This window comes from Symphodus melops, assembly GCF_947650265.1.
Source record: "Symphodus melops genome assembly, chromosome: 11".
NCBI lineage: Eukaryota > Metazoa > Chordata > Actinopteri > Labriformes > Labridae > Symphodus > Symphodus melops.
The window spans coordinates 16,428,210-16,550,105 of NC_136701.1; the positions used below are offsets into that span (position 1 = coordinate 16,428,210).

Consider the following 121,896-nt stretch of genomic DNA (forward strand, 5'->3'; position numbering starts at 1 on the left):
GGTGTAAGGACTTTGACTGCAGAAACTGTGGTAAGAAAGGCCATATTGAGCGTGCCTGTAAAAGTAAAAACATGCAGACACAAAAACAGCACACCGACACACAGAAAAGTGGTTTCTACAGAAACAAGAAGAAATGTGTAAACAAGATTGAACATGAACAAGACGAGCAGAGTGACTGTGAGTCTGATGATGAAGATACAGTGTATGTTTTATCTGTGACTGACAGTGATGATGAATACTGGGTTACTCCTCTGTTAGAAAACCGAGCAGTTCGGATGCAAGTGGACACTGGTACGCGTGTTTCCATGGTTTCAGAAGCTGTTTACAAGGAAAAGCTTAAGCATCTTACTCTTCGAGAGACAAAGTTGAAGTTAAGGACTTACACTGGTGAGCCTGTCCCTGTATTGGGGGTTGTGGATGTAACTGTTGTACACAACAATCAGACAATGACTCTTCCATTGTACATCATTCCGGGAAACCGATCAGCTCTGCTAGGTCGCAGATGGCTGAGAAAACTTAGATTGAACTGGCAGGAAGTGTTTTTGGTTAATGATGGAAACACAGCCCCCCTACAGGAGATCTTGAAGAAGCACTCCAAAGTTTTTGACAGAGAACTTGGCAGCATGAAAGACATCACAGTTAAGCTGGCACTCAAACCAGGAAGCACACCAAAATGTCTGAAAGCTAGGCCTGTCCCATATGCCATTAAACCCAAGGTAGAGGCAGAGTTAGACAGATTAGTGAAGAGTGGAGTATTAGAACCCGTGAGTACAAGTGAATGGGCAACACCAATCGTTCCAGTCATGAAAAAGGATGGGGCTCCAAGGATCTGCGGTGATTTTAAAGTGACCCTAAACCCTGTCTTGACTGTAGAACAGTATCCGTTACCCCTCATCGATGACCTCTTCTCATGTTTAGCGGGAGGTCAGAAGTTTAGTAAGATCGATTTATGTCAGGCATATCTCCAGATGCATGTTGATCCAGAGTCACAGGAACTGTTGACCATAGTGACTCACAAAGGTCTATACAGGTACCGTAGGCTTCCTTTTGGGATAACCTCTGCTCCAGCGCTGTTCCAGAGAGCAATGGACCAGATTCTGAGCGGACTTCCAGGGGTCCAGTGCTACTTGGATGACCTGCTCATCACTGGACCAGACGAACAGTCACACTTAAGGAACCTGGATGCGACACTGCAAAGGCTGGAGGAATATGGTCTGAAAGTCAGGAAAGACAAGTGTGAGTTTTTTCGACCATCTGTCGAGTACCTGGGGCACGTCATTGACAGTTTCGGACTGCACAAAGCACCATCAAAGGTGAAGGCCATTGTGGAGGCTCCATCCCCGAAGAATGTGAGCCAGTTGAGGTCGTTCCTGGGCTTGCTGACATACTACGCAAGGTTCGTGCCCAACCTTGCTAACAAGTTGAAGCCGCTCCATGAACTTCTTAACAAAACCAAGACATGGAAATGGACAGACAAATGTGAAAGAGCTTTCAAAGAAGTGAAGCTAGCCCTTTCTACGTCGGAGGCCCTCACTCATTTTGACCCTATGTTACCACTACAACTGGCCTGTGATGCCTCGCCGTATGGTGTGGGCGCAGTAGTGTCACACATTATGCCATCAGGGGAGGAGAGGCCGATCGCCTTTGCATCACGGACACTGAGCAAAGCTGAAAGCAATTACGCACAGATTGAGCGTGAAGCCTTATCTATAGTGTTTGGAGTGAAGAAATTTCACCAATATCTCTTCGGCAGGAAATTCACGCTACTGACTGACCATCGACCTCTTACCTCTATCTTTGGTCCTCATACTGGTATTCCATCGCTTGCAGCCAGTCGTATGCAGCGATGGGCTCTGTTATTGTCTGCCCACCAGTATGACATTAAGTACAGGAAGTCAGACCTACACGGAAATGCTGATGGGCTCTCAAGGCTCCCGTTGCCTGTCAAACACACTGAGTCAACACGAGCTGACATCTTCTACTTCAAGGCAGTGACTCCAGCTACGGTAACCTCGACTCATGTTAAGAAACACACACGCACAGACCCAATCATGTCTGAGGTTTTGGACATCATCACTTGTGGGAGGAGAAGGGAAATGACACCGAGCCTGAAGCCTTACCTGGTGAGAAGAAACGAGCTCTCAGTCCAGTCTGGATGCCTCTTGTGGGGCTTTCGTGTCATTATTCCACCGCCACTGAGAGAGAAAGTGCTTGACGAGCTCCACTCTGGACACTGTGGTGTTGTACGGATGAAAGAAATAGCACGCAGTTATTTCTGGTGGCCAGGTCTTGATGCAGCTATTGAGGAGAAAGCAAAGTCTTGTGCTGCTTGCCAGAAGCTGAGAAACCTCCCACAGCTAGCTCCATTACACCCGTGGGACTGGCCGGAAGAACCGTGGCAAAGAGTCCATATAGACTTTGCTGGGCCATTAGAGAACCGCATGTTTTTAGTCATAGTCGACGCCCACAGCAAATGGCCCGAGGTTGTCGTCATGAAGAGCACCTCTTCAGAGAGAACCATCGAAGCGCTAAGGTCTATCTTCAGCCGTTTTGGTCTGCCACAACAGCTTGTTAGTGATAACGGCCCACAACTAGTGTCTGAAGAGTTTGAGACATTCATGGAGGAGAATGGCATTCAACACATCAAGTCTGCACCGTATCACCCAGCTACAAATGGGCTCGCTGAAAGATTTGTACAGACCTTGAAGCAAGCTCTCACAACATCGCAAGGCACACAGTCTCTCAACAGGCGCCTCAGTGCTTTCCTGTTGTCTTACAGAAACACACCTCATGCTACCACCAAGGTGTCTCCTGCCTCGGCTATGTTCAAGAGACAGCTCCGCACTCGACTTGACCTCCTGAGACCTCAAAGGACCAAAGATGTTGTGCAACTTCAACAGAGAGCTCAAGTGGAGAGAAGAACAAAAGCAAAGCTTCGGAGTTTCAGAGCTGGAGACAGTGTGCTTGCCCGAAATTACACCAAAGGGATAAAGTGGATGCCGGCAACAGTGGTTGCAAAAACAGGTCCTGTTTCATATACAGTAGAAACCAGGGATCATCTCATCTGGAGAAGACACGTCGATCAACTGCTCCACACTTCTGGTTCCTGTGGTGACTCATCTCAGCCAACATCCCTTGTTCCAGAGCTGGAAACCTACCAGGAGGTGCACCCATCACCAGAACCACCCCAGATGCAACCTTCAGAAATGGACATTGTCCCAGACACACCCAGACCTGCTCAGGTGCCTACACCTGGCATCACGTCTCCCATACCAGGACTTGTAGAGTCACCACCAAGAGACAGTGTAACTGACTTACCTCTAGGTCGTACTTACCCTAGAAGAGTCAGACGACCCCCTGATAGACTGTCGTTGTAGTTAGAGACTAACCCTTCACATTGGGGCAGAATAATCCCCAGGGTTCAGTCTGGGAATTGAGGTAGTCTACCCTCTTTCCCTAGTTCAGGCAAAAGTTCTATAGCCATAGAAGTTGTTAACAGTTCATTATGAAAATAAGATATCCAGTTGATAAGAACTGTTACGTAATTGAAAAGAGTGTATTTGAAGAAGAGACTTTAAATAGAACATTCTATGATTGTTAAATGTTTTGCATTTGTTCAGAGAACATTAAAAGTAAAGGGGGAGGAATATGTTGTGTATTGACAGCCTAAGTTTGTCCCTTCTAAGATACCGTGACGCCCCCCTTCTGTTGTCATGGTATTCAGTCCTGTGTGAGAAGTTAATACACGTTAAGAGCAACTTCCCTGGTCTCGTGTTCCTTCTTTATTAGTTGTAATACAAAAGTACAACGGGTATACAACAGTCACAAACTGAGATACAATTCAACTTACCTTTAACTTCTAGGTGCAGATTTACTTTTCTTAATAACTTCCCATTTAAACTATGTTCTTCCAATGTGTAGTCTCCTGAGTGTTTCTTTGTTGCTTTTCCCAATACGAATCTTCCATTGGTGAAAAGTTCAGACTGATCGGCATGTTCCTCAAGTTGTCTCTCTATCTGATTATTGCGTAATTTTAAAATGAGATTTTTATGGTCTTTCTTCAACCTTACATCTGTATCTGCAGTATTTGGCAGGTGAAAAATCAACAGCTGTCCCACCGCTCCAAAACATTGCTGAGTTCCATTAGCTTCAGGGAAATGACATTCAATAGAGCCTGAAAACAACAAAGCAAATATCTTCATCACTTTATATATATATAAAAAAACATTGATAATGTTTGTTTTATTGGTGTCTTCAGGTGCAAAAGTGTTAAATCATTTAGTTATAGATCAAAATACTCTAAAAGTCATACTTTAAAGTCAGGGTTGGTCATTTTTGACAAGTTGCATGGTTTTGAAAGTAGTTCTCTGTGCTCCGTTAATATCCACCCCCTTTATTCTGTGCTACCTCAAAAGCCACGCCCCTCACTTATTTCTACGAGTGCCATTTCTCCAAAAGCTGACCTTAGCTAATCCATTGCATTGTGTGAAAACGACTTCTTCTCATGTCTTTTTCAGCAATAATTAAATACTAATCTTTATTTCAATGGATGTAAAAAAAATAATTGACTATTTTACTATTCAGAATGACCAATGACAAACTCACAGTATAAACTCAAAATCAACCAAAAAGTGAATCGGAACAGAATTAGCAACCCCGCCTTTGATGTATGTTTTATTAACCCAGTAGCTTGAAGCTAAATTTAACTAAACTTCTAACTTGATTACTTTTGTAAACTTTTACTATGGACTGAACTCACACCTGGCAGAATTTAGCAGTAACACACTTTTAAAGTGCGGTGTACCTTGTGCCAGAGCTGCTGTCATCAGAGCTGTGATGATCACGTAGATGGATTCCATTTTTTTTCCTGTTGTCAAACAGCAATTAAATGTCATTAAAATCCTTCTCAGACCATTCAGTGTTTCCCACAAATAGATGACACCTGTGGGCCCAAGTAAACCTGAGGCGGCCCAAGTATATTTCCGACCAGTTTTTATTTATTTTTTTAATTATTCCTAAAATTGCTGCGTGCGTAAAAGAGCAGGCAACAAAGCAAAACTCCTGTTTAAAAAAAAATATATATATATATCTCGACTCCTGCAGAGAAATAAGACGCAGAAAAACCAGGAAAGCAGAATTGTATCAGTAGAGAGAGAGAGATAGGGAGTGATAGAGTCCACTGTCAGTACATCCCTCCTGTAAATACATATTGCTCCAATAAAAACTGAAGCTTCCCATGGCTTCGTTTTATAAAATGTTAATGTACAGCTGCTTGCCACCGATGCAGCTGGACTACTAATAACGAAATTTAGAGCGGAACTTTTCAAAACACGATGCGTATTCCTGGTGCTTATGTCTGTGGATAAATTGAGCAGATTAAAGTTGTTTGTTGCCAAAAAAAAAGCTCAATAAATATAGAGGGGGAAACACATTTGATATAAATACAAACCTAACATAAAAATACACCCTAAAATCCCCCCGTGCAAACTCCTCAGCCCAGGTATCTCATCATTCTGTGGGAAACAGTGACATTGAAGAAAATGACACAAAAAACACTGAAGTTGTTTTTAAATAATCTTTTAACTTAATTATTTTAGAAAATACATTATTTTAAAATAATAATAATGTAGTAAACCTACCTTTTTTCTTTCACCAATCTCAAGCTCCAAATATTTCATATGTCATATGTTGTTCTGTACTCAGTGGTGTGATATCTCACTCTGAGTCTATTTTAGACTGACCAATACTTTGACTGAGGGCTGGTCAAACCTTGTCTTGTCTTCTTGTGATATCATATAATTAAATTCAAGGAAGTGTTTTTAAATGTGTTTAGCCACTAATTGTCAGTTAATGAATACAAAGAAGATTTTATACATGTGATTACTTGAATTGACACTGATTGTTGCAACCGTGAAAAAAAAAATAAAAGCATGTACAAGGTTTTATTTTAGTTTTTTTATGGCTTCATTAGAAAAGTAGGGCAGCGGTTAGCGATGGAAACGTACTCTCTGTACATGGGGCTAACTCACCCCTTGGCCACCAGGGCCCTGTAACCAGTTTTTCATTTGTGAAGCAGTGTCAGAACAGATGTTCAAAACAAGGCTTTATTCAACTGTTCAGAAATGCCTTTACAACATGATGCAACCCAAAATGTGGGAATGTTTTTTTAATCAGTCGGAACTTGTTCATTTCTGCAGTTTATAACTTATTTAGCCTTTTTCTGCAAGGAACATATGAAGACAATGCAACTTCCTGGTTCTCACAAAGAATGGAAAATGCTTGCTTTCAAACCCGCTGCAGCTCAAACTATTTTCATGAGTAACTCAGGTAATTTAAAAACAAACCATGTAATAGAACAACAGCTAAAAACCACAGCTAACAGGTTTTTTGTTGCTTCCTCAGTCCCAGTGCTCTTTCAGTCCCAGGAGAGTCACTGTTATCTGCCTTTGCATTCAAATATGAAGTATGCCAACTGGCAACAAGATGACTTTATTCACTCCTCTAATACAAATGTTTAAAAAACAAACAAACAAACAAACATATAACGTAAAAACATATTCAAAAACTTCATGGATTTTTTTTTTATAGTTACCCATTTTTAAAGTTGCCCTTTACAGAATAGTTCACAACAAGAGTGTGACGACAATAGCAATAGTAATGTTACTGTTTGAGTGAGGAAATAAGCACGTTATTAATGTGACTACTTTTACTGTCTATGAGATTAAAAAAGCCACTTCCTGTCTCTCTACAATGTTTTGCTCAAACTCTTCACTAAGCTTTCTCAGGCTGAGTCATATTTGACTGTGGCGGACTGACATTTACAAACCTGCTCTTTTACTCCCCTGTTGCTATGCTGTGTGAAGTGCCACATTTGAAATGTCTGAGAAAATGAATCAGTGTCTTTGGTGTTCCCACTGCATTTACCTTGACAATAAAACTAATTGATAACTTGTTTTTTTTCCATGTAAAAAGCACAATAAGTTCCATCAAAGGTTTTGCTTAAGTTTGAGGATCATCATGTAGTGATGTAAGGACTGTTGGTTTCATCTGGTGGTTGACATAAGTTCATATCGTGCTTCAAATATTTTAGTAAGCACCTGCAAGATCCACATGATCCACTAGATGTCAGGAGTGAGCTACACTATTCAAAGGTCACTGTAAGACATCAACCGAAGAATAAAATGAACAGAGGCAAATATTTATTATACAAACCGTCACTGTATAGAAAACTATCAGCTACTATAACAAGCATTTTGACCGGTCCAAACCTCAAACAGTGACATGTCTCATTTCTAAATCTTAAAATCCTAATAGTCAAGTCAAGTCAAGTCAAGTCAAGTTTATTTATATAGCACTGTTCAGACACAAGGCAATTCACAGTGCTTTACAGACATAGAAACAGAAAAACATTAAAACAGAGCTTAAGGAAAGAATGCAAAATACATCATTAAAAGACGGGGATGAAAGTGAAAATACTCGATAAAGGAACAACTGTTAAAACTATCAAAGAAGGAAGAATGTGTTGCAGTAAGGCAGACAGTATATTTCTAATTGAAAGCCTGAGCGAATAACAAAGTTTTAAGGCCTGATTTAAAGGAGTTGAATGTGCCAGCAGTCCTCAGTTGTTCAGGGAGTTTGTTCCACAGTTGAGGAGCGTAGTGACTAAACGCTGCTTCACCTTGTTTGGTTCTGACTCTGGGAACACTGAGTAAACCTCTTCCTGAGGACCTGAGCGGTCTGGATGTTTTATATTCTACAAGTAGATCTGACATGTACTTAGGGCCAAGACCATTTAATGCTTTATAGACCAGTAGTAAGATTTTAAAGTCGATCCTCTGACATACAGGCAGCCAGTGCAGTGATTGAAGCACAGGTGTAATGTGCTCCACCCTCTTTGTGTTGGTGAGGACTCTGGCTGCTGCGTTCTGGATCAGCTGCAGCTGTCGGACAGATTTTTTACTAAGGCCTGTAAACACACCGTTACAATAATCCAGCCTGCTGAAAATAAAAGCATGAACAAGTTTTTCTGAATCTTGTTTGGTCAGAAAACCCTTGATTCTTGCAATATTTTTCAAATGGTAATAAGATGATTTTGTTACCATCTTAATGTGGTTGTTGAATTTGAGGTCTGAGTCCATAATCACACCAAGATTTCTGGCTTGATTTGTTGTTCTTAAGGACATGGATTCAAGACAAGTGCTGACCTCTGACCTTTCCTCTTTAGGGCCAAAAACAATCACCTCAGTCTTTTCTGGGTTCAGTTGTAAAAAGTTCTGACACATCCACAACCAATGTCAAAAATAAAAATTTAAATTTTTAAATTTTAAATTTTTAAATTTTTAAATTTTCTCACATTGTTAAATACTTTTTTTGCTTGAGGAAACCTTGCTTAAATATTTTTTAAAGTCTTCTCAAAGTAATTTTCATATTTAAGTAAGATGATAATTTCCACTTAAAATAGAGTCTGCTGATTTAAGATCCTGTTTCCATCGCAACAATTTCATCCAAAAATGGCTACATTTTGTTCTGTATTGATCGTTCCTTTACTCAACAGTGTTTTGGTTGCCACGAAAGAAGGTTTGAAAAAAGGGTCGTAGAGTGCAAACTTTTGGATACGGCACTGTCTCTGACTGTTTAAACTGGTAAAACGCTGTTCTGCTCAAAAACACACTGACCTTACAAACATCACGAGCACTGCTGTTACAATATGTGACTGAGCAGGTGGACGAAACAGCAATGGCCGAATCCAACTCTGTTTTTTGTGCTCGCTTCCTCTCAACATTTTCTTAAACTGTAAGTCATATTTAACTGTTTGTAGTTCAGGGTCACTTGGGGTTGAAACCCCACCTCATCGTCTGCAACACAAACGTGCGTGAGTTTACATTTTCTGGAGAAGAGGGGCACACGTTTGAGAAAGTCACACTGCCAATTACTGGTCTGGCGTGTACACTACAATGTTTTAAGTTGAAACAACTAAGTTGAAGTTGAAACAACTTAAAACATTGAAACATCTTAAACATTGGCTACAACAAAACAGAGGAGCCATGTGAACTGAAACTTTTTTAAATGAAAATTTATTCAATTTTAATTGTGTTTTATCTATATATGAAAAAGAAAAAATAATCAGTTCAAGAAATATGCAGTATTTTTCCTTAAAAACAAATTTAGTAGAAAACATGTTGATAAATATTTCACACATTGCTTCAGCTACCATAAAATTACAAGAATATAATCATAAAAATATTGTTGTACAAGGATACCAAATGCTGAAATAAATCAAAGAAGCACAATAAATACTGTTCCTTCCAGATGAATCAAATTGAAAAATAGTCCATACTGATATGATCATAGATAACAGATATAGTAGATGAGGTTTCATGAAATGAATTCATTTCGTCGATTGGCCCAAATTATTTTCATCTTTCAAGCACAAGCCAGAAAAGAAAGTGATTGCTACAGTATTGGATGGATGCTTGAACCCTTCTTAAGGAGGAGAAAATGTAGACAAACTTGGTTCAGTTGTCCTTGTGTTTTCTATTATTGTAACATGGGTGTAGATAACATCATCTTCAGGGTTCTCTGTAATATCTAAAATGAGAAAGGGGAAACAGGAGGGAATGATAAGCTTACTTAATGTTCTTGTATTTCTTATTGATAAAGACGAGGACATGAGAACAAATTCTGTAACTCACCCTCATTAACAGCCGAGGGTGTTTGGTTTATACGCAGGAAGATTAAAACACATCCTAGGAGGACAGCCAGAGAGCTTGTAACAGCCACTGCCACGACAGGGAATGAAGAACCTAAACAATATAAACATATCAAAGAAAATGACATGATGGCATTTACATTGACATTTTGCGAGCTTTAAAAATGACGATTTACTGATGTGGCCCTGATTAGTGTTTCTGTTTCCTTTAAAGGTCCCATATTACGCTTTTTCTGGGTTCATGTGCTCTGTAGTGTGTTTTCCAGGTGCCATGGAGGGGCAGTACATGAAAACAGAGGTTTTTTTTCGAAGGGTATAATATGGGACCTTTAGGCTTTAAAATCCTCTGACTACTATGTTCACCACTACAGGTGGAATTAAGTTCAAATGGTTTTCACACACAGTCTACTACACTTCCTTATTTAAATTGTTAAACTAAATCCTGGTTTTGTTTTTAGCTACATAAATAGTTTGTAACTGTTTGTTTATAAAGTAGTTAATAACTAAACTCAAATGGAAACGTGACAACATGAGGACAATAAGGAATATAAGTTAATGAATGTTATATAATGTAAGGAGTTCCTCAATCCATAAACAGTCAACTTATTTGAGTTATCTTGCGTCTCCTGCACAACTACTTTCTTTTTGGTGGTGCTGTGAACTCGATTATAGAAAAACTACAGGCCGGTAAAGTCTGTGAAATGATTAATCATAGGCTAAAGAAGAATTTCTGGATTTCGTGAGGTTTTAGACCATATTGAAACCTTTTAAATACATAGTGTCACGTTGGCATATGATGATAAAAAAAATGCTAATATATGCAAACATACTTACTCAGCGTTTTAACTGCCTTGTAATAACATCTTTGGTTGATTGTTTATTTTAACCTCTCTGTCATTATTCTCTGTTTCTCTTTACCTTCTCGAACAAACTCTGAGAGTAATTAACAAAGATATATCATTGTTACACACTTCCATACATTTCAACTTACCTTTAATTTCTAGGTGCACATTTACTTTTCTTATTAACTTCCCATCTAAACTATATTCTTCCAACGTGTAGTCTCCTGAGTATTCCTTTGTTGCTTTTCCCAATATAAATCTTCCATTGGTGAAAAGTTCAGACTGATTGGCATGTTCAACAAGTTGCCTCTCTATCTTATTTTTTTTTAGTTTTAAAATCAAGTATGACTTGTCTTTTTTCAATCTTATTTCTGTATCTACAGTGTTTGGCAGGTGAAAAATCAACAGCTGTCCCACCGCTCCAAAACATTGCTGAGTTCCATGAGCTTCAGGGAAATGACATTCAATAGAGCCTGAAAACAATAAACAAAAAAATTCAGTCGCAAATATTTGTGAAACACGAAGGTTACATTAAGTCATTACATCAAAATATGTGTTAAATATATATTACTACCGTAATCATCCTTTAATGTACAAGGTAAACTTTTTTCCTAAACCAGCAACTTGACGGCTAGATGATAAACTATTTAACTGCACTTCTAAATTGATTACTTTAGAAAACTTCTTCTCTCCTTGATCAAATATTTAACCTTTTTTTTTTTTTTTTACATAATAACAGAATATAACCCAGAACTACCACCAGATGCGTGTGCATTGCGTCTCATCTCTGTTCAGATACGGCTCCATGCTGCCTCGTTTGTCAATACTCACAGGCTGCTTTATCAAAAAGCCTCACGGAGGAGCACCACCAGACAGTTGGAGTCTTGAGACCAAGGAGTTCCCGCCGTAATTCCAGTATTGTACAGGACAATGTGAGGTAATATGACATATGATATAAAAAACTTTAATAGACACACGGTCATTGATCCCAAAAATGGATGGAGTGGAGTGTTTTATTATATAAACGAGATATTTTCATGTTTCTATGTCTGACTCGATGTTCCACTCAATCTGCTCTGTGGTAAATTGATGCACCGTAATCTGGAATCTTGCGTATCTGCTGTAAAAGACTCCGGACAGTTGGAGCTGAGATGGAGCACAGCGGAGCCAGTTGAAGCACACACATTGATACATGGTCTTTATTGCGACGATCAAAACACGCATCTGGTGGAACTTGGCTGTAAAACTGTAGTGTACCTTGTGCCAGAGCTGTTGTTGCCAGAGCAGAGAGGATCATGAAGAGGTATTTCATTTTCTTTCTGTTGTATAACATAAATTAAAACGATTTAAAATTCTACTCATAATTGTCACTTTATTTAGACAGTTTCAAATCTAAACATTTTAACGTTATTGTGAAGTTCTGAATTTGTTACATTAAAGTTTTTAACTTTTTTAGAAAAGGAAAAAGAAATGATATCCACAAATTGATGAGTTCTGTATACATTTTAAATAGTAAGTTGTAGTAAACCTACCTACCTTCTTTCTTTCACCAATCTCAGCACAAAAATATCTCAGTCATCGTCTGCAACACAAACGTGCGTGAGTTTACATTTTCTGGATGTTTACACGCTCTGGAGAAGAAGGGCACACGTTTGAGAAAGTCACGCTGCCAATTACTGGTCTGGCGTGTACACTACAATGTTTTAAGTTGAAACAACTTGGTGTCACATGGTGTTGTACTGTATATGCTTCACAGTGGTGTGGTGTCTCACTCTGAGGCTATTTTAGACTGAACAGTAGTTTGACTGAGGGCTGCTAAAAACTCTAGTGATGTCATAAGATTCAAGGAAGTGTTTTAAACATGGTTACCTACAACTTGCCAATTAACAAAATATAAAGAACATTGTGTATTTGAGATTATTTGCATTGTTCTGACCATATATTTAAATTGTGAATCAGTGTCTTAACTTTTTAGAGCAGGGCTTTATTAAACTATTTACAAATGCTTTTACAACTTGATTTAGCCAAAATGTGGGAGCTGGTACACAGGCAGCAACAATAAACCAATGTCTATAATCGGCCTTAGCTCTTCTGGTTGTCAGTAATTCAAATTTAAATATACCAACCACAGCTCTATTGTTTGACATTTCACACACGTGCTCAATTATACTATGCAGTAACTATTGTTTAGCCATAATGCTACAAGGTATTTATATAAGAAGCTTTTTAACTTTTGAGGTCATATATTAAGATGCTGCTCAACAACTGTAAAAGGTCTTTCTAACAGCCACATGCCCATGAATGGCTTTTCATATATATATTCATAATTGCTTTAATTTCTAATATGCCAACAGAAATGAAACACTTTCCTATAAGTCTCAAGTTACAAAGAAGCAGATTTGTAGTCTAGTCCCTAAAACTTTAAGTCCGGGTAGAGACTAAAGTCTGGTTCACCTATAAGAAAAGTCAGTTGAGTCCTTGTTACCTAAACCTAAAATACTCCTTGTATAAAAGTAACAACCAATAAGATTACTAAGAAATATTTAATATATGTTGGCCTGCCAAGTTTGATGAAATGTTGTTGTTGTTCTGCATGTTCTGATGTACAGGGTTAGACAGCTAGATCAGTGTTTTTCAACCAGTGAAAAAGTTAAGACACTGCGAGACATTGTCAGGTGTGCCGTGGGAAATGGTCAAATTTCACCTAATTGGTCTAAAAAAGAAGTCGAGTGTCTGTGCTGTCAAGTGCCTGGCAGTTATCATGTAATACTCTTCCATATCAGTAGGTGGCAGCAGGTAGATAATTGCATTGTACTCCGAGACAAAAGAATTAGTGACGCATTGATGCGACAGGTGGCGGTGACAGTGACATTATGGCTAGCGAGAATATACGGTAACAGTGATGGAGAAGTTTTTGAAAAAGAAAAATGCTCACTCCGAACTGGACCCTGGACAAAATTCGGACCCAGATGAAGGCCCTAGTATAAGTGGAGATCAAAAGAAAGCAAAGACTGTGAGCTCGAGCAAAGTTTGGAGGCAATACAGCGAAAGCTATCTTTCATTTGGATTTACTTACACCGGGGATGCAACGGCACAAACTCCGCTGTGCTTGGTGTGTGGTGAAAAGCTATCCAACAGTGCTATGGTCCCAAGTAAGTTTAAACGCCATCTCCAAACGAAACACCCTTCACTTCAAAACAAGAATGTGGACTATTTTGTTGGAAAAACACTGAGCTAGATGATACTTAATAAAAACACAAGGCTTGTCTTTCATTGATTTTACTTGAGTTTCTTGTTTGTTTAAAAGGTAAATTCGCAATAATCCAAAGAGAATAACAATATGGCAGTACAGATAACAAATATTATGTTTACAAAGTCTTAAGCATTGCTAACAGGACAGCATAAAAATACTGCAACATATATACTAAGCTACATGCTATCGAAGCGGAGAGACAACGGTTAGCATTAGCTAGCAAAGCACATGTGAGACTAAAACATCAAAAAGTTTCTAATATCAATTTTTTGTATATGTCTTTACAGTTTTATTATGAACTAAACTTACAGACAAATGGTTTCAAAGGCATAAGAGTCACAGAAAAACCATTCAGCAGCAATATAAATCCTCTATCCTTCTGACTGCTCCACTGCAGCATGTGAATTTGAACTATCCACAATGACCAGTAGATGGCAGTATAAACCATAAAAAAATTAAATTAAATTCATTCTCATGAAACCATTACAATACCATGTCCATAGTGATTCTAAATGTAAATTGTGACATTTAGTTATATAACTAAATATTATAATGAAGACAACAATCTTCTCTACCTTGCACACAGATTAATTTCAACATAAGAGTGAATTGTTTTAGTGTTATTGCATTTTCTGCTGAAATTCTCATTACTGCAACTAGTCCAGTTCTGACTGAATGTATGTTATGATGTAATTTAAACAGAGTAAAATGAAAATATAAGTGTAATAAGTGTCCCTGACTGATGTTCTCATCCTCCGCAACATTTTTTAAGGACCATTTACACACACACACAAAGAATTTTGATACAGTTTGATTTTGAGTGAAGCAACACATCTTCCAGTATGTTCAAAATGACAACAAGGTAAGGAGATCTTTTTATATTTCTCCAGTTAAAAGTTAAACATTCTGTTATCAGATTGCAAACACGACAGTATTGATTATCATTACCGATATTGTTGTTTTCTTCAATAAGAAACATGTTAGCTTTTCAATTTTCTTTGAAAATATACTAAGTTAATGTCTAAAAATGTTCATGGAGTAAAAATGTGCTTAGTCATTATGGCTTTGCTGTTGCTAGCAAAACATGCTATGCCTCCTCATCCTCCGAAACATCATTCTCACTTACGGCTACAATTTAAGTCCAGTTGCGGTAGAGAGAACTTGTTTCGGTAATGAGAACTTAACAATACAAATTATATTTTCAACTAGCCTAACCATTATCTTTAGTATTGTAAACTAACTTGGTATTTTCCCTAATGGTCTGTTTCATTGCAGACAGTCATCAAGTGACAGAAAGACAGCTTTAGCGAAGACTACGCTGAAAAACTTAAGAGAGAAGATTTACAACAACCTAACTACTGGAAGAGTACAGAAGGAAAGAGAAAGAGAGGTTAGGGGTTGTAGGGGTCATAGCAAGAGTAATTAGCTCATAGTGCTAATAGACGGACATATCTAGTTTTAGAATGGAAAGACGATGTTTCATTTACTTATGAAATCATCCTATTCCAAAGTACTTTTTGTTTTACTGTCTTTCCAGATGGTTGACGATCAATATGAGGTTGTAGTGGTGTGGCTTCGCTAAAAGAATATGAGGGAATCATGCACTTTGTGATAAAAGCATGACATTTGGTACACTTATAGCCAAAGGCATTCTGAAAATAATTGGATAATGAGTCATCTTTAGTTTTCAATATGGCGGCCATGGCAGCCATTTTTCAAAATGGCCATCTCTCCTAACTGTCCTAACTGTTAACTAACAAAGTGTACCAAATTTCATGCTTTTATCACAAAGTGCACAATTGTTTTTGTTATCTGCCTCACTATTTACACAATGAGCTGTGCTGGAGCGAACACATTTTTCATTCCATCTATCAGATTTGAGGGGGAAAAGGTCTGGTATTACTTTGAGGACATTAAAGCTGTCATCCCAGAGCCACAACCTGCCACCTCCTCAGCTCGCCACTTCGGTTTGTTGCCTTTGGTCTGGGCCAAGTATGCAAAAAATCACATGTAAAACGGATGAAAAGTTGTATATAGCATGTAACAAGAAGTAAAGAAATTAGTTTTAGTCAGTAATATCTTTAGGCTTAATGGACAGTCATTTTTCAGTGACATAGAAATATGTATTTTTAGTATGTCTTCTAATGCTTTGTGTGTGACGTATTTTGTCCATGTAATGTAATGTAATTATATACCTGTATGCAATCTGTTAAACTATAAAATATTTTTGATCAGTCTAAGTATTTACTATATAAATAGTATACTTAATTATCATCACCGAAATTTTCAACCTCATTTCCGAAACCCATGTATCATTACTGCAACAGGTGTTTATTTAATGTCAATTTAATGAATAGAAATCTAGTAGGAGCTTTAAAATGTGTGTGCATAATATATGCTTCATGCCTTTCAGGTTTGTCAAATCATTTTGAAAATACCTATAGGTTTCATTAAAATAACAAATGTTTTAGGTTGCAGATTGTGGAAGGTGTTGCGGTAATGAGAGAAATCAGTCGAAATCACATAAGTGTTAATTTAAATATATATCACATTAGGCCCCTCCACCACAGCCCTGCTCCCTGAGATATTGCTATAACCAAAACTCCATTACATAAATGCCCCTTTTTAAAGTTTTTCTTAACGATTTATTTGACAAAATGAGACAAAGGATAAATGATGAGTGAAACAGATTCCTTTAGCAGCTGCTAACCTGCTCGTCAGTGTGGTTTCGTCTTCTAATATTTGTAATATCTCAACAAGGGAAGGTGACAGTTGTCTTGTTTGTGTCTTCTTGTAACATTTGCACAGTTTTTGTCTGGTCTGTTATCTTCTCACCTCTTTCATTTTCTGTCTTGAAGCCGAAACGCTTCCACACCTCCGATTTAAAAGACAACGGCGCGTCCTCAATTCCTAAATCTGTCTCTGCAGCTGCTGGCGCTCACCGCGTTATTGAGATTCATTTTTCAGAGCATCGATGTGAACCTCGACACCTTTGAATCGTTTTGTCAGGATTCATCTTTACATGCTGACTTTTTGGCTCATCAAACATTTTATTTCCACCTCAAAGTCAGCGCTCTACGAGTTTGACCATCAGAAAATATTTCCTACTGATTTGGAATAACTGTAAAGCATGTGAAGCAGTGACAGTGCTGCAGGATGAGAGCCTTCATCACACTTAAACATTGACTGTAAATGTCGCCTACAATTCTCTACAGACATGAAACATGAATGCATTCATTACTTTAGTTTTTTTTTTTTTTTATTGATTTCTTCACATGCACGTGTCAGTGCAGCGAGCAGGAGACCAGTGGTGTTAGTTGGAGCTGGAGCAGGTGAACATTCGTCTGAGCCAGCCTCTCTTCTTCTTTGCTTTTTTCTCCAACATCTCCTCCATCTTGCTCTCCAGCTCTTCCATCCTGTAGGCCATGCAGCTCTCCCTCTCCGTCCACTTCTCCTCCTTCTCCTTCAGAGTCTTGTGGAGGAGCTGAATGGCGTCTAAGAGGGAGCTCCTCTCCTCCTGCCACTCCTTCTGCCGCTGCTGCAGCTCCTCTTGGGCATTTTTTTGGGCCGCAGCGAGCTCAGCGTTGACCAGTTTGAGGCTCTCCAAATCGGCTGTGAAGGAGGAGCGGGACTTTTCCAGCTCCGCCTGAGACTCTTCTTTGATCCTCTGCAGGTCTTTCTCGACATCGGCAGCTGTCTGACTCGCTGCTGTCTCGTCCAGCTCGTCGGTCTGCTGCTCCTGCTCTCGGTGGCTTCTGACCCACTTGAATTTGTTGGAAGCTTTCTTCTCCTTGCAGACTGTATTCAGACTCAGGGCCTGGTTCAGGAGATGAGTTTGGAGCTTCTGCATGTGGAAGTTAATCTTCTCTGCCTCCTCATCCTGAGCAGACTGGCCGGTGCAGGGATCCATTTTTGCGGCCTTCTTCAGGAGAGCAGCCTGTTCTTGCTGCAGCTTCTCACTGAGGCTCAGGATGCCCGTCTTCAGAGCACGGACCTTCTGCCGGTGCTCTTGCTCATCCTCTTCCTGCAAGTCTTCACTGGACTGACGTTTGAGGGTGAATTTGTCCAGATCTTCATGAGCTGTCTGCAGCTGCAGGATCAGCTCTGAGGTGTCTTTGTCCTTAGTCTGGGTGCACTGATTGGCTGCAGAAACCTCAGCAGTGGCGTTGGCGCTTGGCTGCTCCTTTTTCTGTTTGGCCATCTCAAGTTGACTCTCCAAAGCTGCAGCTTTATTCTCTGCTTGGAGCAGGTCGGAGCAAGCCTTGTTCAGCTTGGTCTTGAGCTGTGTAACTTTCTTGTCTGCAGCTGCATATTTATAATAAACATTTTTATGGTGGTACTCGGCATCTTTGAGTTGTGCTTTTAAATGAGTATTTTCTGCCATCAGCCGGGACATTTTGTCCTCCTCGAATTCTGAGTCAAACTGGTATTGGAAGTCTTGCATGCTGCTGCAGGTATCCTCCAGATTTCTGCTCCTCCTTGGATTTTGAGCTTGGTTGTGAAAGCGTTTATCCATCGCTGCAGTTAAAGTTCGTACAGAGGTCGAAACTACTGACTGTGCTCGTAGAGAACCGAGTAAGTGAACGTTTTTTAAAGGTTTGTAAAAGTTCCGACTTGCTGTGAAAATAACGACTGATCAAGAGGCTGCTCAAAGTGGTCATGAAGCTGGGAGTGAACTCGGAGCTTTTTGTGACCTCAGCGTTTCTTTGATGTCTCAATCGAGGATTCTGTTCTAGAAAAGACTCCAACCTCTTTGTTGGTTTTTAAAAACAAACAAACAAACCATTTTCCCTCTGACGTGATTGGTCAGGGTGTGTTATAGCAACTGTGTGAGGTTTCCATGACGACCTGAGAGAGTCAAGTTAGAGCTCTGGGATGCAAACGTAGGGGGCCAAAGAGCAAGTTTAAGAAATAGCCGTTTAAGACCAAGATGAACTTGCACAAACCGTAACTCTCCATGTTAGTTTTTCACGCTCCTTTGTTCAAACTAAACCAGGGAAGCTCTGACTCTGTGTGACGAAGCAGAGTTTTAAGTTCCGTTTGGTAAGCCAGAAAGGAGACAATAAAACGCTTCCACACCTGCGATTTAAAAGACGACGGTGCATCCTCAACTTCTAAATCTGTCTCTGCAGCTGCTGGCGCTCACCGTGTTATTAAGATTCATTTTTTCATTGTATGATCTTGATGTTTTGAGACCATTGCGGTAATGAGATTTTTATGGACTTGTTTTGGAAAATGTGTTCTAAAAGTTGGTAAACTGTCAGTAAATATTTTAAAATTAATGCCCACGAACACTTAAGACCTTGTTTATAATGCCTAAAAAAGAAGCATGTTTATTCTTGCCTTTTAAAAATTTCATGTAACTTTATGAAATCAAGATTTCATGAGAATCACCCGTTTACTCTTTCTGCCAAGTGTCTGCAAGATGATTTTAGTCACTCTTGCAAAGAAAATCAAGGTTTATAAAATAATTAGAAGGAGAAACAACATGGTTTCAAACTGTGGAAAAAAAAACCAGTCATAATACATTGTCATAAACGAACACGGAGGAAAAACATTTAGAGCAATGTTATCCACAAACATCATGAAAATATACATCAGGACCTTCTGTCTCCAGACAGATGCATGCTGGATATTAAGCCATATTTTAGTTCCAGCGCTATAGAGCAAAGGTTACCTCTGGGATTTTCTAGTTCACTGCTGTCTTCAGAGTTGGATTCTGTCATTTCAAGTAAAATACAGGCTGTTGGAAATGATTCCTCAGTGAGGTGGTGAGAAACAAAAATGCTATCTACTCCATAAAGCAGACTAACTGGCCAAAATTAACTAAGCACACTTTATCGTACATCATTGTGTCCAAATTTTTCATGAAAAAAAAAAAATTCATGGGAAAAAATGATGACCGTGGATCTGTCGCTATTATACATTAAAAAACAATGACCGCGGACCTCTCGAAATTTTTCATGAAAACAATGTGTGAGAATTTCAGGAAAAAAATGATGACCCCACCTGTCAAAAATTTAAAAGGAAAAACAATGATGACGGCGGGCCTGTCGAAATTTTTCGCGAAAAAAATGTTATGAAAAAAAAAAAACAATGACTGCGGACCTGTCAAAAATGTTATTGAACACAACGATGACAGAATTTTGGAGACTTTTTAGACATAAACATTTTTGTCAGAATATCATGGCTTTAACATGTAGGCCTATCAGGCACCAGTGTTCCTGGTCTAGGAGGAATACAAAGGAGTAAAGGTCATCTTAAGGTATAAAACTTTGGTAAACTTTTAGTATGTTTTTAAGCCGTAGTACACCTTTTCATATGTCTCATATACTCAAGGAAAAGGGCAAGGGGTCATAGCAGGGGACACGGTCTACCACCCAGAATGCGGACTCGGAGGTGTCGGATTGTTCAGTCAAATATAAACCTCTTTTCAGAGCAGTAAAGGACAGAAGTTCCAAAGCTCTGTTTACTACAACCCATAAACCCTAAAGAAATCTCTCTCCACCCACAGCAGCAAACACATTCACACCCTTATGTTTGCCCTGTCTCGTGTCAACTAAGCGGATTGCCACAGGTTTTTTGAGACTCTAAGCCAGACAATAAATGAAACAACCAGAGCAAACAGTCTTTTTTTCTAAAAATCTTTTGTTAGATAAGGACAATTTTCCAGTACGATGATTGACTGCTGAGGTTTGAAATTGTGCAGCAGGTTGTGGATCAGAAGACTTCCCCCTCTTGGGAGCAGGTAGAAATCAGGACTGAGCCACAGGTTTATTTATGCAGCAAATAAATAGATGGATAGATGGATACTTTATTGATCCCGAGGGAAATTCAAGGCAGTCCAGTAGCAGTATACAGACAGGCAGGACACAAGACATTAGTTACAAAAGCATCTTTCTACAGATTTTTACTTTTTAATGAATACATAGATTTTTTTTCTAAAGTGAGTCAGCATTATAAAAGGTTATGTATTTATATTGGTCTGAAAAAATAACCAGGTACTAATTAACTAAAAATGGAAAACATTTTAAGTCCTTAAAAGTGTAAATTGTTAAGTTTAACAAGGTAGATTGAATGTGTCACGCTATCCCTTTAAAACCATTACAAGCTGCATCTCCAGCACTCTGGAGCCTTTTTCCTATTTCATTAGTCATTTCTGCTCAATGTGCCCAGCAGTGGCTTTGATGAAAACAAATGAGAAAATCCATTTGTGACAGCACTCACCGCTCTCCTCCTCTCCGTCTTGATTCTGCATCCTAATAGATATGGTGTGCTTTCTGCTGTGTATTGCAACATGCCCACACTATCTTTCTCTCCAGCCTTTACCAAGAGTGCTTCCTTTTTTGTTTCTCAAGTGTGAAGAAATTCAGAAATAAATGATTCTGCCCTTCTCTGATGAAAATGACTAATGTGGAGAGGATAATAAACTGCTTTCCTTCATTAATCAGTCAGACAACAATGAGGCACATTTCAGGACAAACAACTGGCTGAGCGATGAGTCGTGATTTTGTTTTGGATGAGAATAATAGGGAGACTTCATCAGAGGGCATTTTTTAATCTCGGGATTTCTTTAAGTTTCAAGAAGAAAAGGAGAAGACAGAAGACTAAAACCAAACATTCAATGTCATTTGAAGACAAAAAGCAACGTTTGTCACTGTCAAACATGATGAAGTCTTTGTATTTAAATCAATGCTTTTAGGATGCCAGCCTTGTTTTCTCACCTTCGCCTCATGAAGTCGACAATGCACATGAATATCTTTCTAATGACTCATTTTATATTTTTTACATTTACCGTTTGAAAATACTTCATAGTGAATATACACTGCTAAAATAAATAAATAAAGGGAACACTTAAACAACACAATGTAATTCCAAGTCCATCACACTGTGAAATCAAACTGCCCACTTAGGAAGCAGCACTGATTGACAATCAATTTCACATGCTGTTGTGCCAATGGTTAGACAACGGGTGGAAATTACAGGCAATTAGCAAGACACCACCAATAAAAGAGTGGTTCTGCAGATGGTGGCCCCAGACCACTTCTCAGCTCCGATGCTTTCTGGCTGATGTTTTGGTCACTTTTGAGTGCTAGCGGTGCTTTCACTCTCGTGGTAGCATGACAAGGAGTCTACAACCGACACAACGTTGTAGAGAGGTCATCCAGGGACATGGAGGCCACACACACTACTGAGCCTCATTTTGACTTGTTTTAAGGACATTACATCCGTTGGCTCTGCCTGTAGTGTTTTTCCACTTTAATTTTGGAGTGTTACTCCAAATCTAGACCTCCATTGGTTATTCAATTTGATTTCCATTGATCATTTTTGTGTGATTTTGTTGTCAGCACATTCAACTATGTAAATTTAATAAGAATACTGCACTCGTTCAGATCTAGAGTGTGTTATTTTAGTGTTCCCTTCATTTTTTTTTTTTAGCAGTGTACTTTAGAAAGTAGGGAACCTTGGTTCAGTAAAAATTTCTCACCAACAGAGGGCAGCAAAGATCCACGTGTCTGCAAAAATTGACAATTAAATTTTTTTTTTTTTAAAAATCACATTTTTGAAAATGCTGATCCTGAAAATGATGGAATTAGAAATGGGTTGTCAGGTTATCTCCATAAATGAGGAAAAAGAAAAAAATTGCAAAGTAGACTAAATGTTTGTTTTGACATACTAATGGTTTATTTTCATTTACAATGATACAAAAGCTTTGAATTAATCCTTTATTTTTTAATAATTCTTTGCTAACATTTACCCAGCATGCATTTCTGTTTGTGGATATTAATTCATCAGCACCCATGGGATCTTTTGATGTCACTGTCATCTTTAGACCCAAAAAAACTGACTGAGGAGAAAATAAAAAAGGAGAATGAAGAAGCAGGGAGCATGCAAGTGTGAGTGCATGTCCTCATTAAGTTTAAATATAAAAACTCTCATGTGAGTCACTGTCGGTTGTGGGCAAGAAAATAAATATGACACACGCTGAGGTGTTTCCTGGGTCTCAAGTGTTATATGATTCTGTCGGGTGAGTCATTATGCCGTGAACGAGTAAAAAAGCTTGGAGCATCAGTCTCCTTGTCCTCCCACTCTGTCTCTTGGAATGATGCGTAGCTCTGAGCCGTGTTTTAGAAACACGTTCCCTGCAACACAGCGAAGAACACAAAGATAAGCTCACAGTTTACAGCCTGCGATTCCTAATAAAGGGTTTCACTGTCAATAAAGCCCAAAACATGGCAACACACCAGCTAGGACAGAAACTGGTCGTGTACTTTCAGACAGTACAGTTTCAACTCCGAGATAAGATGAATTAATCAAAAATAAACAGTGATGACCCAGACAGAACACTTCTTTAATTAAGTTAAACTTTATCTGATTAGCACACAACTTAGACAAGAAGCAGGAAAACAAGAATCTAGTGGTGCGCTTTGTTTAAAGTGTTGCATACAAGTGAGGTAGTTACACAGAGAACTGGATCTATTGGACTTGTAGTTAGGTTGAAAGGATGCCCTGAAAGAAAAGTTTTTAAAATGCTTTGGGTTTATATTCTGAGTCTGGACTTAATCTGTTTCTACTTTCTTTATGAATTTAGAACAAATCAAATATTATATATACATCAAATACTTTTGGGAGGATGATTTATGTCTGTTTTTAAACTGTAATTATTTTTTTTTTTGATCCCCTCCCTGACAGTGAAAAAAAAAAAAAAGCCGTCAGTTGGAGAGGAGGATGAACGTTAACAGTGTGCTGACCAATCATGAAGAGTGGCTCCAGTGGGTGGAAATGGCAGAAGGACAGATGTGTCTGAAATGAGGCTATTCTTGGCAGCACACAGCATGGATGTTTCTTTTTCTTTTTTTCTTTTACAGATACAACGTTGTTATGAATACCCGCTATTCTTTTGCTTTCGTAGCAAAAAAAAAAAAGCCTCCCATCATGCCTTTGGTCATAGCGGGCATTATCTTATTACTACTCTATGCAGACAAATCACTCATGTGTAACCTGTCTTTATAAAGGATGAAGACTTATATAAGAAGAGGTGGGCTACACAGTGAGGAAGAACCTAAGGGCGAAAATCAAAAAGGCTGATTCACCAGAGGTTCTCGATAATGTGCTAATGTAAAGTCGAGTTAAATTCAGACTACACAGCCACCTCCAGTCAAAGGACACTTTTTATTTAAATTAATGTATTTATAAAGGAGTAAACGTAATTTCCATAGAAATAACTTTAATGCAAGCAAAGATGTTTCAGTCATTAACCATGTTTATATGTGGTCACAGTTTGCCACATCTGGCCTGCTTTCCTGAAACCCCACAGCAGATACATTAATCCTGATTAGATTAGCTGGAACTTCTTGATCCCAAATTGATTTGTCACGCTCCCTCGAGTACAGCGCTTCATAATACAGTGTCTTTATAGAGCCACCAACTGAAGTCACTGCCTCTGTGGGCCTTTTCAAATTCACTGTTTAAACTATTTAACTAATGCCACTGGTTCTATCAGAAGGCATTATAAAACATGGATTATTGGAGTCCTGAGTTAATGCAGTCAGCTATTAACACTTTCAGGAAAGCAAACTGAGAAGTTGTTAAGTGTGGATAATGCTTCCACCTACATTCATTCACACGAGTGAAGGAGGAATAAGACGTAGCAACTTTTAGAGAGTATGTATAAAAACATCCAATGTGCTTATTTCGGTTTATCTGTTTATGATAAACTAAGACATTAGCTCCAAAGCAACATCATAACTCACCTGCTGTCTGGGCAGGATTGATTCCTATTCCGTCTGAAAGACCACCGTAGAAGAAGAACGTTATTCAAATAGACAAACATGTAAATAAGAGGCACAGAGAGTAAAGAGAAAATCTGTAATATCATCAGTTTATCCCAAACAAACATTACAGTGTGACCACTGTTGGATAAAAAAAAAATTAGCTTTTGATCCTGAACACATAAAAACAAAAAAAAAACAAAAAAAAAAAAAATAGTCTGACCAATGTCAGTAATTTCAACACAAACGTCACCTTGGTGTTAATCAGCAACAGAATGCAACAATCCTTCCCCACAAGCCCCCTGAAATGTCACTTCTTATTACTACGTAGCTGCACATGAGGGATAAACATCAGGCATGCTGCTGGTGAACCGTTCCTATTAACTGCCTCACACTGTCCACAGAGGTTTGTGTGCTGCTGCCGCTCCACAGTGTAACGGTCAGAAAATAATGACCGAGGCAATAATGTGAACTAACAGCCTAGTGGACTATTTACTGACCGTGTGTTCTTTTCATCACTCTGACTTTAATATCAAACGTTTAGTCAAGATCCACCCAGCTGAACAGAGAATCGTTTTACAAATACCTATGCTGGGTAGCTCAGTGAGGTTCTTGACATATGTGAAGTATGAGCAAGGTTTGATTTAACCCTCATATTACTCTTAGCGGTATCTATCAAACACATCTCCATCTCTTAAAACTCTAATCACCATTTCTGCTGCTTGTAAGTGTAATTAGCCTTTTTCTGTCTGTAGTATGAAAACAAAACGTGGAGTCAGTAATGGGTCAATATGTAGTGTAATACTTGGCCAGAGAGAAGTGGTGTTAGTGTTGTTGCGTTTCCTGCCGGGAGCCGACAGATCAATACAGATGACTTCCTCTTTAGCAGAGCGAGTAGAACACAAGAAGGACATCTTTGACTTTAAACACATCTATGAATTATTTGTCGATTGATTAACTCTAAATGTCAAAGATTGTGTAAAATCACGAGGAAATTATTGATGAGGAGACACAATAAGAGCTTTTTCAGCCGACTTGACAGCAATTCATCTCTCTGCATTCTTTGAGCTCAATGAACTGTCAGTGGATTGAGCTTCTTGTTGAGGCTGTGAAACTCTGCAGACGCGAGCAGGATCACTCAGAGTGAGCCGACTGTGGGATGTAACACTGTGACGGTGAGCAGGACCACCGATATGATTTAGGGGGTCTTCTAGCCATGAAGGGATAACAACCCTCTCACAGTACGTTAATCCCACTTATTACACAGCTACTTTCTTCAGTCATCAATCATTTGAAAATAAATATTGATTTTAAAATTATGTTGTGATTTAAAGAATAATGTATTTCTTCTGTTAAACAAATAGAAATGTGGAATCGACTGTTGGAGCCGAGTCAATGGCAACAGTTAACTGTGTAGCCTTCTGGAGTTTTTAAAACAGTCATGTCATTATAAAGAATGAGCCTCTCCTTTTACAGTGAAGTGCTTCTTTTCAACAATCCATCAAGGGAAGCTCTGCTCTGGCTGAAAAAACATTCAATCTTTGGTTGAAAGCCCCCGTCCCAAAACAAAAAGCCCAACAACTCACCATTTGTTATAATTGCACTGGTTGCTGACGGCACTTTGAACTGTAAAAGAAAAGGCAGGAAAATGATCACACTCGAACCCCTTTTTGTGAATTCAACAACAAAAGCTTCATTTCAGAGCTTTGAGCAGAACTGAAGTTCTTTTGCTTTAACATTCGGAGACATGATGCGGTCATGTTCGCCCCAGCGTGATGTCCCAGTTTGAATACATGCGCAAGAATCAAAGTTATATCCGCTGATTCTGCGCAGTGAGATTCATACAGCTTTGTTGTGTGACATTTTCTAAATAAGAAACTGAGGGAAACGTGCAAAAAGAAAACGTCATTCATGGATTTTTCTTTAGTCTGTTTTTAGCATGACAGACATGTCTTTTCACAAAATTCAGACCTCCAGGTATTTACACACACACACACACTCTCTCACACACTCAGTCCAGAGAGAGCTTAAGGGGTAGATGGCAACGCTTGACTCTCTGGAAGATAATCACTCGACAATACATGTCCTCCTTCAGGTTACGACCAAAGAGGATGTGGGCTGCTGAGACTTGCAGTGGAGGGTGCAGGGAAGAGTCTGTTGTCGGGAAGATAAGGTTAGCAAAGTGCTGCTCCACAAACTACTGCCAGGTAGCGCAAGCAGCACGGGGAACCTGTCGAGATCAGGAATTCATGTTTTTGTTTCATGCGGCATCAAACTGGCTGAGAAAAATCTAGCAACTAAAAGAATGACTGTCAAAGATCCCAGCACCAACAAATCAATACGTTTGAAATTAGTTTTCATTTTGTAATTTCTCTCTCTCTCTCTCTGTCCAACTCATCACAGAGATGCAAAATCCCTGAACACGAGGGCTGAAAAAAGACCTTTGATAAATACAGATAACAAAAAAAAAAGGACAGACTTCAACAAAGCACTGTGGCATGTCAGCATTGTACAAAACACATGGAGGTAAATTAGCACCCCATCATCACATGTGCATAAAGTGAAACAAAATGTTACATGGCCGGTGCATGCAGCCCTTAAAAGTTAAAATATAGTATTCTCTGCACATTTAATCATAAAAGGACGTCAGAGGTTCATGACATTTCTGTAAATGTGCCAGCGTTAGCCAGCAAGCTAATTTGAAAACGTGACACTGCCTTGAAAAGATTTTGTGTCTATTAAAAGATGGGAGGACAAGCAAGCTGGACACAAGTGAAGCCAAATATCTTGTGTTTGCTAATAAAAATAAAAGGAAAACCAATATCTTAGAGATGCTAATTATCTAAGTAGTAGATATGTCCATCTTTTACTGCTACTAACGAGTCTTTGGATCCCAAAGGAAGAGTAATTAAGACAGACCTTCAGTCTTATGAATGCTTATTGCCATCAGTTTTTTGTTTTTTTTCCCCGTCTGGAGAGTTCCAGTCAGTCATGAGAGCTACATTCAAGCCATATGTCTCATTTAAGTGTTCTCTTTGTTGTCCATTTTGGAAAGGCAAGCTGATGTGAGCGAAGCATCAACATGGTAACTGGAGTGCACATGTGGAAAATTAGGAAGTAAGAAAGTTTTATTTATATAGCACCTTTCACAGACAAAGGCCACAAAGTGCTTCACAACGTAGTTCAAAACATCACACACAATATAAAAGGCCAAGGCAAGACAAAACCATAGCAGCCCAAAAGTAGCCAATTAAAAGCCTGGACAAATACATGAGTCTGAAGTTTGCTCTTGAGGGTGTCAACTGAGTCAATCGAGCGCAAAGAGGGAGGAAGTTCATTCCACAGCCTACGAGCAACAACCTGGGACCTGGAACCTTCAGCAGATCCTGATCCATAGACCTCAGATCCCACACAGGGGTGTAAGGCTGGATCTGATCACTGATATAAGAGGGAGCCTGACCATGCAAACGTCTGAAAGCCAGAACTAGAATTTTAAACTTGATCCTATAAACTAACCAATGGATACAAGATTTTGTGGGGGAATGATTGGCATTGTTTCACTTTCTGAAGTTAACATGTTTGCAAACTCTGCACGTATCACTTTCATTTGTTTTCAAATAAATGTGAACATATAAGATATTTAAATTACACATTCTAGATACCTCCTGCACGGAAAATAGGACACATCAGTCGATAGTTTTTCTATAGATTTGTTATTTGTATTTAATATTACGTTTATTTTCCATTCCTTTCCTCCCAATAATCCAGCTATGGAGAGATACATCTTTCGTCTCACTGTGAAAGTACAATGTTGATGGCGACATGTTCATATTTCAAAGCTTACCTCCTCAGCTGCAAACTTCAACACCGCTGTGAAAGGCGTGCTGTCAGGGACGCTTAGTCTGCAAGAAAACAGTTCAAAATTCTCCAGTTAGATTCAAAGTTACATCATCCCCTACACAATACGCCCCGTGCTAAAACATCATCTTTGAACCTGTTGACCTGAGTGTTGATCAGCAGTTTTCTGTGGCAATTGAATGGTGCAGAGCGAGTCAATCACACTTAGAGGCCGCTCTGTAGCTGACATGCACTGGTTCTTTGAAGAGAACAGAAGCAACATTTCCTTTTTGAAGTCAACTGAGTGGAACATGACTTTTGTCAGAGTCAATTCTGAGGATATGAGACCATAAGTCCCATAACTGACTTCCAATTAGAAGAATGTCAATAACCCCCTACCAATTTTAAACTGAAACGGCTGAGGAGCTACAGGGTCCAAAAATCAACTTTCATAAAGAAATAGAAACTTTCTGATTTAAAGATCATCAAAGGTTCTTAAGGGACTGGTGATTATAGAAATCAGACAAATGGACTGCTGGGGAGCTGCTCTGTCAGGATTCATATGATGCCTCATTATTATGCCTTTACTATCTTCTCTGTTCATGGTGAAAGATTACGAGCTGAGGCGAAGCCATGTCTGACCTCATCAGGAGCCTGCTTCCAGTCAACACTTCAGGGCTTAATTATTACATGGACTTTGTTATTCAAAGAAATATAAATGACTCAAAATTCAGAGTGGAGGTCTGTTAGGACATTTGACTCTGCATTCACAGCCTAAAATATAGCTGTTGTAAAAAAAATAAAAATGAATGGATGGATATTTTGCGTTGGATTTTTGATGTTCTTTTCCAAACTTGTTTAAGCTACATCAAAGATTTGCTGTGGCCAGTTCCAGCTCTGTATTAAACGCAACATTGAAAGGACAAAGATTGACATTAAAGGTGAGGTATGCAGTGTTAGTTTGAATCAATATTTCAATCAATCAACATTTACCATAGTCTGCTAGCTGCTTGATCTGCCTTTGTCATGAAAAACACAAACCATGTATTTCCAGGAAATAAAAAATAACAGGAAAATCCCCTCTCACACATTAGCATCTATCAGGCATTACATTTGATATGTCACTCTAAATTAGTCTACTGCTGTAATTGACAGTAGCAGTATGTGTTTAAAAACTGCTTGAACAAATCATACTCCTCTAAAGTACTTACATTTTGGGTCATTTTTTGCTTGTAGAAACAGCTTTTTAATATGAGTCCTTCTACAGTAGGACACTAATCACCACTGTATTATTATATTTAGTATTATCTTATTTAGTCTTGTACATATTAGTCTTTAATTACCTGGTTTTATTTTTAACTAATTGTTATTATTTAATGTTTACATCTGTACAGAGAGAGCACACTGAAGTTAAATACCTTGTGTGGTAAACATACCTGGCCAAAAATGATGATTCTGATTCTGAACCTCGATTCAGCTTATTGGAAATGAGTTAATAATTCCCACAATTATTCTTTATCTCAATAAAAACAGGCGATGACTCTTTCAGATAAGTAGCTGCTGTAATTACAGGATTCATCTCCTCACCATGTTGTCAGCTTACATGTTTATAGGCTGACAATTGAAGAAAGTTTGCTCTGACTATAGATGCACTGTACACATCATTGGATTATATTATTAACATGATCACACATCCATTTCAAACAGAATCACACTGTGTTTAGGTAATTATGGTACAGTAGGCTGGGTTTAAAAACTCTAAACAGCTGACACATTTAAAGAGACCCTGTTTAAATATATCACCATGTCATCCCACGAATGCATCAAAAAACAACATCTACGTCGTTAAGTTAATTAAAAGTAGAAGCTGAGTGTGATAAGAGGACAGCTGTGACTGCTGAGTACTCACACTTTGTATGGCAGCTTAGGGTCCGACGTCAGGGTGATTTTAAACGTTACTTTAGACCTAACGAAGACAATAACATGAATGTTATTAGTAACATACTGAACACTACTTAAGATGAAACACATTCAGGTATAATAACTCAAAAATAAGAGAAACGTACATCTTTAGTGCAAGGTAACTCCTTTTGCAGTCTGTTTATACACACCCGGAAGTCTAAAGGACCCCTACATACACGTCATCCTTGCAGCAATGTTTTTAAAACACGTTTATATATGATCATTTTCTGTTCTGACGTGTTTTCTTGATATTCTTTACGAGTTCAGATTGATCCCGCCAGAATAATGTGTTCTTATGGAAGAAAAAAAAATAACGTGTATGATTTGTGCTAATAATTGTCAGGCATTCAAGTCAGACGACTAAGCGTTAGCCGTAAATGACAACAAAAAGCGCATGGCGCACTTACAAATTACTTGGCACACATTCAACAGGAGAAAAGTAGTTTGTTGTTCCCTCTAAGGTAACATTTAAGTAAGTTAACCCTTTTCCTCCAACAGAAAGGTTGTTTTTGTTGCAATTTTTTTGAAAAAAAGAAAAAAGGGTTTTCCATGTTTTAGCAGGGCTTTGTCAATAGAGTGATTCATGTCTAATTTTTACAGTCTATGGTATTGAGTTAAAAAGTGTCCGATAGTTTTTGTTAAAGAATCAGATGAGATATCAGCTCCTTTACAGCACAGATGGTCCAGACCTTTTTGACCGGGGTATTGCATTGATACATACAGGGGTGGCATGAAGAATATGTCCAACACAGATTTGCTAAATCGTAAAGGACTCAAAAGGACGTGAATGCCCATATACAACACTTAAAATTCCCAACAAAAGAAAATATGCCACATTAAAATTTCATACAAAACCTAGCAGTCTCTTTTACAGCACAACTTTTTGGTTTGTCTGGAAGGACATTGCCAACCGTGGCCAAGCAGCCCCAGTGACACGCCCCTTTTCAAGTTCTATGATTAATTTAATGTCTGCATTTCAGTGACACTATTTGAGCTGAGCCTTTGCTGCTGCACAGGGAGAGCCAAAGAGAGAGAGAGATACAGGAAAAAGAGATAGATGCAGTGAAATGAGAGGCAGAGGAATGACAGCCACTGCAAAGAGAATTGAAGCAGACTCATTATGATGACTCAAGTGCTACAGTGCAGACACTCAGGTTCACACCTCTGGGATTTCAGTGGTAGGTGTCCCCCCCCCCCCCCCCCCCCCCCAAACAGCACAAATGCAGAGGAATATGTGTTAAGGCTGGAAAAAGTACAAAGGATGACAGCTTTCACAGCATCAATAAATATAAAAGGAAGTGTTTGTAGGACTATACTGTATCATTGGCACATTCAAAACGTCAAAAGATTCTTTAAACATTATTTACATCATTTGGCTTGAAAATAGGGCATCAATTCAGCAAATTCCAGTTGCATAACATTTTAATGAGATTGTAAGCTGAAGTGGCAGTCTGATTTTATGAAAAGGTTACAGGTACAGTGTTTTAAGTACTGTTTGAGTCTGTTGTGTTAGTAAAGATGAAGTACTGTATTTGATTTGAAGCAGGACAAGTAGACAAACATCTGACACCTGTCAATCTCCCCCCTTTGATGATGCCTTGATTAAGAATGCATTGAAATACTAAATCCTGCCACTGTATTGAGTGTATTAAGACGTCTGCACTGACAGGCTTTATTAACATACCAGAGGCAGGTCCCACAGAGAGAGAGAGAGAGAGAGAGAATGTCAATTACCTGTATGTATATAACAGTAATCAATGCTGCTCCTGCTGCTTATGCATGGGAACATGTGCACACAAACTCAGATAAACAGACCTGCACGTATGGGTCTACAGTCTATGCATTGAGCATGTACCTGTGTGCATGCAGACATTTTTTTTTTGTTTTACTGCTGAGAAAAGGTCACTATGGAACCTTCCGCATTATTGTCCACTGGCTTAACAGAAATATTGACACAACCTCTGGTAAAGGGCATACACACCACACCACCAATGATCCAGTGACAAAAAAAACAAAGCACATTGATACGTTGTGCATGGTGTTTAGATGATATCAATGTATCATAGTTGGACAACTCTGGGACTTACAAACACATATCTCTATTTATATGTAGGACATGTTGTTGCTACAAATACTCTGCAACACCCCCTCAGTAATCCCTCTGAGTTCCAAGTTGTTTGATTTTTTTGTGTGTCCTACTTTTGATTCAGGGGCTTTCTATTTCTGTTATTAAAAGAAATATGTAAGAATACATATATTTTAAAGCTATGTAGTTGACCTGATCAATATTTAGGTCTTATGGCAATGTCACGATACAAAATATCAGAAAAGTCTCAGAAATTCATCAGAAATGTTACCTTCATTTGTTTCCTCCTTCCCTCTACATGTGAGAACATTAGGAGAGGATCGGCTTTGAAAGCTTCATAAAACAAGCTTTTATTGTTTTTCTGGACTTTTGGTTTCGTCATGTTCCAGAACTTAAGTATGTCCAAATTACCTCCGATATATGAAGGTTGTTCATAATTAAGCTCTTAACCTCTTGGCACCATGCTATTTTTTTATAGCGGGACTTAATACTTGATTATAAGCGAGAGCTTAGCTTATCAAACAGCACCTGCATGGCTCGGGCAAGGGGTTATCAGGGGACAAACCAAATCACAAGATATGAAAACCTCTTTAAATTTAAAGCTACTGTGTCTGTGTGCACAGTGTATCTTTCATGGCTTCTATCCATTTAAAGTAACAAACCATTGCTCAGTGTAAACAAAATACCTGAATTTCCCTATCTATCTATCTATCTATCTATCTATCTATCTATCTATCTATCTATCTATCTATCTATCTATCTATCTATCTATCTATCTATCTATCTATCTATCTATCTATCAAATAATAGTATAATTGCTGTTTTCTGGTAAAAACCTCTATAAAGCTATGCATTGGATTTATTTATTACACATTATTACTGTTAATAAAACATGGCTCTAAAATAGAGATCCAGAACAAATACATGAATTACATGCATGAATAGATGCATTTAATAAATACCTCATTCCCTGTCTGCAATATTAATATTACATAAACATTTCCAACAGTTTCTGTCAATAAATAGTGTAAAATTTAAATAATTTAGCACTTATGTCTGGCCTGTAACTTACATGCACCAGGAGCGGACCTCAGCTCATCTCTTGCATTGTGCAGAAACTACGTCATGCTATTTCTCATTCAGTGGTAAGTGAACACAACATTTGATCATAGCACATGTAAAGGACAAAAAAGTGTTTTACTACCCACAACAGCCAACAACAAACTCATAGTATAAACACCTTCATCGGTGACACGGTAGAGAAAGAAAAGGAGGACTGAGAGGCATGATTGGTTTGGTTCATCAGATTATTACCCCATGGCAAACATTGCATGGTTGACGTTTTTACAGGCTTACAACTGCTACAGATGACAGATTTTCTTTGTTCCTTTTTCAGAGCACATTAATTTTTAATGTCTGTCAGGACCTAAAGACAAGGTTTCAAGGTTCAAGGTTTCTTTTTGAATCCCCCAGAGGTAAATATGTAAATAGGATTTTAGTGTTCGGTAGTGTGTCAAACAAAATCTTAAAAAAGTGTATCTGGAGAAAATGACCAACCCTGCCTTTAAACGTGAAGGGATTATGTTTTCACAGTAAGAAGTGTTAGTCATACTGCTGGTGGTCATTATTTTCAGCAAATAGCCACGTCTGGGTGAATTAGCACTAAAAACTTCTTTCCCTGCTGTGCCATGTAGACATAAGTTTGACCTGTTGTTCACTGAATCAAAACGATTTTCAAATCCAGCTGATTCTTTAAGAATGCTGACTTGTGTATACAGGTCCATGTCGAAAATTGCCAACATATTTTTGGGCATAACTTTATATATAAAGGTGCATTTATTTTTTGTATGGAATGGATCCCATTTAAATAGAGGTCATGTATGACTGCTGACAAATAATGTGTTTCTCACAAGGTTTTCTATTTCATCCAAAATCATGGAATGGCTTACTTGAAGTTTGGAACAAAATATTTTCAAAAATGCAAACCATGTTTGATGACCCAAAATTTATGATAAAACATGATGATGAATAATCATTTGTGGAAACATTTAAAGTGACAAACGTCTTGTGTCACTATTCTGTGTTTAAACACTTTGCATAATCCCCGGCGTAGGTTATAATTAAATTTTTATCTTTTGGAAAAGGTTCCTGGGCTGTGTATACACAAAGGAGACATGAAAAGTAATAGCAGCTTTTCCAAAACATGTTGAAAATTCTCAGGGGAAAATTGTGCACTTACAAAGTCTCATGGGATGTTGTATGTATATGTTCAATAACTCCCAGATATACCACAGTACTTCATGTTCTCATACAGCTATTAAAATTACTGATGGATCTCTTTAACCTTCCTGTTGTTAATGCATTCCCCAAACGCTCTTCGGGAGACAAGTCATTATCCTGGCGGTGCACTGAGACCAGACAAAATGAATCAAGAATGTAAGTGAGAAGGCAAATACATGTATCATTAAAACACTCTCTCTTTCTCTAGCAAACACACACACAAACAGAGTTGCATTTACCATAATCTAATGATGCGTGACAGAATAATGTAGTTATGTGAATGCTCTGTGGGTTTAGGAAATGAAAACACATAGTTTTATTTATTTAATATCTCAGCTCAAACACTGTCATAGTGTACTTCTTTTCGCATCTTGGCAGATGATTCTTCACAGTAAAAAAACCGTCTTATTTCTCAGCATGATCCCTTCTTCTCACACACAGACCTCATTTATAATTCGCAGTCGGCAAGTACATCAATTGTACAGACAGACTGTAGCTCAGGTAGCAGCAGAATAAAAAGATTGTCAATGATATGTCAAGAGAGAAGCACATTTAAGGGCTGCAGTCAAGAGCAGAAGGGCATTCAATTTAATCACATGCTTCATTCAGAATGGATCAGCTGCTGTGAAGAACAAGAGCTGCAGACTGATGTGAAAAGGATGCATGCATGTCTAAAAGTAATGGGAAGATTGATGGAAACAGTGCTAGTGTTGTGATGATAAGTGTTAGGGAAGAGAAGACTAAGGAGAGAAGGAAACAGAAGGTAGCAGTCGGGCCGAAACAAGGGTGTTAAAAATGTGGAAAGGGTGTGTGAAGTGTGTGTGTGTGTGTGTGTGTGTGGCTCATTCCAATAAACTAAATATCAAAAAAGTGTAAAACAATCGTAAAATTAAAAAAAAAAAAAAAAAAAAAGTTCATATGCATAATGATTTTCTGACACATGGTTTATGTTGGCATCTTTTAGGTGAGTTTGTGTGTAATTAGCATGATGTATAAGTACAGAAGTATTTCATTGTAACATTCCATCTTGTCTTTCCTACTTGAGGACTTTTTGGACAATTCTCAGCCTGAAACAATGTCCAAATTTTCTTTAATGATATGAGACATTCTAGATAAGCACTACTTTTGCATACAAAGACAGACATTTACAATATATATAATAATGTATATATTATTACATTTTTCTTCAATTTTTATTGCACTTGCTTGTTCCTAAAACCTCATCCCTTTTTAGCTCCTCTTTTGCCTCTCTTCCCATTTTTGTAAATGGTCGTATCTTTTAACATGTAGCATCCCCTCTCCTCTCCCTGGCTCTGTTAATCTTTACAATTCTGCATCCATTTAATTATGTGCCATCTTTCTGTCAACCACTCCTCAAGCAACCACCTTCAGTTTCTAGACTTTTTGTGCAGGTCCCTACCCCTACTGGTTATTTCCCACCATAGTGTTTGCGTGTGTGGGCAAGAGCGGTGCTGCTATTTTGCCTCATTCGCCTACACTAGCAAAGAGAAGGCTTAAAGCACTAATTAGAGCATCTCGGATTACCCAATCCCCTGCTCCTGCCATCGCACATGCAAAATACACCCATGCTTTGAATCAGAATCAGCTATATTTAGACGAGTAAAATCAGTTTTCCAGCCAGAAAACACTGTTCCAAAATCAGGTTGTTCATGATTGGCATCTTGAACATACTAAGTAAGTATCATGAAGTCAAAGAATTGCAATTATTAATTTTATTTATAGGGATTTTGAAGGACAAGATTGTTGCAGTGTTTGTTCAAGAGGTGTTCAGTTAGCCTAGTTTATACTTCCGCGTTGCGTTGAGCATTTGTATTTCTGCGTCAAGGGAATGCGTTGCTCTGCAATTCACCGCTAAAGCCGCTAGGGGGCAGTGGCGACGAAGGAGATGTTTGCGGAGGTGGTCTGTCCGACAACTTAACCAATCAAGGCTAAAACCGGTGAATTTAAAACACTTGTTAGCCCACTGAGGAACCTGGATAAAGAAATGCACTTTCACTACTTTCAAATGTCAATGAGCCGATTTTCTTCGCCGTATACAGTTTTAATATTTCCGTTGTGACCGGAAAAGCAACTGCCGGATATGACGTTATGAGCAGACCAATCACAGGGCCACTGCTTAGGGTCCACGTCGACTGCCAAGCTATGGCGTCGACACAACGCCAAGGCTCACAACCCTTTGGTATCTTGTAGACACAAAATGTTGCTTCTGTTTTATCTAACAAGTGGTTAACGTCTCTGGCAGTGTATCAGTATTTGACACTTTAAATACAAGAATTGACTTGAATTTATATAGACAATCACTTAAATTAATTTATTTATTGAAGCTCCATCAAAGGAGGTTTAATACTGTCGTCCAGAGAAGGGAGAGAGCTACCTTATTCCAAGTTTTGGAACAGATCACATGCCTATCGCTAATGCTGTTGAGTAAATTCAGCATTGCTTATGACAGTTCATAAGTGATTTTTTTTTGTTAAACATGTACCTTTAGAAACATCTGAAAGTAGCAGAGCTCCTTTCTTCCCGCCTCAACAGAGGATGAAACAGAGGTGAAAGGCAGGGTCAAGCATGCAGCACAGAAATTGTGGACATCAAAACATTGTGGATAGAAGTGTTAAAAATATTACACAAAAAAACCTAGTGAATATTCATACTGAAATATTTCCACTGCCGTACAACACTCAATATGGATATACAGTTTTGTCTCTATCCTGGCTGACATTAAGAATGTTCCGATAGCAACTAATTTCCCTGTTAAATGCAAAAAAATGCAAATGCAAAAAATAAATGCAAATTTAAATTTAGACTACGCAACTAGTCTAAAGTTAAGAAAACACGTACAATTTATTTAACATGGCAGGAAACGGTATCACAGCTTCTGAGATTAGCATCGCCAGCATTCAGTCCTCCATGTAAGCTAGCATCAATCTGTACTGGTTACGCATTGCTCCAGTCGAATGATTATATGCCAATTCAACCTGACACAGTTTACATACATTAACTGGAGCTACATCCCACAACTCATTCGCACATTAAGTTAAAAGAGTCTGCTCTTTGTAGTATCTGCACAACCTGAACAACCAGGTTTCAACTTGAACTGGTTTTCACAACCAGCGAGGCCACAGCCCTCCTGGCCACCCATTATCTGTGCTCTGCTTCCAGAGAGCCCAGACACAAATGGCTGCTTTGTAGAATCAAACTGACCTACTTAGAGGCTATTATATTTTATGTCTTGAGGATCTTGGTTCGAGACAGTTCGTTGTAATCAGTCAAACTAGATCTTCAAGGTTTACTGGTTTCATTTGGAAATTAAAAAATACTTGCCAAATATGTTCTACAAATAACTTTTGAGAAATGATTTACTGGTTGGTTTATTATTTGCTTAATGAAGAGGCTTCAATAGAAAAAGAGATTTAACTTACAGACTCCAACTGGGATACTATTATCTGAGATATGAGGGAAACCCTGGATTCATATGACTAAGACAGGGTGGGCATTTAAAAGATTTGGTTTTGGTACTTAAAGGAAACCAATTACCTTCATCAAATTGCAGCCTGTAAATATATAATGCATGCTCATCTACAGTCATGGGCTGAGAATTGATCATTTAAGGAAGATGAAAATCCTGATTGTACTTGTGGGGATTTATATTAAAAAGATCAAAAATAGAAACACTGAAAAAAATAGAGGGGGTAGGTCGGCTAGTGCATTGTGTTTTTTCCCATTAAAACCCTATTTTGTTTCTGAGTAATGTATCCAGAGGCGTGGATTTGGGGAGGAGAGGTTGTCAATTATAGTCGATTGACATCCAAGTAGTGATGAGCTAACACAACAGGCTTTGCTATATAAAAGAATAACCGTCCATATACAGCAAAATCAGACTAAGCACAATGTTCCATAATGACGCTTAAGCTCCCATGATGGCAAATCTGCTTGATCTGTTGTGAAAGCCATTTAGTAATAGATTTTTAGAGTTCCTAAAATGTATCACAAGTTATTGATCTGACTACTGTTACAAAACACAAATGTTTTTTTTTGTGCTTATGTTAAAATGTGCTGTTCAAATTGTATTTCATTGAATTTGATAAATAGTCGTGAACTGTTTGAATAGTTGTTATTAATAAAAACACAAGGTACTTGTGCCCTAAACATCAACATTACAAATCTCTAACAGAGAATTAAGAAGGGATCATGTGTTCACTGTCACATCAATTTCATTCCAGTCCTTGTTGTGATGAACTGGTGACTACATCATATGGCTGAGTAGTAGTGTCTAGCTCAAATCTGTTTGGCACTTACATCTCTCAACCCTCTGTTATACCAACACTCGCCAGTCATTGCAGATGGCCAGTGTTTTGTTGAACACAATCCAAATATCTCACATCCACTAATAGGCACATGCTTTTCTACCGGTCATTAGACTGTTAAAGTATGTCTGTGTTGTTGTAAGAATCAGAATCAAATACAATCAATAATACAAGAAATCTAATCGAAGCACTTCAAAAAACCCTACAAGAACAAATCATCACATGGAGATAATGACTGTAAGGAACAAAGAAGAAGGGTTTTAGAGTGACGGGTGGAATTCAGTTGAATCAGATGTTTCTGTTTAATATCACAATCAGAAATACTTTATTAATTCCCAGGAGGAAATTTGGCAATAGAGAATAGATGAAACTTGGCTCTGTTTTTCTGAGCAGCTAAAGTTCCCCCTATAAAGCAGCACTAATGTTACCGGGGTGCAGACTTTCACTTGTGTATTTCAATTGAGAATAGATTATATCATCAGTAATTACCTTTGCATGAGAAAGATGCAATTTGTTTTTAATGTAAAGCCCATTTGCAACCACAAGTGGATTAGATGTATATTTTTAATGGCCATTGGAAACATTACCCATCTTTAGTTACTTGCTTTGATTGTAGTGAATTCCCACAGGGGACAGTGTTTTAAATAAGTTTCATTTCACTTCTTTTACAAACCACATAAACCAAAAAAGTTGAAATTTATTCCACAAAACAGTATCTCCAATGCTGATCCTCTAAACATTAAAAAGCCATTGACAGAGTTAATTGCTAGTAAACAGCCTTAACACGGGGTTATAAACTTTCTTCTTTTTTGTGGTCTCTTGTGGTCGGATCATTTGCTTTAATTCAATCTATAGGAAAGATGGCAATTTTCAGGTTAAGCTCTCACACACCAGAAAATGACTTTATAGTCGTCCCATCTCTGCCATGACAGCAAATCCCATGTAGAGTTCATATTTATGCACAAGAGTTCAGCCCTTGTATTCCTCCTGCTCCTGTAGAAACTACAGCTCTTTTCATGTACCAAATAGATATATTATTCAATAATTAGTATCAGATTATTTCGCAAACAGTGTTTGTTTTTTTTTGTTTTTTTTGTTTTTTAGGGGTACTGTCATGGTTTGGTTTTATGTATGCTTTTATTTCAGAGTTTTGAGTGTTGCCTGTTTTCTCGTGTGTTTTCTTTGTGTAGTCTTTAGTATTTCCTTTTTTTTGTAATGTCGTCTCCCTGTGTCTCTGTGTTTTTTCAGTGTTCCATGTTTCACTTTGTAGTTCTCAGTGTTGTTTGGTTTCCTGCCTCTCTGTGTTTCCCTCCTTTCTTGATATCCCTGATTGGTTTCACCTGTCTCATTAGTCTCACCTGGTTGTCTGATTACCCTACGTCTACTTGCTCTCAGTGTTTCGTCATGGCCCCCTGTTTTCCTTTTTTTGGATTTATTGGATTAATTTTTGACTCATTTTTAGTTTTGGCTTTTGTTTAAATAAGTCTCTTTTTTTGTTCCTTCCAATTGGGTCCTCCTCCACTGTTTTTTCAACCCTTGACCACATACAGGTACAGCTGTTTAATTACATGCATTTTTTTTTATTTTCATGGTAACTGGTATGCACCAAAAACACTAGAAAAAAAATCGCTTCTATGTGTTCGGGCTGTCAAATGATCCATCTTAAAAAAAACACTTTTAATTACTAAATTTCTATAGTTATTTACAATTAATCTTTTAGTTAATTAAAATTAGTTAAAATGCAGTTAATTAGTATTTTTGAAATTCCATTATTTTGCATTTAGGAATAGAAATGTTTTTTCTTTTTTTTTCTTTAATCAACAGGAATGCAGTTTAATCAATTACTTTTTTTGCACGTGCTAACATTTTGTAGTAAAAAAAAAAAAAGAAAACTCCATCCATCCATTTTCTGCCGCTTATCCGGGGCCGGGTCGCGGGGGCAGCAGTCTAAGCAGAGACACCCAGACTTCCCTCACCCCAGACACCTCCTCCAGCTCTTCCGGTGGGACCCCGAGGCGTTCCCAAGGCAGCCGAGAGACATAGTCTCTCCAGGGTGTCCTGGGTCTACCCCGAGGCCTCCTCCCGGAGGGACATGCCCGGAACACCTCCCTAGGGAGGCGTCCAGGGGGCATCCGGACCAGATGCCCGAACCACCTCAACTGAAGAAAAAAAGAAAACTAACTCATTTAACACAGGTTTTAATGGTTAACCTAGAATAAGTAATACAGAGATATCCTCCTTGCATTTTGCAAAATAGCTGTTTAGGCAATAAAAATCTGAACACAGCATTTAGTTTATATTGCCTTAGTTATGATACATTTTTAAATGTTTGTCTGGACTTTCAGAATGTGCTTATTTTCAATCTGCAGTGGACATGTTATTTAACATTATTATGCAGTAAAGATAAGACGTGTTTTTTATTCTTAATGAGAAACTGTAGGGATCTAATTTTAGCTGTGAGGTCTGGAGCAGTGAGTCACAGCATTGTGTTCATACAGGAACAAAAAGAGCCATCTGTGTGCTCTCTCTTACAGCTATTCAGTCATGTTTTTGTGCAAGCTTTTAATTTCAGGCTAAGAAGCTTGCAGTGTATCGGTCAGTCGAGCTGCCTGTCTGTCCACTTGTTGATTTGTTTTCAGCTCCCTGTTCAGCTGTGTGGTTGTGTTGCTTAAGGCTAATGCTTTTTTAGCATAATCTTAATTGTTTTCCTATTATTCAGTTATTCGAACGGTTTCATTTTGTTGACAACTACTCCCATTGTCCTTTTCAACCCTTTTTCATTCGAGACTATCAACTGTCTGTTTCAAGGCCCTCTTCTGCTTGTGTAATGCCTCGCCTCCAATCTGCTTTCCATATTTTCTGTCTTAATGTATTATGACTCTTTGAGGAGCCACATACAGATTCAGTGACAACTTACAAAAGCTTGAGAGCTTCCCAATGCCCTAAGGCTTCCTTGTTTTTGTCAAACGTGATCTGTTTATTTTGTCACAGTTCAGTTTTTGTGTCCCTTTTCTGTTGCACAAAAACTGTGATGATGCAGACATAATTGAATGTGCTTCTATATGTCGTGTGCCCTGGGGTTGACTAATGACCACTTAAAGAAAACCCAGATCAAGTAGTGTGTGCTTTTGTGTGTGTGCACAAGGGTTGTAGCAGATTTAATAGATATTGCTATAGATAATGGGGATATAGAGAGGAAGAGGGCCATATAGATTCTGAACAAAGCTCATTTAATATCCATAATCCTTTTCATGGCACACTATCTTTATGACACTACATCTCCACGAAGCATTAAGTCATGGTACCACTGCGACGCATGGTTACATGAGAGGGGAGATCCGGTCGATACGACAACATTAGCTGTAATCTAACACACTGACTATTAAATCACTTCATCTTGTATCAGAGATAGAAAGAGGGCAGAAAACAAGAGGGGGTCCTGCAAGACAGCTGAAAGAATAGTCACCAAACAACAGATGTTCTTATCATCTGCAGCACACATGCTAATCATGGAGGCAAACATTGAATCATAATCTAAAGATAAAGAGCATTTCCTTTTATTTGGACATGGATTCAAATAAGGAATAATGCAGTTTGAACTGAGTGGCATTCAATCCTGATGGTCCTTGATAAATTGAACTAAAGGACTTTTTTGTGGTTATCATATTTTATAATAATCAGGAGATATTGAGTCAAGAAATCACCATTACTGTTGATCGATTGAATTTTTTTGTAAACAAGTGTACATTGCAGAGGATATTTTCTGTTTTGAAAAGCATGTAAACCTTCTAATCTACTAAAGTCACCTGTGGCGATGTGAGATCCCCCAGATATCTTGTTTTATCACGTCAAAACATAAAGCTGATGACTCATTATCTAACCTTGTAAAATAATAGTCTCAAGGATATTCAATGTTGGACATTTAATAAAGGAATTACCTCAGTCGCTACTTTTACTTCTCCTGCTCAGATTATCTATCTGTCTCGGTCTGTTTTGAAACCGTGTGAATCTGTCATTATACACGCACACAATCGCCTCTTGGATTCATAATTGATTTAAGATTTAACTGACAAATGAAATGCCAAAGAAAGGCCTTGTCCCCGGCTATAGCTTCATTCAGGATTCCCTATCTTGTTATCCCATCGCAAAGAAAAGAGTGCTTCAGAGTGCTGTGGATGAAGAACTATCTGAACTCAGCAGTTCACCCATCCGTTATGGATAAATATACTGCATTCATGTACTACAATCAAAATGTCATGTCCTAACCCTTAACTTACCCATTCCCCCACCCACTCTAGTTTCAACCAAATGATTTAGAAAGTCTCTCCCTTCAACCTATCTTTTGCTTCTGATTTATGAAAGAGGATGTGAAAAGAACAATAAACGACAGGGATTGCTTCTTTCCTCAAGAAAGTATTATTACATCCATCATCAACCCGATGCTGGTATAAACTCTGAAGTGAAAAGGCTGCAATGCAGTACTGACATTATAATTGTCCAAATTATTCATTCAGACTTTAGTGGCTGTGTTTGAGTGTAATTTTCCTCTCTCAGCATTCTCACTCTGCCTATAAAGAGGACACTTGGAGCATGTAGGCTTCTGGCCATGATCAGAAATGTTTTCAGTTAGCTGACTCTTTCCCAAAGGAATACATAATGACAATGAGGATCTTATTTTTGTGTGCATAAATATACTACATATACAAGTAAAGAGTTAAACAGTGTATTCAGCATAGCTTATTTATCTTTGTGGTCAACTGTTCGCCCTAAACAAAAAGAAACACGAGAGGGTACTGACTTTTATTTTTCATCTGAGGGACTTCACAAATAAACAAAATATACAGTTCAAACCTGTCCACTTAGCTCATTCAGAATAGTAAATCTATGACTATTTACAAAATGAATCATAACCTTTCCTCTCCGGCTAATGTTATTTCCCCTCTGTAATATGAAAACGTTGATTTCATTTGCAGAAATCTCCATATTTGGGTCATCAACATTCATTTTTCCACCAAGCAATGATTTGTTCCACCTCATTGTTTTGCAGTCAGACCTGTAATATTATGCATTTTTGTGTGCCTGGCATCAGCTCTAAAATGTCACAAGACACGATATTTATTAGCTCAGGACATTTCAAAAACTCTACCCTCTCTCGAGTGAAACAACAATCAACATCAGTCTTCCAAGCTCAGCTGAAGTTTAACAAAGAGTTTATTAAAGGTCACCTTTACAATAGGATGTCAGTAAGATCTCATGATAGTGATATTCTATTGAGACGCCGTGAGGAAAGTATCAGTTCTAGTCAAATATATCTACATTACATTACAAACTGTCCATGTATTTAACAAGTTACAAAAAAAAAACACTTTTCATCTTCTTAGCTCTCTGGTAAACCTTTCGTCTTTTGTAAAAAGTTGTTGATGGAACAGAATCCTTCAACATATGAAGACACAATCTAAATGGCGGTAGGGATGAAATGTATACATATACAAAAAAAAAATTATCCTTTAAATAGACTTTTGGCAGTTAAAATAGGGCCTTTTATCTTTTAAACATTAATTCCTAAGCCATCTGCAAAGATGTACTTGACCTCTTTTAGGCATCCTATCAAGTAAAAATAAATTATAAACCTTGGTGATGAATTGCTCTGGTAGTGTCGGTCCCCGCTAAAACTTAGATATTAAGAAGCTCCAGAGGATTAATCCCAATGTCAGTAGTGAAACCTTGACTAGATTTTTTTTTTTGTTTGTTTAACTTGAGACATCAGGTTGTATTTGATCTTTTCTGTCAATGACCATGTCCCACCAATTCAAATAACAATCCACACAGCCTCAATTTTCTAACAAAGAAATGTTTGGCCTACTGCTTAAACACCAATCTGATATCATTGTCACTGTGTGCCTTAGTAAAACACTTGTTGTTCAGCTGAGCGGTTGTTTGATAATTCAGCTGAATCTGTGCTTTAGGATGTTGTTTATGTACTGTACATCTATATTATACCTATGTACTAGAGCAGGGGTGGCCAACCCTGGTCCTCGAGAGCCACAATCCTGCATGTTTTAGATGTCTCCCTCTTCCAACACACCTGATTCAAATGATTATCTCATCATCAAGCTCTGCAGAAGCCTGATAACAATCCTGATCATTTGAATCAGGTGTGTTGGAAGAGGGAGACATCTAAAACATGCAGGATTGTGGCTCTCGAGGACCAGGGTTGGCTACCCCTGTACTAGAGTATCTGTGTGGTTCATTACATTCTCCCTCTGTTTAGCTTTTTGAGGCTTTTTTTTTTTTTTTTAAGCTTTTTTGATATTTAGCTGTCCGTGCAAGTGAACATGCTATGCACTCCAGCAATACGAAGCTATGCCCCGTGACGCTGTGCCCTCTGTCAGCTAGGTGCAACCACACCTGTACTGTCGGCTGTTGCTGCAACTTTAACTTACACTGTTGAGGATATGCAAGCTATAACATATAGGCCACAGTATAGAGTCTGCACCTTAACAGCATGTTTTTCACACTTTCGTATGGGCTTTACTTGAGTCACTCGCATGTGTATCAACTATTTGTCATTTGTGATGTTCGACCTCCAGAATGTCATATTTAGTTTCTTCAATGCTCACAAGATAGGGAAATATCAACATTTAAACAAAGCCGTTTATCCATCGATATTTTTGACTTACAAAGTCAGGGATGTTTCCCTATTGCAAGCGGTATAGCTCCCAAACTGTTATTTGAGACTGAGTTTATCTCCACAGGACGCATGCGGTCATTTCCACTTCTGCAGAGAATAAACCAATTAAATACAGCAGCAGCTTGACACTTCTCTTGACACGGTACTGCCTGTACAGTCAGAGTGGCTCAGCTGTCCATGTCCTCCTTCAAGGGAAAATTATAGGGACTATCTCAAGCAATCATAGCCATAGGGGAGAGTGTGTTAAAGTGTTTCTGCTCAATGAGGTGTTATAATAGAAATGGAGCCAGTCTTATAAATATGAATCTTTTGATTAGACTATTCTTTGAATGCAATGTCAAAGGTTTCTGCTACAATGTATCTAATTAAGAGAAATAATGTCGATGCAACACCATGTGATTAGTTCAAGGAGAGAGGTTTTTTTCTGCTCGTGCACTGTCACACACAACACACAATGACACACAAAAAGCACTAATGATCACTAGTAAAATGTAATGGTGACATTGATTTCTTACTGTTTTGTACAAAAGGTCTCAGTGGTGTTGAGTTAAAAGACTTTGTGGCTGGATGGGGAGCAAATCTAATTCAAAGCCTCTATCCCAGAAGGTTTTATTTTTTAGACCAAGACGAGTGGTTTCCCAAATGGTTTTGGCTCAAGTTACACAAAGCCAGTCATCTGTTATGCCTTAATGATGTTAGAAAACACAGGGAGAGAGATCAAGTGTGTCCAGCAAAAAGCTTCTATCCTCATTTAGCCATGAACCAACGGGTTTAGAAATCTTCCTACACTGCAGCTTAATCTCTTCATCTCCTTTCATATCCCTTTTCTTTACAGTTCGACCATACTCAGCATCAGTGGGTGTCTTTGGTGCATAAAAAGATAGGTCTTAACTTTGAATATTTTAAAGAAAGTATGCCTTTGCTCCGAAGCGGATAATCTTCCAGTCGATTGCCATCTCTTTGTTCCCACACAGTTTAAGACGCACTGAACCCTTGTATTATGGCTCCTATAGAAGTGTGATGCAGGATCATCAGTTCTGCCATTACAGTACCGTACATGTTTTAAACTTCCAGGTGTGTAAAATACCACCAGGAATTCCTCTTATTTTTACACAATTACTCTTCATAGTTTTGCTTTACATTTTGTGTATCAAAGATTTTTGTCCCTGGTCAGGAAAAGATCATCATTTATAATATAAGCTGGACAAAAATAGTCAATGTGAGTCTAAAAAAGAAAGCTGTAATGATATGTCAATTGTTGAGTGCTAGTTCTGTTAGAAAGTATTGCATATTTGTTTTAAAGATATATCCATCGTCACCAAAAGCAGTGTGCTGGATACAGTGTGTTACGTTTGCTTTATAGCTTACTTTTTCATCATCTCGAATGGAGACTTCAGCTAAAGCTACCGGAAATGAACAATAACAGCTTCTTCAAAAACTTCTGCTCAGAGGCTGAACTTGATTAAATGAGGGGTCTCGAGTATCGATCACAGAAATAATCGCACACAGTATGATGGATGACACTTTGCTCATCCATCATAGAGTTAGGATTTATGGCACTTTGTGCAGTTTAATAGGGGAAGAGGTCAGAAAAACTACATGGCCAAACCATTAAATCACTGACAAGCTCTGGTTGAACTTCGGAGAGGTCATAGTTCTGTGCTGCCGCTAGATTCTCTTTAGAGCCCGCCACTATTTTTACCATCATCTGACTCTATTGATCTACTTCTATACCACCTTATATTGTATATGACGAAAGATGTTCTCACCCCTGAATTCTCAGTTGTGATCCACCGCCAACCTAACCAAACCTTGCTTTCTGTACTGCACTGATAATGATTCATTGAATGCGGACATACTGGCGAGTCACTCTAGATTAAAAGGCAGTTTGGCCTCTGGCCTTGACCTTAAGAAAGCACTACAGTAAAAGAGCCAGCTAATGATGCTCTGCCATTAACTCCACAGACAGATTTTAATGCCTGAGACAAATGAACAGCAAGCTTCTCTAAGTGTAACGTCAATAAACGAGCATTAATAACATCGAGCACTAATTGATGCCACCAGAGTGAACTGTTAACCTTCGAAAGAAACTTGTATTTATAATCAAAGAAACACTTTAGGTCGAGGAGATGGAAAATGTGGCCTACTAAATGACTAGGCCAACTTTTCAGGAAAAGTTCTGTATTAAATCAGGAGTACTTTTTGACCCTGATTATCTCATTTTCCGAACGTTTAAAGGAAGAATGTGTGATTGTTTTTGATCCAGCATATGTCGCCCATGAGCACCAGCATTAAACCCAAACAAACTGCAGTTTGACGACTCCGCTAATCTAAAACCTCCGCTCTCCTCCATCTTCGCACCTTCAACCCCTCTCCACTCATGTTTGCGCATGCAGGAGCTATCAATAAGAAATAATCATAATCAGGCACCACTAAGTGCAAGCGGTAGGAAAATTGGTCCTTTGCCCGTGATCTGCATTGTTGTGTTAGCAGGCTGTTAGCAAACTTTTGTTAACTTGCAGCTTTATATTGCACATAAATTGACATGGAATAACCGTGATCTAAACTTACGTGACATCCAAATAAGCAGTTAGTAGGCTGTGCTATTTTTTTCCCCCTAGTCCTTGACTAAAACTGCTTCATACAAAAGGCTGGCCTGTCCATGTAAACATCGTGAAAACATGGTCCAACCGACCAACAGAGCAGCTGGCAAGACTCGTGCTTCTCACTCATTGTAGACAGTCATGACTCAGGTAGACATTTATCTAACATACTTGATACTCTGTTATATTTGTGTAAGATGTCACACATTCTTCCTTTAAATTGCAGAAGCTGGTTCTGCTTTACTGTCTGATTCAGCTTTTTTATACATCTTCTGTATTTATTGACAAATGATTGCAGACAATAGGTGAGACAAAGCACTCTCTTCATGCAAATAACACCATGCTAAAAGCATACCCGAAATGTTGCCCTTACAATAGTTTGTATTCAGTGATTAAATATGCCAGGTCAAACAAGCTGGAAAAGCTGTTACACCAAATGTCAAGTGTCTGAGAGAATATACCTTGAGATTCTCAAGTGTATGAAATGAGTCTTGATTGTCCTGTTGTCTGTAAAGGATTTTACATATTTTCTAAAGCTGAACAATGGCTCATGTATGCAATATTGTTCACATAAAGAGAATGGGTGGCATTATGCATAAAAGTATTAATCATATATTAACCAGAAATATTCACATTTGAATGAGCTACATTCTGTGTTGTCGAAGGATAATGCTTTCAAAATCTGTCTAACGAGGAACTCTAGTTCCTGGAGACAATTAACAAGATGATTTTGACATCTTATTTCTTGGTTTTCTAAACACACTGTTGTGGTTTATTGGTCCCAGACTGTTCAGAAGGCGTAAATGCCTCATCAAAGAAGGAAATGTGTATATTTTGAAATAATTAAACTGTTCTGATGCAGCTTTTTTCACAGCATGTTGTTTGTTGTCTTTATTCTTTGTAATGCTTTATTTAGTCATTTGATTAAAAATGCTTCGACTACAAAGGAGTTTTCTTTCTTTCTTTCTTTTCTTTTCTTTTTTTAAAGACATAAGACGTTTGAAAAAGGACAGTTCATGTTGTTCCTATATCTCCAGCAGCTTACCCCTTTCATTTCCCAGGTCATTTTAATTAGGAGATAACAAACTTAATTTCACTTTACTCTCTCTGCTGATTGTCTCCATCACTATCTCTATTATAGCTGACTATTAAATGTACTGTAAATAATGTCCTTTGAACAATGAAGACACACACTAATCACTAATAATCTGGATATCTTTCTATCACAAGCCAATTACTGTGATATGCTTAAACATATCTGTAAATTGCCACTATGTTACTCTCTTAGTCCGCTGTAGTTCATTTAACTAGTATAGTACCCATATGGTTCACATGAGCACAGAAAGCACTTCAACACCTTCTGTCCACTGAGGTGACAAGAAATGTGAAAACCTTGTGCTAAATGTAGCAGATGAAGTTAAAGAATGCATATGAAGGGAAATGGAAAAGCTTTTACGACTAACAGATTCAATTATTAAAAACAATGTACTTGCTGGCGCTCTGCTTGTTTTCTTTTTACTGTTTTTTTCCCACTTAAATCTGCACTCTAAGAGGCCAGACTGTTCTCAGACATTACATTAAAAAAAAAATTATTGTGCAAAATTGAACAGTATTGTGTAGACGTGTAGCTAAATGCTATGACATTTACCTGCTAGCCTTCAGAGACTTAAGAGTTCTCTTTGCTTTTTTAAAGCTGAGGAAATGAAAGCCCTGTAGACATTTAGTCTGACCTTGCTCAGCCGCTGTCGTTTTACAGTTTTTTTCATTTATCCCCTTTTCAGCCACTCCCCTTATTTCCTGCAGGCAAGTCCATTAACCTGATGTTTAAAAAAGTTTGGAGTGACGCCACTGCATATTAAGGTTCAGCTTCTGCCACATCTTAAATATCACATTTCCATGTTCTTGATTTTCATGGACTTTACAGCCATCATGTTAAGCATGTATCAGTTTGAATTATCCCTATAATTCACAAGATATTGCCTGTTTAGGGATAACATTATCTGTTAGATATTATTCACATTGTTGATCCCTGCCTTTACCTTCAGGCAGCTTGTGTCAGAATGTATACAACTGAAAACCAATTTACGGTAGGTATGACTCTTGAGTAAGAAGATCATCCTTGTTATTATCTTGATGGACGAGTCGTAGCCTATAAACACGATAACAAAAGAAATACATTTCATTGAGACAAGAGTGTATTGGAACAGGAAAATTCACAGGCTATTCAGCAGTTTAAAATAATTACAGGATGACTTACTGCTTATTGCACAAAGACCAAGTATAAAATAGAGATAAATGTACATTTAATGTTAAATAAGTCTACACAAGAAAGAAATTGTAAATTTAAAGTCTCCGTATTTGTCTTTTAAAAGGGATGATTTGTGATTCCTCCTTTAAAGAGGCACATTTTTATAATACATTGTTTTCTTTGACTCATCACTTATACATGCAAAGCTTTTCATTGGAGAAAAAACGGTGACAAATAGATTGTATAGCGCATGTTTCAACACCCATAATTACAGTGCACTGATAATCTGTTATTTTCAGACACTGGTCATTTCCATGGTGATTGTGCCCTTTGTGAGGCTGAAGAAATATTTTCTTTCTTAGCACTTCACTGAACTGATTGCTGTCATTTTGTACCCATCTGCAGTAACTCCACAGTAAAACGTTAACCAATCAGGAACACAGAAGAACCCAGTGGTGTGTTTATTTAATGGTAGTGATACGTTAGCTGAATCAGCAGAGTTGGATGCTGTTTCACTGGATGTGTTGCAATGGAACAGAAAACAACCAGCAGGGCTTCATAAAGTTCTCAGTTGGTACTTTATATAACTTAAACTTGACTCAGGAAGGGATTTCTTTATAACTGGGATATGAGATAAAGGGCGGTTTTTAGTAATGGGCTCTTACTTTAAGTTTTCTATAGAGCTCAATGGTGTCGATGTGATTATTGTTAAGTTTTGTATGCTGTAGTCATGCTCCAATGGTTCATAAAAATAAAGCTCCAGGAGACCAAAAAGGTTTTCTATTCAAAAATCAATGTCATTTAAGGACTCCTGATTTGCCCTCTCTATTCAGGTCTTTGCTTTGATTTGTCACTTGTTTGCGGTTTTCTTTCATCCCCTCTTACGCAACCAGTTACATATGTTAAGTACTACAACTTTCTCTCCCTTACATTTATTGCCAAAGTGCTGTCAAGCAAGGCATCGGAATCACATGGTACAAATCGGTTAGCTAATGTTTGAGGAATAAAAAGTAAAAGATTGTAAGTTAACGCCAAAAACAGGTTTTCTTTTTTAAATGTACGTACCCTTACCCTATTCAACATGAGTAGATCACAAGCTCCACTCATGTTCACTCAGTTAACATTGTGTCCAATATGGTAGTATAGAATCTTTTAGTAATATATCAAACATTTATTATTTGAGGACATAATTTGGAGATACAATATGTAGACTCCACTGTCAGGGGGCTCTCAATACATAAGAAAAGATGTCATTAAGACTAGCAGGGAATCCTGGGAGTTCCCATCCTGTTAGAACTACAAAATTTAGGACTCAAGTGCTCAACAACAGAAAAAAATAATAATATGTATATATAATATAATAATAATAATAATAATAATAATAATAATAATAATAATAATAATAATAATAATAATAATAATATATAATATAATAATATATAATATATATATATCTCATGGGTTCAGTCAAATTTTAATTAATTTAGATATTTGAATGTAAATATTGTCATAACGTCATATTCATAACATTTAATCTTATTAAATTCATAGGCCTAAATTTAGATTTTATTAATTATATTTTTTAAATTCAATCTACAAAAAAAACACTGAATATGACTACTTAACATATATTGTATTTGAATAATGGCCTCTGAATAATGATAGATCTATGGAACTATAATACTTCAGAACATAAAAAAGCCTTAGTGTACATGTAGTTACTTTCTACCACTTTATTTCAAGACACATCAAAGCTGTCCATATGAACATTGAAGTGACAGGTGACAAGTGGTGAAAGTCCAGACACAAAGAGAAATTGTACAGTGATTGATTTTAAGTGTTTGATTACATATGCTGTCAGACCCAGAGCTAAGGTGCAGACCTGTCAATCCTATGTTGCTTTATTTTTCTAGATGTCTTTTCCCACTCAGTTTGTCACTCTGGGACTATAGTCACTATCGCATAATACAATAAAGTAGGACAGACATAATTGACTGTAAATGCTTGTCTGTCAGTGCCACAATTCCACAGAGTCAACCTCTATAATTTAAATTCTATTTTATATAATGACTATTTTTTCCTCTCATTCTTGGAACCCATTTGCTTTCATCTGGCGATGATGCATGCCTCTGGGAACGATGGACAACCTCTTGTTAATTTCAGTGTCGCCAGCGGTAAGTGTACTCCAACTTTCCACAAATATGTTCCTTATTCCATGAGCTGCATTGTTTACAGTCCAATCACCAACATGCACAACCCATGGACCTGAGTGTCCATGTGTATAAAAGCAAAACGGAAATTACATTTTTTTCACTTGGTTCATTAGAAGTCAACAATGAAGCCTCCCTCTGTTTTACTTCAGCAGTACAAGCCTGAAAAAGAAACTTTCTTGTGATTTACTTGCAATTAACGGGCTCCAAGTTTGCCCACATATCTACATTATGATGCAGATTTCAATAATAAAAGAACATGCAAGCTTAGCTAGGTCTGTTCTCAACTAAAAAAAAAGAATCTTTTACTTTCATTTAAATGGACTTCAGGTTAAGGGTTTCTGATGCTCTTAGGGAATCTAAACTTTGATTGCTTTCCTGACACAGTGTCCAACAAATGTCTTGCTTTTTGGTCTGTATAGATATTATTCAAAGGCTTCTGATATGTGATTGGTCAATACTACTAGGACCACAAACATACTACAAGCAGAACCAGAACACATCACATATTAAGATAGATTTACTCCCATGTGAATCGACCATCTAGATGTTTTCCTGTATAAAGAATGAACCCAATGAACCAACGCTAGAACCCATTGTAAGGGCAGTCAATGTCTTTTGTATATTGTAACTGTCCTCAAAAATGTAATTCTTATTTTATTCTTATTCCGTCACCACACTCAAACCTTTTCCTATTATGGGCACATGCTTATCTTCTAATCATTGCATCTCCTCTGCAGTCCTTCTACCCTCTGTCCACACTCACTAGCATGCATACATAGCAGGCTGTTATGATGACATGTTTTACATGCAGCGTAGGTGTAGCACAGGTTTCTCATCCATTTAGATTTCTTCCTACGTGGGTTGGGCGTTTTCATGAGGCTGTTCAGCTCAATTAAGGCTTTTGTTGCTTATTTGTGACTAACACAATGATTTGATCTGCACACGTAATGTGACTTGTCACATTTGTGGGTTTTAATGCACAACTGGTTCAAATGCTGAATGATGATCAAAGATGCATGTTCAGTGAAGCATTGAAGGAAACGCATTGTCTGTTTAAATACATGAGAAACCGCATTCTCAGTACAGGCTATTATTTGAGATGTATAGAATCTGCCTTCCTTTTCCTGTGGCTTCACCTAATACCCTATTAGGGGAGGACACAATCAATGCAGTTTGAGCTAATAATTGGATTTCACTGGGTATGTTTCACCCGAGGCAAGAAGGAGAAGGAATAAAACATAAAACATGACATCCAACTGTCTGTTCAACTTACCTTTATTTGCATTGTGATTGGATCCCTTGTCTGATAACCCGTGACTCTGTGGAGGGGTCGATAAGGCTAATTACAATGAGCCTCCCAAGGCATGAGCACAAGCTGTAGATCTTTTAAATGTCTGTGTGTGTGTTTTTGTGCACATGATGGACAGATCACTATCAGATCCACAATCAAATTACTCCACAGCACCAGAACAGCACGCTCTGATGTTAAAGGCTTAGCCAGCGCTGATAAGTGATGGGTGACATCACTGATGTTGGTTTATCTGCATGTGCAGTTTGTGTTTTTAAGACATTTTATTTAAATTAGCGAGTGAATGTTTTTCTAGGTTTTCATCATTTGCAACAAATATGCAAACTGTATGAAAACCTAATAAATAAAAAACTTGAGGTTGACCTTTTTCTCTTTATTTATTTGGTCATTTTCAGACAATGTGTGATTTCATAGGTTGGTGTAGTGGTTAGCTTTGTTTGAATGCTGTGTTTTCTCTCTTGGTACTTTGGTCTATGACAAGCTTGTTAGGTTATTGGTGACTCTGAATTGTCTATAGTCCTGAGTGTGAGCATGAATCTTTGTCAGCCCTGTGATTAACTGGCAACCAGTCTAGGGTCTAACCTCCTTCTTGTCCAATGACGGTTGGGATCGGATTCAACCCCGAGTGGGACAAGCAGGGTTATGGATGGGTTTGATGTTATAATAGTGATTTATACCATCTCAGCCTTTCAAGGACTGATGATTCTCACACTTCTCACATATGAAGGTTCATTACTTGGGCATCTTCTACTTCTTATGTTTATGTTGCTCTTTTTTTTCCTGACTAACTTTGATATGTTCAGCTAAGATTTTGGTATCAACCAGCTGACAGCCATCCTGTGCACACAGCCTATCTCAGGCTTTTGACAAACAGGGAAATGAATAACAAATAATATTTTAGTAGTAATGCAATTTGAACATGTAAGAGAGAAAAACTTACATTTGAAACATAAGAGGGATATCTCAACTTGCCATAGCAACATTATGAATCAATAGACACACAAACTGAGGCGCTCATGCCTTTCTGTTATAGCAGTCTAAAATGATTAGATATCTAACAACAAATGATTAAAGCTGACTGCAAGAGGATTTATTACCCCTTATCTGACCCCCAACACAATAATTATTCAACCTATTATGTCAGCTCTTTAGTGTATTTTCCCTGTGGAGAAATTCAGGCATCAGCAAGTGGTGTGCCTGCTGAGTCTGTTACAAAGAAAAATGTTCTTTCATAACCGTGAAACCGATTTTAACCCTTCTTTGCCAAATTACAACACTGGCGGAAAAATATGCCCCATTTATAGGGAGCAGTATAAGCAAAGTTTAAATGAATCGTATTCCAATGCAAATATTTTTCTCATTTAATTGTGGCACCCAATTGTATCATCAATATCCTTCAAGAAAACATTCATGCCAACTAATGCTGTTATCCCAGTGTAATGTTTACAACGAATCAAAGATAATGTAACAATGCTAATGATAATGATGCTATAAGGACAGTTTTTCCTTTAACTCAATGCAACATGTAATTGGATAAATTCACAACTTGAAGAGAAAAGAGAAACATTTTTCCTGAGCAGATAACAGTACATGGCATTTAGAAAATATAGCTCCCCCTTACTTCTTTCCTGTTTTGTGAAAATGTAAAAATGTTTTTCATTAAACCTCTTTATTTTAACTCAGTTACAGCTAACCATTTTATAGAACTTTATATTTACTATTATTTGAGGGTGTGGGTATTTAAAAATTTGAAAATCCATAACTTTTCTCACTTTAAATGTATCAGGAATAAATATTTCACATCGTCCAATTACCTCCTTGGCTGAAAAGTTCTGAAAAGAGGAGAATCACACATCAGAGGGACTTGAATTCAAAGTAATGTCTCTGTGTGCTGGCAACTAGGTCGCTGTTTCTGCTTCTGGAACAGAGCTTCTTTTTCACAGCAGCATGTTGCAGCAGGAACCCTCTGCAGCACCAATTACACTATGGAAACAATTTGCCAGCAACTGTACGAACACGGTGTTTGCAAAATCAAACAAACTGCATCTCAAAAAGACATCAAGACCTGCAGTTACCATGTTAGTCCGTCAGATATTAACCCTCTCTTTCTCACACACACGCATTCACACACACACACACACACACACACACACACACACACACACACACACACACACACACACACACCTACACACACACACACACACACACACACACACACACACACACACACACGCAGGTATACAGTAGAGGCAAGCCTTTGTTGATATAGTGAAAGAATATCCCATATATATATTGTGTTGGGAGTCATTCAGTCATTCAGAAAAATATATGTGAAAAGCATGGCGGCAAGAGCAGCTAAACATTGTGTAAACACCATTTAATTGGGATTTAAAAAATAAAAAAAATGCAATCAAGAGAAGCTAAAGAAGTAAGCTTAAAAAACTGATTTACTGACTAAAATGTTAGTTTCCTCTCTGTGAAATGTAGCAGACTTCAGCATAAAAATGTCTTTGATACTTGATGTTTTTAAAATGTGTAAGTAAAGCAGAAGCAACACTATGGAGGTGCAAACAAAACATCAATAATAAGGGAATTTTTAAAAGGACCACTTTCGCAAATGTTTGGACTTTTTGGACTTAGAGCTTCTATTAGTCTTGTTTTATAAGAATAGATGTTATTAGTTTCTTATGTCATTTGGATTACAACCCGTTCTTAAACCTGTGGAATTGTTTAGTTTTTTGTTGCAGTTCGAGCTCCACTCATATTTCATTTTGGTTTGGCCGTATACCCAGGAGAACTTTCTGTGGGCTGAACACAATATGCCCTCATGCAATCCTGGAATCCATAGGTGCTAATCTAACAACCACTGAGTTTAAATTTAAAAATAGCCTTTGCAGGAACTCTTGTAGAAGTCTTTCACCTCACTAGTCAGACTATAAACGGGGGCAACACATGGAAAAGGAAGTCTTGGCCAGAATTTTTGCAATCTGCTGATTTCACTGGAAGCCTCAAAGAGTAAGCTGTCGCTCCGAGGCCATATCAGCTAATAACTAATGGGGTCCAAGATGAACATTTTGGTGATCTTGTATCTATGTTACTCAGTTTGTGACCATCTATCTTTTTACAGGGATATTATCATATATGAAAAGATTATATTTATGAAAGTATTTCACCCTGATGCTGATTTATTTGTCATATGGGTAAATCTCCATATGTCTCCTCTCTGTTCTTTTTCTGTATATGTTCTGTGCCTGGAGACATGGTGTAAGTCAGACTGACAGACAGCCAAAGATAATTAAGCATGAACTGAAATCATCTTATTCTGGGTTCAAATCACTGCTTTATTTGACTTTAAGCGGCAGAATTGGAGCTAAATCTGATTCTAGCCATCGGGAATTAATGGATGTTTAAAACAGAAGAGCGTCTTTTCTCAGGAGCTGAGTCGACAAGCGGAAAGTAAGGTGGGAAGGGGGTAATCACAGAAATCAATAGGAGCAGTTTCAGAAGAGACAAGTTGCACAATGCACGTCTATCAGACGAGAAGGAAAAACAGGTCTTGAAATGGCTTGTGAAAAGGAGTTTTATTGTTATATAGATAAATATATACAGTATGTGTAGTTTGTAAGAGAGCAAAAATCATTCACTGTCAACGTCCTCAACCTCCGCTCTCTCTTTCTTTGACATCAACACTAGCTCCTTTTTTAAATCCCTGTTCAGGTAACTAAATAGCATTAGGATATCATTCAGGATTGTTGCTTCCGACACAGGTCTTTAGACTCCTCGTGTGGTTCCCCACTCCCCTGATAGAAGAGGGGTTACTCAGGGGGCAACACCTGGCTCTCCACCAACTCCCGTGAGGCTCGGCGGATCACACATTAATTCACTGAAGTGTGAGGATCTGTCACAGTATCAAAGGCACACACACTGATGCTTAAAGCATACATACAGGCACAGCGCATCCCAGCTACACACACACACACACACATACACACAGCTGCATCTCGAGGGACAACAGTAGCCTTAGCAACAGGAAATGTGCCAGCGACCCCCCCCCCCCCCCCCCCCCCCCCCCGTCTCCAAACAAATGCTTATGAATCATTTTCAAAACAATAGACAGAAAAATAATCAGTTATAGTTATTTATGGCTCACTTCTGCAACATTCTGTAACTAATTCCTCGTGGTGCTTTCAGCCTAATTTATAAATTGAACTTTCTGATACTAATAAATTCCAGCTTGAAATTCAGCGTCCAAACTGTTTCTCTGAGAAGCCTTTAAGCATTCAAAGACAGTGTTTTGTCAGAGTAATGAACATTTTAAGAGATGTTTTAATCCCTAAGTGGTTCACAGATTTTTTTTTTTTTTTGTAGTAGCTATTAGTCCAATTTATTTTCTTACATTTTGTCCTAGAATCTTTGTTTTACTAAGACTTTGGACCATTTGCCTGTCAATCAAAGAGATAACATTAGGTGACAGATAATTACATATTGGTGCTTTTAAATTGCCAGAACTGCTCATTTGCATTTATGTAGGATCTGGAAAGGAATCAACAGGGGGTAAAAATAGAAAGCCCCGCTGTAGTGTTTTTTTCTTCATCCAAACACCATCAAAAACTGAAATAAGTCTCTACTTAATATCTGGCCAATAAGTTACGTTTTGCCTGACAGAATGCAAATAGATATTTTAATCATTGTAAAGTAAATGAATTCAAAGTTTCTCCAAGAAATCCAAAAATCTCAATTCCAAGAACTGTGGAGGCATCATTCAGGCGTATTAATGTGACAAAACATATTGATTCCTTACACATGTAGCCTCATTAGCCACCCCTCAGTGGTTCATTTGTGCTGTTTGGTGTAGTTTGTCCTCAAACATGTTCTCTCGTGGGTAATGCAAGATAGAGCTAACACGAGAAATTAATGGAAAAAGATACATGATAAAAAAGCTCCATAAATAAGGTATAATAAGGGTTTGATACAAACAGAGGTTTATGTGTTCACAGTTTCCTCTGCAAAGAATCTACAGGGGCAGTTCACTTCGTATGAAAGGCTTTTGATGACTGAATCAGATAAAAACATTAAACTTACTAATTAAAATGACACAGGGAAGAATTTCCTAAGACTAAACAAGAAAAATGTAGAAATATGTTCATTAAAGACAGTAGTTACAGTATAACATTTGGACACTATGGAAGCTGAAAATGTATTATAATATCTGGAAAAGTATTAAGTTTGACCTTTACCTTTTACTCTGTACTTTGGATAAAAACATTCCCCTTGTGGTCACACAGCCTGCCATGCTGAATCGGTCAAATGCTGAAGCTCAGATATGAACGCAACCCACACAGAAGCTGCAGTATGAGCTCAGATTTGTGCCACCAGAGAAATAAATGTCCCGTCTTTTTTTTCCCACTATAACCCAAACACTGGCATCATCTGAAAGCATTTTTCTAGTGCTGGTCTGCACAGAAAAAAACAAAAACAAAAAAAAACTACATGCTGTGCACATTATTTAAGACACTGTTTCTGAAGTTGGGAATGAGTGTTGAGAAAGTGATTCGATAGAGAATGAAAGCAGTCGTTTAATGTATTTAATGAGAGTAAAATAATAATACACAAGTTTATATCAGCCAAGTTATCACAGCTTGGGCTTAGAGATGTCGTTGTCTTGTTGTATTCTTGCAATGCCAAGAATCACTACCAGCTTTCTCTATGAAAGTGTATTATTTAACTAACCCTATAAGCAGGATGTCTCTGATGCATCAGTTTTGACCATTTCTCAGTCCCCAGCAGAAGACAAATGTACACTGCTGTTTAACTCTCCTTTTTAATTGTTACAAGCTCTGATATGTAATCAATGATATGATGACTACTGAAATGAAAATTACAGTCAGAATGTAAAAGTTCTTCACTACTGCCTGACTGATCCACTCAATCATTTAGACAGACAGTGAGCAAGAGAAGGAGCCAGCTGTTCTCTTATTCTGCAGGCTGCTCATATAGTAGTTCAGGTCTCTATCTTTGTTGCTCTGTTTTAATGTAACCTTATATTAACAAAGATCAACACCATCAGCATAATCTCGAGTACTAATGCGGTGAGGAGTCTTTGTATATCAAAGGCAAACGGTGTGTTTGTTAGTATTAATCACATAAGGCATAAAAGTAGAGACAATGTAATGTGGAACATGCAGCAAACTAAATCATTTCAAATGCAAATTCTGAAAATGAGGGTGCTATAAAGCAACTAAAGACACCTATTAAAATGTTTGGCTTACAATGTTTACCAAGTGACATTTGATGTGAGCCAGGCCTTGATGACTCAGCATAATTACTCACTATAGGGCTGGTTGCAGTTTTTTTCTTCTCTCTATTCTTACAAATAAATACAGTTATCAGGTCGTTGCTTCAAAGCGAAAGCTGACTTAAAAATATGATGACTATAAAGATTTAAATAACAAGTCAATGATCCGTTCCTCACACTTGGCTTTTGACAAACAAGTGTGCAACATTGGAATTATACTAGAATCTACAGGTAGGGATGGAATTCATAAACAGAAAGTTTTGACTTAGCCATTCTCTCTAGCTGTAAAAAGTTGAACTCAGCTGAACTTTAAAGGTATGCCAAAGCAATTCCTCAGGGTAAAGGCTGCTCTTTTGTTATTCACAACCCCTAAATTATTTTTCAGTGAACCGGGGAACACTTAAAAACAGATCCTCTAATGCGGATGCAAGTAGTCAAGTTGACAGACACCCCTGACTTTCTTGTGCAAAAAAAGAAAGCTTTAAGATAGCTTTAAAAGCAAGCAGTTAAGATATTCAATTTAGCAGCATGCAAGTCCACTGTCGAAGCTGAGAGTGACAGATAAAGGGGAACGCTGAGATCAATTATGTTGTTTGAAAGATACTGAAAGTTCAACGACATTCATCATGTTATTTTAGTCATGGTAATGGCAGAAGTACTTACTGCAAAGCAAAAAGAGAAGTCAACTCTGGATTTACTTCCTTTGTCATCCGTTTCTTTGAGTGGGTGACATTAACAGTCTGTCTTTTTTTTAATCTTCATTTAATCACCTTAATAAAACTCTGCAGTGGAGCTCTCTGAAAATGATGATTGGGAATTATGTTAGAATACATTAAATGTTACATAATGTGGAAAAAAAAAATCAGATGTCATGTCCTTGACATATTGCTGCAGTGGACCCAGTGCAGTGGAGTTGCTGTTTCACAATGATCAGCTCACACTGATCATCACAGAGCTTCAGGATGCACTAACCGAAGACATGTGTGTATTCTCAGACAATCTGTTTACTCTCTCGGGTCAGGAGAGTAATAGTCGAGCTCTCATTTCAGCTGCTGCACGCTACGGTTTCTTAGGAAGAGATAGGTTGTTAACATTTCCTTGGATCAAGTCATGCAGTACTGCTCCCATAATTTCAAGGTTGCAAGAAAACATTTTCTAAAGTCAATAAATTTCAATTGTCAATTAATCTATCAGAGTATGTATATGGATGGTCAACAATTGAAAAAGTTCCTCTCTTAAACTAATAAGACAATTTAATTAAGTAATTGCAAAGTGACACCACAGCATTTCAATACAGCTGCTCTGCAGTCAGTGCTGACATACTATTGTAATGTTTTATTTTCCAAATATCAGGCACTAAAACTGGTCACTTTTGTTTACACCATGTGGTTTGTAACTGCAGGGGAAGTACAGTACATAGTTTTGACAAAAGGGAAAAATGTTTAGTGCAATACAAATGTCATATTTTATGGATTTGAACAAAACATAATCTTTGCAAAAACTAATTGGGCAGATATCAAATATAGTGCAAATATAAATAAATGACAAGGTCTCTTAAATACATGACGAAATACAAATTACATTGTTTCCCATCAGCGTAAATTGCTGCGGTACCTCCTTTTTGCTTACAGTAAAAAAAACATGAACTGTGTGCAGGAGAGTCAGAGGGGCAGTCTCAGTCTTGGTTAATATCCATGGAGGACAGACAGATCAATTTTAATTACCTAGTAGCCACTCACACAGCACAGTAGTTGTGGGAATTTAAACAGCTGCGATGGCCGCACTCACCTCAGGAAACCTTTAAAGCAACAGATGGAAATGACTCCTTCATATACACAAAGGGGGGGGGGGGGGAAAAGGATTTTTGTAACTTCTACAATCATGATCTTGACAAGGTCAGTTGCCTTTTCAAAAACAGAATCTATACATGCCGTGGTTGACTCTATGAAAGGGTGACTGATTATCCCCAGATGCATAGGACAGGATGGCGACTATACTGCGTTTCCATGGAGATAAAAGATTAAAAAAACCTCTGGGTTAGAGCACAAGTTACAGGAAAACACACACACACACACGCACACGCACGCACACACACAAATAAATACCTCTGGAACAAACAGAAGTCCAACACTTGATTAAGGTTTTCACAAAAGCAGGTTTAACCTGCAGCTGTGTGAGAGAGTGTGTGAGGGAGAGACAGAGATGAGAAAAAAGGGGAATACAGAGGGAGGGGAGTTTTCACAGGGGGACTTCACTGCCAACTGGATGTTCATGTCGGAATATTGGGCATGTTACATTTCACAGACAGAGAGTTCCTGTTTGCGTTGTAGCTGCAGAAACAGCCTCATGCACATTCTCTTGTCTTCTTTTACCTTGATGGGAACAGCACCATCTGTTAAAATGAACAACCCCTCTAAAGCCCCTGTGTAGTTGTTCATAAATGGGTATTTTCAAAGATACTCCTTTAGAGTCAATAGTTCCTGCACTTGCACTAATAAGGGAAGGAAAGCAACAATCCCAAAGCTTTAAAATGTGCTGCAGCAGCAGTGTGGTATGTTGAATAAAATCTTACAAACAAGCATAACAGTCCTTTCATCCAATCTGCAACTTGCACTAGCATTCTCTGCTAACAAGTGCACCAACACTTCTTTGAATAGCAATTTTTATTGTATTTTTTTAATTGACTTGAATGATGAATTACTTATCAGTGGAATTCAACACCATGCAGCTAATGTTAAGTAAAAACAGCTTCTGTGTTTTACTGCAGTATAAGATGTACCGTGCTTCCACTGATGCAAAACTTCTTAAACCATTGCAAGAAATGCCACACACACACACACACACACACACACACACACACACACACACACACACACACACACACACACACACACACACGACAGAGTCTATGATTTATTCAGCTTTTAAAAGTAACTCGTGACAACATTGTATGTTAGGTAATGGGAGTCTACTGTTTTGCCTTGCTCCCTCCACATTGTATCAGTTTTCTTTTTAAATATCTGTTACAACCCCATCCACTTTAAAGGTCCTTTTATGGGAAAAGAATTGGCTTCAGGTCTATTTTTAGACTCAATGATATGTTCTTGTTTCTTACCTGGCAGAGGCTGTTCTACAGCGTAAAGGATATTTTCTGAATGTGCTCTACTTTCCCCTGAACCAACAATATCCTTAGAGAAAAGTGACAGCATGGTTGTAGTAAATGTGGTATATTACCTTAATTGACTATTGATTATCTGGACTTTGATTTAACTGCAGCGTGTTTCAAGAGAATGTTACTAATATGACACATGTAATCTACATTCCTGTCATGATCAATTCAATTCTCGTTTGTGTGCCAAATGAATTTGATCAACTAATGTGGTTATTGACCCCCAAAAATAGTTACATCATATCAGGATGTGTGCTTATATTAACTGAATGAACCAGAAATAAGACAATGAAGACACTGAGGACAGAGAGAGGTTCCATACCCAGGAGATGCTTCCCTATGGGATTTGGGTCGAGTTACAGAGAACCATGTTATGAGATGGGTACAAACATTTAATTTGATATGTGCACTACTCAAAGAATTCAGCAGCATCAGGGATATGACAACTTGACTTTATTGCCCAGAGAGAGAGCCAAATATGGGAGGACAGATTTTTTTGGCGACTAATGACTAATTTGGTATGTTAGAAATTCCCTGTAGCCTATTCATCACTGTCAAAAAATGAACTTAGCCGTTACCATTCATGAAAATACTCACAACCGCTGATGAGTGTGAAGCTCATACTTTCCTTCCTGCTTTAGGCCTATCAAATCAAATCAAATCAAATGAACTTTATTTATCCGTTAGGAACTTCATTGCAGGGAAAGCACCAGTACAGAAATGTACTATGTACTATGTTTCATGAGAAATGAGAGAGAACCATTTTAGTCCCTCTTCTGTTCATCCACAATAACAAATGCATCCATACTGATAGAAGCAAGCTGTGAGTAATCAAAGGCTCCACATATCCAAAAATATGTCCCTTTGTGACACTTTGCAGGGATGGGTAGCACAATCAAATTCTGGCAACATAAATGCAGGCCTACACATTTAAACATATAACCTACACAGGAAACGCATAACACTGAGTCGGACATGGAGATTCAATAAACATGTCAGACGACATTCAACAGAAATAAACACTATTAGAAAGAATTTACAGCATCCACAGTATTATTGAGATGGAGAGCGAGCCATAGGGATGTTTCAGTTAAGAATAGTGCAAAGTCTGAGCTAAGGTCATGTAAGCTGACCAATAGTCAGGAAGAAGTTGGTAGGCTAAATGGTAAAGTTTGTTGTTGCTTTGCCTAATTAGCTTCAAACTATTAAGTTAACAATGTCTGTTTTACACAATCAAATAAAAGGTGTTTTAAGTTAAGGTTATGTTAACTAGCTCAAAGAAATGCAAGCTAGCAATCAGTTAAACTGTTGTTGTTCTTTAACACAGCTAAGACTTGTGAGCTAAGGTTATGTTAGCTTGTCAACATCACCATTTGTGGTAACTGGTTCATCTATTAGCTGTTATTGCTCAACTCTCTACGCTATAGTTTATACCAAATTGTTGAATGTAGCATTTACTTGCTATCTAGTTTTCTATTTTGTTTTTCTTGTTTATGCACCTGACAAAGATTTTAAAGTCTGAACTGAGTTAGCCAACAGTAATTAGTTACTGGCACTTCGTCGGCTGTTGTGACTAAGCTATCCTTGCCTAAAAAACAACAGGAATTGAACTAACTAGCATTGAACATCTTAGACAGAAAGCTGATAAGGTTGCATCACTGAAATGTTATAAAAAAGTAAATGTTATGTTTTAATTATTTAATTACATTTTATTCTTCTCCTAAAGTCATCCATTATGTTTGAATCATTAGGCTCCTTGGCTGCTTGGTGACCTTGTAGTTCCTCTAAGTCTTAGATTATTAGACTCTGTAACACATGGAGTGTGGATCTAATGAAGGCTCTAAGGTGCAATTTCCTACATCTTCAACGTCAAACTGAGACCAGACAGGAGTCATTTTAAACAAAAAGTGAAACAGTTCCTAAAGAGGACTAAGTCTTGTAGACATGTATGATCTTCATCTTCCTGTTTTACTTTGTTTTATTGTCTGTATCCTGTAGGTCTATTGTTCTGTTCTGAAAATAAACCAAATAATAAACATGTAGGCCTGTTTGGTATTATAGGTAACAGGTTTGTGACCTAGTGGTTGACAGACTACTTAAGCTTTAATGTATATTGTCCAGCATGAAATATTGTTCCATTTGTCAATTTTTTATAATAAAAATTATCTTTAGTCGCTGAGGATCAGTGGGGAAGCAATAAAAATATAAAATGTAAAATTCCCCAAGTGTATACATAACTGGGAACGTTAAAATATCCTACAACATATAGCATAGCAATAGCATATATAAAATATATTTATATATTTTTTTACTTAACAGGCATTAAGCTATAGTCATAGGCTATTTTTCTTTTCCAGTTGCAACATTAGTGATTAAGCATATCACTTGTTTATGCCAAAAGTAGGCCTAAATTAATTATGAATCAAACGTTATGATTCACATTACGTTCTTCAGTTTTAATGCAGTTTAAAAATGATTGCATTTAAAACACAAAGGTTTTGCTACAGAAAATGCTTACACTCTTTACATACTTCAGTAAAGTACAGGATCCTTTGCTTCCACTGTCACTATCAGCATCCATCGTTCCAGATTTGGCATGATAGATAGAGTGCTGCAAAGAATTTTACCTGTTGATTCAGGTAGATTCTGCTTTATATTAAACGTTCCTGTGCCTCGGTCTTGTATTGATTAATTAGTGCTTAATGAGAAATTGCATATAAAATTATGTCTGACTATGAGTTTAAACGCCCCATAAAACTGTATGACAGCATGGGCATTTTCATCGAATATTGCGGGGTTACAATGCAAATCTCGTCGTTATTTGAATAATTTGCTGTATTATTGGTTTCTCTTTCTTATCTTGAGTGTATTTTTCAGAGGATTTAACTGGAATGAGAAACTGTTATTATGTAATTATTTTAGCGTGATTTCCATATCTTTGGAAGAAAACTGTCTGGATGAGGTGCCTGTTGAAATTCCGTTTTTTTCTCTCCCCTCTTACAGTGCCAGTGTTCAATGCGTCTCCAAGTGCGCACGAACAGTCTGCAGCAGCAGTGCGCCGCAGACCGCCTGCCAGGCATCTGGCTGTCTCTGCGTTTATTCCTGGAGGCGCTGCTTTTCGCGCTATCACCCCCAACAGGTGGATAAGTCGACTGGGTAGGAACATTGGTTAAAAACAGCTAGAGGCAAACCGGTTGCGTTACCGAACCAGCAGTAATTCTCCGAGGAAACTTCTGCTGTTATTTTCGTCTCCAGGATCTGAAGCGCGGTGTGCGCCAGGGACCGTGTTTGTCTCCCAAATTAGACCAAATGGAAGTCGTGATCAAGACTAACCGAATCTGGATGCGCAATCGTAATACCGTTAAGTCTGCAGAAATAAGAGGAGAAAAATGCAGACTAGACTGAAAAGCAAGAAAAAGACGGACTGTCATTGAGTCTGCAGACTCGTACTGCAATTCCACATCTCGGGGGATGATACATTCAAGTTTATCGAGGCTTTTTTTCCTCAATGAAGAACGTCTGATTCCTTCCAAAGAGGATAACTACTCTCAATGAGTGACGCACAAGTGACCGACAATTAAAAGGTGAGGTTGTTGCTCGCACTTTATTTAAAATTGTTTAGATTCTATGTTTTATTTTTTGGTTTAAATGGTTTTTTTTAGACCGTAACTTGGCGCCTCTATAGAGCCACTCTGCTTGCCCCCAGCAGGAAGCAGAAGCCCTGACAGAGGGGTCCTTTCTCATTTACACAACCATTTATATGATGTTCCGTGGAACATTACCCGCACACAAACAGAAATAAAAATGTCAAAAATCTCAACTGAGTGTTAGCATGCGCCATTTAAAACAAATGCCACATGCAGAACTGTTGTCGTGAATTAGTGTGCTGACATTTTTATGAATGTTTTATTGTCATTGCAAACACACATGGCAGGACTCTCTAAATGGGCTGCTTGGTCTGCACAGTGTGCTCTCTAATCAATTAAACTTTTTGGCTCAACATATTTCTCCCCACTACACTGTTACTTAACTTTTTTTGTATATTAAAGGAGCTCAGATTTAATCATAGCCTACGGATTCCAGTGAACTGTATCACTTCCTCTCTGAACAGAAGTGTGATTATGTTTCAAATCAGTACTCAGAAGTCAGCAGACATCCACAAATTCGTGTGCATTGTCTTATGCTTGTAAGCTTACTTTACAGCTTCTCTATTTTTATTAGAAAAAGACACCATCTGAAGACAGCAATTGAGCAATATGTAAAGGAAACATGATCTTTGAGTTAAGTAAGTCACCAACTATACGATTTCACCTTATATCAGAGACGAGAACATAACCAAAAGCTTTTATATTCCTCAGTCGATTATTAGTTGTGCAGACCCATTTTGAAGACAACTGAGTATAGAATATGAATCTATATTTTGTTCATGTGTTGTTGATAAATTGCGCCTCTTTTGGTACCATGATCTGTTGAGCTGTAGTGACATTTTCACTACACTGTGACTGCAGGGTGCCCATATGTCCAGTTCATAAGCATTTTGTTTCAAATGGATACTGTTCAGCAAAGGACCATAGCAATATCAAACTAACAGGGTTTCAAATGAGGTGTGAAACGGTGCTGCCAAAGGAGCCCTGTAGTTCACAAAGTCCTTCGTGGAGCAAGTCTTTCTTTTTATGTTTTCTGAAGTTCTTTTTTTCCTGAGGTGAAATAAGATGTCATTAGGGAGCAGCAAGTGGCACTCTGCTGTTAGTGAAAATGACACATGATATGACATAACAGAATTGTTGCTCAGGAACAGCAGCCAACAGTTGTTGCTTTAATTTTGATTCCTTTCTGTTTGAGATTTGCTCCTCAGCCTTCTCAAATGACTGCTTCTATGGCATGTCAGTTTGTTAGATTATCCGTGGTAGCTGGTTCTAAACTTCAATATTAAATTATTGATTGCCATTTATAGTTGTTGTTATGTTACCAGGCTGTGGTAATAGGGTGTCAATTCATGCCAAGAAATGGCAAAGCACATTTAAATCTCTTTTGCACTTGTCATGGCTTTAGCACATTAATCATTTTTACGTGTCAAATAGTTTGTTTACTTGGAGCAGTTTAGCATTGGATTGAGCAGGGCTGAATGTTTTTTCTGTTTTTTTTTTTTTTAAAGGGATGAGCAGATTTTCTTTTTGTTCTGTTAATCCAGTCATTTTATATTAAATAGAGACATTTAGTCGTCATTTAGAGAGAAGGAAAACCCCAAGCTATACTTGTCTGTTTCTTTGATATATTTATTAACATTACCCTTTTCCACTTTGTAGAGTGTGTCAAGGACTGTGCTACCCCTATTTTTTCCTCAGGCCCCTGTGGTTTAAAATAGTCACAAGATCATTAGAGAACTGCCAGTCAGTTAATTCCTTGTGTATTACTTTTACTTTTCCTGCGATGGGGAACACTTGTTAAACTTCTACTTATGCTTTACATAGTAATTTGTTATTGCAGTGACTTGTTATATCTTGCTGCAAGCAGGTTCCAGAGAAACGAGGGATAGAAGTTCCCTTTATCAGAGATAGGATTACTCTACACAGTCATTGTGCCATTGTGAGCTCTTGTCTCTTGGAAGTATCACACCAAAGAGCAACCTTCAAAGCCAGCTGATGTCTGTTATTCAGCAGACATGGCTAATTGTAACTCACAATTGAGCGCCCGAGTCAGATACATACAGTATATGACGATGTGTTCTTTGTGAAACAGGTAGAGCCACCACTGCCAGCGTTTCATCTCTGATTCTCATTCATGTCAGAGTTACCTGATAGGTAAACAGCGAAAAACTATACAACGATCATGTGACGCAGATAGAAAACAACAGAAGTATGCCTCTCCATTAGTATTTGAAACAGGACGACTTAACGTTAGGTAGAGGTAGGATAGAATGTACATTTTTGAATGGACAGAGGTTACTGAACTTCTTCTTTTCTCTCTTTCTGTTTTTCTCTTACCTCTGTCCTTGTCCTTCCTCTCTTTCCGGTTTTCGTGCTTGTGAAAAATCAATGTCAAGTGTCTTCTTTCTATCACACCTTTTATCCCTGTCCCTTCTAGTGTGAACTCCCTCAGCCTGGCAGCAGCTGGAGCCGTGTTAAGGGTGCTGGAGAGCTGAAGCCTGGGGAGATGTCACAACTGTACTACCGACGGACTGACAGCTCCTCTTACCGGGATCGCATCCCGCTAAGAATTGTGCGGGCTGAATCGGAGCTGTCCCCTTTGGAGAAAGCTTACCTCGGAGCTGTGGAGAAAGGGGACTATGCCAGTGTCAAACAGGCTTTGGAGGTGTGTATTTGTGAATGCATGACATTATGACTGAAACTATGGGTGGATGATAAAACTGTGTGATTGCGTTATTAAAAATGATCTGAAAATATACGAGTAACAGTTGCTGCTGTGATTGCGGTCGCCTTTCCAATAACATCTGTGGCCTTATTTCACCCTGACAAGTGGCAGACCTTGCATGGACACAAAATGTTGCTATGGATCAGCTGCTTGGTAGGCTCATAGTATCTGGGAAGCCAAGCATGAAAACAACACGCACAAATAAAGGCTTATCACATAGTAATGCAGTAAACAATACAGAGCAGTAATGCATGAGTTAATGAACCAAGAACAAATTTGACTCTTTAAGCCCATACTGTTCATGTTTGTTTCATACAAGCACTTGTTGCTGCCTGACAAATAATGCCAAACATGTCTACCAAAGCTACTTTGCCAGACATTTCTAAAGATTCTGATTGAAAAGGGCAAGTATCATTCTTCCTTAAAGTTTTGTTTTAGCATCGGCTGTATTCATGGCCACAGTCTGTAAAAAAGAATAGAAGGGCACACTCTGCTGTAATACAGTCCTGGAAGGATTGATAGACGTTGTGACTATGTAACTTGTGTCAATATGTATTTTCCCATCCAATCAATCTAATTTTAAACCAAGTCACACAGTTACACTTGAAACAAAACCTGACCTTTCAATCACAACCTTATTTTTTCAGGAGGCAGAAATCTACTTCAAGATCAACATCAACTGCATCGACCCCCTCGGCCGCACAGCTCTGCTCATTGCCATCGAGAACGAGAACCTGGAAATTATTGAACTCTTACTGAGCTTCAGTGTCTATGTTGGTGATGCTCTGCTGCACGCAATCCGCAAAGAAGTGGTGGGAGCTGTGGAGCTGCTGCTAAATCACAAGAAGCCCAGTGGCGGCATGCAGGTAAGCATGAGACTTAGTGACAAACAATGATTCCTCCCACCCTGATGTCACTTAAAAAAAAAGAGTGCTGATCAATATGGTCACATTGTCTCTAAAAAAACAAGATAGCAAAGTGGCCCACATGTCAGATTACAGTAGGGATTTTGGATCGTCTAAGTGCTACAGTGCTGTGTCAGCCATTTAAAGACTGTTAGTCATATGTAGCTTCAAAGCTGTATTCGGCTGCCTCAAGGCTTTTATTCCATCTGAAATAATTGACCATGTATTGTTGGCAACTACAAAAGCTGACACTTCAAAAAACTGTCTTCATAAGCCTCTTCTCTGTGTTTTGGAAAAGAAACGGGTCTTACAGAACGATTAACTGAGTAAGCTGTTTGAGGGGAAATATGAAGAAGACTTGTCCACATATAGAATGTATTCATATCGTGTGCGTGCGTGTGCGTGCGTGTGTGTGTGTGTGCTTGTCAATTCAGATTAGTATGAGAACTCCAATCTGCCTTTCCTAAACAAACATCTTCTTTTAGGTGATAAGAACCCCTTCTTTAAAGCTTTATTTGCTGTAATCAAAACAAAAACTGTGTAATTATGGTAAGACTGGCAAGCTTCTGCACTGATTGCTCTCTACTCATGAAACATTTTCTATTAGTTGTACCACACGCAAATAGTACTGAATTTAGCCAGAACACACACATATTCTTCACTTGCTTTCTTCTTCTCTCCCTATTTCTGCTCCTGGCATGTCCTATTGTGAGGTTGTTCATTAGGCTTTGATAAATCAATACAAAGCAGATCAATAAAAAGTAAATTTAGATTAAAGTAGAGAAGTGAGAGAGAGGGGGCACAAGAGTTGTTAGTTAAGCATGTTAAACCTTACACCTTTTTATAAGATATGGCTTGTTTTCCTCACATGAGTAGGATATGAAAACAGATCAATCAATGATTACATTAAAAGTCTTTCTGGGAAGAAAAGAGCATTCTATTTGTTGCCTGTCTTCTATGTGATTTATTAGTAAGGAGGTTAATTTTAATGGGTTATGGGAACTGTTTGCATTTGTCTTCTAACTTTGCCAGCTGTATGACTGATGTGTTTGTAATAATATTGCAAGTGTTGTGGTATATTTGTTTTCCTTCTGAGCAGCCCATCTAATATCAGGGGTTTAAACAGTTTCACGTTTTATCCTCAGTACAAATATTCCTCTGTCAGAGGCACAAACACTGGAGCTCATAGTGTTTCTTAATTAAAAGGGCCTTCGGGCGCCTTGTTTTAGTTTTTCTTTTTTTTTTCTTTGTTCTCTTTATCCATTTTTTGTCATGTTTTATGGCTGTTGTGCCACCTGCACATCTGCTTATGAGACCATAAGGACTGTAATCAAAGGAATCTCTATTTTTCTAACAGAAAGCAGGATGCAAAGAGAGCATAATCAAGCATATTGTCCACACTCTCATTAAGTAACAAAGTGGCCCAATGGCCCATTTCATTTAATATTATACAGCTTTTTTTTATCAACAGTTTTGATGCTGTGGAAGTTTTAAACCGACAAGAGGGCTTCAAATGTAAAACAAAAACCAAAGCACATTGTCATAGTGTTACATTTTTATTAAGAATTGTGATGGTGAGTACTTCACTCCTATTGTGGTAAAAAACATGTATTACACAGACAAGTGGGGCAGAAACGGTGCTCTGTTCTTGGGCATAGACCAAGCTTGTTTGATGTAGATTATTTGATGTCCCTCCTCCACCCACATGGGGAACTGAGTATAGAGTTTATTAGATCGACCCTCTCTGTAAAATATGATGACGCTCACACATTGCTCTGTGCCACTTTTGGATTTTTTTGCTGCACACTGACTGCTCTTAGAGGAAACTACGCAAATAATTACATGGCAAAATTACTTATAGCATAATATGGAGGATGCAATATTTCAGAAAAAATAATGCATTTATTCCTACTCCTCCCATGTATACTCATAAAGTACTCAGTACAGTACAGTTTATTTCAGACCAGATACAGTTTTCCATCAGTAGATGTGTGGACAATAAATAAATAACCAATGCATTTGACTTCAAGCAATGGAACAAAAAAAAATGAAGAAAAGCTCGACCGAAAAGTTGTAGACTGAGGCTTTAGCTTATTATATTTGGCAAGATATAAACATTGCTGAAACTTTCCAGACACGTCTAAACCAGCCGTATTGATTGGAATGTAATCCACACTGATTGGTGGGTCAGCCTGTCCACCACAGTGAAACTTCTTAACATTTACATAACAGAATGGGACATGATTACGTCAGTTTATTAAGGCTATTGTTCAGATTCATTGTACCCAGAGGATGACCCTCAATGACTTTGGTTATGCCCTGACTTTCCCTTAAATTAAGGAGGTGAACAACGTGATACCTACTTAACATCAGCATTTTTATTATTCCTGTACTTAACAAGGCCTGCGGTTTCATGCTAGTGTCAGAGATGAACTTTAAAACTATACATTTTAACAATGCATATTTGAGTGGAATACCTATTTATCAATACATTTGAAATTACTAATAATGTATTTTCCTGTAAAAGTGTACATATGAATATGAAAGTAAACAGTAGAGCAGGCACGAGATCTACACATACCCCTGCTGTGTGTAGAAAGCGTTATCAGAAGCAGTCAAGCAATTTGTATTTCTCCTGAAAGACATTCGTAAAATCAGGTTATTTTTGTAGTGAAATTTAAGATGCAAAAGACTGAAGAGAAATTAAACAGCTGTACATTCCTTTATTTGGCTAGTGTAAGCTAGTTCGCTATACCTGCCAACGAAGGACAACGGATGAAAATTAGCTATTGCGCTAACTCTGGCATTTTTACATTGCTGCTTTATGCTGACATGTTGATGAATATGCATTGTCCTAATTGAAATAAATAAATACATAAAGAAATAAAGCTTGTGAGATTGACCCAAGTAGCATTAGATCAATAGAAATAATACCCCTTTTATGCAGCATTTTGCTAAAATAATTGGATGTAGCAAAAAATAATAAGGTATTTGCCTATCTTAGCAGAATACTAAGTCCAATTCATGAGATTCTGTTTTGAGCTAAATTTATAAACATTTTGGGTATTAATTTTCTTTTTTGTTCTAATTTGGTCAATCTCAAATGGTAGCATACGCTTTAACATGAATGAAGGTTTATAATGCGTCTGTTCTGCCTCAGATCTCCTTTCCTTCCCTTCGTCCAGTGACAGTAAAAGAGAGAGGGCTGACTCTTTTAAGGTCTTATCGCTTTACAGACCTCTTTCTAAAACTAAAGCAGTGTCGAACAGCCGCTCTTTTTACTGCATGTTTCTATATAGCTCTATACTTAGCACATGTTTTTCCAGCGTTATTTTGTTGCTCTGCTTTACTCACCCCACTACATAATAATCAGATAACAGGCCTTCAATTAAAAGACGCAAAAAAGGACTGGCTTTCTCCTCTGCAGCCTGCAGCTATGTATTTCCACTGAATGGACTATGAATAGCATAAGGGCTTAGCCGGAGTGGGTGATAAGAGGGATAGGTGGAATGAGAAATCCAAAGCTTAAGGAATCTCCATGACACCTGTGGAATACAGATTTTATTTTATTTCCTGACCTTGTCCAGAAGGATTGATATGCATGGCATGATGTTTGCAACTCTGACCAAGGACAAAGTTCCTCGCTGGTATTTGAAGAGTTATCTTTGCAGCTGACAATAGATTCAAAAGTTGATTGTTTTTGAAATCATACGTCATTTAATAGAACAAGTTCAAATTATAATGTTTCAAGCTCTGTGTTTCTTCAAACCAATAACTTATTTTGAACACTGAGCTGGTCTTTTAAATTTCACAGAGAATAAGGCCCCGAAGGCCTAATCATTGGTAATCTATCACATAAAGCAGAAAAAACAAATGTGTTGCTTGGAGAGCCTAATAAAATAATGGGTGAATCAAGCTTTTTACGCTCCTCTTTTCTCCTTTCGTAGGTTCCTCCCATCTTATTGGACAAGCAGTTTTCTGACTTTACCCCTGACATCACTCCCATCATCCTTGCCGCACACACCAACAACTATGAAATCATCAAGCTCCTGGTGCAGAAAGGCGTGTCTATGCCGCAGCCACATGAGGTAAGTAAACATTACGTGTTTCTGTCGCGGTGTGAACAGTATTTTATTTAATATCAGCAATTAGAAACCCAAACTGAAACCCATTTTTTCTTCTTCTAAATGTCCAAAAAACAAAAGTCTTTATTATAGATTATTGATAAATCAGTCAAAAGATTACATTCAGATGATACTGAAGGAAATTTTTTTTTTTTTTTTATCAGAATCAGTTTTTATGGCCGAGTACATTTCCATATACAAGGAATTTGTCTTGATGTCTTGGTGCAAAACAGTTAACATGGAAAATAAGTCTACAATAGCAAGTACTTAAATAAACCCTTATTCCAGCAAATACATTTTGGTGAAGGTAATTACTCAAAACACAGTAAATGTACATATCAATGAATTGGACATATACTGTATATGTTAATTTGAAGATTCAGTCAAACAAGAAAGCTGTTGATGTTAAAGGGTTTTTGATAAGAGCAGCATTTGTAGTATGTGTTTTCTAAGGTTAGGTTTATCTAAGGACTAAATGAAATGCTCTTTTTTGTAGATTAAACATTTTTATAAAGTATGTAACTATTTGTTACTGTGTAAGGTCAACAACATGTTTACTGTCCCTTCAACAGCTTCACACTCTGTCAAGGTAGTAGACGTGTATGATGCTGTGCTTCTGTCGCTGGATCAGAACTAGATCTTTAACATAATAAAGGCTCATTAATATGTGCCCGTGTTTTGATGCTGCAGGTGCGCTGTAACTGTGTGGAGTGTGTGTCCAGTTCAGATGTGGACAGCCTGCGGCACTCTCGCTCACGCCTCAATATCTACAAAGCGCTGTCGAGTCCCTCGCTGATCGCTCTCTCCAGTGAGGACCCCTTCCTTACCGCGTTCAGGCTCAGCTGGGAGCTGCAGGAGCTCAGCAAGGTGAGGAAAGAGAGAGAGAGAGTGGGCAACCAGTGGAGCAGAAACGGAATTTCATAGGATCTTTTGGAAAAAAAAGTGAAGCTTTGGCTGTATGTTGCATTGATTAACCTTTATGTGCCCTTTCGTGATACAGTCATGTTACATTGAATCCCCTGTCAGTTGATTAGCCAAGTGAAAAAATAATTGGTCATAGTAAATGTCGGTTGATATTATGGAGAAAAATAAATGAAAACGTGCAAAGAAAATTCACAGAATAATCATGAGAGCAGAATCCCTGCCTGCTGTGGTCTGTGATATTTTTCAGATGAACCTGAAGTTCATTACCTTCAAATGTTTTAGTCAAGCCTTAAAGCAAAGTGTAATTGAGATATGTCACAATCTCTCAAATGTAAATTTAATATTTCTAAACTTACGTTTGCACATTACTTTGCATATTTTTCTGTGATATTGTTTATAATTAATTGTTCCTAATTAAATGCAGTTTATACAAAATTAAACATCTGTAAACCTCTACCTTGTAGTTACATGAAACAACCTCAGAATATAATATAGTGATATATGTGTTCTTTGTGAGGTGGAGAATGAGTTCAAATCAGAGTACGAGGAACTATCCCAGCAGTGTAAACAGTTTGCCAAGGACCTTCTGGACCAGACGAGAAGCTCCAGAGAGCTGGAGATGATCCTCAACTATAGGGACGACATCAACTTATTGGAGGAGGAGGGCAACAATGACCTAGCAAGACTCAAACTGGCTATTAAGTACCACCAGAAAGAGGTGAGCATTATGTTATGTAATCCTTTGCTTGTGAGGAGGATTGAATGGAGATACAGCTCCAGTTTAATACATTATCTAGAGTTACTTTGATACTCAACCTGTGAATATATCACAAAGAGAGTTAAGAGTTTTTGGCCTTTTTTAAATGAATAGAAATCACATCCTGTCTGTTACAGTTGTATTTTCTCCTCCTGTTTTTTTTATCCAGTACTGCAGTGTGTTTTAAAATTGTTATATTTTAATCCCATATGCCACAGGCAACATTTACTGTGAATATTCCTCTTGAGGGTTTCCAATCCTGTGAGATTTTGCTGCACCAGACCAATTCATCTGGCAGGTGTAGCTGCCAGTCAGAATAAAGCGGTGTAACGGTGTAAGACGAGCCTCAGGTTCTTTTTTGATGGCTCCAGATGCTCGTTTTGGCACGGTTCAATCTGTTTGCAATTTTTGGGGATCTCACTCGGATGATGGATAGGCGAGCTTGAATTCTATAACAAAAGCCTCGCAGCTGCAACTTGATTCCATCTTTCAACATGGAAACAAACCTGCTCTCTTTATTTCTCTATTTGTCTTCAATGTCTAGTTTAGAACATATATGTATATTATTCAATGATTTGCATTTTAAATATCCAGATAAATAATTATAAGAAAACAAAAACCAATCCATATCAACAATAACTTTATGGTGAAATGACATCATGCATTTGTGACTCTAAGAGGGTAAATCCTGAACAGTAATTTAGATTGTAATTCAAAAAACGTTATTTGTCCCCGGGGGGTAATTGAAAAAGAAATAACATTATATAATTTATACTGCTATTTAAGTATTTGGTTCCTCGTGTGGCATTAATGACGCGGCGTCCTGAAAATATTTGGCATTTTCTCACTGATTTAGTTGGAAAAAAAAGATTGATACTGTCCTGTTACATCTTGTTTAACTGAGAACTTAGAAATATGATTGGGGCTTAAGAAAATTCTTTAGCATACTCTTTTGTTATTACTTAAAGTCGAAAACCACTGGACAATTATTTTAATGCTTAAAGCTTGTTGTTTTAATGAAGAAAAAACTGTTAGGACTCATGCTTGAGTTTTCTTTGTCTGGATTTAATGGAGAAACAGGCGGCTTGGTTTGTCATTTCTAAGTTTGGCCTTAAGGCTTTCTTAGACAACATGTACTTGTAAAGGGTTTTATTGGTATTGCACAAAGAGTTATTCTGTTGAGTATGGTGAGGCAAATTGATGAGAAAGTAGACACACTAATCTATTGAGAGTCTTGTGATTAATTCAGCCGTCTCTGCTGGGGGCTCTTCACAGTTGTTAAAGCATGTGCACTTTGAGAGTTGTTGTTCCCTGCTTCAACCATCAGGCTGTTTAGTGATCAAGACACGGGTTGGCAGACGAACATGTTGAGTCACAAAAAGGGCAATTGGGAGTAGTGCAAGTGTACAGGTTGACATGTTGATGGGCATTCCCCTGGCAGTAGATCTGTCATCCGGCACCATGTACACAAAAATCTCTCCCCTAGTTTGTGAAGTGACAGCTCCACCATGCATCTCCTCCCCCAGGAGTGTTTTAATTACACAGTGATGCTCCGGTACGGCTGTCCTTATTATAAATGGCAGCCTTCGATCGCACTGCAGGTTTGATGGAGGACAGTGTCTCATGATGTGGTTAACAATCCACCCAGCTGCCCTTTTCAAATGATAAATGTCCCAGTAGCCCAGACTGGTTTGCATTGATCTCAGGTTAAAATGATTCTGCTGTCCAAAACGTAATTTTTTTGAATAAATTCAGCCACGTTAACCAATATTACTCTACTTTGTCAGAGAGCACTCTGCCAAAAGAGTTTTTTTTGTGAAACTTCTCAGACATTCCTTTGTAGATTATTTGATATTTTTGAGAGAGGAAACTTAAAGTGTGTGAAGCATTATAGCAACAAACAAGAGTAGAAACTTAACTTACTCAGCTCCCTGCAGAACCTGCAATAATGATTCCTGCTGCTGTCTCTTAAGGAAGGAAAAAGATATCTGTAGAGAACAAATGTACTCGCACGCATTTAAAGAACACTCGCATACAGAGGCATTTATTGTGATTGCTTTGTGCGTGTGACAGAAGATCTTTAAGCCAGACAAGGCCTCGATCCCTACAAGGCATCGAGGGTCAAGTGGACCCTCAGCTGGTCTGGAAAGGCTTATTTGATGTTCTCTTTATAGGAAGCTGCTATTTCAGGGCATTTTGTCTGTGGTGTGATCGCCACTTATCTTTTTTCAGCAATTTAGCAGACAAACACTCAGGATTTTATAATTGGCCTGACATTCAGCCTGAATGTGTGATTTATTTATTTATTTTATATATTTTGCTTTTATGGTTCTGGCCGTTGATGAGAGAAGCAGTGAGTCATGACTAGCATGTTTTGACCTTCAACTCAACACACAGAATGATCTGCTCTTATCCCCTTGTATGTGTTGTGCTGTGTATGTTTTGAATTTATCCTTGCATCTTTGTGTGTTTTTCAGCTTTGCTGCTGCTGTGCTCCCAGGGTTTAGAAAGCCAATTTAAAATGGTCTGAAGAGAAATCTCCACAGACTTTCTGTCTGGAGAGCGGCGCTAAAAGAGCTGGCTGCGCTTTGATGCAGCAGGAGGCCCAATCAGATAAATATGATCAGTAACACATAAGCATTAAAAAAAGCAGATTATCCCGTTATCTCCCTGAGGGCTTCACACTAGATTACTCTCATTCACACTGATATACTTTAAAAAGTGAAGGTAAGCTGAGCTCGTTTAAGATCCCCAGTGTGAGCTAAAACAAATTATTTTACATTGTACATTCTAGCAACGTTGCCCCCTTGTGATTTCCCATGAAAAGTGCAATTCAGTGTTTGAAGATGTTTTATGTCTGAATTGAATGGTTTTAAAATTGCAACAGGAATAACTGCATGGTAGAGGCCCATTGGCACAGAGTTGTTGTAGCTATTCACTGAAACAAATATCTTCCTTTAGGAGTTAATCACACGTTTAGCACATTTAAGGCTTCTAACTGTTAGTTCCTAAAACAGTGAAAAAACCTACGCAATTGTGTAGGTAATGAAACGTTTCAGGTGAATTAATCTCATGGTGCTTTTTTATCTTGTAATCTAAATGCATTCATTATATTGCAGTGTTGTCAATGGGAGGTTTTTTGGCTTTTAAAAGTTATTGTGTTGCTCAGTTTATGTCACAGACATAAACGTAAACATTTTCAGTTTTACCAGCGTTATGTAGAGTTACTAAACTAGCTAGTTGCAGGTTGTATCCTTATTGGTTATTATTTAGACGAATGACAAGGTTTATATTTATTTGTATTTAACATGTCAATAAAAAGCAGTATAAATGAATGTAATCATACATTTATTCATTACATAGTGATAGTAAAGATGATCAAAATGTGCAGATGATCTTGGCACTTTCAATGAAGAATTACTTTCCACTTTGTGATAGTTTATGCTTCACTGAAAAATATCTGAAATAATCAGTGTTTGGTTTAAAAAGACAAACAAGCAATCGATTTTCATTTCAAGTACGGTAAATATATAAACTGTTAAATTTTTTTTTGCAAAAGTCGGTGCAAACTTCACTAGCTGTCTGCCCTTGTTGTCTTTGCGAGTTTGAGTAGAGGGGAGCTTTCATGTTGTTAATGCTGCAGGGGAACCTCTTTTCACAGAGCGAGAACATACTGAGAAGCTCTTAGTTTGTATTTGTTGACAGTTTACTAAAGAGAGATGGGGGACAAACTTTCCAAACTGTCTTTTTTTAAGTTTGTCCCTACATGCCACAGAAAATATATGACACTTTACTGAGCCTTAGGTTTGGACTGTGACAGAGTTTTGAAGGGTGCCTAGCAGTGGACTGACTTTGTTTGTTTGGACTTTTTTATCCATGAAAAATGTTCTGTTCTATTTTATCTATTTTTCTAACCTTAAACAGTGTGAACTGGAAATGCGAATACACATTTCTTGTTTAAACAGCTTAATCTAATTATTGTTTAAAATGCTCCTGGGGTTATTAAGTTACTATGATAGCTGTTGTGAATCGTCAAATATTTGCATGGGTGCATTCCATAATTATGATGTTAATGGGCTCATAGGCATCGCCGTCAGTAATTAATATTATTCATATTTCATGCTGATTAAGACGTTTTCAGATTGTCTTGCTTGCTATTACTAATCACGTGTTGCAATGATGCATTCTAAAAATGTGTTGTATGACGATGGATCACTCATCGAAAAGTGCAGATACCTGCAAATGTAAAAGGCGTCATACTTTGGCTGAATCTCATTGATGTTTGAAAGTTTTTTTTACTGTAATTATGTTAATGCTCAAATGAGTCATTAAAAAGAGCATGTGCATCAGGGCTCTCTCTATCTGTCTCTGTCTCTGTGTCTCATTAAAAAAAAAAAAAGGATTGCTTTTTTTTTTTTTTTTTTTTTTTCATTTATCCATGGGCTCAATATCCTCCTTTATTCCCTCTTTGCATTTGCTCTCAAGCTTTGTTGCGATGCTGTAGTTATAGAATGGACATATGAGACATTTAACTCCAGACCCCAACACAGATAGGTTTCTCTGGTTTCCATAGCATCAAGGCTGCAGAGTTGGTGAATTGGCACCTAACAGCACTTGTCCAGGATTTGACTGTGACATACAGTATAAGCCGAACATATTTCACAACATTGTGTTTGTTTGTGTGTTCTTTCATGTGATTTTTTTTTTCTTTTCTTGCATGCTGTGGACTCATTTTTTTACAATGACACAACATGAGTCAGTTCCAGATATCTGCAGATTTTCCACAGATGTTGCTGATGCTTTAGTCCATTTGGCCGAGGCAGGCCAAAACACATCTGTCGTTTTGATGCAGTGACTTTTGGACTCTCTGGTAGTAAACCTGCAACCGGTTACCCAGACGAGCATGACACTTTAATTTAGTCAAAATGTCCTTTGTTGTTCTTTAACATTTTGGAATCACATAAGGAAATGATCTGACAGAAACTCAAAACATCAAACCTACCGAACAACAGAAAAGGAGACAATACATTTTCCCACATGATTTATCTTCAAAACATTTTCAGCAATTTGTTTTGTGGGGAGAGTTAAAGATTAAGTTTAATTACTTCTGACATCACAGTATGGACTACTTTGTTATTTTTGGAAAATCAAAAAAACATGTTATTCTGTCATTTTAAGTCACAGTCTTGACCTGCTGATTTCTTAAAATGACACGGCCTTTGTAGTCTTTTAGGAGAGACTTCTCATGACCTCCTTTTACAACATAAAACCACTCATATCACCTATAAAGCTCTCAATGGTCATGCTGCATCCATTCACATAAGCCCCGTTTCCACCGAGTGGTCCGGCTCGGTTCGTCTCGGTATGGCGCCCATTTTGCGGCGTTTCGATAGACAAACCCGGGAAAGATTCCCAAATAACCGATCTGTACCATCCCACTTTTTGGGACCTTTCCATTGGGGTGCCAAGAATATATCGAGCCAACCCGAAAAGGTGGAGCTAAACACTGCAGTCCATTGATTGGTTGAAAGAATCATCACTTCCCGGTTATTAATGAATCAATATCTCAAACTCAACCCTAGTTTGGACTGGAACTTGCTGCTACGTGCTTGCTACTAGTTGCAAACTGACCTGTGGTAACTTGGGCATCGGTTGTCTCTGTATACATCCCTTTTTGCCTCAGGCTGAGATACCATCTCCTAGCAGGGTTACTGTACATGCTGCAATGATTCCTGAAGTTAGTGAAGTCATTTTATCCCTGTTGGTCAGAAAGATGAAAAATAAAACTTTTTTTCCCCTCTATATTTTTGTTTGTTTAAAGTTTGTAGCTCAGCCAAACTGCCAGCAGCTTTTGGCATCCCGTTGGTATGACGAGTTCCCCGGCTGGAGACGTCGCCACTGGGCAGGAAAGTTCCTCACCTGTGTCTTCATCGGCCTCCTGTACCCCATGTTTGCTATCTGCTACCTCATCGCCCCCAAGAGTCGCTACGGCCTCTTCATAGGCAAGCCCTTCATCAAATTCATCTGCCACACGTCATCTTACCTGACTTTTCTGTTCTTGCTGCTGCTCGCCTCCCAGCACATCGTCACCACAGAGCAGGATAGGCAAGGTCCTGCACCCACAACAGTGGAGTGGATGATCCTGCCCTGGGTGCTGGGTGAGTAAAATGGAGGAAGATTGAGAGTTTGTAGTTCAGCAGGGTTATCCAAATGTACTCAAATGACCACATAGCAATTAAACATGGGTTGAACATGGGTGGTAATGGATGTTACATTTTTAAACATAATCCTGCTCTAAGGTTCTGAGTTGTCAGTTTTGTGGTACTTGGGTCCTAAGAAATCATGCTTGTTCAATTATTTTGTCACATTAGATATCTCTTGTCATAGTTTTAGAGTTTAGTCTCGATTTGATTTTTGAAAATGATCTGATTTTAAGGTTGTGAAAGTACTAAAGAGTTTTTACTTGTTGGTTACTCTGCTCATGTTTATGCACACTAGCAAAGTGATTTCAGAGATAATATTATCTGTTTATCAGGAAGTCAGTCAGATTGCAAGGTTTGTAAATTATTTGAGCTTCCCACACTTTGCATGAGTTCTGAAAAAACGGGCCTCTATATGAATATTGTGAAAGGATTAAAAAAAATGTGTGCATCAGAATAAAATATCTTAACTTTGATAATTCAAATAGTTTTCCATACCGCTCAAAATCAGCTGGTTTATAACCAAATACACAACGCTGTTAGGCATTTATTAGCACAACTATGGTAAACTTTAATGTATGTTAACATATTTACTCTAAACACAAATGTGCCTAAAAATAGAAGAGCTGAAGATCCTGAACATATTTTTTCTGAAGTAATCTCTTGTTGTTGTTTCATGCCTATCCAAGCTAGAAGTGCTCCAAAGCCTACTCACCTGATATTGTGAATGCAGAATGTGTGACTATTTTTGGACCACTGTGAATGTCTAAAATAACTCTTAATTTTTTAAGGGATTTAGACACAACTTTCCTCTGTGTCCATGGTGTAAGCATTTTAGGTGATACATTTATCTTTTTTCCCAAGGATTCATCTGGGCAGAAATCAAACAGATGTGGGATGGTGGATTTCAAGACTACGTCCATGATTGGTGGAACCTAATGGACTTTGTCATGAACTCTCTATACCTGGCAACCATCTCCCTAAAGATTGTAGCCTACACTAAGGTAAACAATTTTCCAAAAATAGTAGCACGTGTGGTGTAAGTTTGACTTGCTTTCATTGTATCTTTTATTCCTGTTTTTCCTATTCAGTACAGTGGTAGTAAACCCAGGAACCAGTGGGAGATGTGGCACCCAACATTAGTGGCAGAGGCTGTGTTTGCTATAGCCAACATTTTCAGTTCCCTGCGCCTCATCTCGCTCTTCACTGCCAACTCTCATCTGGGGCCACTGCAGATTTCTCTGGGGAGAATGCTACTGGACATCCTGAAGTTCCTTTTCATTTACTGTCTGGTAAACAAACATTGTAGTTCATACACATGCAGGAATACTACCAAGCAAACACACCTTCTAAGTAAGGTATAGTACATATGAGAAAGGAAAACTAACTAAATTACCCTTTCTCCAGGTCCTGCTGGCCTTTGCTAACGGGCTAAACCAGCTGTATTTTTACTATGAGACGAAAGCTTCAGATGAGAGAGGGAAATGCAAAGGCATCCGCTGTGTGGAGCAGAATAACGCTTTCTCCACGTAAGTCTAAACCTGTGTGGATAGAACAGATTTGTGATGTTAAGAAATGTGTTTGGAAAGATCGTCTTGGAATATTGCTGTTACTGGCTGAAAAATTTATGGAAACTGTCAAATAGTCCGATTACTAAGAAATCTGCTGTCTAAGCTGAATTTAAATAAAACTTTACTCATTGGCAGAAAAATCCTTCAACTGCTCAAATTGTCTAGTTTAGTTAAAGACAAAAAATGTTAATATAGAGCATTGTGAGGATGTCTTACAATGGCTTCTTATGGTATCAAAATGAAGAGGTTTAAAAAGTAATACTAACTCACATGAATCTTGTCTTGCAGATTATTTGAGACACTGCAGTCACTCTTCTGGTCAATCTTTGGTCTCATCAGTCTTTATGTGACCAACGTGGACGCAGACCATCAGTTCACTGAGTTTGTTGGGGCCACCATGTTTGGCACATACAACATCATCTCCCTGGTGGTCCTTCTCAACATGCTCATAGCCATGATGAACAACTCCTACCAGCATATTGCGGTGAGCAAACATCAGAGGATGAAATGATTTAGAAGAAACTAGTGTTTGTGTTGGCAATGCTTCTCAAGTAGTCCGTTATCTGTTTCAGGATCATGCAGACATCGAGTGGAAGTTTGCCAGGACGAAGCTTTGGATGAGTTACTTTGAAGAAGGAGCCACTCTGCCGGCCCCATTCAACATAATCCCCAGTCCCAAATCCTTCTTGTACCTCATGTGCTGGATCAAGAGACAAGTGTGCAAAAGGGCCAGATCCAAGCGGCCTGAAACATTTGGAACTCTTGGAGTAAGTCTGGTGTAAAACCCTTAAACACATATACATTTGTTTTACAGAGATTCATGAAAGACGGTCTGTTATGTTTGAAGAGTGAACCTTTGAAACTGCACACTGGAAAGACTTTATTTCAATGTTACGAGCGTGTACAGAATCCAGTTAACATTTTACAACCACGACATTATTTGCTCTTGTTTTGGCTGCCAGTTATTTGGAGGAAGAGGAGACCTGAAATTCTTTATTTTTGCAATTTTGATAGCCAACCTTCCAAGCGTTCTTCGCTTATCAAAAATAAGGATTTGTTGCTCGAAAAGTTAAAACATTGGTAATTTTTTTGCATCGCTAAAGATTTCAATGTTTCTGTTTCATATAGTAGAAATCTGTTTAAGAGCAGAATTATTTTCTGCTTGAACATTCTACAAGAGCCAAAGACATTAAAGTTTGATACTCTGAAGTGAATTAAATTCTAGTTTATTTACCTAAACTTTTCTGACTTGTGATATGTGCACAGAGGCGAGCAGCAGAGAACCTGAGGATTAACCACCAGTATCAGGTAAATGCAGTATACTGTATATACACAGTATATATGTTTATATAGCCCACACTATTACACTCAGTCAGATGTTCATCACTACCCTCTGTAGAAGATTTTCACTGTCATTTTCTGCAGGTGGCTATGTTAGTCTTTTATCTAAGATGTAGCTAAAATGGGTGCATATTTGTCATCTTATACCTGGCAGGTTGGATATGCGTTTTCTGTGAAAGGAACCTATTCAGTCATTGTGACAGGATGATGACATTTTTGTTCAAAGGCAGTTATTTCTTCTACTGATGCAGGAGGTTCTGAGAAATTTGGTGAAGCGGTACGTTGCCGCAATGATCAGAGATGCCAAGACTGAGGAAGGCCTGACTGAAGAGAACTTCAAGGTAGGAATAATTATACCTTGGAAGACATACTGTATGTATGTAAAAAACACACACACAGTGTGACAGAATGATCTCTCAGACTCTGCAGTATGACGTCATTGTCTTCTTTTTTGGGCCATCACTGTTTTGATTTACCTTATTCTCATATTAGTTCATACAGTATTAGTTTATTAGTACTATTAGTACTAACCCCCCCCCCCCCCCCCCCCCCCCTTTTTTTTGTATCCAAGAAAAGCTTAGCCCCCAACACGAAACCCTGTGGGGGGTTTTTACATATAATCTCACAAGTACAATCATACAGTAACCATATATTCACACACACTTTTTATTACCAAAATACATTTTCTTTAAATTTCCCAGTACTGTTTTAACACTACTTTATTAAATGTGTGAACATTTTGACAATATCAGCGAAGATCTCAAGTGCCCTCCTAGGGAGGGCCGGAACAACAGGTTGGGAACCAATGCATCAGTGTAAAAAAAACCCAAAAGAGAACAACTTAACAACTCCATGTCATTTATATTCCTATAAACAGCATTAGTGATGTGATATCATTTATCTGTCAAGTTCATGTTTTGCTTTAATCCCACAGGAGCTGAAACAGGATATTTCCAGTTTTCGTTATGAGGTGATGGGCATGGTGAAAACGGGGAAGCCGGCTCTACAGGGGGCAAAAGCCAGTGGAAGCTCAGCAGAGTCTGCCCTAGCTTATCCCAATTCCTCCCTCAAGGTTTCTGAAAGTCCTCAGAGCAGCCAGACCAAAAGCAAACCCAACCGATTCAAGATGACGGCATCCATTCTCAAACACTGCAGCTCTGTAGCGTCATCGAGGCCCCCTGAAGCCTTCAACGGCCTGCCCAATGGACTCCTATCGGTGGCAACGGACGAGAGCTCCAGTGAAAAAGCGAGTCAGAGGAAGAATTTTCCCAAAGATATCACTGACTTTGGTTTGTTCCAAAAACGCCACGTGGGTGGTAATAAAGACGAATGTGGTGCAGGGGAGATTTCTAGGAACATGTACTCTTTGTCAGAAGAAGCAGGGGACTCAGAAGCTGAAGGAGAAGAAACCGGTAAAGATGAAAAAGAACTCCTGGAGACAGAAAAAGATGCAGCAAATGAGGCCAATACTGAGAATAACGAGGACAAAGGTGAGGCAAAAGAAACAGAAGAAAGGGACACAGAAAGTTCGCCCTGCAGTGACTCAGTAGCTGATGGATGTTTGTCAGAGACATCCAGAGGGGAAGATTAATACGTGAGGATACATGAATATATCTACAGGCCATAATGTGAATGAAAGAAAGACAGACTGACAATCAAAGTGAGCTTAAAGTGTGGATGATATTGGTTGTTTGGCAAGAGTCTAACTTTTCCAGTTATAACTAACTGATCAGTTCTAATGTTGAAGACTCAGGGAGGACTTTGGTTCAAGTGTTTTTAGGTACTGATATATTGGCAGCGGAGATGCAATTAGCATTGCAAGGTTTTGATTGTATGATAAAGTCTTTACATTGTCTCTCAACCCTTACAGATGAGTAGAAAGTCATTATTTTCCTAATCTGATCATTTTCTCTTCCTAAACCATCTATTTCTCCCAGTCCCACAGTAGCCTATAGGGGCAAATGCTCTACAGTGGTACAAAACGTTCCATTTGGAGAAACATGCTGCAAATTCTGAGTTGAGTTAGCATCTTTAGATTTGAAATGCTCTAATGTATGGTAAATCTTTAAAGACACGGCAGCATCTTTCCCTCTGTATCAGCCACCATACAATCCTTTTTGTTATTCATCATTCACTGAACTCCATCAGTCTCCCTCTCTCTACCTCTTTTCCTCCTTTGTTTATCGTTATACGGCATATCTCTCTGCATCCTTGTCTCTATACAGCAATAGATGTGTCCAGTTTTAGACCTGACTCTTTGCCTTACTCTGTCTGTTTCTGCACTTTACACGCTTTAGCATACAGTGTCTCAAACTGTGTCTTCTCTTATCATGCAGCTACAAAACAACAACTCTCTTAATGTTTTTCTATGCAAAAACCTGGGACCATGGTCCCAATTATTCTGAAGGGGATTATGGTACATGTAACAGGCAACTAATTCATGATAAACATTCTCGTATGTTGTGTGCATTGAGCTGACTGTCAAAGACAATGCTGAGTTGGTGAATAGGAAATTCAACCCATCCACCTTTTAAAGGCAACGTATTATTCATGTGTTATCAATTCTACAAAATAATTACAATTATTTTGAACAAAATTACTGTTTGAAATTGGTATCATTAGATGTCATGTTTGTTTAAATGACTAATGTTTTAGAGGTAAAAACAGTAAATCTAAAATAATGAAATACATTTTTGGCTTTTCTTGTCTTTGTTCAATACTGGTCAACAGTAGACGTGATTTTTTTAACAATGTTTCCACAATGTGGGAGTTACTGCCTAATCCTTCCACGCACTGCTTTTTGAGACTTTGAAAATGTTCTATGGTGAAGGTGCAGTTAGAACATTTAGAAGAAGAAAGTCAACTCTTTTGTTCTTTATGGTTTAAACAGAAGTAAGAAACACGATTTGAAAACCAACATATGAAACAACCAGTCAACCTCCCCCCGGGGCTGACTTCAATGACTCATTTCAATGGCTGTTTACTGTCTGTTTCTCTATTTGCACTGCTCAATGGCCTGTAAATTATATTAGCGACAAGTGACAAAAGCAAGTGAAAAAGGGATGAAATATTCAACAGCTGATGCAACCGAGCTCCAAGTGTGATCAAACGGCCGAGGTGAAAGTCTCCTGGGAGTGAAATGGCTCTTTCAACTCTACTGAACTAGACTGAGTGTTTAAACTAGCAGATAGACTGTATATTTCCTCACTACTTTATTTTTGGTTTTGCGTAATTATATTCAGTTAAATATATTTTAAGTGACTGATAGTTTCATGACCTCTAGATATCTATTTTAGGTCAGAAAATTAATGTGGATTTAAAATGGTCGGACTAAAATGTATACTTTAAAAAAAAAATACATGCCATGTTATACAGTATTCAAATTCTATTTATATTATGAGATCTTATACAGACACAAGAGGCATGTTTGCTAATACAGTAAGATCACGTTAAGATTCCTTTTATCAATTGTTCTGATATTTTGAGCAGATGTGTTTCTCCTCAAGTGTACTCTCACTTATGACCTGGGTGATTCAACACTTAGTAGAATATCAACATAAAAGACTAACTTCTGTGTGCAGGGGTAACTTTTAGTACCACGTCAAGTGTTAATGTTTGAACCTTAAATCAAAATAAAAACCGTGTCAGTGGTCTTTTAAAGCTAGGGGCAGTAAAGTGAGTATCATGGTCAATATTCCCAAAAAAAACATTAGACACTGCATTGTTAAGTATTGTCCACTGGGGGGAGATGTTATGATAATGATGGAGTTCCTGCTCTCTCATCTCTGGTTCTAAACAACCACCTGTTACTTAGCGAGGACTGTGGCACCTTCCTGTTGGTAGCAACAATAAACATGTCTGTGTGTTTGTGTGTGCATGAAAGGGAATGAATAATTTTCTGGTGTGGCTTAATAAATTGCTAGCTAAGCTGAATAACTCTTTCCTCAGTCCTTAAAAATGTTATTTATTTCTTTCTTTTAACACGAGATAACAAAAGAGAAAGGAAGTTGTTTCCAAAGGGAGGAGGCCTTTTTGGAGAATTGTCAGGCTGCAGCTTTCTGCTGTCCCCGCTGGGATCAAAGAGGTCATGTGAGTTCATGACGAATGAGATAATCTATGTTGTCGATTTTCAAATGGTTTCAGCTACTTTTCTGTCAAAAAATAATGTCAAAGATTTTTTTCTTAACACTATTATGAGCATTTCTTAAAGAAACCAAACATCATAATCCTGGGCAAATCTGTCTGTATTAGTGAAGTAAACCGCTAGATTGAGGTTCAGACATAATTCAGACATAACATTAAGGGAATGCTGTCCCACATGTCTCAAACTCGGAAACATACCTGCTCCACAAGTCAAGACTGCACATGACGACACCCGCCCTGGGTGCTGTTACCATGATGGATTCTCTCTTTGAAGCTGTATCAGATCGAGCTTCAACATGAAACACAAAGAGTGCTGAGGGGAAAGGAGCTGGGACCGACGAAAAGTCGAGATGATGAACGGTGAACATGACAGCGGGGATGATGAAGGGGAATAGAGGAGACAGAGTGAAAGCAGGAGTTGAGGGGAGGAAAGCTTGGTGGGGAAAGACAAATCTGCATTGTTAAAGTAACGAGGAGAAGAGTGGTGATAAAAAATACGGTCAGGATTCTGTCAAGGAAAGTGTAAACGGATCATTTACACACATTCATCAAGATTTGTCTTTCTGTCTTTCCTATGTTTATGTACTCCTCTAATAACTCAATAGATGGGTGAATTTATTAAGAGTATTTGTCTGTTCTGTTTTGTGAATTAACATACTTGTTGTGCATCCTGCAGCTGTGATGGGATCATCAAGTGCGTTCCCCTCTCTCAAGATGACTCTAAACATTAATGACAATACATAGTTGATATTAAATCTGTCATTACATAGTAAAGAACTTTGTAAAGTCTGAGTAAAAGGGTGTCGTCGGTGCTCTGGGATGGGATGGTGGTAAAGAAACTTGTGTGAAAAAATGTGAGGGAGAGAGAGGAGTCAGCTGGAGGGAGGATTTTGGCTAAACGAGAGGTGTGTGTGTTTGTTTGTGTGTGTGTGGGTGCGTACAGGATGTAATGGTATGGAAAAGACTGCTAGGGAGTAAAAAAAAAAGAGGGGGAGAGTGGGTGGGTACGGGTGTGTGCTGGTATAAAAGCTCCCTCTCTCCATCGCACTCGCACTCAATTTTTTTGTTTTGGGGGGGTGCAAGTGTGTGTGTGTGTGTTTCTGTGAGTGTGTTTCAAAGACAAGAGCAGGACGTGTTTGTGGCCCTTGCAGGACAGAGGACTGATAACTCTCCAGGATGCATCAGCTAACAGTGTTGATGTCGGTGCTTGTGGCTCTCTGCTCTTTAAGGAGCGTGGATTCTTCACCATATGACAAGATAGTCACACACAGCCGCATTCGGGCGAGGAAGGAAGGGTAAGGAGAGGGAGACAAGGGGGGAGGAATAGACGGATTAGAGGGTGAGTGAGAGGAGTGATGGCATTCATAGAGTTTCGCAATTTGAGTGTAAGTCTTAGCTTTTTTTTGTGTGATTGATTTAGAAATCCTGATCTCTTTTTTTATTTTGCATTTTTGTGCAGGCGTAACAATGTACATTGTATTCTAAGTAACAAGCATAGAAATATGTAAAGAGCTTAGTTTCAAGGATTCTGGTGCTATTTCACGTGCTCTATGTAAAAACAGAGAACTGTATTCTAAACTGAGAACACAGGTCAGCCACATCAATGAAAATATTGATTTTAACAATAATGGAAAGTTCAATAGTGTCTGTCAAATTCATTCCATTTCCTGCTGTTAACTGTGCCAAATTTGGTTTTTGAAATGTTTGAGCATGTACAAATTTAAGTGGAAATTCATTTGTTATTTTGAGGACTATCTAGATGCTAGCTGTTGGTTTTTTAAACAAAGTGAAAGTGTTCATTCTTTGGAGGTATTATGAATAAGCTTTAGTGCGTAAACGATGCTTTTCTTCACCTGTATGCACCACTCCCTGTTTCATTCATCCTCCATCACTTCTTCTGTTATCACCTCATCATTCTTTCTTCCTCACCTGTGACCCCCTCTCCCCTCTCCCTCCCTCAAACACTCCCACATCCTGCCTTATTTGCCCATCCTCCCAACCCTTCTCCTTTCTTCTTTTTGTATGATTTCTTTTATTTTTTCTGCTACCTTACCCCCCCCCCCCCCCCTTTGCAGACCCAATGTGTGCGCTCTGCAGCAGGTCATGGGGACTAACAAGAAGTACTTCAGCACATGTAAGAACTGGTACAAAGGCTCCATCTGTGGAAAGAAGGCGTAAGTTTTTACAAAGTGATTGATTTGTTTTATTCTTTTTATTGTATGAACAAACAAAGTGCAAACTGCTCCCAGCTTTCACCCACCCTGCATAAAGACAGCAATATTACAGGGATTATGAGTCAGATAAACTTTTAGTTCTTTAAGTCTCACCCCTGCACAGTAACTTTTTTTTGTCCTGCTTTATTATGTTTCACATAGCATAGGGTCACCTATACACATCAGCTTCTTGCATCCTAAGGCCTTCTGTCCTAGCTGAGTATTAAATAATGTCAAATTCTCCTATATATTTCCATACAACAGGTAATGATGATTGGACAGATACATTACACACACAATATAAACATGTCTTTTTAAGTTGTGAGAATTCTTCAGACATGCTCATGCTGAAATAAGCCATATAGCTGCACATATGATTTTCTCAGTGCTTTAGCTCAGCATACAAACATCTGTTCTAACGTTACTGCTGTGTTTCACAATATGTTCCCTAAACATGGAATATATATATATAAATGCAGTATCACTGACCTCCTTTGTCCTCATCAACCCCCACACCCCTCCTCTTATGTCTGGGCATGCTGTGCAGCCTGCAGGACTGGGGTTTCACTCCATTATGAGCCTGTTGATGTTGTAAACTCTTCTGAACACTGCTCCACTTCAACACTAACAGGTTTCAGATACAAAGGAAATAGCCATCCTATATGCGCTACTCTCTGAGCTTATGTTTGCATGTGAACAAACCCTTCTAGTTTCATCAGATTTAGTTTCTTGGTGAGGAGTGGAGATTTAATTTGTGTGACTGTGCTACATTTGTCATTTGCTATTATACAGCAATCCTCCCCCCTTGTGAGCTGTAAAATCTGCTGCTAGGATCATTCTTATAGTGCTGGGTTAAATTGAGAATTTATGTCACACAGCAGGTGTTATAACTATTTCAGAATTAATCTATGGAGGGGTTTTTTAGCGCTGTATGATGCTTTGACGCAAAACTTGACATGACTTCTTAAAGCAAGAAAAAAAATGGTTGCAAATCAAACAGTGGAGTGTTTTACTGACATTAAACTTTTGGACTAACTGTAATGTATTAGAACTGTGTTTTTAATAAACTGGAGTCACAATTCTTGTGACATGAGTTGCAGAATGAGTAGATTTGTGAACATGTGACTCACAGCTGCAGATATGTTGATGGAGTGTAGGGCTCGACTGGAGCTGTTCTGCCAGGTCAGTGACTAAAGAGTAGCTGAAGAAGGATAAATAGGCCAGTTCAGTGTGTCTCACATGCTCTCTATCATAAACCAAAATCCATCAACACAAATGCATATATACAGCTGAGAAAAAACATTTTACAAAGAAACTTGGAATTGAAAATAAAAGACAAAAAGACAACAGTGACTGATATTGAGACAGGACAAAAGGCGTGTTCGGACCCAAGGAACTTTTTCATAGCTTTAGGAACTGTTGGAACCCTCCATCTTTTTATTGATTCCACACAGCAGGAACTATGAAACACTTTAGTGTATATCTGTTTAAAGGAACCTTTTTAGATTCTGCTTCAGAGTATGTACCATAGCGGTGCAAATGCACACAGAAAAGAGGTCTCCACGTTGTCTTTTTCAGGGGATTCTTGGCTGTATACAACATCATTTGTTTGTAAAAAAAAAAACAATAAAAAACAAAAAAACCAGAAGCTACGTTCATCTACATTTTTAAGTTTTGATCAAACAGACAGTAAAACAACATGTGTGGGATCTTGCTTACAATACATCAGAAGTGAATCAATTATTCTGCATAATAAGTTTCAGGGGTTTTTAAGATGAGTTTTTCCAAGTATGCCAAAAAAAAAAAAATGTAAGTCACAACATGAGGCAAATTCTACTGAATTCTACTGAAACATAGACAAGCAGTGAGTCAAGCCATCATATGATCTGATTTCCCTTATTGTCTGTGGTCACAGTCATGGCATTGTTCAGCAGCAGTGAAGGGAATCCAGGCAGCTGTGGATATGTCTCAGTGGGATTAAGTGTTGATGAGAGATTAGGAAAGGCTGTTTGAGCCCACATAACAAATTTTAGTGTTCACTACAGGCTGGTGTCTTGACATGCTCTGAGGGTGCAGCAGCTGAAGTCATACCTGGACTGAATGTTTTAGAAACCACCACAACAACATGGAACAAATGCTGTTGATATAAATCTAATCTGCATGTTGTTCTCTTCACTATTATCCTCTCAGGAGGTCATTGATACCATGGGGGTTTTCTTTTTATGTCTCTGGTTGCACAAATAAGTCTTGAATTGAGTCGCTGGAGGTTCAGGTGGAAGCAATCTTCTTCAAAAGGACTTGCTGTCAGTAACGAACACAACAGAGGACAAGCGCTTAAATCCTTTGTGGTTAAACCAGAATTATGTCAGATATATGTAAGAGCTTCAGGGACTTCATTTACAGAGGAAAAACGGTGTATAAAAAAAGAAGAAAAAAAAACTTTTGACACAAAAGACTCCAGAGAGACATTTGATGGAGTAATACAAGAACCCCCAGAAAGAACTGTAATGTTTTATTCCAATGCCAGACAACCCCACCATGACATTGTAAGTCTTTGTGTGTTTATGTGTGTGTGTTGCACATGTGCTCATCTGGATGCCACATTGCTCTGGTTCCTGCAGTGACAGCTCCAGAGGCCTGGCTACAGTTTACATTGGTTAGTTCTGTTTCTGGTCCATTCTGCATCCATTATCCTGTCAAAGCTCAGCCTGGGAGCAATGACATCATACAATCCTGACAGCAGCTGTGCATGTATATTTATGTGTTTTACATTACAGCTATTACTGTCAAATTAAGGAACGATTGCAGGATGTCATAAAGGACATGGCTGTGTGCACAAAAATAGCAAATTCACAAAATTTAGAGCCATCAAACACATTTCTGTGAATACAGATTGGTTTGCAGATGTTTGCCAAAAGACGTGGGTCATTAGAGGGAGTAGCAGGGGGAAAGTGAGAGTTCTGGGGTTCGTGTGTGCATTTGAAATGGGCTTCAAAGGTTGGTTGCTACTTACATATGTCCAGATTGTTGACTCGAAACAAAAGCAAACGGTATCTACAAAAGCAATGATTTTTTTTTTTAAGGCAGGAAATCTTAAAACTTGGCCCCACATGCAGTGGATGTGTAATACACTTATCTCCAATCAAAACTCCTTAGCAAACACTCTAAACGTCCAACTGGAGCCCATAAATGGCTTTGGGTTTAAACTCTCCTCCTGCATCCAGCCGTAGCTCTGACTGTTGCTCTGATCGAGTGTCCAGCGTTGACTCACTTGTTTACGTTTTGGAAGACATCTAAGCTTAACTAAGACCCATTAAAAAGTCTGCTTTGATTTCCGTTGAATGCTCTTTTCTTAGTTAAAAAAAAAGAAGTAATTGATTCCTCTTTAAAACTATAATTTAACAGAACACGAACTAGTGACTCACACTGTCTGACACCACTCTTCCTGTCATGTAAAACACTACAATCAAATGCAACTCCAGTTGTTTCAACATAAGACTAAAGAGGAACATGGATCAGCTTCCTCATGATAGCTGGGATTCTCAGCTTCCTTTTCAGGATATTTCATCTTCTTTTAGTTTTATTACAAATATATCTGAGCTAGTCTTTCAATACCAAAATCTAAATATAATCCTCTGCAACACAGAGGAATGTGTATGGGCTACTTTCTGACATAAAGTAGCCCATACATGAAGATTAATGGCCAAGAGAAAGTGTAGGAGGTCAGTTGACACACCTCTGGTTTTCATGTTCCTTTATCATTAGTATAAATATAGAAACTGTTGGGCCCTTTTTTCTTTAACAATGTGTGAGCCCTGTGTTTCCATTATGTTTCTCTCCCTGTGAGGTTGGAGTGAATAATGAGAAGGCTGTAAAAGAAACCATGACATATTGTATCCAAGAATCATTTTAAGAGAACAAAGAACATCGATCCTGTTGAGCTAAAACCTTTTTTTCTGTCTGCTGAGGTTTTTTTCTAATCTATGGCATGAGTTATTGGAAGTAATGTTGGCCAGCTCTCTTGAAGCAAGTATCTCATCTGGCCTTTCTTTCTGAGTCCAGTCCAGCATTTCTCTGTGATTGGCCGGCTGGGAGTCTTTCCATTTCTGCCAAAAAAGCATTGAAGGAACCACTTTCATGTTAAATTTGGTTTTGTTTGTCGTTTTTAATTACCATTTCCCTGACTTGATCATTTTTTTTAAATGTTTTCTCATATCATTACTTCTTCTGCTTGCACTTTCAAAAGCGCTATGCCCAGTAATGGATTTGTTTTCACATAAAGAGTCCTTTTTTATGCAGCCTTTTCTTCTCCTGTCTCAAATATCTGCACAGTTCTCGATCCAAGAGCTTGTCATTTTTCGCCTGGTTCCACTACGGATTTAGTTTTTTCTTCATCTGAGAAATAATTTTGGCTTTGAAGTTCAGGCTTCTTTTGTTTTCTCAACCTAATTACATTCACACTGAATCTTGTTGTGGAAAATGTTTTTCTGCTGCTGTGGGTAACAGCTCATCATTATAATGTACAACTAGATTGCGCCATGTCTTTAAATGCAGAAAAAATGTTTTTTTTGTACATTTTTAACTGAAACGTCGTGTAATTTATGACCATGTAATTTATTTTTTCCAAGTCACTCACATGTCTAATGTCTTTGTCTTTTGATTTAAAGTGTGGTCCTTTATGAGTGCTGTCCTGGGTACATGAAGCTGGAAGGCATGAAAGGATGCCCTGCAGGTTGTTAAGTCTTTCCACATCACCAACTTAGTCTCAAGAAATTATTATTCTATCTATAGGGATTGATCTGAGGTATTTTTCTGATCGTGATCTTTTTTTTCGCCCCTTAGTGGCTCCCATTGACCATGTGTATGGTACTCTCGGGCTCGTAAAGGCCACAACAACACAGCAATACGCTGACATGTCTAAGCTGAGAGAGGAAATTGAAGGCAAAGGTTCCTTTACCATGTTTGCACCCAGCAATGACGCCTGGGATCAGCTGGAACCTGTAAGTAGACCAATGGCGTAAGCTTTCTTATATCTGGAACTCACATATTAATGCTCTTAACATATGTTCTGTTTTATTTTTCAGGAAGTGCGGTCTGCGCTGGAGAGCAATGTGAACATTGAGCTGTACAATGCTCTTCACTTCCACATGGTGAACCGTCGATTTTTAACCAAAGACCTGAAGAATGACATGACTGTCACCTCCATGTACAACGACCTGGGTCTCTACATCAACCACTACTCAAATGGGGTCAGTTAAAGCTGAAGATTGCTGAAGAGTAAATAATTGAGTAATAATTGTACTTTTGACCTGAATGCTGGATTACTTTTAAAAAATGTTTCCTCTGTAAAGATTGTGACAGTGAACTGTGCCAGGATCATTCATGGTAACCAGATTGCAACCAATGGTGTAGTGCATGTTATTGATCGGGTCATCGGCTTTGTGAGCAACACCATCAAGGGCGTCCTGGATGTCAATGATGACCTCTCCTCCTTCAGTGTAAGCTTAAAAAAAAATGCTTAGCTCATCTCTGAAATGAAGTGCAGTTTAGAACCTTAAGGTTTGATGAATGGTACATGTGAGACCCTGTCTTGTTAACCAGGCTGCAGCATTGGCATCTGGAATGATGGACAAACTTGACCAGCCAGGACACTACACTCTGTTTGCCCCAACAAATAAAGCCTTTGACAAACTCGCCCCTGGGCACCTGGAGCGAATCATGGGAAACAAGGCTGTAATTGCAGGTACTGTATATAGTGAATGTGATACTGATGATGATTGGATTGGCTCAGTTGCTAGCCCCTCTGGAAGGTATATAAACATGAGTTCTCCAGTGTCCTCAGTGAACTTCTTACTTACGTAGTATAGTTTCAGATATAATTTTAAGACTCAAACAACTTCAGAACAAAGCAAAAAAACCTAAGGCCCGACAGTAGGATTAAGTAAGAGATGTAACCCTTCACCTAAAAGTGCCTATAGTACTAAAAGAGTTGCAAGACTCTCAAAACAAATAAAATAAATCCAGAAAGCCTATAAAAGAGTTTTCTTCCTCAATCTCCTAACTTTAACCCACCTCCTCAGCTCTGGTCAACTACCACCTGCTCAACAGTGTGCAGTGCTCTGAAGCAATTATGAGTGGGACAACATATGAGACGGCAGAGGGCACCACCATAGAGATTGGCTGTGATGGCAACAGTCTTACGGTCAACGGCATCAAGATGGTGCTGAAGAAGGACATTGTCACTACCAATGGTGTTATTCACCTCATCGACAGCGTGCTCATCCCTGACTCAGGTGAATTACTTTTTACATTTGGGGTTTATACTCTATCTGCAACAACTATTTCTGTTCACAGTGTTGGCTTTATTAACATGTATATATTATGTGATTATGTCAGCCAAAGAGGTCATAGAGTTGGTTGGAGAAACCCAGAGCACCTTCAGCGACATGGTGTCTGAGTTGGGATTAGCCGCTGCTTTGGGTCAGAAGACAGAGTACACACTGCTCGCTCCTGTCAACACTGCATTCACAAGTGAGTAGAAATCAAGGCCACCTGTAACTTTTTTTTTTAATTCTTGTTTTATTCATTGTATTTGATTTAAAAACCACTGTTAAAAGAAGTACTCCCTTCATTGTGGAATTCAGAGAAAGATCCATTGGGGGCGGGGAAGGTTTGGGGTTTTTAAAGTGTACTTATTTTGGTTGATAAATGTGGTTATTTTGTTTTCTGTAATGCTATAGTTAAAATCTAGTTACTGACATGCATTGTTACTACACCTGCAATCCTAAAATGAATAAAGAGAAAAATCTATATTTTAAAGATAGGTAAGACTGTTAAAGTAAATTCATGTTGTCTTTCACAGATAGAACATATACTTATTGATTGGATTTTTTTCATACTTCTCTTTTTCATCACACACGGCAAATGAAGTGTTTCATTATGATTTGCGTCTTATGATAATCTGGTATATTTTCTTTTTCTGTCAGAGGAGGTGATGACCACGGATCAAAGCTTTTTGAAATACATTTTGGAAAACCACATCCTCAAGTTAAAAATCACAATGAGTGAACTCTACAACGGACAGGTGCTGGAAACACTGGCCGGCAAACTGCTCAGAGTCTTCATTTACCGCACGGTTAGTGAATGTGTTTCTACTTGTAGGTTAACTTTCACATTGATCGTGTGTTTGGAGGGGATGGGGGCAGGGTTCAGAGAAGCATATGGCACATGCACGAGCGTTGGTTTGATACGTGCACTCTGAGTGGGAGGACCATAAAAGGATTGCAGTTCAAGGAATGTACCATACATAATGTGTGATCATGGACTGTAACATGTTTGTGTTGAATACTCGATTCTCATTGGTCAATTACAGAATTCTGAGGGTCAAATATTTCACTGTTACAGACCGTAGTTAGTAACGCAGAGACTCTGAAGGACAAATTCTGATCGTTTTAAAAAGTCGGGTAAATTTGATTATTTCAATTTTAATACTCGAGGAACAAAAGAGACAAAAAGCTGCAGGCTCGGACACAGACATTGTGGAAAGTGAAGATGGCACATCAAAGCAACAACCACAGTTTCCCCCTTGGGGATTAGTAAAGTATAAAAAAAAAAAATAATAAGAAAATAAAAATTAATATAAAAAATATATTACTCCTTCAAATTCAGCCACTGAGCTTAATCAATGTTTGGTTTAGCAACTTTTTTTTGATAGAAGAGAGATGTATTTGATGTGCAGCTTTAAAGAGTAAATAGCCTCTTTAAATCAGTCACCGTGACAAGCTGCTGCGAACAACAGTCATGTTTTCATCTCGTGCCTTGTCTCCATTCAACTTTAATGAAAAAAAGAAGAAAATATTCCAGAGCCTGCAGAAAGATCAGCAGTCCATCTGCGCCACATTCTTTAAGTAACCATGAAGTATCCAATAAGTAATCATGAATTAATCATTAAGTAACAACTAACTAACCACTAAGTAACTTTAAAACCATTAAGTTAACCACTAGTTCCTTGTTTTACAAGCACTATGGATTGATCCCCATCTACCCATTAACTAATGGGTTCATTTGTAGTTCATGCACCATTAACTATGCAACAATTTGAGTGGTTTATCCAGCATTATTATCCGTTAAAGATTGAAAAGATTCAGTCATGGCAATGCAAAATAAAGATAAACGAAGGTATAAAAAGGCAATGGAGGCGATTGGCTTCCACAGGCAAGTCCCAAAGTGTTACCATGATTTTTGTCAAGCTCTTGGCTTAATCAAGATAAAGTGTGTTTCTCTTTTGATGGTTCAGAGAGAAACAAATGTTTAATTTCATCACAGAAACTTTTGTCTTCTTGGTTTTTTATTGAGTGCAGTCCAACAGGACTGTTCGACAGTTTCTCTCCTCTAAACTAGATGGGAAACAGACCGTCAAGTCACTTTTAAGTATGTAACCCTTCTCTTTGATTGTTCTTCTTTTGTCAGGCTGTGTGCATAGAAAATTCCTGTATGATGCGTGGTGGTAAAGAGGGAAGTAATGGAGCGCTCCATGTGATGAAGTCACTCATCACACCGGCTGAGAAAACCATCTACCAGCTTCTGGTCTCTGACGGACGCTTCAAGTAAAAATTAAATCTCCCATATTATGCCCTTCTTGGGGTTCATATATTTAATCTATGTGTCTACTAAAGTATGTTCACAATCGCATATCTTTGAAAAAAGTGTCTGTTTGTACTGCCGCTCCATGCAGGCTCTTTCATCTGCCTGTATTTCTAAAACTCAGAATCCCCCACGAAGAGAAAAAAAAATCTAACCAAAAAAGGGTCTCCACGAGTGCCAAGTCTGACCTGATTGGTCAGCCGACCTGCTCTCTTGTAATTGGTTTGTCGTTCAGCCTTTTCCTTGAATATTTCCTGCCCCTTTTACCATATTTGGAATGCTCCAGTCAGTCCGAGGGCAGGTTGTGCTTTTTACAACAAGCCAGTGGGCTTGGATCAATGACGTCTTTGTATTGTGAGGTCACTCCCCACATTTTCAATGACAAAAGCTACTGACTGAGTGTTTCATGCGGCTATTACCACTGCTAAGAGAAAGAGGTAGGAGAAGGCATGTTCCGGCAGAATTTTTGCTAATAGGTGTGCCTAAACATGCACAAGACACCTGGAAAACACACTAAAGAGTATATAAAACCAGACAAAGCAAAATATGGCACCTTTAATTAGTACTGTAATGACAAAAATGATGACTGAAACTGTATAATAATATTTAAAAAAAAAGTTCTTCCTTTTTCAACTGAGGCTTATCCCTTAAGGGTTTTTTTTTTGTAGCTTCATACTTAACAAGGCTTGATTAATAGCATATGTTGGGAGGTGTCCCTTTAGTTTCTTACCATCATTACCATTGCTACTAAATCACCAAATTTAAAATGCAACCTATCACATTCAAAATTATTTTTCAAAGTAGTAGTATTTTTTGGTTCTGTATGGTTTCTGTAAGTGTGGAACCAGTAGACATACATACTATACTTCTGTTTTATGATTGGAGTCTCTGATAATAACACTTACAGTTAAACCTATGCAGTAGCCTTGGGTAATTGTAACAGGAAAGGGCAGGTAAATAATTGATTTGTGGCATAGGGAGAACATTACTATCCTCAGAAATGCATTTAGCAAGCATTCGGGTCAATGTCTAACCACAACTATTATGATTTTGGTGTTTCTATGACAGTATTGGCTTCGGTAGCTGCAGATGATAAATAACTGAAGGAGCAGATGTTTGTTTAATGGGACCTCTCAAGCACAAAAATCCCCGTCACACAAATCCCCCAACCTGATCCTCATCATTTTACACTGCCAAAACAATAATCCCACTGTCCATAAAAAGCAACACACTTAGGGTTTGTGGTCCAAAAATGATGTACAGTACTGAGCAATCCAGTCTCATAAAATCAACCTAAAAATGTCTGCCCTGGCTTGCAGAGTGTTTCTTTCATTGTGAAGAAAGAAATAATGACTTTTTTTCTTTCCTAACTGTACGAGCTAATGCAGTTTAAAGAAAAGCAGTTTGGTATGATGACAGGCAAAATAGACAACAAATGGTTAAAAAAAAGTAAAGTAAGTGCCATAAGAAAGCCTGAATAGACTTTTTTGGAGAGTCTGAACTGGTCTATATACACACACGATTTTTCTGATGTAAACACCAGCAAGTCAAAGAAGATAGATAACACAAAGAACCAATAACATTCAGTCTAACAATCAATTAAATGCTCAAATTTATTATATGTATTGACAATTATATTTCCCTTTTTACTCACTTGTTGGTCAACATTTCTCTGCTTTGCATTTAAAAATAATTGCAACTGCCTTTGTGATTAGTAAAAAAAAATATCCAGGATAAATCACTTCCATGCACCTTTATTTTAAATATTAAGTCTTAGTTTGGGCTTTATTTCAGTGGACAGATATGTTGTAAGTGTATACTGGTAACTTGTTACTGTCTTATCTTTTGTTAATTTAAATACATACAGGATTTTCCTGTCATTGATCGAGACAGCTGGTCTTACTGATCTGCTCAAGCAGGAGGGCTCCTACACCATCTTTGCACCCACTGACGATGCCTTTGAGGGCCTCAGCAAAGAAGACCTTGTTCTGCTCAAAAGTGAGGATTGCTCAAGCTAGTCTGATACAAACTGCAGACATCAGAAAAGGAAATAACATCAGGAATGCCAAGTTCCTCCTGCACAGTGTGTGAACTACTCTTGTCTTGTGATGTCACTTGCAGGTGATCTGAATGCACTGAGGGTCATTCTGCTGTACCACTTCAGTAATGGCGTCTTCATTAATGGAGGATTAGAAGGGGGAGTCACCAATCTGCTTAAAACCATCCAGGGCAACAACCTGCAAGTCATGTCTGTATGTACAACTAGCCCGTTATTGAGTACAGAATTAATATATACAATACAATATACAGTTTTTTATCTGAGCAAAAGAGGCATCAATACATGAAATTCAAGATATCAATGAATATGCATTTTGACTTTCATGTTATGCTGTGATTAGACTACTAGACAAAAAGTGGGAGTTAAATATTACTATAAAAGGTTTCTGGGAAATGTGAGATATTTAAAGTTGAGGAAGAAGCAAAGTAGCCGATATCCATGGTCGATTCTTCCTCTAAGAGCATGTTGCCGTTATGTAAGCAAGTTTTGATATCAACCCATGAACCCAATCTTTCCCCACATTCTTATTTCAACAATAGCATCAAAGTGCTAATGGTAAGCCATTACTTATAAGCTTGTTATCTCTGGAGAAAGGCCAAAAGTAATAAAACCTGGCTTCTTGTCATTTCCATCAACGCCCACTATGCTATTTTCCCGCCTGTCTCCATCTCCTCAGCTGACACTCGCCTTTGTTTCTATCGGATTTGCACTTTCTTTTTTTTAATCACTCAGCATATCACCTTCTCATCATTCACCCATTACTGCTCTCCTCCTCTCTCTTATCGTGTACTGGGTTAGCCAAGGTCTGATATCAGGCCTGGAGGATTTCCTTGATACTGTAGATACAGTAGAGCTAGTTTGAGATAAGTTACTGTCAGGAAAGTGGGCGATCCAGGCCTGAAGCAAAAAAGGAAAAGAGGGGAGAGTAATTCAAGGAAACATGTTCTTTTTGCTTTTAAAGACTAGACTGTGGGGGAAAGTTGTGATTTTTATTCCAGAGGGTGAGATTGAAACTTATCCCTTGCTTATTCAGCATATCCACCTTCAGCTACACCTCCATAGACACAATAAATTGCAGGACATTATTCATGAATGGATCCCAGATCTCTGAGGATATCGCCTGGGTATTCTATTTAATCTCACCTGACAGCAAAGAATGTTTTACGAGTGTCATTTTATTTATTTTTTTAGGGAGAAAAAGCGTTTGGCTAGAAATAGATATGATTAATGTGTATGTGTTTTCTTTGTTTTTGCCAGGTTAACAACTCTATTCTTGTCAACTCTGTGGGTGTTCCAGACAGTGACCTGATGGCAACAAATGGTGTTATCCATGTGGTGAAGAATGTTCTCTATCCTGCCGGTGAGAACAGCACTCATTATTATACATCCAGTGTGAACTCTGTGCTGGGAAGCATTAAGTCTTTTTTTTTCTTCTCATGATACCTACAGACCTTCCTGTGGGCCGCCAGGACCTCCTGGTTCTCCTCAAGAAGCTGATTAAGTATATCCAGATTAAGGTGGAGGATAAGAAAATACACATGCATGAATATACAAAGATCACAGACAACAGTTTCATATATTTTTTTGATTTCAAGCCTACATTCTGATTTTATTTTATTTTTTAGTTTGTTTCTGGATTTTCTTACTCTGAGATCCCACTAACCTTCATCAGTAAGTTTCACCTGAAAAAAAAATTCACTGGTTGTCAACTAAATATCATTGTAACAACATAAAACGTATTTTGTTACTTCACAGAGAGGACCATCATAACTTCTGTTGAAAAAGGTAAGACCACCATAATGACTAAAACACATGTTTTATGAAGCTGTCATGATTATCCATCACATTTTGTGCTTGAATGAATAATTGTCATTTGTTTAAAAATCTGCTCTAAAAGTGAAATAGAATCGGCAGCCACACGTTAAATTTATTTCAGCGCTTCATTCATGCCTCTCTCATTGTTTACTTCTTTGTTCCCTTTGTGATTTTTATGTCCACTTGAACCTATTGACATCTGTAATGAGTCACATACAGAATAACAGAGTCAGGCTTTCACAGCATAAGAGACTCAGAGACGAAGATCTGATGGACTCAGTGCACTAATTATTGATACACAATATAATATATATTGTGTATCTTCATATTATGAAGAGTACAATATGACTATATGGCATCGCAAAAAAATCCCCAAATTTCAGTTTTGATCTTAAGAAATTGAACAAGAAAAAAAGCCTGCAAATTAACGATAAACTAAAGATTAGTATTATAATTATTAACCTAAAAATGTGATTTTGTTTGCAAACAGACAGTCGTGAATCTAGCTATTGCAACACAGCTAGGGCACATACCAGAGACGTCAGGCCAGAGAAGCTCTTTAATACAAACATGTCTGCTTTCATGTCTTTGTAGCTCATAAAAAGTACTGTAACATTAAACGTTCATCACTCTGAAGCAGAAAAATAAAAGATGTGAAAAAATGTCCCTGGCTGAAGTTCCTGCAGCAGCTGTAGTGTTTCAAAGAGATAATTGGCCCCAACTGGGATTTCACTGACAGGAGAAAAATGTGTTAAAAGGATTATGTAACATGTCACATATTCTTTTATTTTCAAATGATTTAACAACACTCTTTTAGTACCAAATGTGTATATTTCATACCAAATGTTTAATGATGCCAATGTTTCTTCTCCTTCTCCATAGTCCCCGATTCAACAAAGGTGATCAGAGTCATTGAAGGAGAACCATCCATCACAGTGACCAGGGTTATTGAGAATGAACCCAAATTAACCCAGGTCACCACAGTCATGGAGAACAAGCCAACCATTACCAAAGTAACAAGAGTTGTTGAGACCGAACCATCAGTAACTACAGTGGTTGTTGAAAGGGAGCCAGTGGTCACAAAGGTAACCAGGGTCTCTCAGGGAGACCCCTCCAACACAGAGGTAACCAGCTTCATCGAGGGTGACCCTTCCTTTACAAAGGTAACCAGGGTCGTCCAGGGAGACCCCTCCAACACAGAGGTAACCAGGGTCATTGACAGCAACCCTTCACAATCTACAGTAACCAGGGTGATTGATGGACAGTCTTCTCTTACCAAAGTCACAAGAGTCATTGGAGGTCAGTTCTTGGAGATTTTAGAATTTTGAAATATTTTTTTTAAGCCTACTGTTTCTATGTTCATAATGCTCATCTCCTTTCAAGTGTTGATTCAGTCAGTCCATTTGCAATGCAATAAAGCATATTTAAAAACTCCTCCATGCTAACAGGTTAACTGTAGTGTCACACAAATGATGATGCTGGTACGTCGTTATCTGTGTTTAATGGCCTTCATCTTCTTCGTACCACCACCTATATGGCTGGCAGTGTAGTACAGTTACTTTTATTGCTTCTCTGTACATTGTTGGCCTGATTTGCATAATCTTCATAGGATTTCAGACAATTATGGCATTGCTAACAACAAAGGCCACAGGAACCATTTAGTTTCTTGAAGAGCAGTCCCTGCAACTAAACGTTCTGGAGACCTTTGGTCATAAAAGAGTTAAAGATGGAATAATTTGGATCAAATTAACGAGATGAAATTTTATTTTACACAGGTGGAGATCCTAATGTTGATGGACAGAGAATAGCAGGTAAGTTTCTTCCAGTCACTTCCCTATTTTGCACAAAAGCTATTGATCTAAGATTGTTCATCCATCTTCAAACAGCTCTTCGTACAAATCCATCCTCCTTCTTGTTGACAACAGATTTATGACAATAACTTTAACTTTGTTTGCTTGGCGATCTAATAGAAGTGGACAGACATGTCATTTTCATGGTGAGCACCATATTAATCTTCGTGGTACGTTTACCATTGGTAGATTATCGGACGTGTTGAAAAAAATTCAAGCCATTTTGGACATTATTTTTCAGGGCACTTTATACAGAATATTAAGATAACACTTATTGCTCTAGATTATTATTCTAAACTCTTTCATTCAATTGTATATAATGTTTCAAACTAATAAAAGGGCTAACAAAGGATATAACGATGTAACAATGTTGGAACAGTCATTTGGCTTCCTGGCTGCTGTAAAGTTGTATTTAATAAGATATTGCAATAACAGACACCCAGATAGTTCAAACATTCTTTTGAACAGGATTGTACTTCATATTATTTTATGTTTTGGTGAGTCACAATTTAAAATAGCACCAGCTCATTCTGGTTTATAATGTTTTTATAGGCTTAGTCATGATGCTATGGAGAAAGGAGATTTATTCTGACAGTCAATCTCCTGGTCAGACAAAAAAACACATAAAAAGCCATGTTTTTGTATGTGTTGCTCTGCAACCCATGGTGCATCATGATTTGGATATCTGTCCACCCAACTATTTAACCATGTCTGCATCGGGTTTCTTGTTCTCTGTCCAGTGCTGCTGTGAAGTGTATGAATGAGCAGTGTGAAATTTAAAATAAGTTTCATGATGCCATATGCTAAACTTTGGCAAGTTTGTTTGAGGAGCTGTGGAGCTTTAAACTTTTTTCAGCTACAACTGCTGCCATGAGTCGGCAGCTTGTTTCTTTTTCTGAGCTTGAGGATCACCTGCACACCTGTACTTCACATACTGTGCATAATGCTTATAAATACTGCACATCTGTGCTTGTATCTGTGTTGGCGGTGGCGGAGGAGGTGTTTCACTGGGTTAATGCACCTGTTAGTCTGTCTGTCTGTCAGTCAGTACAGTTGGTTAGTCGTTAAATGACTTTCAACACCCTTCTCCGCTGCCCGTCCAAAGGTGGAACCAGATTCTCTGCAGGGAACGAACCTCATATCATTGAGGGTAGGGTCTGTTCACACAACCTCTCACAACAAAACATTTTCTTTAAATTAAAATATCCTCTCCGTTTCAAAAAAATGATTTAAAAAAACTCAATGTCCATTTGGGTTTCATGATACGCTGTAACTTAAAGGTGGACAAAGCTTGTTTTAATTTAAACTCAATACTTGATTTGTGCCTTTCTGATCTATTGTCTTGAATTGAAATTAAAATTTCAGTCCCAGACCTCTCAAGAATCACCACTATCCATGGCAACCCAAATCTGATTGATGAGGAATCAGAGAGGATTACCAAAATCATTAAAGGTGAATTATCTTCCTGCAGATCTGCATACATACACATCTACAAACTCAGCAACTGACTTTGTCATTTTATTGATTTTTCCAGAGGGAGGAAAATACGCTTCTGCCAGGAAAGGTCCAGGTAAGAGTAAATTGGATGATCATTCATGAACTAATACATTTTGTTGAATAGGGTTAAAATGTTGCCTATATTCATATAATCAATGCTGGAAATGTTTTCAAGCAAACGTTATCTTAAAGGCATAATATACATTTTGAATATCAATATGGTAAAAATCTAGACATCATTAATTATGTTATATTTTAGTCATTCACACATGTAATCCCCTTCATTTGCTCTGTCGTTTACAGCTGGAGTGAGAAGGAGACAAAGGCTGGTCAGGCGTCACCACAAGCCAAGGCAGTAAATCCAGAGAGATGACACCTTTGGGCTCACCGCAAAACCTGAATGCATCTCCAGTGCTCCTGGTCTGGGCCCTGGAGGATTAAAAAAACTGTCGACCGATGGAAATAGAGAAGATCCGTCTACATTTCTTTGCCCAAACCAAACAATTAGAGTGATTGTTTATTATTCCATTTGGAATATTCTGTATTTGATAGGCATGGTGTGTAATAACAATGCAATATAAGAAACAGTACATAACCACAGTGTGCAAGGGAAATATGAACATTTTCATGGGGTAGATAGTGCAAGATGTATTCTACCAACTTTTTTGTAAATTTTTTTATTTTCTTTAGAAATGTTACTTTGTCAACAGATTACTTTGGATTTTTTGTATGGTTTCTATTGTACTTGCATTCTGTGTAATTGAGGAATTTTAATGATTACAACAAATGATACAGTGTCAGTGTTTTACAACCATTAGATACTGTGCTGTACTTCTGTAAATTATCTCATGATCATTAAAGATACAGTACATTTGTGTAACGTTTCAGTAGTTCTTTCAAGTGACCGACAGATGGAACAGTCAGCATCAGCTCATTAATAAAAGCCCTTATGGGTATTGATGAGTGCCACATTTTGACAAGGGTTCTCTGCACATCTCCTCCACTGACTTCACCATTATCATCATGGCCACATTGGCCAGTGAAAAAATGAAAAGACTTTAGAGCCAGTGTTTATCTGTACATCTGATGCCAAGCAGATGTTAATGGCCCTGAGTGTACTTTTGCCTGAAATTGTTTTAATCATAGGATGAGGTTCCAGAAGTTCCCTGGAACAAGATATCTTGTCCTTTCTGTTTCTTTCAAGCTTGTGTGGGATCATTCTGCAAGTGTTTGCAAGATCTAACCAACATCCAGCAGCCGACATCAACGCTCCAAAGTCCCACCATTACCCACGTTTTGAACAACAAAGATGTATGTCCTATTGAAACCTAAGTTTTAATAGCTTAATACAGCCTGCAGTTTACTTACACTCCACATAAGATGTAAGTCTGTATAAACAGTATGAACACTAGTATGCACACAGTGCACATAAGGATGGAATGTTATTGCACAAATTGTCCCATAAATAAATATTGCAATGCAATGAAATGTAAGAATAAAAATACAGATAAGATCAGGTGACATCTTATAACATTATTATTGCACAATAAGTAGGAGAAAATTGTCCAGTTTGGTGTGTTTTATGATCTAATGGGAGCAGGCTACATTACACAACAACTAATACTTTATATTGTATCATATTTTCCTACAGTATATCCAATCTTTTTTTTTCTTGTGAAAATACAAGGACATTGGGTCCTATGCAGAAGATTATGAAGTTCTCTTTCTGTAATGGAGCTCTCTCTTGCAACATCATTAAAAAAAAAAAAACATGAGGAAGTTGGGCAATGACTTCTGATTGCAGTCACAGTTCACGCAGTTCAAATCACAAGTCTAAATGATTGCAGATGCCAATTGCACACCACTGCTATGATGGTGAAGGGCTAATCTGTTTGAATATGAATAATAGTTTTGAACATGACACATGTGTATGTTGTAAAGCAAGAGATAACGTTAAAACATTTCGCTAAACAATCATTAGATGTGAGGGCTACTACTGTGCCTCGTTATGCTGGATCCAACTTTGGGTTTATTACTAACATAGTAATATAATCACAAGTTTACAAATAAGCTTAAATCTTAAGCAGAAGATTATACTATCTTATTAGAGTTGAGGTAGAAAAAGACATGTCATACGCATTTCCATTTCACTATTTTACTTTGTAGTGTTCAACATAAAGCTGGTATCAAATGTGCTCAGTTGTAATAATACTGGAACATAAATTGTTGCTATTCAGTGTTATTTAGAAGGAGAGCAAACCTGTAAGCCATACTGAGCTGCAAACATAAATCATTCTGATATTGCATTTATCCAACACAAACCTTTATTATTAAAGTAAATTGGACATGTCTTTTTTTTTTAGTTCATATTAAGGACTCTTATTACATAATGTCAATGGGCAACAAACTCTTTTCATCTTTTTTTTTATGTATACATAGTTGTAAATTAATGATTTTAAAAACAACAAAAAAACCACCTACAGTAGAACTACCAGCTACATTTGACATGACTTTAATGTTTCCAGCACCACCTGGTCATGAGCCCTCCTAAATCAATGACCAGGTGTCAAAATGAATGTGATTCGTGTCTTGACTGCAGCTGCCTTGGGTGACATGTAATCTGTGGTATTTGACCTTTACTCTTTATCTAATAACCTCTGATGAAGAAATGTTTTTTCATACGTTTATAAATTGTGAAAAATAGAGTACACTGTTCTTTCTTCTCCCAAAATTGACTAATTTTGTACAACAATTTACAGCACATTTCAAGTATGACTAACATGAAAGGAAAGGTCTGCATATTCTCATTTCAGGAGGCAAGGTGTTGACATTTATGCCTTACCTTACAGTAACAGTTAGTTAGATACATCATCTAATGCCAGGAATTGTAGTCTGCCAAGTATGAAATCAGAGTCCTCCACAGATTCACACACATAAAGAAGCACAATAAGTAATCCAAAAAAAGAATGACAATGAGAAATGAACTATCTATCAATGTTTGATTATATTGGTTATGATAGCTTTCAGCATACTGAGTTGCTGTGTCTATGCTCTCCTAGACTTCATTACAGCTTAAATTCTTAACTTTATTGCACCAAAATGACTGAAAGTGATACAAATGTCAGTTCTCCTCTTTGTTTTTGTTGAGGTTCACACCATTTTAACAGTTCACTACCCAATAAAACTTTTATTTGACATGCCTTTTGAGCAGAAAATAAAAGCTCACACCAGCTGTGCTTGTTTTTTTTTTTTGATTGCATCATTTTCAGATTTGTAACTTAATGATTTCCCTTTCTTAATAAATGTTGTTCAGTTTAAATAATAAGACAAATCCTCCTCAAGCTGGCAGAGGTCTGATTTTTAGACATATGTATGTTGAAAAAGATCTGAACAGTAAACAATACGCATTCTACCATTAGTCTTATGGCCGATAAACTTTTACAGTAATGGACAAGTACTTCCTGTACTTCCAACACAGACATTTGGGGAATTATAACTGATGTTTTACTGTATCCACTTTCTGCGTCTGACCCAAAGGCTTACCACTCTCTTCTCCTCCAGGCTCATAGCCAGACAGCTCTGTTGTCTGTCCTCCAACTCTAAATCAATGACAGCTGACCATAGTTATGGACATGAAACATTAACATAATCTGCAGAGACAATCCATTAAGAATTCACTGAATGAAAGATGGACTGTGACAGAGTCTCTCTAAACCATTGCAAATGTGTCACTTCTGCTGCTGTCTGTGTGTTTTATTGTGGACAAGGCAGAAGGATATACTGTAGTGTACGAGTGTTCACAAGTGTTATTTATATGCTTTTTGTCAATCTTGGTATAGAGTTTATGACTGCAAACAGTGCAATGAGTGCAATGTATACTTCAGTTCATACTTCAGTACTGTTTTCATTTTCTTCATTTTCTCCAGAAGTTAGGATTTTTGATATTTTCCGATATTTCCTATATTGAAACAATACAATATATATCATGCTTAAAATTCAATACTTAAACAATTTGATGATACAGAATTTGATTGATACTTCAGAAATGCTTCTCTTGTTTGGCTTTCAAACAGCTTTGATGGAGAGATAAAGTTCATAACTGATAGGTTCAAGTCATTTTTCTGTAACCTTTCATGAAGGGTAAAATTATTCTGTAACATTTTCCATAATTTCTTGCTTGACACAAATTATTAACTATAAATATTTGATACAAATAAGCTGCTAAAAACAAAGATGAAAATTTACAGTAAGGCACCCAAAAGGAGAGAGACAAAGATTCAGACTCATGCAGAGGGACAAAAACATTTGATCCAACAGATGCTTCCGTGTAGAAGAATTTCACAGTTCTGAAGTATTGGTATTATGTTTGCGTATAGACAGACAACGACACGTGCAAACACCCACCCGAAGCAGAGCAAAATGTAACTCTGCAGATAAGGGCATAAATGTGTGCTTCTTGCCAGCAGTTATGAGACAGACTAAATGTGTGATAAATGTGTCTGTGGAGAAAATGATGTCACACCTTCCAAATGCCCTTTCAGAGCAAGAGTTGAATAGGTTCAATTTGTGTGTGTTGGTGTGTGTGTGTGTGTGTGTGTGTGTGTGTGTGTGTGTGTGTGTGTGTGTGTGTGTGTGTGTGTGTGTGTGTGTGTGTGTGTGTGTGTGTGTGTGTGTGTGTGTGCGTGTGTGTGTGTGTGTGTGTGTGTGTGTGTGTCTGTGCATGTGTGCTTGTGTAAGTGTGATGAGAGATGGGTAATTTTAACAGCAAGTGCATACTTGTTACACTAAGAGTTATGGAGCAACATGGCTTTGTTTTAAAATTTAGTGCACACAATAAAATCGTAAGCCTTGACAATAATCACTTCCTTTATTTCGCAGTATTTTATTTTGAGTTTGTTTGTTATTTTGTGTATCAACTGATAGCTTTTAACTCATTTGCCACAGAGAATGTCATGTGCAATCAATCTCTAGACTCATAGAACACATGCTGTCTAATGTGGCCTCTGAACACTCGAGCAGCTCATAATAGCAGGCTCAATGAATTAATGTCATTTTACCTCCGAAAAAATTAAAGGCAGGGTTGGTATATTTTTTGAAAAAATAGCATGATTTTGAAAGTGGCATCTTCTACGTTCTCCGTATTCACTCACCCCCTCCCCTCTGTTCTCCCTCAAAAGCCACGCCCCTCACTTACATGCACTAGCGCCATTGGTCCAGAAGCGGATTTCATCTCATGCTTTGAGTGTGGGCTTATGCATTCATGGAGTAGAGAGGCTTGACTGGTTTATATGTGGTCGAGTGCCAACATTGGTCAAAGTTTTTATGTGTTTACAACTGCTTATTATTAATAACTGTCAGGACATACAGACAATTTCAAACAAAATCTTAAAAGGTGTATCTGTAGAACATTATCGACCTTGCCTTTAAGAGTAAATTAAATGGTAGCTGGACTTCACTGCCCATCAGTGCTTATCACGTTCACACACATTCAAAACCATTGGCTATGCTTTCTGGGCTATACAGTAACAGGAAGACAGCAGGAGTTGGAGATAAAGCCAACTTTATGCTTGAGAGATGACCCAATCTTCCACTAACTCACAGCCACTCCTGGACATGGTCCATGAAGGTAAAGCCTGATTGTATTTGTTTCTCTCCAGTTTCAGAACATCAGCAGGCACAGGTAAATGGCTAAATAAACAGGCTAAATGATGTTTGTGTTGCAGTAATGCTGCAGTTCATTAGCTTTATCTCATTTTTTCTATTCATTATTTTACATTTCATTGTTCCGATATTGGTCATTGCTTTATTGTTGGTATTTTTCTTGGTTTAGCCATTGCTTTGGATAAGGTCATAGCTTTTTATTATTACTTTCATTTTAGCCATTGCTTTGTGGCATTTTTTTAGTTTTGGTCACTGCTTTGATTTTTTGTCAATTCCTTTGCTTTGGGTCATTGCTTTGGTTTATGTTCATTCTTTTCATTTTATTTTTGTTGCCCAGCTTTTTTTTAAATATTTTTTATTCCAGAGGGTTTAGCCAAACATGTAGAAATAAATCATACAAGTGGATCTGCTTTGCATTTGCTAACAGCTTGGCCTTGACTAGTCTCTAACACAGAACAGGCACAGTGACATCATCGAGTACCAACTGTAATCGCAGAAAGGATTTTCCAAGGAAACAGAGATTGCACAATAAGGGAAAAGAGCAGTCGAGGGAGAGGGAGAAGAAAATAGCCAGATCCAGGGAGGGATGTGAGGACGCCAAGGCAAGAAGGCCAAGTGCTCACTGTCACAATTACTGATATGACTGACAGGTCAAAGACATGCACAGCACCTGTTAAATGTTTGCACCTTTTAAAAAGCAGGTCTCTGACCCTATACATCTGGACTTTGTCATGTCAAATCTCATCATTCATATTGTGTAAAGCCCTTCTAAACTCGGTGAATTATTGAAGAAACGATAAGCAGTGAGCATCACAGATGTAAGGATCATAAAACAATAAATGTTGGCTTTAAACTTATTTCTTGCCAATAAATTCTAACATTTATCTAAAATAAACCTGCTGAGTTCTGTTTGAATATTAAGTTGGACCAAACCAAATCATATTTGTATTTGTTTAAATAAGACAGACTGATCATTAAAATGTCCTTAAGACTCAAGAAACAATCAGTTCTCCCATTAAATTTCCTCATTCGCTTTCACATAGTCAGTGCTCTGCTTGTTGTCACTTACATCGCCCTTTAAAGAAAGATTGCGCTACTTTTTGATCCAGTAGATGTTGCCCTTGAGTATTAGCATTCAACCAAAACCAACTGCTGTTTGGTGACAACGCCGCTGTTCTGTAGCCTCAGCTCTCCTCCTGGGACACACCTCCAACCCCTCTCCGCTTGTGTTAAGAGGGCACCATCATTAGGCATCAATAAGCACAAGCAGGAGACAAACTTGTCCTTTGCAAGCGCTGCAGTGGCCTGCATTGCTGTGTTAGCAAGCTAATGTTAAAACATTTTTTTTTTTAATTGAATTGAAAACACTTTGGTTAACTCATAGCTTCACATTGCACATACACTGACACGGAATGACCTTGATCAAAAAACACTTTCATGAGATTAAAATACACAGAGACTGTGATATTCTTTTTTCTCTAGTCCTGGACTATAAGCTTTTTTACACAAGACAGTCCCATCCAATGTAAACATTATGTAAACACGGCTCCAAGCTGGTCGGACTCGTGCTTCTCACTCATTATAAATAGTCAGAGACATTTACATAACATATACTCGATTTCTGCTATAGGCCTTTTTATGTAAACATTGGGCACATTCTTCCTATAAATTCTGAGTAACAAACACAAACTCCCCTTTAGGGTCGAAGGGGCGATAGATACATTTTCCTCAGAGAATAGAAACTGTGGTCAGACTGCATTTGTATTGGTTACAATGAATCAGAATGTTGATCAGAATCAATGGCAGAGAATAACAGAAATATGTAACAACATTACTCCAGCTTAATCCATCTCTTTACCGCTCTTAATGCTTAGTTTGTGCCAAACAGTGTTGTGTGTGCAAACTTCCCCATCACATCAATACCTTACAATGTGTTCTTTGCAGTAGGCAGGAGAAATATTGTATATTTAATGCAGAGGCGCTGCTTGTTAACAGGCAACTGTTTTAGCACTTGAAGTGTATGTTGCTGAAGAGTTACATGATTTTTTCTGATTTTATGCAATTTACATAAGGTTAGGTTTAAGCTTTCCTTTTTTGGATAACAAGACTTTATAAACACAGTTCACTGTAGAGAAATGGTTCTTGAATGTATGCAAATCTACACACTCATTTCTTCCTCGTGTCTTTCATCATCTGTTTCTTCTGTTTGACCTAATGTGGTTCCAGGTCTCATAAATCAACTCACCACCTTGAAACATTTTCACACATTGGCTTCCTCCATCAGTAAACTGTGGCATTTTAAGCAGTGTGTCCACAGGGGTAATAAGTGAAATGTAATTCTTTTTGTAGTGGGATTTACCAAGACAACCTCACTCATTTTATAAATCAAAACCATGCTAGCTCATGCTTATCAAAGAAAGCAATCCTTTCCAGGCAATGAGGCATCTGTTTTGGGACTGTTTTGGGAAGGCATTAGGTTTGAATACATTCCATTTTCTGATATAACAGGATTTTCCACAATGATTTATGCCTTCTTGTTGGTAATGAATAAAGTTGAAAAGATGATGTAAGTTACATTGCTTAAAAGGTAGAATAGTATAATAGTAACAACCAGGACGTGTCCATCTCCAAATCTACAGATAGGTCATTGGGTTGTAGACCTGATAGACTAGATGTGTTTTAAATATTGAGATTATCTTTACCGCTTTGGATCTTAACATCTGCTTGTACCTCTCAAAGAAAATGTTTAACTTTTCTTTGTAACACACACATACCAACAAGCTATTGTTTGTAAGAAACTGTATCTGTTTCTCTGTTTTTGTCGTTCACTTTAAAATCAACAATTTATTAACAATATTAATATTCTTAAAGCTTAAACCACAAAGTACAAACAGGGATCAATAAACTGCAATATCATTTCCCCCCTTGGTCCAGTAGAGAGTTGGCCCTAGTCTAACCACAAATGGCATCCGTCAAGAATATACTTCATTGTAATGTCTTTGCACGTCTTGGATTTGGGTGGAGGGCTTTTCCTGGAACGTGGTCATATGCAGAAAGGACATCTGTAATGGTTACAATCCAAGTAAAAGTCCACAGAGGACTCAAGAAAGATATTCATGTTTTAATTGTTTCTGTCTTTTGGGGTCAGTTGGTCTTTGGCAGGCACACTAATTGTATAAAAAGATGAATAACATTTCCCTCACATGATGTAGAATCGTGAAGTCCCCGCTACCTTGGAAATGAATAAATATAATATTCATTCATTCCCAGCAAGTCAACAGTCCATGAAGACGTGTTATGCTGTTAAAAGCCAAAGCTTCTGAATTAGTAGCCAGCTGACACCAACTGCCCAAACGTATTTTGTTCTTGTACAGTGACAATAACAATGTCTTATCTTATCTTAACATGCGCACTATTGACATTTTATGACTCTTAGATATTCCTTACATATTTAGTAGCACACCATTTCCAACAACATACATTAAAGTACTGTACTTGTACATAACAGTTTACATTACCTGTGATGAGTTTCTCCTTCTGTACTTTTTGTGTGATTTTTGGGAAAAACAGCTGAAATGGGACGTTACACTGTATATTGGCAAATAACCAGCCACTGGTTGGTCAAAAACTCAATACTGTATTATTACAGAAAATTACAAATGCATGTTTACTATTAATCAGACATAGCAACAATTTTTGGGGGTAGTTTGCAACTAAAATCTTTGACACATTATATAATTATAATGATACACTTTATTTATATAGCACAAAAACAGGGTTACAAAGTGCTGCTGCATTTTGGACCAGCTGGAGTTTGTCGACTCAGTTAATTTAAACAAGTGTTAAGTGAATTACAGCAATCTAAATGAGAAGAAATAAAAGCATGTCTTACTGTCTCTGAGTTATTTCTAGATAACATCGAACTGACTTTGGATAATCTCCTGAGTTGCATAAAACAAATAACTGAACCATTCAGATGACATGCCAGTTGAGCTTGAGGTTTCTTGCCAAATATGACTCCAAGATTCTTACAGTTGGTACTGATATTTTTTAGTCAGGGAGCCCAAAGTGGATGCTACTTGTGCTGAGCCATGGCCAATAATGATCACCTGTTTAATCAAGGTTCAGCTGCAAGAAATTTTAAACCATCCAGCATTTAAGGTCTCGGATGCCGTTGTTCAGGGAGTAATGATTGTTAAAATCATCAGGATTACAAGAGAAATACAGCTGGGTATCATCTGCCTATGAGTGGAAACTCAAATTGGGGCCATTTATACTGGTAATAAATTCACATCATTGCGAAATCCAACGACTGTCATTTTGCTTAATAAATAAAAATGACAAATATTGCTTGAGTTTCTTAAAATATAATACTTGAGAAATTTCATTGCAGCTGACTGTATTTCACAACAGGTTTGACGTGAATTAGTGTTGTTTGGTTTTGGACTTTCTTCCTGGTCTGCAGCATAGGAACCTGAAAACTGCAAAAGTAGAGAGCAGCAGCACAGTTGCTGCTGTCATCAATACAAGCAGTACATCTAAAGAGTAGTATGAGTACCAGGGCATCTTATAGGCCTCTGTACGAAGGTGAGGAGCCCCTTTATGGCGTATAACATACTCCACCCAGAAGATGGCCTGATCCATGGGTGCTATCGGCTGGTCTCTGTGCAGACGTGACATCCTTTGAATGTTCTGTCTATAGCTGTCCCGATGGAGGACTTCTTTGATGGCTTCTTCAAAAGTGTGTCTGTTGGCATGAGCTAGCTCAAGAATCTTTGCAGCTCCTCTCTCCTGCAGACGTAGCAGGTTGTCATACTGGTCAAAGAACAGCGGTATGCCGAGCACAGGGACCCCGTGGTAAATTGCCTCCTGGACTCCATTGGTACCTCCGTGAGCTACAAAGGCTTTGGTCTGTGGGTGGCCCAGGAGGTCCTTCTGGGGCATCCAGTCCACTATAAGGGTGTTGTTTCCCAAAGTAGAGGGTCGTTTCCCTTTGTGCTTCCATATCACCTAACCAGAAAATGAAAAGGAATGTAGTGAGTGTAGTATCTATCTATACATCCCACAATTTAATGGTGTTGACAGTAGATTGAATGCTGTATCAAACAGTTAACTTACTATGATGCCTGTAGAAGAATTTTACAAAGGATTCAAAACAATTAGAAACATGTATTTTAAACAACTTTGAGGATACTCAAAAATACTCTATGTGACATACAGTTAAGAGAACCTACATAAAAGTAACAGAAGCAGAAGAAAAGCTGATAATGTTTTTACAAGATGGGGTTTTATCCACTGTTAATTTCTTAATAAATATCATCCAATATTAAGACAAAGTTAAATAAGTTTCCCATCTCTTCAAGTCTTTCTGACATTGTAGTGAATCACTATTCATGTCTTACCTTCTGGGGCATCTTGGCAAAGACGCTGGCGATTTCATCAGCAAGGTCTTCAGGCAAAGCATTAACCAAAGTTCCCAAAGTCATGATGATCACTCCATGCTCCCCAGCACTTTGCACAAAGTCCTCCAGGTCTGCTGGTAAAGGCTGAGCTGGTTTGCACTGAAACCCTCCTATGTAGACCACGTTTGGCATCGTGGGTCGAGGAAAGTCAAAAACGAAATCTGTCCTGAACAGCCAAATGTCTGCTTCCTGGAGAAGTGACGTAATGCTGCATCCCCCCTCAATGTGTTTATCACAGAAGGTATTATACTTTGGCCCCACCAATACTCTTTGCTGGTATTCAACAACACTTTGGAAAAATATGTTCTTGACCCTCTGGATGAAGTTCATATTGTCTGTTAAGCCCGATCCTGGTGCGGGGATGTAAGAGAGGGGTGAGGGGGCAATCGCATAGTGGCCCTCTCCTGAAGTGATCCAGCGAACATTAAGCACCAAGGGGAGTTTCAGATACTTGGCTAAAATGACTCCTGCTGCAACGGCTGGGTCAGTGAGAACAAGATCATATTTGGCATCCAGTAAACTTTTGACCATATTTTCATCATCAATGAGTCGAGCAACAGCATCAGCCCACAATTGATGGGCTACAGATATCATTGAAAAGAAATCCTTGATAAGTTTGAAGACAGTAAGTGATGATGCCCCCTCTCTCTGTGCCTAAAAGAAATTATTAGAAAAAAGACAGTCAAAAATATTTTCATGTTGATACATGAATGAATAAAGTATTCAGAATGGCATACCTTTATATTCTCCTTTAAAAACACACCAAAAAAGTCCTCCATGCCTATTTCCATTGTGAGGCTAATGGATGTATAGAGGTCAGATTTTTCTTCAATGTACCAGCTGTTGGAGGCTCTGATCACTGTCAGGTTGTGTCCCCTGGCATGGAGCTCTACCAGCAGGACCTTCATGTTGATCCAGTGGCTCCCATCTACAGGGAACACTAGAATGTTTCCTCCATCGCAGGGTGGTGTGAATGACATCAGACAAGCACCAAGGACTACAAATATGCCACACATGCGCTGAAATGGAATAGTCCCTAAAAATGATAGGTATTTTTCATTATAGCAAAAGAGATGGTACAGATTTCATTTCATGCTTTATTTGTTTTACTAGGTTTTTATAGGGAAAAAAGTATGGAACAGACATTTATCTATTATTGATTGTTAGACTTTTGGCAAAAACTTTTTTAACTTACCCATGATAGAGAAGCAGCCCTCTCTCCACGGTCGGATGGTTTATCCAAAGATTGCTGTCATATTTCAGGTCAAACTTCAGTCTCAGAGATCAGCCTTTTCACTGGTAAATGAGTAACATGTGGCATGTGCCACATGCAGCTATGGCTCTACAATCAATGCTTACAAACAACAAAGGGATCTCTTCTTTGTCATCATAGTTTTGTTAGTCGTTGAGTTGTCAACTCGAAGGTAGTAATCTGCAAAGTGAGGTTTGGTGAACATGTTCCTTTCTGTCAGGCAAGAACAATGCCGGCCTCAGAAGAACCTGTGACCTATTTCATAAGATTATTAGACGGCGTTATGTAAGGTTAACTCTCACGTGTTGGACCTGGGGAGAACAAGAATGTTTTCCTGTGCACAGCACATGTATGAGCTGCAATGTTCAGTCTATAACGTGCAGTGCAGTTAAATACAGTTGTGCAATTTCTCCAGGTTTCTGACCACTAGGTTTATAGATCCATTTGAAGCCGGCTACACGTGTCAGAAATGAACCCTGTTGATCTAAGCTAAGGAATGTACTCTTATGTCAGTGAATAGAGAATTGTTGAGACCCTTAAGTAAAACAGTCCAGTGCATAGACCCACAAAGTTATGAATTCGATAGTGAGTTGTACTTTGAAATGAAGTTCACCTGAGAGACTGAACAATCAGCAGTTATCTGCTTCATAGTCTCCCTGGTCTTAAATCCATCTCTGTGAACATGGGCCACCAGAGCAACAGTCTAGTGTTTAGTCTGTGTCAAATGGAATAATGGAAACAGATTTTAACAATAAATCACCAGATGAGGTGGAGCAGGTGTCCATAATATGGAGATTATTATTTCTTCTGGAAAGTGACAACCTGAATATCCAAGCTTAGGCGGGAAAAGTGCAAGTCACTGCCAGAGAGAGGATGGGAATATACTAATATTACTTGTGTCCTTAATGACTCAACAAGTGCAAAAACACAACATTGACAAGCACACCGCAATTAAGTATCTAATAGACAGAGACAGAAATAAAAATCGCACACATGGTGGATGGCATAACTCATTTTCCGTAATTTCTTTAATCATATATTCCATAATCTAGTAGTTTGTAAAAAGACACTGTCTCAAGAAAAGCTCCAATATCTTCAATACACCAAGTCTAAACGTTGGTTAAGATGTGGTGGCTGAAATAAAAGCTTTATAATGTTCCCCACTTCACAGCGTTAACTTCAGCTGGTGAATGAAATACTTCCCTTTAAGGGTGGTTCAACTCACTCCTTTCACACATGAACTGCGCAAAATTGTCTAGGTGAGATGCATCAGCTGACTTGCTTACCCCCAGTTATGACGCTGCTGCCCTCTAGGCCAGGTCACCCTTGTGAAATAGATCTTAATCTCAATGGGTCAAATACCAGGGTAAACAAAGGTTACATTTCAAAACATGTCTGCCTAAAGTCAAGGTTAGCCAATCTGAGAAGGCAGTGGTCACAGTCTGCACAGTCTGAGCATTTGCTGTTGACCTGAAGCAGAATTTTGGTAGCCAAGTTGTGTCTGAGTTGC

The 121,896-nt window shown here is 38.1% G+C and overlaps 4 protein-coding genes and 1 long non-coding RNA gene across 10 annotated transcripts; 2 read left to right on the forward strand and 3 right to left on the reverse strand.

The window, feature by feature from the left end:
- Positions 1-9,143: 9,143 nt before the first annotated feature.
- LOC306831699 lies at positions 9,144-11,916 on the reverse strand. The gene is made up of 4 exons (XR_013780106.1): positions 11,809-11,916; positions 10,701-11,024; positions 9,693-9,803; positions 9,144-9,588 (listed from the first exon to the last, which is right to left on the reverse strand). It is a non-coding gene; the product is annotated as an uncharacterized lncRNA (long non-coding RNA).
- Positions 11,917-22,466: 10,550 nt separating this feature from the next.
- Positions 22,467-30,658, reverse strand: ufm1 (ubiquitin-fold modifier 1). Its single transcript, XM_079356391.1, has 6 exons — positions 30,480-30,658; positions 30,323-30,379; positions 28,421-28,478; positions 26,163-26,202; positions 24,559-24,591; positions 22,467-22,947 (listed from the first exon to the last, which is right to left on the reverse strand). Coding segments are annotated over exons 1-6 (264 nt in total). The 5' UTR covers positions 30,482-30,658; the 3' UTR covers positions 22,467-22,873.
- A 9,646-nt stretch (positions 30,659-40,304) lies between these two features.
- LOC306832093 (short transient receptor potential channel 4-like) lies at positions 40,305-88,481 on the forward strand. 4 transcript variants are annotated; one of them, XM_079356504.1, is made up of 16 exons: positions 40,305-40,624; positions 66,607-67,181; positions 69,682-69,909; positions 70,617-70,835; positions 74,822-74,962; positions 75,689-75,865; positions 76,440-76,640; positions 82,501-82,837; positions 83,744-83,883; positions 83,971-84,171; positions 84,287-84,408; positions 84,739-84,934; positions 85,023-85,217; positions 85,717-85,758; positions 86,043-86,132; positions 86,726-88,481. In XM_079356504.1, exons 3-16 carry the CDS (start codon positions 69,751-69,753, stop codon positions 87,380-87,382), a joined length of 2,877 nt encoding a protein of 958 aa, XP_079212630.1. In that variant the 5' UTR covers positions 40,305-40,624; positions 66,607-67,181; positions 69,682-69,750; the 3' UTR covers positions 87,383-88,481. The 4 variants fall into 4 exon arrangements, with proteins under 4 accessions (XP_079212630.1, XP_079212629.1, XP_079212632.1 ...); XM_079356503.1 differs by having other exon boundaries at positions 40,305-40,616; positions 66,601-67,181; XM_079356506.1 differs by having other exon boundaries at positions 40,305-40,616; positions 66,601-67,181; positions 82,501-82,681.
- Positions 88,482-90,967: 2,486 nt separating this feature from the next.
- On the forward strand, positions 90,968-108,891 carry LOC306831338 (periostin-like). 3 transcript variants are annotated; one of them, XM_079355383.1, is made up of 24 exons: positions 90,968-91,229; positions 92,010-92,108; positions 96,815-96,879; positions 96,990-97,147; positions 97,232-97,396; positions 97,499-97,645; positions 97,749-97,890; positions 98,228-98,440; positions 98,544-98,678; positions 99,134-99,282; positions 100,617-100,753; positions 102,658-102,788; positions 102,912-103,042; positions 104,107-104,209; positions 104,299-104,366; positions 104,475-104,520; positions 104,605-104,634; positions 105,547-105,827; positions 105,867-105,963; positions 106,440-106,475; positions 107,620-107,664; positions 107,880-107,966; positions 108,049-108,084; positions 108,315-108,891. In XM_079355383.1, exons 1-24 carry the CDS (start codon positions 91,111-91,113, stop codon positions 108,368-108,370), a joined length of 2,676 nt encoding a protein of 891 aa, XP_079211509.1. In that variant the 5' UTR covers positions 90,968-91,110; the 3' UTR covers positions 108,371-108,891. The 3 variants fall into 3 exon arrangements, with proteins under 3 accessions (XP_079211509.1, XP_079211508.1, XP_079211510.1); XM_079355382.1 differs by having other exon boundaries at positions 90,971-91,229; positions 105,547-105,963; XM_079355384.1 differs by lacking the exon at positions 107,620-107,664 and having other exon boundaries at positions 90,971-91,229; positions 105,547-105,963.
- Positions 108,892-117,444: 8,553 nt separating this feature from the next.
- On the reverse strand, positions 117,445-120,588 carry LOC306831134 (UDP-glucuronosyltransferase 2C1-like). Its single transcript, XM_079355061.1, has 4 exons — positions 120,330-120,588; positions 119,872-120,170; positions 119,075-119,788; positions 117,445-118,682 (listed from the first exon to the last, which is right to left on the reverse strand). Exons 1-4 carry the CDS (start codon positions 120,331-120,333, stop codon positions 118,098-118,100), a joined length of 1,602 nt encoding a protein of 533 aa, XP_079211187.1. The 5' UTR covers positions 120,334-120,588; the 3' UTR covers positions 117,445-118,097.
- Between the last annotated feature and the right edge of the window lie 1,308 nt (positions 120,589-121,896).

Coding starts and splice junctions, on each gene's coding strand:
- LOC306831338 (XM_079355382.1), top strand. CDS start 91,111: ATGCATCAGCTAACAGTGTTGATGTCGGTGCTTGTGGCTCTCTGCTCT. Junction 91,230..92,009: donor ATTCGGGCGAGGAAGGAAGG/GTAAGGAGAGGG, acceptor CCCCCTTTGCAG/ACCCAATGTGTGCGCTCTGC. Junction 105,964..106,439: donor AGTCACAAGAGTCATTGGAG/GTCAGTTCTTGG, acceptor TATTTTACACAG/GTGGAGATCCTAATGTTGAT.
- LOC306832093 (XM_079356504.1), top strand. CDS start 69,751: ATGTCACAACTGTACTACCGACGGACTGACAGCTCCTCTTACCGGGAT. Junction 70,836..74,821: donor AGCCCAGTGGCGGCATGCAG/GTAAGCATGAGA, acceptor CTCCTTTCGTAG/GTTCCTCCCATCTTATTGGA. Junction 84,409..84,738: donor CAGAATAACGCTTTCTCCAC/GTAAGTCTAAAC, acceptor CTTGTCTTGCAG/ATTATTTGAGACACTGCAGT.
- ufm1 (XM_079356391.1), bottom strand. Junction 26,203..28,420: donor TGAAGTTTGCAGCTGAGGAG/GTAAGCTTTGAA, acceptor TTTCTTTTACAG/TTCAAAGTGCCGTCAGCAAC. Junction 22,948..24,558: donor CAATCCTGCCCAGACAGCAG/GTGAGTTATGAT, acceptor GCTGTGTTGCAG/GGAACGTGTTTCTAAAACAC.
- LOC306831134 (XM_079355061.1), bottom strand. Junction 119,789..119,871: donor TTTTAAAGGAGAATATAAAG/GTATGCCATTCT, acceptor AATTTCTTTTAG/GCACAGAGAGAGGGGGCATC. Junction 118,683..119,074: donor TTGCCAAGATGCCCCAGAAG/GTAAGACATGAA, acceptor TTTTCTGGTTAG/GTGATATGGAAGCACAAAGG.